The 144,179-nt window shown below is 40.4% G+C and overlaps 3 protein-coding genes and 2 long non-coding RNA genes across 9 annotated transcripts; 2 read left to right on the top strand and 3 right to left on the bottom strand.

The window, feature by feature from the left end:
- Positions 1-5,287: 5,287 nt before the first annotated feature.
- LOC114319057 (uncharacterized) lies at positions 5,288-39,150 on the bottom strand. 5 transcript variants are annotated; one of them, XR_014337829.1, is made up of 6 exons: positions 38,986-39,150; positions 17,548-21,956; positions 7,691-17,468; positions 6,874-6,946; positions 6,277-6,773; positions 5,288-5,930 (listed from the first exon to the last, which is right to left on the bottom strand). It is a non-coding gene; the product is annotated as an uncharacterized LOC114319057 (long non-coding RNA). The 5 variants fall into 5 exon arrangements; XR_014337827.1 differs by lacking the exon at positions 5,288-5,930 and having other exon boundaries at positions 6,062-6,773; positions 7,691-16,744; positions 16,822-17,468; XR_014337826.1 differs by lacking the exon at positions 5,288-5,930 and having other exon boundaries at positions 6,062-6,773.
- A 23,033-nt stretch (positions 39,151-62,183) lies between these two features.
- LOC114257472 (uncharacterized) lies at positions 62,184-66,895 on the bottom strand. Its single transcript, XR_003627627.2, has 3 exons — positions 66,709-66,895; positions 65,206-65,274; positions 62,184-64,693 (listed from the first exon to the last, which is right to left on the bottom strand). It is a non-coding gene; the product is annotated as an uncharacterized LOC114257472 (long non-coding RNA).
- Positions 66,896-118,960: 52,065 nt separating this feature from the next.
- LOC114302818 (uncharacterized) lies at positions 118,961-119,836 on the top strand. Its single transcript, XM_082885243.1, has one exon. It carries the CDS (start codon positions 118,961-118,963, stop codon positions 119,834-119,836), a length of 876 nt encoding a protein of 291 aa, XP_082741369.1.
- A 2,896-nt stretch (positions 119,837-122,732) lies between these two features.
- LOC145797817 (uncharacterized) lies at positions 122,733-123,122 on the top strand. The gene has a single exon (XM_082885245.1). The coding sequence runs from the start codon at positions 122,733-122,735 to the stop codon at positions 123,120-123,122; it is 390 nt and encodes a 129-aa protein (XP_082741371.1).
- An 18,539-nt stretch (positions 123,123-141,661) lies between these two features.
- LOC145796572 (plasma membrane ATPase 4-like) lies at positions 141,662-142,974 on the bottom strand. The gene is made up of 4 exons (XM_082881787.1): positions 142,829-142,974; positions 142,563-142,739; positions 142,136-142,317; positions 141,662-142,002 (listed from the first exon to the last, which is right to left on the bottom strand). The coding sequence occupies exons 1-4, from the start codon at positions 142,943-142,945 to the stop codon at positions 141,813-141,815; spliced, it is 666 nt and encodes a 221-aa protein (XP_082737913.1). The 5' UTR covers positions 142,946-142,974; the 3' UTR covers positions 141,662-141,812.
- Between the last annotated feature and the right edge of the window lie 1,205 nt (positions 142,975-144,179).

Raw genomic sequence — 144,179 nt, forward strand, 5'->3', positions numbered from 1 at the left:
ATGAATTTCTTCAGGCCTATTTTATTCATGATAATTGACTAAATAGTTTTGCTGCATCCCCTAATTGAGACCCCACAATTTTTCTTCAATAACATAGCTAAAACTCATGTGAAGCAATCTCGTACTCCTCTCATCTTTACCCCTGTTACATCCTCCTAATTTTAATGATGTAATTAAAAATTCATGTAAAGTGATCTCACACTCCAATCTGCCTCATTTTTAGCTCCCTTGATTCCACATCATTTGAGGTGAAATTTTTTTTTTGTTGGGGGGGGGATGAATTATTTTCCCTCGTCTTTAGCCTCCTCTAATTTTACATTAATGGAGTGGAATTAGAGAGACAAAATAAGAGGGATGAATCATTTTTTCTAAATGATAATAAGTAATCATAAAAATCAAACCAAATAAAGTGACTACTGAGACTCATGTGATGTTGGGTCTAGTTTGTTACCCTGCATAGGAGAAATGGTTGGCCCTAAGGCACCGGCAGGTAATATCTTAATAATATTGTAATTGGTTAAAAAAAGTAGTACTCATTAATTTTAATCAAAATGTAAGTAAAAGAAAAGAGCAAACGGACACAAACAAAATCTAAACTGTACATTCCATTATTATTAGTAGTTAAGCTAAACCCGCAAAAAAGAACATTCGAAAGTAAGGTTATTTTTTATTTTTATTTTCGTCACAAATTTTTTTTTTTTTTACTCTATTTCATTGTTTTCTGAGCGTGTTCTTCTTTACTTTTTTGAAACATATGCATTCTCTTCCTTCTAATAAGTGGGTTGCATGTCTAGAATCTCGCATGCATGATCAATTTTTTCAGGCCACTTTTACTCATGATATAATTGGGCCAAAGGAGATTCACCTCTTTTTTTATCTCTCTCTTCTTCTTCTTCTTCTTTTCTTATTTATTTTTTATTTATTTTTTATTTATTTTTTTTAATTATTAGCAAAGCACGAAATGATTTTTAAATTTTAAAGTAATTTATAAATACACCTCTTAAAATTTAGGTCAAGTTTGGGAAGTGTAAAAAAAAGCAAAAAAGTTAAAAAGTTACTCAAAAAATTAAAAAGTTAATACTATTCACCAAAAGTCAACAATTACAGCTGCACAATTCTCAATCCTAATTTTCCTCTACAAACCAATTTTTACAATTTTTTATTACACATTTTTTCATAAAAAGTCAAAAAGTTTACTCAAACATCCATACTTTTTCCTTCAACTTTTTAGTCCAGAAAGACAAAAAGTGCACTTATTTAGGACACCCCAAACAACCCTCTAACCCAAACATCCATGTTAAAAACATTGATTTATTCTTTACATTTAAAAAATTACATCACATTTTGAGATTTCTAATCATATAACAAATGACTATCTCTGTTTATCAACTATTAAGTCAGATTAACAGAATATATGATGTAAGTAACAAATTTTTTTTTTTTAAATACTTATATCAATATTTATGAAGTTAAAAACTTTATTTTGGCCTCGTTTGGAAGTAGGCTATTTTAGTTGGCCATTTGATTTTTTGATTATTTTAGCCTAGCTAAAAAGTTTTGTTTGAGATAATTGGAGTTTTTTTTTTTTTTTTTTTTTTTATAGTTGATTTGATGGTTGTTAGACACACTACAACAAATTGCAGCTGCATGTTCTAAATTGGCGACTAAATTTTTTAGTCGCCAAAAGGAAAGGTATTCGCAACAAACAAAATTTTTAGTTGCTGAAAGGCTAAATTGGCGAATAATTTTTTAGTCATCAAAAAGTTACAATTAAATTTAAAATCACATCTTCAGCTATTAAATTTTTGTCGCCAAAACTTAAATTATATAGGGCAACAAAAGTTTTAGTCGCGAATTTTCTTTTTATGTTCATCTTACTTTTTTTGCTACTAAATGTTTAGTTGCCTAAAATCTATTTTTTTGTTTAGTTACTAAAGTTTTAGTCGCCTATCATATAATTTTTTTGTTTTGGCTACTAAATATTTAGTCATCAAAAGTGTTTTTCCTTTTTTTATTTTTATTTAAATCATTAGTCACCAAAAGTCTTTTTTAATGGATACTAAATATTTAGTCGCCCGAAAATTTGTTTCCATTTAATTCTTTTTTTAGCTATTAACTATTTAGTGACTAAAAATATTTAACACCCAATTGTTTAGTCGCCAAAAACATCATTTTGTATTTTTTATTTTCTTTTAATTAAAAAAGGAAAATTCATGTAATGTTTTACTTTATATTTTTTATTGGTTAAAACCGTGAAAATTAGCATTTTTGTGTTACCTTAAGAGAGAATATGACAAGCGTTATGCAATAAATTATTTTTTTATTAGTAAAAAAAATATTCATTGATGAAAATCAAAGAATATAGCGAATGATGAACATTAATAAAAAATATGAGTATAGAAACCATTAAAACAACACTAAACGATTCAAATTAGATTGGCACCGAAAAATAAGTTTAATTATTTGTTAGCATATCACATGTAATAATTAATGTGACGTATAACTTCAATACCATCCCATAATCTTTCAAAAAATGAGGTGTAATATTTCTTTTTGACATGTTATCTGTTTGACATTTTTGTCAAAGGGAGAAACTTTTCTCTAGTTGGGAAAATCAATTGGAGTATTGTTGGGCTTTCGTGGGGTTATCACGAAATTCACATCGATGATTTAAATCGTTCAATGTGTAGGGTTTGTTGAGTGCTTTAACCATGCAAAATATCACGTTGATTGGATATCGATAGTCACTTTATCAAATCCCAATTGTGTTAATAATTTATTTTCAAAATCATACTTACCATTAACACAAATGTGTTAATAATTAAATATGATACGATTATCGAATCAATCTAATTTTTTGTATGAATGAAATACACAAAGTATCTGACAAATGAACGATTCCGATCATCAAAGCAGCGTCCATGTTGAACTCCACAGATCCAAACAGCATCTTTCAATCCAAATTTTGGACTGGAGGGGATCTGCCTCCATGAAGAAATGTCTCCAAATTTTTCATGATGCCCCGAAATATGGAACAATATTACGGTGGATGGTCATATCTAGGGCTCGTCAATGGGATGGATTGAGTTTACTCATTTTGTAAATTTTGATCAGTCAGTTGACTGGTACGGGTCGAATTTATTTTAAAAATTAAAACCACATCCATCCATAAATTCAAATTTGACAAGCCAAAATCAAATCGAACCGGACTGCACATTTTTCATTCAACTTATTTTTAATATTTTGATTAGTTATTTTTATTTTTTACTTTTCAACATAATTACAGTATTTTTATTTTTATTTTATTTTTTTACCTTTTTACATACGAACGTAACTTTTGAAATTTATTTAAATTATAAATTATTTTTTGTAATTTTAAAAATTATATTATGCTTTTTAAAATTTTAATTTCATTATATTGTTAAGTTCTACACATAAATTTTTAATATTTTGATTAATTATTTTTATTTTTTACTTTTTAACATAATTACAACATTTTCATTTTTATTTTATTTTTTACCTTTTACATCTCATATAAACAAAAACGAATAGGAAAATGCTCCGTAATTCGAGAAAGTGAGGCTCGAATGGCCTGAATGATACGGAAAATATTATCTTATCGATAAAAAAATCAAAAGACATCTTAAAACGACGTTGTTTTGAAATTTCAAACCACTCGAACCACGAAAAATTTGATCTACGAATCGGAATCGAAATAATAATCAAGGCGCAATGCTTGTTACATCATACACAAATAGCTATTGCATCTCATACAAACAAAAACAATAATGCTTGAGACCACTAAAAGTGGTGCTCTAAAAGTTGTGACAGTGAACGGGACTCACTGTTTGTGTCTTGTATTTTTTTTTTTTTTATTAAATTAAAGTGCTTACCAACTCATTAGTGGTGCTTTAAAGTACCACTTTTAGTGGGATGCATCATTACCCTACACAAAACACATCTCATAACATCATAACCTCACTTGGAGAATGAAAATGGTTTCGAAAGTTGACGTGGCACTTGCTTGTCAAAATTAAGTTTTTTTTGCCAATATTTTTAAGAGTAAATTATAAATATTTTTGAGATTTATTTAAATTATAAATTATTTTTTATAATTTTAAAAATGACATTATGTTTCTTAAAGTTTTTAATTTTATAATAAATAGGTCTTTTTATTAATAAATCATTAAGTTAATTAATAATTTTTAATAATATTAAAATTTTATTTCAATTAATAATTCATATAAATTTATTATTATATAGGTAAACAATTAGAAATTTTACTTTTTTAATTAATTTTGTTAAATAAAAAATTCTGACAGAGAAGTATTTGTAATTTTTCAAATCACAAGGCCAATTCGTATTTTAAGCAAATCTCAAGAAGTGAATTTGTAATTTACCCAAAAAATAAAATGAAATGGTTGGTATATATAGAAGAAGAACACTACTAGAAAAGTGGCTTTTTTGGGACTAATTATTTGACCGTCGCAAAAACTAATATTTGCAATAACATCCTCGGTAATTTTTTCTTTTATTTATTTTGCCCGTGCCCTTTTCTTATGCCTATGCCCTAACAGAGACTAATTTCCCCCTAAGCTCTCATTTCTCCCAAATCTAATTTTGCTCGATTGTGTTTGAGTTAGAGAATCTGATTTCGCTTAATCGTGTCTCAATTTCGCTCTATAGATTACCATGGTCGTCTGAAGAAGAGACCTCCAACGGTATGAACACACACACACACACACACACACACACTCTCTCTCTCTCTCTCTCTCTCTCTCGTCTCAGTAAGTCTCTTCGAATCATTCATTTGTATTTCAACTTGTTCATTTCTCTACTTTGATCATTTGTTTCTTATCATATGAACTCACTGTAGTCACAACCATAGATCACCTTTCGACGAAGCTTTGGTTTGAATTAATCCTTCCTCATCTGCTACAGGTACAAGCTGAACCATTCAATTCTTAATTGTGTATTTTCTATGCTGCGAAAATGATGAACTTACTCTGAACTTGCTTGATTTCAATTCTAAATTCGAATTATTATTATTATTATTTTCTATCATGTTAGATTAGAGCATGTATGTGGATTTTAGCTTGTCGTATTTTGGTGAATTTTAGATATGCTTTGTAGAAGACTATAGAATTTGATCTAAGCATTGATTTTTCTATGCTATGAAAATGAAGAATGTTTATTTTCTAAATCCAATTTTTTCATCTCTTATGTAATTTGTGAAAGACCAGCTTTTACTGATAGAAAACCAGGAAGTAGAGAAGAATAAGAAAGATAGAAAAATGAATAACTAGATTTTATTATTAATTTCTTGAGAGAGAAAACAATATACAACTCAAGTTTTATATATTCTGAGCCTCAACTAAACAAAACCAAAACAGACTTATCTTTCTAATGCCAGCTGTCACGAACTAATTACAACCAACTAATAGCAAATCAGTTATGAGCTAACAATTTGCTTGACAATAGATTCAGACCTTATAACGTTCGATAAATAACGAAATTGAATAGATTATATAGCAAATAACTAGTTTATCTAGCAAATTTCTTGAATAGATTATATAGCAAAATTGAAACATGATTTTTTTGTTTTGTAGGAAAAAAAATAATAAAAAACAAAGAATTGATGAATATGTTTCCAAAACAAATTAAAACATAAACAAGAACATGTGTTTGGTGAATTTTTGGAGGGACTAGAGTGGCTAGAGGGTGATGTTTGAGTGGCTGGAGGGAGGAGGAAATGGATAATTTTTTCTCAAAACAAATGAGAACACTTTTTTTTCTCCTACAAATTTTAAAATTTGAGAATAGTTTCCATTTTTGCGAAAACGAAACTGCTACCAAAACGAAGTTGATATTTGAGGGACTTCATTGAAGTTGAAAAGACGCCAGTTTATCAGAGGATCATGAACGAACGCCTGAAAACAGGTTGAACTAAAATTAGCTTCCATGTTATATAGTGGAATATTAGCTACTTTAAAATGATTTTATCATCAATGATGGTGCCAATTTTCATGTGAAAGGAAAAAGACATAAAAAGGAGTGTGAGTGAAATAAAAACAATTTGTTTACATTAACGATTCTATTTCCTCATAGTTATACCTTTAACAAATACGTGGGATAGTAAAAATTTACTACTTGCGTTCAAGGAATTTCCCACAATTTGAGGGATTGAAGTTAATTTAATTGATTTGAGCCAGACTAAGCCAAAAAAAGCTTATTGAAACAGATACAGAACACACAGGAAATTTATGGTGTCTATACCTCCATCATAGCAATGACACTATCCTTTTTTTTTTCTTTTTTTTTTTTTGTTGCAGGAAAATCCTCCCTACTCTCCCGCAGGTCCAAGGCAGCGCCCCTTTTGTAGAGACCACCAAGGTATCCTGTTAGCTGTTCCGAGTGAGGAAGCTATAACCTGGGAACTTGCCCCGACCTCCCAAGACAAGTTCCGCTTAAGTCAGGACTCGCACAGCGGGAGAGCATTGAACCCATACCAAGTGCTGGTTAGACAACTTGAGGTCCAACCTCCTAACCAACTGTGCTACGCCCAGGAGATTGGCCCGGGGGGGATTTGAACTCATGACCTGGGGGCTTAATCCCCATGTTCTTACCACAAGGCCACCCACCCCTGGGTTAATGGCACTATCCTTATTTGTTCTGAGAACCTGCATCACATTTTCGCACATTGAACGGAAGTTGCCTTCAATACCGCTAACCTCCATAGCTTTCACAAGCAATCTAGTCAGTCAGAATAGAACCTACATTATCACTTTCATGTCAGAGGTCCTGCATAAACTAACACCATAAGAGGCCATACATGTGTAAGGTTTTGTAGGCAGTAAATCTAGAATAGCATACTTTTTCAAGGAACTTCTCCCAGTTCATTGAAGCTTGAAAACAGTCTCCAAAATCAATGTGCAATATCTTCCCACTGAAGACAACATATCATATGAATACTTTCAAAACCTTAATCATAAATACAACTACTCGTTCTCTTCCAATCATAAAATATCTGTAACGATGCAACATTAGGTTGCTAGGGTGTCGATCACCTAAGCCAAGAAGGTAACCAACCTAAAACATTAGCCAAATATCTTAAAATACAATTTTGTAACAAAAAGAAATGAAAAAAACTTCATAGATCATATTCATTTGAAGTTGTCAGCAAAATCAAGCATGGTTAGGGCACACTTGCAAGTGACTTCAGATACATTTGTTGACATTAAGTAATTTTGAGTTTCTAGATTACGGTAAGAGACTCTGAATTTTGTTTACTCTTTACTTTTTGTTGAGTACTACATAAACACAACAAATTATTCATAATCACCTAACTAGCTAATTTAGAGTCCAAATATGCACGAAGGATCCACCTACTAAAGTAAAATAATATCATTTAGAAAAACTGAAAAAGTCAAATGTCCAAAATCGTCTCTGCTAATTGTTGGCCTAAAATATGCTATGAGGGGGACCATCTAACCAAAGAAAGAAAAGTATAATAAATTAACATACATTTACTTCGAAATATTCTCTTATCTAAACATTTCTAAAGCATAAAAAGCTGACAAATAAGATCATACATGGGAGCCATATTGTGTTGATTTTGTGAAAACATATACAGTTGGATCCTGCTAGTTTTAAGAAAAAGATCTAAATAATACGAGAAGAAAGATGATACCATGCACATGACAGCCAAGCTTCTAGTATCATTTGTCCTCTTGCCCAGCCAATTCTCAGAAGTGCTACTTCTTAACCAAAGAACCTATCAAGAGGCAATGTAACTAACTTGAGAAAAGAATTTCCAGGAGAGAGAGCCAAAGATGCAGCATATTTCTCGAAGAAAACATATCCTTGTACTGCCGCTGCTTCTTGAAGAAAACATATTTCTCTCTCTGCTCAAACACACCAAACCCTCTCATCCTCTCTCCATATAGATCTTGTACTGTCCAAACTTCCATTCCGACAGTTTGTACCGCCGCTGCCCCGATTCAATGGCAATTTCTGGTTCCTCTATCATAGCCTTCGGAGACCACCGACACTGCCAAAGGCCTGAAGAAGAAGATCAGAAGCTCATATACGCCTCTCTCACATCGCATCGAACTCCTTCCTAGCGGTGGAGACTATAGCTGGAGCGGTGGATCTCTTAACCAATGAAGTCCCATCTTGATCATGATCTAACCCTAGGGCTTTCGATTTCTAGATCTAGGAGATCTCAAATCTTAGATCTGCAATTGATCAAGGTGTAATCAATCGATTAAGAAGAGGTCGATGTTGCGGACATTGACGGTGGATCTAGATCTAGATCGACCATGTCGAAGCCATCAACAAGATTTCAGAGCCCCCGATTTCATGATAGTGGAAGCTGTCGACGAGTTCGTTCAGAGCCGATCGTGGTGTAGTTGGCGCTGGTGGTCTTAAAAAGGATCACATGAAGATCTCTAAGAGGATCTGAGAGGGAAAAATATGGTCTGGATTGGGCCATGGTAATACCAGGCAAATTGTGGGCCGAACACATTTGGGTCGTGGTATCCCAGGTCCACCCAGAAGTGATTTTTGCTCGGCAATGGCAAGGGCGTGTGGAACCGAGCTACTTCACCTTGTCAGCATGGAAGCCGGTCAAGTAAGGGTTCCACGGTTTATGCGTTGCGCGGTTGGAAAGCACGCATCCATAGCTCAGCGCGAAGGCTCATGCTTGAAGCTCGGCAGGAAGGACTTTGGTTGACCGGTATGACCAATCTCAAGCTTGGCTTCGTCGGAATGCAGTCGAGCATGGCTGGAAAGGAGCTCGGTTGTTGGGGGCACTTGGGCATGAAACACTGTATGGCCGTTGACAGCCGAGATGCTACAGCCCGGCTGCCAAGCTCCCAATATAGTGGGCTGGCAGTCAGGTTAGGTGATGTTCAGCAAGATTTGTGCTGACCGATGGGATAGCAGCACCACGTATCGAGAGATGAATGTGGGTAGATTTAGGTGCATAAGGTATATAAGCAAGTCTGCGCCCCCCATGCTGGACAGATGAACATTTGGTAAGAGAAACACTTACACTCAACTCTCTCCTCACTCTCTCTATCCTCAGGTGTGTGCTAACTTGATCGTCGGAGGGGTTTTTCGGCCACACACTGCTGGGTAGCTCACTGCTGTTGTGCATGAAAGTGATCGGACAGAAACGGAGCTTGGAAGAAAGGAATACGGGTTTGCCTGAATATCTGCTCCCCGTACAATTGGCGCCGTCTGTGGGAATCTTTGCAGACAAAACCTTGTCTTCTAGGCTCGTCTGATCACTGTCCATGGCAAACAACGAAGAGATTCCATTGTCTGCCATCGACGGAATTACCCCGGAGTCAGGCAGACGGAGAGAAGTGCATCCCACCATCGTTCCTCCGATGGCGGACCTGGAGACTTCTCCAGGAGGACATTCAAGAGATGCGCGGGATAAGTGCAGAAGAAGTTATGGTCATTCACGGAGTCCAAACGGTCATCGGCGGCGGAGAGAATCACATGCTAGACATCTAGAACACAAGTTAAGGGGTCAAGACGCCGTCATCCGGCGAATGGCGGCGGAGATGGAGGATCTTAAGCAGCATGTCAAAGGAAAGGGTGTAGCTGGAATGGGCGACCACAGTAAGCGCACCCAACCATGCCGTTCAAGCAGCCAGAGCCAACGGCGTACTCCATCCATCTCAATCACCAGAAGTTACAAGGTTGAAGATTTCGACGCGCACGAAGAGAAATCCAGCACACAAGATAATACCTACCGACCCTCACGTCCGGCGACGACGTCGAGGTATTCTTATTCTGCTCATTCAGAGGATTTGCGGGCAATTTTGAAGGAACGGGCTCACCGGCGGGAGGCTCAAAGGGTGCCGGCGTTCCAGCGGCTATCCTATGGGGTTCACGCCAGCGAGGAGGTCGGCATGCCTCTACCCCGCCCAGCCGCGCCTCTCCTTGTAGATACAGACTTGGCGAGGCTGAGTGCCACTCCATTCTCCGTGGATATAGAGACCGCACCGCTTCCGGCGGGCTTCCACCAGCCAAAGTTCACACTCTATGACGGAAAAACCGACCCGTATATGCATGTAAGTCATTTTCGACAGGTCATAGCCGGACATAGGCGGAATGACGCTCTTATGTGTTTGATCTTCCCATTGAGTTTGGGCGAGCTGGGTTTGAAATTGTTCGAGAGGTTGCCGGAGGGGAGCATTGAAAGGTGGCAGCAGTTGGCCGAAGCCTTTGTGACGCGCTTCAAAACCAACACCAAAACACCAAAGGAAGTTGATCACCTCCTGAGTGTCAAGATGGAACCGAGCGACACATTGAAGGCATACAACTCCAGATATTGGGAGACCTTCAATGAGATCTTGGATTGCCCAGTCAACCTTGCAATCACACAATACAAGTGTGGTCTCCCGGTCGGACATAGACTGCGGGACTCGCTTACCATGCAGCAGCCGACATCCATGGGCCAACTAATGCAGCGCATCAATGAGCACATCCGAGTGGAGGATGATGCGTCAGCATCTACCGTGAAGGCAACTCCGGTAGCAACAGACAAGCGGTTAGCTGGCAAAGTGCACGTGGTCGGGCAGGAGTCCGGTCGATCCAGCGACCGCGCTGAGGAATCGGACCGTGGCACTAATCGCAAAAATCGGGGTAGGGGATGTCGGAATGATCGGAATGACTACCCCCGGGATGACGTAGCCAATCCAAACAGAAGGTTGAAGGCAAGGACAGACATCACCACGGTCTTTAAGATTCCAATCTATAGCATACTTAGTGAAATCCGTGACGAGGAGTATGTCTGGTTTCCTGCTAAGTTAGGCGACGGACAAAAGGGCTTCAATCCGCGGTACCGTTGCACGTTTCACCGGGAGCGAAACCATCGGACAGAGGATTATTTTCCTTTGAGGCAACACTTGGAAGAGCTAGTCGTAGCCGGACACTTGGACCTTTACATTGATGGCGGCGTGAAGGCCAATCAAGCTCTGGTTAACCCGCGGGGACCGGATGACTGAGATGCGCCTCCCCAAGGGGTTATTAATGTCATCCACGACATAGTGGAATCGGCGCGTGTGTGCGAGCTCTGAGGAATGATCAAGAAGGCAGAACACATGAGGAAAGTTTTGTCGGTTCAGCCTACGATCAAAAGGGGGAAGACCGAAAAGAAAGACGTGATCAGTTTCTCCTCAAGAGACCTAGAGCGCATTCAGATGCCGTACAACGATACCCTAGTGGTAACACTCCGCGTCAAAGAATTTGATGTCAAACGGATCTTGATCGATCAGGGAAGCTCGATCGAGATCATGTACTACGACGCTTTCAAACAGCTCAAGCTCCGGGATACAGATTTGGCCTCGACGACTTCCCCACTCGTTGGTTTCAACTCACAACCGGAGTGGCCTTTGGGAAAGATTATCTTGCCGGTCAAAGCGGGATCCGTGGTCAAACAAGTGGAGTTCTAGGTGTTGCAGGTGCCATCCACTTATAATTTGATCCTTGGAAGGGGATGGCTTCACGTTATGCAAGCCGTAGCGTCGACCTATCATCAGGTGATGAGATTCCCCTCGGTTATGGGGGCAATTGAGGAGATTTGGGGCGATCAAGCCATGTCGAAGCAATGCTTCGTGGCGGTCAACGGGAGCCGAGCTGCCAAAGGCTTCATTCAAATGATTGAGGGACCGGAAGACCGGGGAGTCCTTGACGATGTGGGCACCAAGGCCGAGGACAAAGCTGTCGAGGAATTGGTGGAAGTGCGCATTGATACAGAGCATCCGGACAAGTTCTTCTTGCTCGGCTCAAGCCTTACAGCCCAAGAAAGGACCGACATGGTTGAGTTTTTGATGGCCAACATCGAAGTCTTCACATGGTCACCTTACGACATGCCCGGTCTCGATCCGAATTTTATATGCCATCATCTCAATGTCTTCCCCGGAGCAAAGCCGGTCATTCAGCGCACAAGGAGATCGGCGCTGCATCACGCCGAGGTAGTTGCGGAGGAAGTGAAGAACTTGCTTGAGGCGCGAGCAATTCAGGAAGTGCATTATCCTCGGTGGATTTCAAACACGATCATGGTGCCCAAGAAGAATGGGAAGTGGCGAGTTTGCGTTGACTACAAGACCGTCAACCGAGCTTGTCCGAAAGACAGCTTCCCTCTGCCTAGAATAGACCAGCTTGTGGACTTAACGGCTGGACATAACAGGCTCAGTTTCTTGGACGCCTACCGCGGCTACCATCAGATTGCCATGCATGGGCCCGACCGAGAGATCACCTCGTTTACTACACCAAGGGGACTCTTTTGCTACCGAGTCATGCCTTTTGGTTTGAAGAACGCCGGGACAACTTTTCAACGGATGGTGACCAAGATCTTCGCTCCTCTGCTAGGCCGGACAATAGAGGCTTATATTGATGATATGGTGGTTAAAAGCCAGCATCAAGCAGACTATTTGTCCGATTTGGCCGAGATGTTCGCCATTCTTAAAAAGCACAAGCTACGCCTGAATGCGTCTAAGTGTGCCTTCAGCGTGAGATCCGGAAAATTTTTGGGTTTCCTAGTCACGAACCGAGGTATCGAAACAGACCCTACACAAATCTAAGCCGTGCAAGAGTTAAAACAACCTAGCTCGGCTAAGGATATACAACATCTGGCCGGAATGGCCGCCGCGCTTAACCGATTTATAAGCCGGTCATTAGATCGCTGCCGCCCTTTTTTTCAAGCCTTGAAATCAAAGTTCTCATGGGATGAAGAGTGTGACCGGGCTTTGACCGAGCTCAAGGAGTATTTGTCTTCAGCGCCGTTGTTGGTCACACCGGAGCCCGGAGAAGAACTTTACTTTTATCTGGCCATATCGCAACATGTAGTCAGTGCAGTGCTTGTCCGGTCGGAAGGAATCAAACATCTACCCATCTTCTACGTCAGCAAAACCTTGTTACCGGCAGAGTCGAGGTACTTGCCGCTGGAAAAACTTGCGTTAACCTTGATGATGGCTTCAAGAAAGTTGGCACACTATTTCCATGCCCATACCATCATCATCTTGACCGAGTTCCCTCTCAAAGCTTTGTTCGAACGGGCAGACTTCTCCGGTCGGATTCTTAAGTGGGCGGTCGAATTGGGACAGATTAATGTGAAGTTTCAGCCGCACACAGCGATAAAAGCCCAGACTCTGGCCGACTTCGTTGTTGAATTCTCACCTGGAACTCATCCGGTATGCCTGGTCGATATTGCCGTGGTAGATGAAGAGGTGAATGCAAGCACGACCAAAATACCACAGCTTGGCGGCATTAGCGACGCGGAACTTGCGCTCCCCGCCGAAGCCCTTTCAATTAATACGATACTACAGCCCGGTGATGCGATGACAGAGTTGGCTATCACTGACCAACCCGCTTTGTCCGACACCACATCACCGAGGAGGGAAGAAATGGAACCGCTCAGCACAGAGCCTGTGGCCGGCATAATACCACAACCTGGCGATTTGCCTACGGACTTAGGCATTATAGATCAACTTGCTGAGTCCGGCGCCGAATCACCAAGGGGGCTTAAGTGGAACCGCTCAGCACAGGACCGGAAGCCGAACAGTCGAGCAACCGTAATCCCATCAACCTTCAAGCTTCTCAGGACCCCTTAGAGTATTGGAAGCTCTTTGTCGGCGAAATGTGAAAAAATTTTGTTGATGAAGCCTCGAACCCTCACGGTGCTGGACTGGGTATAGTTCTGATTTCGCCAGACGGACTGATTATAGAACATTCTATCACCCTTGGCTTCCCAGCATCCAACAATGAGACCAAGTACGAGGTGCTATTGGCCGGTCCCAAAAGCGCGCTTTAGATGCAAGCATCCGAACTAATGGTTTACAGTGATTCCCAGCTTGTGGTTAATCAAGTTTCTGGGGTTTACGAGGCAAAGGATGACAGAATGATGAAGTACCAAGCTTTGGTCAGAGACCACATCAAGCGATTTCAGGCGATCAGGGTCCAACAGATTGGTCGAGAAGAAAACGGCCGAGCAGATGAGTTGGCCGGCCTTGCTTCTATGGTCGACAACACATCTCCCAACCCTCTCTTGATTGAATTCCTTCCGAGGCCCAGCATTGAGGAAACCGGGCAGACAGAAGTACTATGCGCCGAGCTAGGTCCTTCTTGGATGGACCCCATAATCCTCTTTCTCAGAGAACGGACCCTTCCAACCGACAAGAAGGAAGCGCATAAAGTGCGGGTGAAGTCTGAATGGTTTTGGCTCTCTCCATCAGGCATTTTATACAAGAAGTTTTTCACCGGGCCCTACCTGAAGTGTGTGCACCCTAGCAGCGTGGAAGCCTTCCTTTGCGAAATTCACGAAGGCATCTGTGGCAGTCATATAGGGGGCAGGTCCTTGACCTACCGAGCTATTTCGCAAGGCTACTAGTGGCCGTGCATGCAAGCCGACGCCCAGAAATATGTTCGCAAGTGTGAGAAATACCAGAAGTTTGCCCACCAGATCCACTAGCCGGCCAGGGAACTTCTTCCCCTCACTAGCCCTTGGCCCTTTGCCATGTGGGGACTAGATATAGTGGGGCCGCTTCCAACAGCACCAGGCAACCGGAAGTTCTTCATTGCAGCCACATACTACTTCACCAAATGGGTTGAAGCGGAGCCTTTGGCAACAATCAAGGAGAAAGACGTGAAGCGGTTTGTCTGGCAGAATGTGGTCACGCGGTTTGGCATCCCCAAAATTCTGATCTCTGATAACGACACCCAATTTGACAGCCGCCTATTTAGGGGGTTCTGTGAAGATTTGAAGATCGAATTCTACAACTCTACTCTGGCTTACCCGCAGTCCAACGGTCAAGCCGAGGCTTCGAACAAGACCATTCTTGATGGACTGAAGAAGAGGCTTGAGAAAGCCAAAGGAAAGTGGGCTGAGGAACTCCCCAGTGTCCTTTGGGCATACCGAACAACCCCGCAGTGATCAACTGGGGAAACTCCTTTTGCTTTGACATATGGCATGGAGGCGGTCATCCCTTTGGAAGTTGGTATGCCCACCCTCAGAAGTGAAAATTTTGAGCCCGAGCTGAACGTCGAAGCCATTGCCTTGGAATTGGACCTAGTGGAAGAACGCCGGGAAAAGGCTCTTATCCATGTGGCCGCCTACCAGCAAGAGCTTTCAGGGAAATACAACAAAAACGTGCACCCCAGACCGTTCAAAGTGGGTGATTGGGTCTTGCGGAAGGTCATGGGCAATACCCTGGTGCCAGGCGAAGGCAAACTAAGGGCAAATTGGGAAGGACCCTACAAGATAACCGGTCTGGCGGGCACGGGGGCATATCACTTGGAGGACTTGGATGGTAGAGGAATACCCCGGCCATGGAATGCAGCCAACCTCAAGTTGTATTATTTCTAGATTTTGCTCTCTTTTTTGTGCAAAGGAACTTTTTGCCTTACACTTCATGTAATATTCATTTTTTTCAATATATAGAAGTGACTCACCTTGGCCTTTAGCATTTTTTGTTGCTTTGAGTTTTGCGTATTCTCAACCAAGATGATTTACTCCGGTTGAAGAAGTTGATGCTTTGCTCAACTTAGGTATTCTCAACCGAGATGTTTACTCCGGTTGAAGGAGTTGATATTTTGTTCAACTTAGGTACTCTCAGCCGAGATGTTTACTCCGGTTGAAGAAGCTGATGTTTTGTTCAACTTAGGTACTCTCAGCCGAGATGTTTACTCCGGTTGAAAGAGTTGATGTTTTGCTCAACTTAGGCACTCCCAACTGAGATGTTTATTCCGGTTGAAAAGTTGATGTTTTGTTCAAATTAGTTCGCCTCAACCGAGATGATTATTCCAGTTGAAAAGTTGATGTTTTGCTCAACTTAGGTATTCTCAACCGAGATGTTTATTCCGGTTGAAAGACTTGATGTTTTGCTCAACTCTGGGTATACTACCGAGATGATTTATTCTGGTTATATGAGTTAATTAACGAAATTTGTCTTGCCGAGATATTTTGTCCGGTTGAAGTTACTCAGCTCTAGGACCGTGCAAACACTTGGTGAAACTAGATCTTTTTCATTAATGAAAAGAGAAGTACAAAAGGAGGGGCAGAGATCTCGATTACATGTGCAAAGCAAAAAATAAAGAAAAAAGAAAGCTAAGCTAAGGGGGAAAGGTTGGTGAATTCATCCTCGGTTGCCTCCAAGTTGATCGTTGGAGGTTGGTCTTGGGCACCGGGCTCACTTCGGCCGGGCTGCCCCCGCTCTTGGTGGTCCTCTCCCTCAGCATCTGCCTCGGCCTCTTCTTCAAGACCTTCCTCGGCCTCAGCCTGCAACACGCTGAAGACGTCATTGGTATATGGAATGAGATAGGTCGGTAGGAAGGCAAGCGGCGGAGTGGCAAACACGTCGGTATCAGGACCTTGACCGAGATGTTCGCAGGCAGACTTCTAGCCCGCTTTGAAATAAATGTCTTGAGTTGCGAAGACCTGCTTCTTGTAGTTGTCCTCAGCGTCCTTGAAGCCGGCGTTGTTGGCATCTTCGCACTCCTTCTCTCTTGACTTCTTGAGTGTATCCAGCTCGGCCTAGAGCTCATCCCTCTTCTTCTCGGCTTCGTCAAGCTGGCCGAGCAACCTGTTGTTGTCAGCATTGGCGATTTGAAGTGAGGACTTTGCTCGGCCAAGCTCGGTTTAAAGGCTTTGGACTTGGATGGCGGTGTCATTTGCCTTTTGCCGCAGTCGATGGATTCGCTCCATGACCAAGTGTTGCTTCTGGATGGCCTGCAAGAAGAAAGTTTGATCAGAGAGGAAACCGTGCAAACACTTGGTGAAAATTTCAGTGAAAGATTGAGACTTACCCTGGCCATGGACTTAACAGATGATTTCACGAACCGGGTGTCAGGAACGTGGTCGCTGCCATCCACATCGCTTGGTAGGAGGAGGGCTTTGGAAAGGTCAAAGGCGAGCAGGTGCTCTTTGTTGCCCTTGATGGAAACGGTAACCGGTATGTCCTTTCCCCGGTGCTTTAGCTGCGGTCGCCAAGGTGGTGTTGGGTCGACAGTGTCGGCGGGTTGCTTGGTGGTTAGCTCGGCAGCTGGGTCTGCGCGAGGCCTTTTGCCAGCCTGGCGAGCTTCTTGTCTGGGTTGCCCAGCACTTGGAGATGCCAAGGTGACCACGGGGCCGCTGGATTGTCCGGCAGCTTGAGAGTGGGTGATGATGCTCGGTATCTCGGCTGAGGTTGCTATGAGGAGGTTCTTGATGCGGCTTCATTTTGCCATCTCTTGTTCTTCGGTCAGCCGGATTAACGGCACGTCCGGTAGAGTTGGGTCTGGAGGAGGTGTTGGAGCACGGAGAAAGTCTGTAACTTTGCTCCGGCATGGAGCTGAGTATCTGCAGGTTGGAGTGTAGTCGAGCAACTTGTTACAATCCTGGTGGCTGTAACGGAGCACGATCCGAATGGCTTCTACGTTGGGATATTGGTAGTTGGATTGCAAGGCTTGAATTGCTGCAAAAGAAACAGGAAAAATGGTTAAGTACAAAATGTTGAAGGCAGGAAATTAACCGAGCAAATTAGCGCAGCTTACATGTGGAACCAAAGTTCTTGTTGATGAACCAGCCCGGTACGTCGGCTGTTTCATAATTGCTAGACACCCAGAAGAAGTCGTCATCATGTAAGTCCTTGTCTGGGGTGCCGGTCACTATTTTCTCTTTGCCCGGTCTTATTTTTAAATAATAGGCCAGGTCGTCGCCGGTGTGCCAAGGGTGTATTGTCGTAGTATCTCGGCTAAACCTAAGTTTGTTCCTAACCGGTTGTTTAGCTCGTGCACGCCATTAATTATTCGGTAAGTATTGGTCAAAACTTGGGTGGGTGCTAGCCCGGTGCGGCGCAGAAATTCGGTCATCAAAGGGTTGACCGGGAAGCAGAGGCCTCCTTCAATTACTGACAGCACGGTGAAGGGGCATTGGTCAAGCCTGTCCCAAAGGATTGTTTCCATCTCGGCGAACTCTAAATGGACATCTATCGGGATACCGTATTCTTCCCTGAAGGCGGCCAAGGCAGCAGGTGTGTCCACAAGGAAGCGGAATTTCCCGATGTGTGGCCGACTAATTTAGGTCAGCTGAGGTGGTTTGGCACAGGCTGGGAATTAATGGCTGCTTGGTCCTTGAGAGCCTCAGAATTAGTCTTTGGTCCCCTTGGACTCTGCAGGAAAACGGAGGGTAATTGTAAGTGGGAGCGCGGTCGTGCAAAACGAGCTAGAGTTGAGCTCAGTCATAGATTGTGCCAAACCACCTCGGTCGTAAGGCTAGCCAAGGAGCTCGGTCGCTCAAGCGAACCAGAGATTAGCCCGGTCGAGCGGCCAAGTCCTTTTTGCTACCCCGGTTTCTACTAAGGTTGGGACAAACTAAAGATTTGCTCGGTCTGAATGATTTTTGGGATCGGATGAAGATCTGGAGCCCGGTCTGCCCCAGATCTTCATTGTTCATCAGGGAAATTGAAGAACAGCGAAGAAACTAAGGGGCATTGAAGGTTTTGGGTGGGGGGAGGCACTAAAACATACGGATTTGGTGCCATAAAAAAAATATGAAATGAAAATAGTAATAATAAGGGCTGGGGGACTTACCAATGAAAGGCAGAGGCTCCTTCTTCGAACGCGAGTTCAGAGATGGCGAGAGAGAAAGGGCAAGAGCACAGAGACGCTTGAAACGGGGGAATGTCAGTGAGAATGAATCAAAGAGGGAGGGGGCATGTTTATTGTGGAAGAAAAACCGACCAAATTCGAATTTCAGGGGACGATTGGGTTGGCTGCTCGAGGACCAATGGGAGATTGACACGTGACCCCATTAATGGCAGCGTCAGAGTTGAAGAGACAAGAAGGTCAGACGAAGCGTCGACCGAGCAAGACAAGGATCTGAGCGCGGAAATTAGCCCGGTTTGCCTCTTGCAAATTATGAACCGAGGAAGAGTTTATCCCGGTCGGAACAGGTAATCCCGGTCACGCTGGCGCGGACGGAATTAAGGGGCAATTAAGAAGGAAAAATATGATCTGGATTGGGCCATGGTAATACCAAGCAAATTGTGGGCCGAACACATTTGGGCCATGGTATCCTGGGTCCACCCAGAAGTGATTTTTGCTCGGCAATGGCAAAGGCATGTGGAACTGAGTTATTTCACCTTGTCGGCACGGAAGCCGGTCAAGTAAGGGTTCTACGGTTTATGCATTGCGCGGTTGGAAAGCACGCATCCATATCTCGGCGCGAAGGCTCATGCCTGAAGCTCGGCAGGAAAGACTTTGGTTGACCGGTATGACCAATCTGCAGCTTGGCTTCGTCGGAATGCAGTCGAGCATGGTTGGAAAGGAGCTCGGTTATTGGGGGCACTTGGGCATCAAACGATGTATGGCCGTTGACAGCCGAGACGCTACAGTCCGACTGCCAAGCTCCCAATACAGTGGGCTGGCAATCGGGTTAGGTGATGTTCAACAAGATTTGTGCTGACCGATGGGATAGCAGCACCACGTGTCGAGAGACGAATGTGGGTAGATTTGAGGCGCAGAAGGTATATAAGCAAGTCTGCGCCCCCCATGCTGGACAGATGAACATTTGGTAAGAGAAACACTTACACTCAACTCTCTCCTCACTCTCTCTATCCTCAGGTATGTGCTAACTTGATCGTCGAAGGGGTTTTCCGGCCACACACCGCCGGGTAGCTCACTGTTGTTGTGCATGCAGGTGATCGGACAGAAACGGAACTTGGAAGAAAGGAATACGGGCTTGCCTGAATATCTGCTCCCCGTACAGGATCGATAGGGTTTTTTGGGAGTTGATTTTGATCTTAGAGCATCTCCAATGGTTTATCTAAACATTCCTATAAAATATATATTTTATTTTACCTATTAACTGTTACATATTTCTACTCTAACTATGCTCTTTATTTTAGCTATTCATCTAAATACTATTACCTTTATAGAATGTTATGTCAACAACAAAGATGGAGGGAAATAATCCTAATGATTAAATGCATTTTGCCTAACCTTGAAGGCTAGCTACATGTAGCTAGTGAATGTGAGTTGAGCCAAAATGCCTAATTATATGCCTAGTGCATTGGAGTTGAAAAAAGTGAGTCACACTAGGCAATTTGACTAACAAGCATTATATGCCTAGTGGGTTGGAGATGCTCTTATGGTTATATTGGAGATTCAAGAGGTGGCGTTACTGGGGTCGATCACGTCGGTGCTGGTATTGGCTTTACACATGGACGCAAGGAGAGAGAAACAGTCATAAATTAGGGATTTGTTTTGTAATGGAATTTAGACATGAGGCTTGATTGATACTACGGTGGAAGACTGAGCTTCGGATATTTGGAGAAGTGGTGTGGTGGGGATGCGGTGGAGAGAGGCATACCTCAGTAGCTAAGGGTGAATACTTGACGGAACAGGCAAAGGAGAAGTAGTGGCCTCCTTGTCGTTGTTGATGATGATGGCATTTTCTCTCTCTCTCTCTCTCTTACACATGTATGTACTCTATTTCTTTTACTAAAATGTGTTGCTGTAGAAATGGAGAGATAGAGATACAACAAGTGGTCACCATAGATTATTTTTTGGCAAATTATCAACACTCCATCAAGGTTTGACTAAAATACGGATTCGTCCTGAAGTTTGAGAAATTACATCCCGCCCCTGAAGTATATTTTGTATAACAAATTACCTTGTTATGCAAATATAAATCTCGGGAGGTAATTTGTTATGTAAATATAAACCTCAGGGGCAATTTGTAATTTTTAAAATCTTAGGAGAATTCGTATTTTAATCAAACTTCGAGGGGTGTTGGTAATTTGCCTTTTATTATTATTTTTTAGTTCTTCTTCTTGTTAATGATGATAATGATCTGAGATTTCAAATCTGTTTTTTCTTTTTCTTTTTTTTGGTAGTGTTGTTGATGATGATAGTGATGAAAGATCGCAACACAGTGAGAGAGGGGGGGAAAAGATTTGAACATATAGAATTTAGTTTGTTTTGCTATTTCAACAAATACAAAAAATAAATAAAAAAACTGAATAGAATATTTTTCAACAAATAGAGAGAGAAAAGAAAAATGGATAGAGTAGAGAGAGTTTGAAAATGAAAATTCCACAGATAGGTTAAAAAATTTAGCAGATAAAATTTTTTGAACAGAGACTAAAAATAAATTCAATAGATAAAAAAATTTGAACAAATAGATAAGAATTTTGAACAGATGGATAAAATTTTTTGAACACATAGAAAAAAAAAATTGAACAGATAATCAACGAAAGCCAAGAGATTAAAAAAAATCAATAGATAAATTAAAGGATAAAATAAAAAAACAAAATGTCCTCCGAAATAAACAAAACGACTTTTTATCAAATTATTTCACAAAAGATAAATCTCTCACGAGCAAAAAAATATCTATTATACCTAATATCTTATAACATCATTAGATTGGATTTATTATCATTTTACTCTTTTTTATTTATCAAAAAAATAATTCCCGTTTTTTAATCCCTCTGGCAACACCACCTAAAAGCAACAGTTCCTGTTTTAATATTTATATGATGTTTCATTCCAGGGAATTGTCCAACATAGAGTAACTTAAGTGGAATAAATAGAAAGTAGAAAAAAAAAATCAAAAATGCTAGACGTCTCAAAAATTCTACCAAAAGTTTTACCAAATGTCTCACATGGGTGTGGAATCCACATGGGACCCACATTGTGTGGGTCCCACACCCATATGAGACATTTGATAAAACTTTTGATAGAATATTTGAGGTCTCTAGCATTGCTTAAAAAAAAATATGTACCCACGTTGATGGTCAACTTGTCCGCTACTGTCTCAACAAGAGGACATCCAAAAGCTGAAGTGAGGGGGCTACCATCAGATGACTCAAAAAGGAAGTCTTGCAATGGTATTCCATATCTAGTGACAAAAGTGGCCTTTAAACCCCCAAATAAAGGCATACCGTGGCTCTATTCCAATTCTGACTGCAAAGAAAAGGTCATCAGTATAGAGAATTGTTTTTACAAAAAATAAATAAATAAATAAATCAAATAAAAAAATAAATCCAAATGTGTTTATATGATAAAAATTAACTTAATGAAGCGTAATATTCATTAGTAAAATGAGTATAAATTATAAATTCTCTTTTCTTTTTTTTGGGGGGGAGGGGGAGGGGGTGGGGTAAATTCTAGGTCAATAAATTTGAATTTGTAGTGTGGTTGATTTATTTAACATTAACATTAAGAAAATTTTCCATCGTTTCATTTATTTATTTATTTTTTTAAATTGATCACTGCATGAAACTGAGATCATTCTTTCATCCAAATGGAAAAGGAAAAAAAAATCTATAGGGGGAAATAGTAAAATCAAAAACTCAAATAGACCAAAAGCTGAACAACAATTCTTATCAAACCAAACTTGCAGTCTTTGAATAAGTTGAGAAAACACAATGAGACTAGCAAAACCTAGCCAGGGCAGAAATATATATGGCAATCGGCTCCGTTTGTTTCGACTTAAAATATTTTACACAAAAAATTATTTTTCATATAAATTAATTTTACACACAAAAAAAAATGTTTTTGTTTTTCGATGTTTGGTTGACATTTGAAAAAAAAAAATTATTGCCTAAAAGGGAAATTTCAATTCAATAAGTGTCATTTATGATTTTTTTGTGAGCTAAGATTGTTATTTAAAAATACTAAATGTGTTGAAAAGGTAATGAGTGAAAGTTAATTTAATTTCATAAAAATTGACTTAGAGAATTTTTAATGGCAAATCATTTTTTTTTTAAAATAGATGCAACGATATTTTTCTTAAAAAATGTTTTATTTAATTTTGTACAACCAGACAACGAAAAATGAGTAAAATATTTTTGATAAAACAAATGTAGCCAAAATGAAGGATTGTATGTCTATATATATGTATGTATATGTACATTAAGGAGTTGGTGGAAGTGGTGGTGGAGGTTGAGGTTGGAGGTGTTGGGGTGGTGGTGGTGGTGGCGACAGTGGTAGTGATGGTAGTGATAGGGTGGAGGTGGTAGTTGTTGTGGTGGTTTCGTAGCAATGGAGGTGGTGACGGCAACGACAGTGATGGTGGTGGTGGTAATGTGGTAGTGGAGGTGATGGTAGTGGTAGCATTACTAAAAGTTTATTTCGGAAAACGTTTTTTGACTTTTAAAAGTGAAAAATATTTTTTGTCCAAATATTCTTGTTTTCCATTGACTATGGAAAATATTTTCTGATGACTTTTGTTTTCCATCATACCAAATACAAGAAAATGTAGAAAATATTTTTTAAAGAATATTTTTCGTCAAAACAAATGGAGTTGATTATGCTTAATGTAATAAATTGGACTAATGTTGAAGCCAGAAAAAAAAAAAAAAACAAACAAACAAACAAACAGAGACATGCCTGAAAAGCATATGAATCCTGGACAATGTAGCAATTGAAATTTCAAGAATTACATTGAAATCTAGTTACTCTACAGTTGATAACAGAAAATAAGAAACAATAACTATATTCCTAGAATCTATACGTAATATACTCCCTATTTCATTAGCTTGTAGGGGTTGATATAAATAATCGACATAAACAGATAGATGTGATATATATGTATTAGCCTGAAAGTGTTCAACATCTAAAATATGAAACTATTTTCCATAAATAAAAAAGAAAAAGAAATTAGTGCAGTGCATTTTTTGTAGTTAAATAGTAAGGGAATCTACATGTAAGTTATACTAAGTGAACTTATTATTCAATAGGTCCTGTGAGAATTAATTACGTTTTTCATAAAACAGTATTAAAAAAGTCACTAATTATTATTTTTTAATGACAATTTAAAAATTGTCCAAAAAATATCAGTAATTATAAGTTTTAGCGACAGTTTAAAAAAATCATCACAAAAAAATGTCACTAATTTTAAACTTTCAGTGAAAGTTTGAAAAATTCTTTACAGAAAAAATGTCACTAATTATAAATTTTAGTGACAATTTATAAAAACCGTAACAAAAAAAGTTACTAATTGTTAATTTTTAGAGACGTGTAAAAAATATCACAAAAAATTATTTTTAACGACGATTTTATTAGGACTTATTTTCAATAGAACTTGATGGCATTTAAATTTAACTATTATAACTGTACGGGGAGCAAATATTCCGGCAAGCCCGTACTCCTTTCTTCCGAGCTCCGTTTATGTCCAATCACCTGCGCGCAAAGAATGGTGAGCTACCCGGCGGTGTGTGGCCGGAAAAATCCTCCGACGATCAAGTTAGCACACACCTTAAGATAGAGAGAGAGAGAGAGAAGAGTGTGGGTGTAAGAATTTCTTTACCAAAATGTTCGTGTGCGTATGGGGGGGTGCAGGCATGCTTAAATACCCTCTGCGCCTCATATCCACTCACAGTCATCTCCCGACACGTGGCTCTGCTATCCCATCTGTCAGCATAAACTTTGCTGAACGTCACCTAATCCCAACTGCCTGCCTTCTCAATTGGAGCTCGGCAGTCGAGCTTCTCTATCCACGGCCGTGCTATGCTTCATACCCAAGCTCTTCACTGGCTAGGCCCAGGGAGGACCGGGCTAGGCGGCATCTCGGAAAAGCCGAGCCCGAGGCACCTCCTGTGGTCGGCCTTCCTGCCGATCAAACGGTTTCCTCGGTTGACCACGCCTTTCCGGGCGCCGGTCGCTCAGCTTGTCTGGCTTCAGCCATCCCCTGATCAAGCAGCTCGGTCAAACCGAGCACTGCCTTGCCGAGCTTCTTTACGGTCCGGGACGGCACACACTTGGCCCAATTCCTACCCGGGCCAAGTTCTGGCAGGCCATCTCCAGGGGGATAGTCGATCATCTCGGCCCCATGCACGGTTGGACTCTCAACCTACTCGGTCGTTGCCTCGGCCCAATTCCAGATCATAAATCACCCTCTCAATTGCCCCTTAATTCCGTCCGCGAAAGCGTGACTGGGATTACTCACTTCGGCCGAGATAACATTTCTCCGGTCTTCAAGATGCCAAATGGCGACCGGGCTAGTTAACATAACTGTCTGCAAACTTGCCCGGTTATACTCCTCGACTGACATCCTTTTCTTCGAAAGTAGCTCGGTTGGCTCTTCGACTCTTCAACCCGTCGCTTCAGTCCTGACGTCGCCATAAATGGGGACACGTGGCGGGCTGCCATTGGTCATCGAGCAGCCAACCCGCCGTTTTTGCCAGAATTTTGAATTTGGGCGGCCTCTCTCTTGTCTATACATACAGGACCTTCCAAACTTCATCTCCTCCTACTGTCGTTCTGTTATACGACTCCAGAGCCCTAGCATCCTTGCCTTGGCCTCGTCTGCCATTCTTCGTGTTTGAGGGGATAGATCCTGCCCTTCACTTGGTGAGTCCTTCTACCCTTATTTTGTTGCTATTTTCTTTCATATTACACACATTAGGGCACAAAAACATAGCTCTTAGGGCATAGGCCATAGAAACCGTCCCAAACCTCCCACTGTTCTTGGTGTTCTTCATCTTCCTGAAGAACACTGAAGAACTGGGGCGAACCGGGCTCCTGGTCTTCTTTTGATCCAAAAAACCAATCAAACCGAGCAAATAACATGTTTGTCTCAACCCCAGCAAAAACCGAGATAATAAAAGGACTTGGTCGCTCAACCGGGCTAACATCTGGTCTGCTTGGGTGACCGGGCTCCTTAGTTAGAATAGGCAACCGAGGTGGTTTGGCACTCCTACTGACCGAGCTAAAATCCAGCTCCTTTTGCGCGACCGCGCTCACACTTACACTTGCCATCCTTTTCCTGCAGAGTCCAAAGGGACCACTGTCATTCCTGAGGCTCTCAGGACCGAGCAGCAACCAATTACCACAGTGCCAAACCCCTCAGCCGGGCTATACTAAGCCGGCCACAAATGGGGAAATTTCGCTTCCTAGTGGATACTCCGGCCGCGCTAGCTGCATTCAGAGAGGAGTACGACATCCCGGCCGACGTCCATCTCGAACTGGCTGAAGAGGAGACAACACCCTGGGGCAGACTAGACCAATGCCCCCTTCACCGTTCTCTTAATTGTCGAAGGGGGCCTCCGTTTCCCGCTCAACCCACTTATCACCGAGTTCCTCCGCCGCACCGGGCTGGCACCCACACAAGTGTCCACTAATACTTATAGAATTATCAACGGCGTTCATGAATTGAACAATCGGCTAGGCACCAACTTAGGTCTAGCCGAGATATTGAGGCAATACACAATGGGCTACACCGGTGATGGCCTAGCTTATTACTTGAAGATAAGACCGGGCAAGGAAAAAATTGTAACCGGCACCCCGGATAAAGATCTGCACGACGATGATTTTTTCTGGGTGTCTGGTAATTACGAAACAGCCGAGGTGCCGGGCTGGTTTATAAACAAGGACTTCGGTTCTTCATGTAAGCCGCTCAAACTTGCTCGGTTAACCTAACTCTATACTCTGTAACTAACCGTTTTTCCTGTTTCTTTTGCAGCAATCCAAGCCTTGCAAGCCAACTATCAATTTCCCAACGTCGAAGCAATTCCGACCGTGCTTCGGTATTCCCACCGAGATTGCAACGATTTACTCGGCTGCACCCCGTCCTACAGGTATTCTGCTTTGCGCCAGAGTAGAGTAACTGACTTCCTCCGCGCTCCTTCGCCACCTCCAGACCCTACCCTTCCTGACGTCCCCTCAATCCGGTTAACAGATGAGCAAGAAATGGCCAAAAGAAGTCGAATCAAAAACCTTCTCACCGCAACCTCGACCGAGATACCGAGCATTGTCACCCGCTCCCCGGCTGCCGGTCAATCTAGTGCCGCCGTGGTTGCCTTAGCTTCTCCAGTCGCCGGGTAGTCTAGCAGAGAAACACGCCGGGCTGGAAAAAGACCACGGGCAGATCCCTCTGCCGAGCTCGTAGCCGAGCTGACAACCGAACATCCAACTGACGTTCCTGTCCCTGTGCCGGCCTGGCGACCATAGCTGAAGCACTGGGGACAAGACATCCCGGCCACGGCTTCAATTAAGGGCGACAAAGAACATTTGCTCGCCTTCGATCTCTCCAAAGCTCTTCTTCTACCAAGCGACGTGGTCGGCAGCGACCACGTCCCTGACACTCGGTTGGTGAAATCATTAGTGAAGTCCATGGCTAGAGTAAGTCAGTGTGCCTCTAAAATTTGCATAAGTGTTTGCCCGGTTCCATTTCTAATCAACTTTGCTTCTTGCAGGCCATTCAAAAACAACATCTGGTTTTGGAGTGCATCCATAGACTTCGGCAAAAGGCCAATGACACCGCCAGCCAGGTCGAGAGCCTTCAAGCCGAGCTCGGCCGGGCAAAGTCTTCACTTGAGATGGCCAACGCCGACAACAACAGACTGCTCGGTCAGCTTGATGCGGCCGAGAAAAAACGGGATGAGCTCCAGACCGAGGTAGACGCGCTCAAAAAGTCGAAGAAGAAAGCTTGCCGGGCTGCTAACAACGCCGGCTTTAATGAAGCCGAGCAGAGCTACAAGAAGCAAGTCTTTGCAACACAAGACATCTACTTCAAGGCTGGCTGGAAGTCCGCCTGCGAACACCTCGGCCAGGGCTCTGACACCGACGTATTTGCCAACCCTCCTCCAGCTTCGCTACCGGTCTACCTCGTGCCTTATGCAAACGACGTCTTCAGCGCTTTGCAAGCTGAGGCCGAGGAAGGGCTTGAAGAGGGAGACGGTGAGACAGAATCTGAGGCAGAAGAGGCCAAGGTGCAAAAGCAGCCCGGCAATGATGAGCCCGGTGCCCAAGACATAAGTCCAACCATCAACCTTGATGCCGGCGAGGACGAGTTTACCAATCTCTCCCCCTTAGTTTAGTTTTCGTTTCTTTTTTTTGTATTTTTGCTTTCAACGCTTCTGATGTAACCGGGCTATGTCCCCACCTTTTGTATGGATTTTCTTATCAATGAAAAAGTCAAATTTTGCCAAGTGTTTGCACGGTTGTGATCAATTCCATTGTCAGCAAAACATCTCGGTATAAATCATAGTTTGAACAAAACACCTCGTCAACCGGAATTCATAACTCGGTTGAAGTACTTAAGCAGAACAAACATCAAGTTCATAAACCGAAATAACCATCTCGGTTGGTAATAACAAAGTTGAACAAATCATCAACACTTCCAACCGGATTAGATCATCTCGGTTGGAAATCCGAAGTTGGACAAAACACCAACTCTTCCAACCGGAGTAAATCATCTCGGTTGGGAATCCGAAGTTGGACAAAACACCAACTCTTCCAACCGGAGTAAATCATCTCGGTTGGGAATCCGAAGTTGGACAAAACACCAACACTTCCAACCGGAGTAAATCATCTCGGTTGGGAATCCGAAGTTGGACAAAACACCAACACTTCCAACCGGAGTAAATCATCTCGGTCCTTAACATTAAAACAACAGTCCAAGTGCTAAAGCAAAATTACTTCTATAAATTGACAAAAAGAATTACATGCTACAGTGCAAGCCAAAAAATTTCTTTGCACAAGAAAAGAAAGCAAAAGCTTAAAAATAATACAGTTTCAAGTTGGCCGCATTCCATGGCCGGGGTATTGCTCTTCCCTCTAAATCCTCCAAGTGGTAAGCCCCCATGCCCGCCAGACCGGTGATCTTGTAGGGTCCTTCCCAATTTGCCCCTAGTTTGCCTTCTCCTAGCACTAGGGTGTTGCCTATAACCTTCCTCAAAACCCAATCACCAACCTTGAATGGTCTGGGGTGCACCGTCTTGTTGTATTTCTTGGAGAGCTCTTGTTGGTAGGCGGCCGCATGGATGAGGGCCTTCTCCCGACGCTCTTCCACTAGGTCCAATTCCAAGGCAATAACCTCGGCATTAAGTTCGGGCTCGAAATTCTCGCTTCTTAGGGTGGGCATGCCAACTTCCAAGGGTATGACCACCTCCATGTCATAAGCCAAAGCATATGGAGTTTCCCTGGTAGAACGTCGCGGGGTTGTTCGGTACGCCCAAAGGACGCTGGGTAATTCCTCAGCCCATTTTCCCTTTGCCTTCTCCAGCCGTTTCTTCAACCCATCTAGTATAGTCTTGTTTGATGCCTCGGCTTGACCATTGGACTGCAGGTAAGCCGGGGTGGAGTTGTAGAATTCTATCTTCAAATCTTCGCAAAATCCTCTGAATAGGCGACCATCAAACTGGGTGCCGTCGTCAGAGATCAAGATCTTAGGGACGCCAAACCGCGTGACCACGTTCTGCCAGACAAACCGCTTCACGTCTTTCTCTTTGATGGTTGCCAAGGGCTCAGCTTCGACCCATTTCGTGAAGTAATCTGTGGCCGCGATGAAGAATTTCCGGTTGTCTGGTGCTATTGGCAGTGGTCCTACTATATCTAGCCCCCACATGGCGAAGGGCCAAGGACTGGTGAGGAAAAGAAGTTCCCTAGCAGGCTGATGGATCTGATGGGCGAATTTTTGGCATTTTTCGTACATGCGGACGTACTTTTGTGCGTCTACCTGCATGCATGGCCACCAGTATCCCTACGAGATAGCTCGGTAGGCCAAGGACCTGCCCCCTATGTGGCTACCACAAATGCCTTCATGAATTTCGTACAAGAAGGCCTCCACACTATTCGGGTGCACGCACTTTAGATAAGGACTAGTGAAGGACTTCTTATACAACGCGCCAGATGGAGAGAGCCAAAACCGCTCTGACTTCACACGGATTTTGTGTGCGTCTTTCTTGTCAGTTGGAAGAGTCCGGTCTCTAAGGAACAAGATCAAGGGGTCCATCCAGGAAGGACCTAGCGCGGCGCAGAGTACATCCGTCTGCCCGGCGTCTTCAATGCTTGGCCGCGGAAGAAAGTCAATTAACAGGGGGTTTGGAGACGTACTATCTACCATGGAAGCGAGACCGGCCAGTTCATCAGCTCGGCTGTTTTCTTCCCGGCCAATCTGTTGGACTCTGATTGCCTCAAACTGCTTGATATGTTCCCTGACCAGAGATTGGTACTTCGCCATCCTGTCGTCCTTTGCTTCATAAATCCTAGAGACTTGGTTAACCACAAGCTGGGAATCACTGTACACCAGGAGCTCGGCAGCCTTCATTTGGATTGCGCTCTTGAGCCCGGCGAGAAGTGCCTCGTACTCAGCCTCATTGTTAGATGCTGGGAAGCCAAGCGTGATAGAATGTTCAATGGTTAGGCCATCCGGGGAGATAAGAACGATACCTAGGCCGGCACCATGACGGTTGGACGCTCCATCAACAAAAAGTTTCCACATTTCCCCCACAAAAAGCTTCCAGCAGTCTGATGGGTCCTGAGAGTTGCGAAGGGCAGTGGGATCACCACTGCTCGGCTGTGCGGTTTCAAGTTCTGTGTTGACCGGTTCTAATTCAGTCCCCCTTGGTGATTCGGCACCAGACTCAGCAAGTTGTTCTATAATGCTCAAGTCCGTGGGCGAATCATCAGGGTGCGGTGTTAAGCCGGCAGCAGGTTCTGAGCTGTGTGGGTCCATTCCTTCCCCCCTTGATGATTCGGCACCGGACTCAGCAAATCGATCTGTAATGCTTAAGTCCGTAGGCGAATCATCAGGTTGCGGTGTTACGCCGGCCGCAGGTCCTGAGTTGTGTGGTTCAATTTCTTCCCCCCTTGGTGATGCGGGACCGGACAGAGTGGATGGGTCGGTGATACTCAACTCCGTCATCGCATCACCGGGTGGTATAACCGTGCAAACTGAGGGTGCTTCACTGGTGCACGCAAACTCCGCGTCGCTACTCCCACCAACTCGTTGTATCTCAGATGGTCTTGCGTGCACCTCATCATCGGCCACGGTAATATCGACCGGGCACACCGGATGAGTGCCAAGTGAGAACTCAGCGACGAAGTCGGCCAAAGTCTGAGCTTTGATAGCAATGCGCAGCTGGAACTTTACATCAAACTGTCCCAACTCGACCGCCCACTTAAGAATCCGACCAGAGAAGTCTGCCCGTTCGAATAAGGCTTTGAGGGGGAACTCGGTCAAGACGATGACGGTATGGGCGTGAAAATAATGCGCCAACTTCCTTGAAGCCATCATCAATGCCAACGCAAGCTTTTCCAACGGCAAATATCTCGTCTCAGCCGGCAGTAAGGTCTTGCTGACATAAAAAATTGGGAAGTGCTTGATTCCTTCAGCGCGGACTAGCACCGCACTGACCGCGTGTTGGGAAACGACAAGGTAAAGGTAAAGTTCCTCTCCCGGCTTTGGTGTAACCAACAGTGGCGGAGTAGACAGATATTCCTTGAGCTCGGCCAAAGCTTGGTCACACTCTGCGTCCCACGAGAACTTTAACTTCAATGCTTGAAAGAAAGGACGGCAGCGATCTGATGACCGGCTTATAAACCGATTAAGCGCGGTGGCCATCCCGGCCAGATGCTGCACGTCCTTAGCCGAGCTGGGCTGTTTCAATTCTTGCACGGCTCTGATCTGAGTAGGGTCTGCTTCGATGCCTCGGTTGGTGACTAAGAATCCTAAAAATTTTCCGGATCCCACGCCAAAGGCACACTTTGACGCATTCAAGCGCAGCTTGTGCTTCTTTAGGATGGCAAACATCACGGCTAAGTCGGATAAATGGTTTGCTTCATGTCGGCTCTTTATCACCATATCATCGATGTAGGCCTCCATTGTTCGGCCAAGCAAAGGAGCAAACAGTTTGATCACCATCCTTTGAAAGGTTGCCCCGGCGTTCTTCAAACCAAAAGGCATAACTCGGTAGCAGAAGAGTCCCCTTGGAGTCGTGAAAGAGGTGATCTCTCGGTCAGGCCCGTGCATGGCAATCTGATGGTAGCCGCGGTAGGCATCCAAGAAACTGAGCCTATTGTGTCCAGCCGTCAAATCCACTAGCTGGTCAATGCGCGGCAAAGGGAAGCTGTCTTTGGGACAAGCTCGGTTGACTGTCTTATAGTCGACACAAACTCGCCACTTTCCATTCTTCTTGGGCACCACTACTGTGTTGGAAATCCACCGAGGGTAGTGCACTTCCTGAATTGCTCGTGCCACGAGCAGGTTCTTAACCTCCTCTGCAACTACCTCGGCGTGATGCAGTGCCGATCTCCTTGTTCGCTGGATGACTGGTTTTGCTCCAGGGAAGACGTTGAGGTGGTGGCAGATAAAACTTGGATCGAGGCGAGGCATGTCGTAGGGCGACCACGCGAAGACTTCGATGTTGGCCATTAAAAACTCAACCATCTCGGTCCTCTCTATGGCCGTGAGACTTGAGCCGAGCAAGAAGAACTTGTCCGACTGTTCTGTATCAATTCACACCTCAACCAATTCCTCAACAGCCTTGTCTTCGGCCTTGGTGCCCACATCATCCAAGACACTCTGGTCCTTCGGTCCCTCAATCATTTGAACGAATCCTTTGGCAACCCGGCTTCCGTTGACCGCCACGAAGCACTGTTTGGACATGACCTGATCGCCCCAAATCTCCTCGATTGCCCCCATAGCCGAGGGGAATCTCATCACCTGGTGGTAAGTCGATGCTACAGCTTGCATGGCGTGTAGCCATCCCCTTCCAAGGATAAGGTTGTACGTCGAAGGCACTTGTAGCACCCAAAACTCAACTTGTTTGACCACGGATCCCGCTTTGACCGGGAGGATAATCTTTCCCAAAGGCCACTCTGGTTGTGAGTTGAATCCAACCAGTGGCGAAGTTGCCGGAGCCAAGTCTGTCTCCCGGAGTTTAAGCTGCTTGAACGCATCATAGTACATGATCTCGACCGAGCTTCCCTGATCGATCAAGATCCGCTTAACATCAAAGTCCTTGACGCGTAGTGTTACTACCAGGGCATCGTTGTGCGGCGTCTGGATACGCTCTAGATCCCTTGAGGTGAAACTAATCACGTCTTTTTCTTCAGTCTTCCCCATTTTGATGGCAGGCTGTACCGACAAAACTTCCCTCATATGCTCTGCCTATTTTATCATGCCCCGGAGTTCGCAAACACGCTCCGGTTCCACGATGCCGTGGATGACATTAATAACTCCCTGTGGTGGCGCGTCTCGGTCATCCTGTCCCCTGGGATCGACCGGAGCCTGATTCTGCTTCACGCCGCCATCTATGTAAAGGTCTAGATGCCCGGCCGCAACCAGCTCTTCCAAGTGTTGCCTCAAAGGCAAACAATCCTCAGTCCGGTGGCCTCTCTCCCGGTGGAATGTGCAACGATACTGCGGATTGTAGCCCTTTTGTCCATCGCCCAACTTAGCAGGAAACCGGACATACTCCTCGTCTCGGATTTCACTAAGTATACGATAGATTGGAATCTTGAAGACCGTGGTTATGCCAGTCCTTGCCTTCATCCTTCTGTTTGCGTCCGCTACGTCATCTCGGGGGTAGTCATCCCGGTCATTCCGACGTCCTCTACCCTGATTTTTACGATTCGAACCACGGTCCGATTCCTCTGCTCGGTCACTTGAGCGGCTGGATTCTTGCCCAACTGCGTGCACTTTGCCTGCTGTCTTCTTTTCTGTTGCTACCGGAGTGGCCTTCACGGTAGAAGCTGACGCGTCATCCTCTACTCGGATGTGCTCATTGATGCGCTGCATGAGCTGGCCCATGGAGGTCGGCTGGTGCATGGTAAGCGAGTCCCGCAGTCTATGTCCGACCGGGAGACCACGCTTGTATTGCGTGATTGCAGGGTTGACCGGGCAGTCCAAGATCTCGTTGAAGGTTTCCCAGTACCTTGAGTTGTATACCTTCAGTGTGTCGCTCGGTTCCATTTTGACACTTAGCAAATGATCGACTTCCTTTGGTGTCTTTGTGTTGGTTTTGAAGCGTGTAACAAACACCTCGGCCAACTGATGCCACCTATGTATGCTCCCTTCTGACAACCTCTCGAACCACTTTAAGCCCAGCTCGCCTAAACTTGACGGGAAGATTAGGCACATACGTCCGTCATTGCGCCTATGTCCGGCCATAACCTGTCGGAAGTGGCTCACATGCATGTATGGATCAGTTTTTCTGTCGTAAAGTGTGAACTTAGGCTGGTGGAAGCCTGCCAGAAGCGGTGTTGTTTCTATATCTAGGGAAAAAGGGGTGGCACTCAGCCTAGCCAAGTCCGAATCTTCAAAGAGTGGCACTGCTTGGCGGGGCGGAGGCATTTCGACCTCCTCGCTGGCGTGAGCCCCGTAGGATAGCCGCTGGAGAGCAGGTATTCTTTGAGCTTCGCGCCGGCGAGCCCGCTCATTTAAGACCACCCGTAAATCCTCCGACTGAGCAGAGTAAGAATACCTCGACGTCATCACCGGACGCGAGGGTCTGTAGGTGCTGTCTTGCGCGCTAGACTTTTCTGCATGCATGTCGGAATCACCAACCTGGTAACTTCTGGTAATAGATATGGACTGAGTACGTCGCTGACTCTGACCGCCTGAACGGCGGGACGGGGTGCGTTCACTGTGGTCTCCCACTCCAACTACACCTTTCCCTTTGACATGCCGCTTCAGGTCCTCCATCTCCGCCGCCATTCGCCGGATGACAGCATCTTGGTCCCTCAACTTACTTTCCAGTCGCCTGGCGTGTGAGTCTCTCCTCTGCCGGTGACTGTCTGGACTCCGCGAATGACCATGACTTCTTCCGCGCTTATCCTGCGCGTCTACTGACTGTCCTCTAGTGGGCGTCCCCAAGTCCGCCATCGGATGGATGGCGGGAGGACCTTCTCTCCTTCGGGTGAACTCCGGGGTGGCTCTATCTATGGCAGACAACGGAAACTCGTCGTTGTTCGCCATGGACGGCGATCAGATGAACTTGGAAGACAAGGTTTTGTCTGTCAACGTTCCCACAGACGGCGCCAATTGTACGGGGAGCAAATATTCTGACAAGCCCGTACTCCTTTCTTCCGAGCTCCGTTTATGTCCGATCACCTGCGCGCAAAGAATGGTGAGCTACCCGGCGGTGTGTGGCCGGAAAAACCCTCCGACGATCAAGTTAGCACACACCTTAAGATAGAGAGAGAGAGAATGGAGAGTGTGGGTGTAAGAATTTCTTTACCAAAATGTTCGTGTGCGTATGGGGGGGTGCAGGCATGCTTAAATACCCTCTGCGCCTCATATCCACTCCCAGTCATCTCCCGACACGTGGCTCTGCTATCTCATCTATCAGCATAAACCTTGCTGAACGTCACCTAATCCCAATTGCCTGCCTTCTCAGTTGGAGCTCGGCAGCCGAGCTTCTCTATCCACGGTCGTGCTATGCTTCATATCCAAGCTCTTCACTGGCTAGGCCCAGGGAGGACCGGGCTAGGCGGCATCTCGGCAAAGCCGAGCCCGGGGCACCTCCTGTGGTCGGCCTTCCTGCCGATCAAATGGTTTCCTCGGTTGACCACGCCTTTCCGAGCGCCGGTCGCTCAGATTGTCTGGCTTCAGCCATCCCCTGATCAAGCAGCTCGATCAAACCGAGCACTGCCTTGCCGAGCTTCTTTACGGTCCAGGGCGGCACACACTTGGCCCAATTCCTACCCGGGCCAAGTTCTGGCAGCCCATCTCCGGGCGAATAGTCGATCATCTCGGCCCCATGCACGGTTGGACTCTCAACCTGCTCGGCCGTTGCCTCGGCCCAATTCTAGATCATAAATCACCCTCTCAATAACCTATTAATAGTTTACCCTAAATAATAGTATTACATGGAATTCCATCATTCCCTTGAAAATTTGGTGGGGAACTTTCAAATCGTGGATGTTTTTATGGTACAAGAGCGCTCTGTATACCAAGATTTATGATTTCAAACTTCTAAAGCAACTGAAAACCATATTATCAATAAGATTCAATCCATATATTCTTGTGGGCGAAAAACTAAGAAAAATGGATACAAATTTGCAGGCCCGGTTTTGAGGGTGACAAAGCAACCGCTTTGGGCCTTAAAAAAAAGGCTAAAAATAGGACCCCAAAAATATTTACAATTTTATGTTAGTGCTTTAAAAAAAATGCCCAATCTAATAGGAAAATGATTTTCCCTCCGAATTTTGTCTCCTCGAACAGCCCGAATTTTTTCTTTTTTGGCCTTCCCCTGTTAGCTGTGCTGAAAACAGAGAGAGGAAGAAAGAGAAGAGAGAAGAAGAGAAAGAAAGAGGAAGAGAGAAGAGGGAGGGGGAAGAGAGAGCACCATCACCGGCACCACCGCCATCCTCTGTGTATACACAGATCTGTATAGATCTGTGTACCTCTCTCTCTCTCTCTCTCTCTCTGTGTATCTCTCTCTCTCTCTCTCTCTCTCTGCATCTCTGTGTGTTGATGATGATGATGTGTTGTTGATGATAATCGGTGGTGGTTTTGATTGTTGGGTTTGTTGATGATGATGGTTTTGATTTTTGAGTTTAATTTTTGGGTTTGATTGGTAGACTGTTGGGGGTTTTCTTCAATTTTGTGATGGGTTTGGTAGGTTTTAGAGAAAGAAGAAGATGAAGGAGGTTTGATGTTCACAAATGTTCTGTTTGGGTTTGGTAGGTTTGGGAGGAAGGAAAACAAAGACGCAGAAGAAGAAAAAAAAAAAAAACCGACGTCGTTTTGCATTTTCGAGCCGTTCAGGGTAATTGGTTTCGAGCTACCCAACAGAATTGAATTCAATATTAGTGTAAGTTTAAAGGCCTAAATGAATAAAAAGCCCAATCTAACTTTTTAATTAATAAAAGGCCCAATCTAAAATATAAATTCATAAAAAAAAGACTTAATACAAAATTATGTTTAATACATAGCCCAAATTAAATTTAAAAAGTCCAAAAATTTGAGGCCTATATTTTAAAATCTTTTAAAGTTTAGACCTTATTTAGGAACAGACTATTTTAGTAATTATATAATTTTTTGATTAAAATATTAAGTAAAAAATTAATATGTTTGAAATACCTATTTAATTTTTTACAAAAAAAAAAATATAAAAAGTAGAGAGAATTTTTTTTTTTAATATAATTTGTTAACTATTTAATCACTTTTCAACTTTTAGGCCCCGTTTGTTTTGGGGTGTAATGGATGAGGGGGATTAAGATGGAGGTAGGGTTATGTAGTGTTGTGTTTGTTTGTAGAGTTGGGGAGGGGATTAGAATGGAGGAGGGGTTATAGATGGAGGTTGGAAAGGGGATTGGGATGGAGGAGGAGGAGGAGGAGGAGGAGGAGGAGGAGGTGGAGGTGGCAGTAGAAAAATAGTGAGAAGATTAAAATTTTTTATATTTTTTACATATTGGAAATTTTTATAAATATTAATGTTTAATTTTTTATATTTTTTTATTTTATATAAAAATAATTTAATAATTCTTATACTAACAATTATTATCAAAATAAACACAATTTTACTTAATTTTCTCACTATCAATTTTCTAACTAATAATTTTCTTATTATAAATTCTCTCCACTCTATCTCTAAAAACAAACTCCCCTTAAATTAAAAAGTGATATTCTCTAGCAATAAGCCTAAACCAATCGCTTATCTATAGTACCTGTGGTGTTGTTCGTGCCTCTTTTTGACTGACAATCAAACTTGGAAGAAAAAACAAAGAAAAATGTTAGGAATCATGAAAATTTTTTTATGAAAATAATCATGAAAGATTTGTAATCCTTAAATTACTTTGATTAGTGTGTGGTGTTTTATTCTGAGTATAATCTAAAAGTCACAAATCTTTTATGATTATTTTCATGAAAAACTTTTCATGATACCTAGCATTGTAGAAAAATAAAAAATAAGCCTGGGAGCAAAACAGAAACTAGCCGCACATAATAGATTGAGTTCGTTTGGCATAAAGGTTTGGATTGGTTTGCGATTATTTTAGTTATAAAAAAATAAAATATTTTTTAATCTAATAAGATAAGATGTCACATTTAAATTATAATAATTTTATTTTTTTTTATAAAAGTCAAAAAAATCAAAAAGTCCATCTTAAATAAGACTTTTTTACTCAAATTAAAAAAGTCAAAAAATCAACTCAAATCCTCAACAAAGGCAAAGATTAATTGAAGTTCAAAGAATGAGAAATTGGAGGCCTAAAACTCAACATTATTGATCTTTTCTCATCTTTCATCCATCGTAAATGTTGAAGGTATTTTCTTTTCCTCTCTATTTTTATTTGTTTATTGATTTTATGGAACTATTCAGCTTTTTTTTTTTTTAAATTGCTGAACATTTTATATATTTTTAAATTCTTTGTAAACTTTATTATATATTTAAGCAAAATTTAGCAGACTTTTTGAAAGTATAATTTTTTTTAATATTTAGGAAAAATCCCATATTTAATGTATGATTTAGGTCCCAAAAAACTCAGAGCCAAGTTGATACTATAACGAAGCTAGCAATTTTCCCATTCCCTTCCCGTGCTCCGGTAACTTAGATCTATATATGTTTTAATAAAGAAGCATACAAATTAAGTTTTCCAAATAAATTAATCATGAAATGAATTTGCAAGTTATGAACCTCAAACTTGCATGAATAATAATAATAATAATAATAATAATAATAATAATAATAATAATTTATGAATTTGTGAAAATCATTCTCCCCAAAAAAGGGCTTATTCTTCTATAGAATTACAAGAAAAAAAATTCCATTTTTTGTTGAAATTTGGGAGAATTCACAGTTGGGGGAAAATCTGGTTAACAATAAGTCACAGCACATTGTTTTTGATTGTGAATGTGCACATCTTTTGAAAAAAAACTCCATAGCTTTCTTTCTGAAAAATCGAAGTATTCAAAATTCGAGCTCTGTAAACATCTAAACTTGAGTTCAAGCTCTGTAACCATTGAAACAACTTTTTACACTTTGATTATTTCATCGTATATATTTTCTAGAACTGGGGAAAATGAGAAATTTTGACAACATAAGATAAACAAATTCAGTTTCTTTTCTTTTCCTCCATTTTCTTGGCGGCCAAACGAACCTAGAAGGTTTTACAGCAGAAACAAAGCCAAATTCTAAAAGACCAAAGCCTAAAGTGTAAGATCTGTAGCTCAATTTCCTAAAGGGACTCGTTCTGATGCGATATATATATATATACATAGATGAGAGACAAATTTGATGAATTCAGAGAGCTTACTCTGCTTTCGACATTGACGATCTGAAACTCCTGCGAGGAGAAAGAAGAAGATTTGGGGAGGAGAGATAAGTGAGCCACGACTGAGAACACTAGGGCTACTCGAAGCCTAAGCAGAGCTTCCATGGTTCTCTCAAGAGTTTCCATGAACCGTATCTCAAATTTATCCTAATGGGAAATGTGTGGTTGAAATTGAATTTTTATAGTGTAGAATTTATGTATAGAATAAATCTGAATTATCAAATAATAATTTGGAATAATTTTTAAATAGTTAGCTCTAAATTTATAGTATTAGAGTATCTCCCATGGTTCATTCGAATTTTCATTAAAACTAAGTAAAAGAAAGACGAATTCCTCTATTTGATATCGTCTGCTCCAACGGGAGATTTTGATTTTTCATCAAATCACCGGTCGACTAGGCAGACGATCGGCCGATTGACCAGTCAATGCAAAAATTGAAGAACCTGGATCTAAAACAATTGGTTGTTGTTGATAGCTTTGGTGATACCCAGTACCACAACCTCTTCCTAATCTATACCCATTAACACCTGGTTTTGAAACATTTTTCTTGCTAATACAACCACCCATTTTTGCAACCTATCTCTTCAACAATACCCAGATCAGAAAAAAGGGTATACAAAGATGATTTTTTTTTTTGTAAAAGACCTAACTGATGATTTTCTTGTATAGACATGGAAAGAAAGATGAGAAATGGTGAATGAAAACCAACAAGATTACCTATTTAAACAAATCCCAAATTAGAAATAAGTGATTGAATCTAAACGTTTGCCAAAGAAAGAGAGAGAGAGAGAAAGAGAATTGATCAAAATATATTTGACTAACAGTAGCTAATTTGTGAACAATTAAAATCAATATATACACATAATTCAAAATTATAAATTCACTATCTTCGCAATCTTCGTTTTGCGCTTTCACATTTCATTCATACACAAATTTACCATCTCCATTGGCTATTTGGTGATCCATTTACATGGATTCCCATTGTTACATCAATTTGGTGAGACAAAGGTTCACCATTCGAAAATACCAAACAAAGGTTCAGACAAATTAGGGCAATAGGGTTAAAGCCAGATAGAGTTGCTTTCGTTGCCATGCTTTCAGCGTACAAACATGGTGGGTTAGTGGATGAAGGAAAGGATTTTTTGGGAAAATGAAAACAAATTATGGGATTGAACCAGACATAGATCACTATGTTCTTATGGTGAACTTGTTGAGTATATATGGACACCTCAATGAAACAGAGCAATTAATTGTTGGTGATCGACCAGAAGGTTGATCGGGGGATTGACCACGGGGTCGACCTCTCAGTGTAAAATTTTCACAAAATTTTGCTTGAGGTAGTCATTCTGGAGGACGTCCGGCCGGTCATTTGGTGGGTCCACACTTAATGGCTATATACAATAAATTACTGAAAGGTGCAAACCATCCCCAATTTGGTAAAACGTTTGATATTTTCTCAATTTGATACCGTTTTGGTGAAACCGTTGGAGCACAAAAAGTGCCTCTTTTCACCAAATTTGAATTTGATGATGGATTTGGTGAATGGTTGGAGATGGTCTTACTGTCTTTGTTATTTTTCATGGAACCAAAAATAGGGTTAATGAGGGACTTAGAAATGCACAGCAACAATTATTGTATGGGGCACATTTTGGGACTCATTTAGATAGTCTGAATTATTCATATTTTACTATAGATAGACTAAAACATACCTGAATAAAATTAAATTGATCGAATATCGATATCCCTTTCATCAAATCACATCTATATTTTATTTTATACTTTAAATTACATTTACTATTCTTCTTCTTTTCTTTTTCTTTAGATGCAATATGGTTTTATGATAGAAATACCGATGTACAACCAACTTGATTTTTTACAAACTTCTTCTTCTTTTTCTTCTCATATACTCTAAAAAATGAATGATCGAAATCATATAAATGAACTCCGAAATAAATCTAAAAGATAAACCGTTCGAATTATTTATTTGGGCTCCAAAATAGGCCCAAAAGCCACCATGACAATGCGGATCCAAACCCTTTAATTAGTAGTCTAGTCGTATATGACAAATCCAAAAATCCATTTGGAAGCTCAATATTGAATTAAAAAAAACTGGATTTGTTATGAAAACACTTAATACAAAAATTCATTTGGAAGCTGAATTTTGAATTAAAAAAATTGGATTTGCTATCAAAACACTTAATTTTATTTGGTTTAATGGAATGAAATGAAATAATTAGAACTTAAGTTCATGTGTTTGGATATAAATTTTAGTAGAAATTTGAAAAAGAAAAACAAAAAAGGTAAATAAAATATAAATGAAATAGTTACATTTCATCCACATTTTCCTTTTACCTTTCAAAATTTCTACACAAGTTCATAATCCGATCATAGCATAATATCATTTCATTAGACTGTGTTTAGATCATGAATTTAGGTAGATATTTAGAAAGGTTAAAAAAAAAATTAAAAGAAACAAAGGTCAATGAAATGTAACTGAAATACAATTATATTTCATTCACATTTTACTTATATTTTTTTCTTTTTCCTTTTAAAATTCCTACATATAACCCAAACATAGGAAGGTCCAACTATTTCATTTTATTCCATTAAATCAAATAGGGTCTTGTTAACAAGTGCGCCTATGGTACAAGAAAAAGACAAAAAATATATAAATTTTGAGACATCTATTATTAGATTTAATATATATTTTTTTAAAAATTTTGAAACACTTTATAATCTTTTTATATTTTTCCTTACCTTTTCAATATTAACTTATTAACATTTTCCTTTTTTTAAATCAATCACGTATAAAAATAAATAGTTTAATAAAAAAATCATTTTATTCAAATGAGCGAAGCAATATCTTAGCTTATCATATGTGCAAGTGCAAATAACAACCGTTGACGCCACAATGGAATAGAGCTCAAGAAAATCACCAATCGTATTGGCACTGTGTTTGGTTGATCTATTTGAATAAAGATTTGAAAAAATAAAAATAAAAATAAAAAATAAAAAGTTAGTTAAATATAAATAAGATACAGAGAATATTAGTGAAACATTCATTTTCAATTTTGTGTAGTACGAGAGGTCTAAGATATTTTTTTTTATCAGCTAAGATTCCTCAATATTTTCACAAAAAAAATTGGACTCAGAGAAATTTTACCCAACTCAGAGAAATTTTCTCTAATATGATCATAGAGAAAAAATTTCACCCGACTCAAAGAAATTTCAAAATTTCTCTGATATGATCACAGAGAAATTTGATGTGAAAATTGATATTTCTATGAGTTGGGGCAAAATTTCTCTGAATCAGGTAAAATTTCTCTGAGTCAAATTTTTTCTGTAGAAATATTATGGGACCTTAACTACCATGAAAATATTTTATGTTATTTATCTTATAAAATCTTAATATTATGGACTTTAAAAAAAATTCCCCTAAAATATAATTATATTTTACATATCTTTTTTTTCTTTTTTTTTATTATTTTATTTTCAAACCATTATTCAAATTAATGGACCAACACAGCCTAGGTTTCAGATCCAGGCTCAGGATTGAGAAGATGGACCTAGATTTCTCCATTTATCATATATTGGGCTTTCCATGATTTCATTCACAGTGCTTGGACCGCTTGGGCTGCCCATCTATTGAAAGCCAAGTTTGGTTAGTTTTAGGGATATTTTATCAACCGGTCCCAATAATTGAATCTATTACCCATTAGGTTCTAAGTTTCTATCTTATGCATCAAAAAGTCCTGTTATATTTTTTTATCCCGATTTTTCCCCTACTATTATATTGCTAGAGCCATTAATGAATTAGTGGTGTTAATGAACATGAGAATTGCCTCTGTGGCCCTTGGATTTGAGAGAGATGGTGTTAGATCTGAGAGAGATTAAGAAAATTGACATGAATGGAGATGGGGTGTGTCGACATTGACGAGTTCCAAAGCCATTGATGAATTCGTTGGTGTTGGTGAACATGAGAACTATCTCTATGGCCCTCGGATTTGAGAGAGATAATGTTAGATCTGAGAGAGATCAAGAAAATCGATATGAAAGCAGATGAGTGTGTTGACATTGACGAGTTCAGAGCTCTGTATTGTTTAAACAAGTGATAAATTTGTTCAAATTAGTGATAAATTTGTTTAAACCAGTTATAAACCAGTGATAAATTTGTTTAAACCAGTGATAAATTTATCACTCATGAATTTGTTAAACAATTTACACATAGCAGACTTGATTTGAGAGAGAGAGAGAGAGAGAGAGAGAGAGAGAGAGGACATCACAACAAATTTATCATTGAATTAAGTAACAAATTTATCACTAAATTAAGTAACAAATTTATCAGATCAGTTACACGTCTGTAGAAGATCAACAACGCCTTTCAATGCATTAATCCAAACCGGTGATGGAGGAAGATGGTCGCAACGACAATGTCGAAGATGGTAGATTGGTAATGGAGGAAGATGGTGGCAACGACGATGTCGAAGATGGGTAGATCAATGATTGAGGATTACGGTGTTAAAACTAGCAGATGAATGATGGAGGAGGAGCAACGGTGATGGCAACGAAGGAGAAGGAGAAGGAGATGAGGGTTGGTGATGGAAGAGGAAGAAGAAATGGTGTGCTAGTGACAGAAATAAGAGAGAGAGAGAGAGAGAGAGAGAGAGAGAGAGAGAGATACAGATGTGTTTGGGTTTAGGGTAAAATCACTCAACTGAATGTAAGGGGTAAAAATGGAAGATTGGCTAAATTATTTTGGGTCAGGACTTTCTAGGAATTAAGTCCGGTCCATAGGACCGGCCCGTGACTCCCCCTAGTTTTAGCACATACTATTCATTTTATGATCTTGTGCAATAGTTATTGAAGACGCTAATAATGGTCACTACTAGACTCTCACTATAAATTGAATAGCTAGTTAACCTTGATTATCATTTAACCATTAATTATCTTTTTCTTTTTCTTTTTTTGAAAAAAAAATGTAAAGCAATTATATTAAAGTAAAAATAAAAACAATAAGACCTTAAAAAGCCAAACAAACAACCTAACAAGAATTACAAATAACAAATTACAAAGTCGTCAAAAAACACAACTACAATTCAAGGAAAACCATTAATCTTCTTACAAATGTGGTTTGGAAAATCAAGATCTACATCAAACATGCCGTTGTCGTTGCCGTTGCCGTCGACGTCGTCCCTATCGTCACTACCCAACTCCACTGCTATAGTCGTTGTACTTCAGTCATCGCTAGAAACTAGAATTGAAGTGGAAGAACACTCACAACAATATGGAAGGAAGATTGAGAGAAGAGGAAAACCATTGTGGGTGTAGAAAATTCAAAAATCGAGAGAGAAACTCTCAAACCCTTTTTTCTAGACATAAAAAAAAAAAATTTCTAGATCTACACTTTGAAAGTGTTTTGGGAGCTCAGCAGAGACATGCCATAAAGTCGTCGGAGAGGCATCGGAAATCACTTAGAGAGAGAGAGGCTCTTCTGCGTCCCTCCTCTAGGAATAACGTCACCATTAACTAGTATTTGATCTATGAAGCAAATTACTTCCACAAATATCTATCCATATCAGGTATTAATACTTTGTAGTTCTACATATGTATTGGGTATATGACACACACACTCAAATTTTCCTTTTTAATTTTTAGGAAAAGTTACACTTGATACCCTTTCACTTTACATTAATTCCACTTTGGCCCTTGACCTTTAAAAAGTGACACTTAAACCCTAAATATTGATTTGTTTTCTTAATTTATAGCTAATTTGTTGGCGTTTCATAGAGTAGTTTTCATTAGGATTTGAGCCTGTATTGTTTTTGGTGATGCTCTTAAGCCATTTCCATTAGGAAAATATATAGCGATCCCGGGTTTACCCTTGTTATACCGTGATCCGGACATGTGTCCGTGGATGTTGGTAGTTGTTTATTATTTTGTTTACATCCTTTTACTTCGTATTTGAGTTATAGGATGTGTTGGGCGGATTTGTTTCAGGTTGGTTGAGTTTAGAAACCAAAACTAGTTGCCCAGATTTTTGGCCTGTCCGCTCGAGCGGAGGTGTTGGCGCTCGAGCGGGGAATACATCCATCCAGTATCTTGTTGTGCAGTGTTGTGAGCTCGAGCGTAGGGTTGGGAGCTCGAGCGGAGGCCTGGTTCTGCAAAAGTGCTGGGCGAGTGCATTTTGCGCTCGAGCGGGAGGTTGGCCGCTCGAGCGGAAGTCTGTGAGTGGCCGCTCGAGCGGGGTGTTTTACGCTCGAGCGGAAGACTGGGTTTAAATCCCGAAATTGTGACTTTTCAAATCACTTTTTCACTTTCTCTTCTCTCTCTTACTTTTCCAAAATCACCATTGTTGAGCCTCTCACTCTAGACTCTACCTTCTCTCTAGGTTTTGATCTAGTAGGAGTGATTTACTCACCTTTGGCCTTTACAAAAAAGTTGTTGATCGTCGAGGGCTTCATTTTAATATGAAAATCTCGGGTTTTGGAACACGTTGGGTTTTGTCGTCTTCTCCTTTGGGACTCCGAATTTGAGGTAGGGATATCCTACTCCTCTCTATGGGTTTTGTCTTTAAATTTTGGTATTTTGAGATGTTGGGCTTGGTTTGGTAATTTTGTCAAAGATTGGGGCTTTTGTGTAATTTTACAAAAGTTGGGGTTTTATTCATAATAAACCTAGATGCATGTTTGGCATAGAAAAATAGAATGATTGTTGAATCATTGATGAAAATGGGACCTAAGGGTTGAAATGGTAATTATGGAAAATGGCCTAATTACATTGTTTAATTAATTGGGATAATTAATTGGTGAGAAATGAGGAAATGAAATGTTGATTGAATATCCATTTGTGCATTTATTTTCTGTTTTAGAAATAACTGCTTTGGGCTATCGGTGGAGGATAGTCGAGATTGTTGTAGACAATGCATGATGATTAGGTAAACGGAAACTAATCAATGGAACGTGTCATGGAACTTGACGGTTGATAGAATACATTAATTGTGTGTATTGTGTGATTGTATATAGAACCAATGTGTTTATATACGTTATGTGTAGAGGAGGAGATAGGGGATGTACTCCGCGGTTTAGGGGAAGATAGGGGATGTACCTCTAAACCGGATAGGTATTGGGAGGAGATAGGGGATGAACTCCGTAGACAGAGCTCATATGCTTGTCTAGAGAAGTGAAGATAGAGCTCATATGCTTATCTTTGTGAAGTGTGGATACAGCTTGTGTGCTTATCTGTGGATATTGTTGATATACATATCTGTTGTAGAATGTGGATACAGCTTGTATGCTTATCTGTGGATATTGTTGATATACATATCTGTTGAGAATGTGGATATAGCTTTTATGCTTATCTGAATGTGAGATATAGTTTTTATACATATCTGTGGAAATGATGATAGAGCTAGCATGCTTATCTGTTGAAAAAGGGAAAATGAAAAGTAATTGGGACTTGTAAGTCGTTGACATAAATAAGTTATTTATGTGATTGTATCAATGTTGACCAACTATCAATTGCTAATGTTTTAGTCATTGTCCATGGTTGGTTTAGTGTATTTCTACTGGGCTGTGGCTCACCCTATATGGGAATATCATTTTCAGGTGCAGGAAGCATGCCACCTCCAAGGACATAGCTGGGAGGCTAGTGGCGGGCATAGTTTTGTCGTTTTACTTTTGATGTAATACATGTAATTTCAAGCCAAGGGCTTAATGTGTAAACGAGTTAGAACTCTTTGTTGTAACCAAGTGTTAACTTGGAAAGCTGTAAGCCCGTAGGGCATTTTGTTATGAGGTTAACATGTAATACTTATGTCTTGGAATTCTAATGAATGAAAGGAATGCGGTTAGTTTAAATGAAAATGCATGTCTTATCTGATGGGTTTATTGTTATTATTTTGAGGGCGTTACAAAATATATTTTCTTTTCTTTTTTAACAATTTGTTAATTTTCTTGTATGGCCACTTTTCTCATCTATGGTCATTGATACAGTTTTTTCCTTTTTGTTCATATGTTTCGCTAATCATATTGTTGCATTATATCTGTTTTCTGCAAATTGTCTCTGTAGTAGCTCACATGGACTAGATTTATGTGACTGCGGGGTTCATATAATTGTTCTTACTGTTGTTGTGTTATTATTATTATTGGTTTGGATCAATCCTCATTTTCAACTAGTTCAAAACTGGAATGGGCTCATTTCTTGTTGATTTGTTGTGTTTGAATTTTTGTATGTCTTTAATTCTTGTAATGCTACACAAAACGCATCTCTGATATTAATTCTTTTACTAGCTAAAGCTAAAGGACATTACCACAAACTAAGTGCTTATTCTCTATATTAATTTATCTTTTGGTTTTTTTACCCCCAGATCTGAGCAAGTCAAGAAGCCAGAGCAAGTAGCTATGTCTAAAGTTATGGGCTCTGGCCCTTCTGAAGAATGTGTTACAGATAGTATGTAATCCAACCTGTGAAGTTATTAGAATTTTGTCTGTTTTGTTTTTTTTTAGTATTGGATGGATGAAACGAAGTTAAAAGAAATAGTACTGAATTTCAGCATTGAATGCTTGTTTTAATTTTTTTTAGAAGTATTTTTGTATTAATTTTTTTTCCATTGAATGCTTGGACCTGATATCCGTATTGTTTATCAGCTCCTCAGGAAATTGACGAGCATGAACTTGTTGATCTTGTTGATATATTGACTCCTTTAGAGAAGATGGGATTTCTGGATGGAGTGGTAAGTCCTCTCAATCTTTTTTTCATGTTATTCACTGACTTTTAACTTTTATATTTGCTGTACTTCTAGTTTGTAATTGTGCTCTCTGATTAATGTGAGGAAAATCCAATTTATTAATGTTTATTAGAATTATTTTGCCACTTTTTATGTATTAGAAAGCTGCCAAGTGGTCAAAGCAAAAGGAGGCTGTTGCTAAGCTAACTAAGCTAGCATCCACAAAAAGGATAGCTCCTGGCGATTTTACAGAAATCTGCCGGACACTTAAGAAGGTCATTCCGCCTTGCCCACTTAAAATTCAGTCACATTTTCTATAATTTACTATGTCCCTTTGGATCATTGTGTTTGGACACAACTGACTTATTTATTTCTCTGTGATATTCATTTTGCTCTATTTCACTTGATGATTTTTTAGTTGATAGGGTATTAAGATGCTATCTGTTACAGACTTTACGTATTTCCTTGATGATGACCACTCATATTGTTTTTTGTTTTTTCTATCTAGAACTTATAAATGCGTGATCACATGAATGTGCTACTTTCTTACTACATGTAAGAAATACATAGGTTTGGAAATTGAAACCTTACTTGGTTATGCTTTATCTCCATCATTGTTGTCATTATCATTGTATCTATATTGGATTGATATTTCTTGGATACTCACAGATACATACCCAATATTACCTAAATGTATCCATAATTTGAAATTAATTTTGTTTAATGTTGAGAAGCATAGCTACTTTTTGGATACTCTAATCGTGTGTCTGAACTATTATGAATTTGAGATTGTAATAATTCTTGTGTCTAGACAATGTTGCTAGTCTCCCTGATGGACTTAGTGAAAGAGTCATTTTTTGGAGCTAATAACAAAACTTAAGCAGTAAAGATTTGGAAAGAGAAGCGCGGAAAAAGTTCAAGAAGAAATGGAAGGGGATTAGGTTTGGAACTGCAGTTGTGGTTTGTAGTGGATGCTTGGTTGTTACCTTGTGCCTGTTCTTGGGGTTTTGTTTTTTCGCTTTTTCTTCTCTTTCTTTATTTATTTCCTTCTCTTTCTTAATTTATTTCCTTCCCTTGTAGACCTAGATTGACATGAACTAGTGTAATAAATAGATATATGAATCTCCTTAATTTGACTAACGAAATGGCATTGGATAGAGTCAATTGGAGAGCCTTGGATAGAGTCAAGTGGAGAAGAAGGATTTATACAGCTGACCTCATTTGATGAAACTTAAGGCTTGGTTTGGTTTGGTTTACTTATTAAAGAAGAGATTGTAATACTTCTTGCATAGTATTGGAGTATAACTGTTAGGATAAATACAAGAGTAGTTTATTAATTCTTTACTTATTTATTAGAGAAGAAGAAAATAGTGAGATTAAATAGTTTCCCACTTTTTCGATATTTATCGGATTGACATATCCTTATTGTGTCATACATGTGTTCCATATAGAACTTGAAAACTTTGTATAACTGAATTGATTGTTTGAGCTTCTGTGAACTTGCACAAACTTAATAACGTTTTTCATTCTTTATGGAAAGTGAATTTCAACATTGATTTGAAATTCAGGACTTTGCATTCCGATGCATCACACATCTAGTTTAAGCCTTATTTTTGGATTGGCAATCTTTTTATATTTGGATTTCATATTTTCTTCTATTAGGATTGCTCCTCTTGTACTTAATTGTTAAATAGTTTCACTTATTATTATTATTATTATTATTATTATAATTCTTTTGTAGCTTATTATAGATGTAAACATAGCTGTTGCAGTTGAAGCCATCCAGGCAATCAGGAATCTTGCTAAGGGCTTAGGAACCCATTTCTCTGGCAATTCATGCTTCTTATTGCCTGTTTTGCTTGTGAGTACATCACTGAAAGTTGTTGTTACCATATATCTGTTTAACTTCATATGTTCCTACATTTACAGTGGGTTCTATTCATAATTTGTATTATGATTGTCAAGTGTCAACATAATTTTTTAAATGTTTCTTTGTAATTTAGTCTTAGTCCTTTTACTATGTTTAAAGTCAGTAAAAGGTGGCATGAATGTTAGATGTGAAAACTAAAATTTTGGTGTTAAAAAAGAGCAAATAACTGCTTTTTCTATTCTCTTTTTGTTAGCCTATTTTTGTGTTTTGGTTATTTTTATTATTATTTGTTATTCTATTAAGTCATTATTGGTTCACTTATTAGGGGCTTTAATCCCATTGCATATTCCTTTTTAGTTCTTTTGCAGGCAAACTCCACCAAAGGCAAGTGCCTTTCCCACGACCCCTTAAAATCAAGAACACAACCCTGAAGCATATTCTCTAGGATCTGAATAGTACGTTCAAATTTCCCGTCAGTCTGAGGATGATAGGCGGTACTGTAACAACCCCGACCCGCGATTAGTGCTAATTCATGTTTATGTATGTCTAATAAGTAATTAAGAAGAAATCCTAAGTTAATTACATGTGCATTGCTTCATTTTGTGGTTATATCTCTTTAACGTAGAAAGATCTGTTCATGTTTTAGTTTCGGTCTGCGAATTGAAGGCCTTATCAGCATCTGATTCTAAAATTGATTTGATTTATGTGTTATTTGGAATTTTTAGATTTTTTTGGTAGGGTCAATTGAAATTCTATTCAGAACAATTAAAGTAGATTAATTAATGCTCATTAATTTAGATTAAGCCAAAACTAATTAAGTCCATTCCATGAAACATATTTAAGGCCCATTTGACTTCACTAGTCCATTTTGCTCACTCACTACCTCAAATTGATGCTCTAAACGTGAGAGAGAGAAAGAGTAGGAAGATTTGGTCCTAGGCTTGAAAATTGAGCTCAAACCAAGGATTTGTTAGGAATTGTTAACATTTGAAGAAGATTTGAGAGTTTCAACTTCAACCATTGTGAATTCAAGTCTCTAGGTAAGGGATCAAATTCTTAGTTGTGTAATTGAGTTAGATTTTTCAAGACCTCAAGTAAATTAGATGAATTCATGTGGGAATTGAGTTAAAGTTGAAGAGAATTGATCCATACAATGCATGCATATCCATTTCTTCACAAATTGAGCATGATTTCAAAGAATTCTTTCATGCATGTGTTCATCTCACTTATGTTTTTGGAATTCATCATGTTTTGCATCCTCTCATTTCATTTGATCATGATTTCGAAACCTGAAGCTCAATCATTTCATGCATGTCATGTTTTCGGAGAGTTCATGAAGTTTAAGTTGAATTTGCGAACAATTGGCATGCTTTTGAGTCTCGATTTCATGAAATGATCTTTAAATCATGATGTTTTGTGAATATTTAAATGTTTTTTAGAATATTGGCCCAAGTGGATGAGTATTGAAGTGTTTAGTTTGAGTTTGAAGCTTGGAGACCAAATCTAGAAATTCCAGAATTTGAACCTACGCTCGAGCGTAGGAGTTCATGCTTGAGCAAAGCACTCTTAATGCATGCACTTTCGCTCGAGCGACATGATACCCACTCGAGCGTGAAATGCATGTATTCAGAAGTTCATATGTTTTGCAGCAAGCTCGAGCGAGGGCTTGAGTCTCACGCTCAAGAGGAGATCGAGCGTCCGTCGAGCGTGAAAAATAAACAACTAGTACTTTTTTAGAGTTTACAGTCCGCTCGAGCTAAGGAAGTCAAGCTCGAGTGAACCCTTACTTTTTGCATGTCCGCTCGAGCGAGGAAAGCCATGCTCGAGCGTGGACCATGTTTTCAGCAAGTTTTGAAAAAAGTGTTTCAATTACATTTTTGCATCATCATTCCATCCTAGGCATTACTAGGTCAAGATTAAGGCATAATAAGGAGGATCAATGAAGAGACACACTAAGAACAAGAACGTAATGGGTTAGATGTTTTCCAACGTGTGTTTCAAATGTGTATTTGTTATGTGTTAATGTAGGTCACGTGCCGTAGACCGTTTGATTAGCCTGCTTTGTCTGTCTGCACCTGAAGCCAATTGTGAGTAATAACTTAGTAAAGCTATGTTCAACTTTATTTACTTTCTGTATGATGAATTAAGATCTGTTTTCTGAAATGATATGGTCTGTACAATGAATGACTGTCCAATTTCTGGCAATGTATTCGTGGCATCCTTAGCATCATGTGAAATATGTTAGCTGTTACCTGGTATCGGAGGTTCCATTATAGAACTTATTATTTCTGTCATCTGTTACCTGGTATCGGAGTCTCCATCATGGCCGGTTACGATGCTAAACCCATAGGGGCGAGTTTGGGTCATGACAGGTACTAAATGTCAATCTAGTGCCCAAGGCATTCTGTAAACTCTACCACAACCAAGCCATGAAACGTGGATCTATATCCAAAAAAATAGTCACAAGGACCCTGAGAAGTCAAATTATGTCTGTAACGTATAGGTCAGCAAGATAATCTGTCGAGTCACTCGTGCGCATAGGTACAAAGTGCGCTGACTTAGTTAGCCGATCAACTATCATCCATACTACATCATTACCCCATTGAATCCTCGGGAGACCTACAACAAAATCTATCATGACATGCTCCCACTTCCACTCAGCTATAGGTAAGGGTTGCAACAAACTCGCTGATCTCTAATGCTTAGCCTTCACTTGTTGAAAAGTAAGGTACCTCGAAACAAACAAGGCTAGGTCTCTCTTCATCTCCCTCCACTAAAACTAACGACTAAGGTTGTGATACATCTTTGTGTCTCCCGGATATATCACAAGGTGCGAATGGTGGAACTCTCAGAGTACCTCCTCCTTACAAGACTTCGGCATGAAAAGATGGTCAAGATATCTGACACTTGAGTCATAATACACGATTAAGCCCTTCTCCACCTTTCAACTAGATATCTTTTCCCGGATGGATTCTATCTCATGATCACCCCGCTATGCTTCCATAACTCGGCCCACAAGTGTAGGTTGTGCAACCATAGTAAACAAGGTTGCTCACTCAGTGGACTCATCAAGATGCAAGTCAAATTCGCTAATAGCACTCAACATCTCCCATTCCCGGATGGCAATACTAGCTACACTGCGAATGGATTTCCTACTCAAGGCATCTGATACTACATTGGCCTTTCCCAGATGATAGTGCAACCTAAAGACGTAATCCTCCATAAATTTCATCCACCTTTTCTGCCTTAGATTCAAAAATTTCTATGAAAACAGATACTTCAGACTCTTGTGATAAAAAAAGATCTCAAATCTCTCACCATACAAGTAATGTCTCCAAATCTTCAAGGCAAAGATCACAACTGCTAGTTCTAGGTCATGAGTATGATAGTTTCTCTCGTGTGTTTTCAACTACAGCGAGCCAAAAGCTACTACATTTTCCTCTTGCATCAAAACACAACCCAAACCAGCCCGAGACACATCACAATACATTGAATTGCCCAAACCCCTCTCTAGAATAATCAACACTGGAGGAGTGGTAAGTCTAGCCTTAAGCTTTTGAAACAATTTCTAACAAGTCTTGTTCCACACAAATTTAATTTCCTTCCTCGTCAGTCTAGTCAACAGTGAGGCCAATCTGAAGAAATCCTTCCCAAAACGGTGGTAATACCAAGCTAACCCCAAGAAACTCTGGATCTCAAAGGCATTCCCAGATTGTTCCCAATCTTGCACTGCCTCAATCTTAGAGGAATCTACGGTCACCCCTTTCCCGGATACCACATGGCCTAAGAATTTCACCTCCTTCAACCAGAACTCACATTTCCCAAACTTAGCATACAACTTGTGGGCTCTAAGCAACTCAAATACAACCTGCAAGTGTTTCTTGTGTTCCTCTTCAGAGGGTGAGTAGGTCAAAATGTCATCAACAAAGACAATTACAAAACGGTCTAGGAACTCAAGAAAGATCCAATTCATCAAATCCATAAACAAGGCATTGGTTAACCCAAAAGGCATCACTAAGAACTCATAATAGCCACACCATGTACAAAATGTCATCTTCTGGATATCTACCTCCTCCACTCTTAATTGGTGATAACCCGGTCTCAAGTCTATCTTAGAGAAGCAACAAGACCCCTTCAACTGATCAAACAAGTCATCTATATGAGACAATGGGTACTTGTTCTTAACAATTTCCAAGTTTAATTTCTTGTAATTAATACAAAGTCGCAATGTGCCATCATTCTTCTTAGCAAAGAAAGCCGGTCCTACCTAAGGAGTACTAGAGTGGATAAAACCCTTATCTAGCAATTCTTGGAGTTAAATCTTCAACTCACTCAACTCGACGGGTGCAAATCTATACAGTGCCATGGAAATCGGTATCGTGCCAGGCACTAAGTCAATAGAGAACTCAATTTCACGGTGAGGTGGTAAACTAGTGAGGTCCTCAGGAAAGACATCCGGGTATTCACAAACTACCCTCGGTAACACAACTCGAACAACATCGCTTTCAACTCCTAAGAATGTAGCGAGAAGGAGACTAATTTCTTAGCTTCTCTTTTGTTTAAGTTGATAAGTTGAGTTGATTTTTTTATATAACAAGTTTCTTCTTCAACAGGAAAAACTTAAAAAGAAAAAGCCTACTTTGGCTGAGGCACAGTTTGGGTGTTAAAATCTTACAAACATTGTTGAAGGCAGGTTTTACCATCGTTTTAAATTTTAATTTATTACAATAATTGTTGGATACCTTCATGATCTGTTCTACCATTAATTTTTTGTTTTGATGATTCATTAGCTCTCCAGTTTTGTCTTTTGTGCTATTTTTGCTACGAACTCATTTGATTTTGATTATGACCTAAACTAAAGAAAGTTATAAACCATTGCAATATTGAATGTTTAGGTGCATATGAAAGTTAAATTATTTATTTATTTTTTTTTTGCAGGATAAATTTTTATATTCATTGATAGGTATATGCAATTGCAATTGGTTACCTTATGTAAATCTGTATATTTTTTTGTTTTAATTTATAACATACTTGCCCCAAAAAATAATGCTCTTCTTGTTGCTTTATGATTGGTTTTACCTGTATCATCTTGGTAATACTTATCTGCTACTTCATAACTTGATGCTCTTTGGTCATTTTGATGTTCAATGGCTTGGCTTTGAACTTTGGTGGTGGTTGGAACTTTTTTCGCCATGTCGTGTCAGTGAAGTGGATCATCCTACAATTTTCAATACTTGTTGTATACATTCCTCTTTGATGTTACTGTTACTATATCCATTAGTTTAGTACCTACTCTTACGGGTTGTGTAGGAGATTATACTATAATTTTTGGTTGGGTAGTTGTGGTAAGCAATGGTGATATGGCTGTAATACTTTTTGTTACTATAAAACTATGTTGTTGCTGCCAAAGAAGTTAGATTTAAGTATTCTACCTAGATGCTAGTGCTATAACAAAGATCACAGGGGAGCAATTTGTAGAAAATTATTGTCATTTGTGCAGTATATATATGCCAATGATTTTTGCATTTTTAGCGACACAGTCAATTGTCTGTAAAATAAGTCTTATGAAAAATATAAATGATTTTCAATTATTTTTGCCAATGCAAATTTGTTGTTGCCAAAAAGTAAAGCTTTCTCAACAAACAACTCGTTGGTAAATGTGTTGTCAAAAGTTTACTTTTACCGACTCATATTGTGTTGCTAAAAGTATATTTTTTGTCGATGCAAATTTGTGTCGTGAAAAGTGCTACACAATCATCATATTTGAACTACTTTTACTGATGCAAGGTAAATTGCTGATGATGGATGAAGGCTTTTACCGATGACTCTGTTTGTCGCTAAAAGCATTACTTTTACCAACGCAATGATAATTTCGTCGGTAAAAAATTTTTGCCGACTCACTTTTACGTATGGGTTGCCTACGTAGCTCCGTGTGTCGGCAAAACTTTTTGCTGACTAATTTTTCCTTTTAGCAACATATTTTGTTGCGTTGCGAAAAATGCAATTTCTTGTAGTGTAACAAGTTCAAAGTAACCAACAAGTTCACCCTAACTATCCTTTCCTCTGTTCAGATCCCGAAAGTCGACGCAGACTCTGATTCTGCCATCCTTCTTCGGAACCAGAATGATATTGGCCAACCAATTTGGATATTCAAATACCAACAAAAACTCTGCATCGATCTACTTGGTGACCTCTTCTTTAATCTTCAGTGCCCAATCTGGACGGATTCTACAGAGTTTTTGCTTGACAGGTCAGGCCTCAAGGTCAAGAGGGATCCGTTGCTGTACAATCTCAAGATCGATGCCAGGTATGTCTTCATAGGACCACATGAAAACATCTTTGAAATTTTTTAATAAAGCAATTAAACGGTCGCGTTCTTCCTAAGACAACAAAGGCCCGATTTGGACTAAGCGTGGATCATTCTCAGTACCCATGTTAATTGTAATGATTTCATCTATGCAAGGCTTAGCAAGCCTCTCCTCCTCTTGTTCAATCAAGTTTTTCAAAGCTCGATGAATTTCTTCCTCTTCGTTTTCATTAAAATTTTGAAAATCTTGGTCAATGCAATAAATTAACAGCACAGAGAAGTAAATAGAATCTGCAGCATTCTCATTCAGAAGTTCTGGCTCCTCGGTTACAACTGACTCAAAAGAAAATGCTAAAGAGGACCTAGACAAGACCTTGGCACCCGGGCTACCACCCCCAGACGTGCCAGGCTCAAACTCCTCAGAAGGACCTGAATCTGATTCTAACTCAACAAACTCAGTGGATTCAGATTCAGGCTCATCATTCAGTTCAAAACTGTCAATGATGCCCTTCTCAAATTGCCAAACCAGGCGTGTAGCCTCAGCTGCATCCACAATGAGATCGGAGTAATCTGCAACTGGTTGATCCCCGATCATAGAGATAGTAATACTATCCCCTAAGTTAAAGGACTCAGCCTTGGCGTTGGAGTTCATCAATAGATCAGACACTGCCATCCTTAACAGTTTCTTTTCTTCGCTATCTAAATTGGCATTTCTGTCCTGCCCTGTACCGACACTGGGGTCAATCCGCTCCTCCTCTTCTTCATTGTCTGAAAACTGATGATTAAAGAAGATCTCAAATCCCGGGTATCTCATCTTAGTTTCCAGTTCGGTCCATGGCTCCTGAAATCCACAGAAAGGGAAATCTTCCCCTTGGTGAACAAAGCGTCCGTTCAGAGTCTCCTTGATCGGCTTGTGGACTAGTTCATATTGCCTCCCGAACCTTTTTGCTTTAACTCTCTCCCTTAATTCATCCTCATTTCTCTTCCAATCTTCTATGGTTAGCTTGTATCCCAGTCCAAAAGCATAGGGATTGTGACTTATTTCTCTGGCAACAATATTTCCTTGCCTCCCGTTTCGACCTAGTCCCAATCTGGGAATGTTCCCCTACTTATTCATTATGTAGATGGATTGGGCACTCACATAGTTCCCTTCATCTTCTGCCATGATAGACTGTACCAACCGGGTTCCTACCAAGGAGAAGCCAGAGAGGAACACATCCTCCTCCCTATGGAGTATTTCTAACAAGGGCATGGTGGTCCGCAGGGGAGGGTGGATCGAAGAATTTCCATAAACAATAGCAATCCCTCACTTGCACGGATATTTCACCAGTAAGTGAATCGTTGATGAAACTACCCTTATCTAGTGCAACCAAGGCCTTCCTAAGATCATATTAAAGGTTGCTGGCACGTCCATCAAATGGAATTCAACCTCATTCTCGATGGGCCAATCAGTATTTGGATTTTGAAGGTCCCCATGACATCCAGGTTGGTATTGTCATAGGCCTGAACAGCTTGAGTTATAGGCGTGAAGTCAGCTGGCTTCAAGCCTATGGCGTAAGAAGTTCTTGTCGGACATACATTCATTGCTAAACCGATGTCCACTAGAATTACTGGGATCCACTTCATTCGGCTCTCTAAAGTCACATATAGGGGTTTGTTGTGGTTGGCCCCTTCAGGTGGTAGCTCTTTGTCCGTAAAAGACAACACTGGAGTAACATCTCCAGACGTGACCAAAGACACTAGCTGGTCAGTGATGGTGTCTATAGGCAGCTTAGTCTTGTTCAATGCCTCTAGCAACGCTTGTTTGTGCTTCGAGAAGCCATCAGCAGCCCCTAAATCGATATATCTTCCTAGATCTTCTTAAGTTGCTTCAAGACTAGGTCTTCTTCTATGACTTTCTCTTTCGATTTCTTAGCCTCTTTCTCAGAGGGTTTTGCTTGATCTAGGGATAAGGGTTTGAATTAACGACCACTTATGGTCATGTGGTTTATCTCATCCGCGTACTACGCGTTATCAAGGGTACCGGTTTTCCATCCTTCATCGGTGTATGTAAGGCTCAGATCACTGTCCTTCCACCATTCCCTTGCAGTCATTGCTGGGTCTTTATTGGACTCCATTCGGATCATATTCACATCGCACCCTCTGTCAGCGCACCACTCCTCTTCTACAGCTAATTCCATCTCTACGTCTCGATATTACCTGAGCTTCATTGGCATTCTTTTCCTGTCACTAGTTTCCTATTCGAGCTTTTTCGTGTTTTGGAGATCATCCACTTTTGACTCAACCTCTTCTTTTCTCTTCACTTTCTCTTGCTCTCGGGCTATCTTTTTTTGCATTTCCTCGATCCTCAATGCTCACTCCTTTTCAGTCATAGGCATGGCCTCAATCTTGCTATTCTCACCAACTTTCTCTCCTTTGGGATTCTTCTTCATCTGCTTGTCCATATCGGATTCCTCTTCATTACTCAACCATCCGTTGCTAGATTTAGGCTGGCTTGGGTCCCACCACCCGATTTCAATACTGCCTATATCCTCTTCCTTAAAGAAGTAGAGGTTCTCCAAGTCTTCCTCTATTTCTACCAGGTCATCAAGACCTTGTTCGAGCCAGTCATTCAGATTCTGCCCAGGCTCATTTTCTCCAATGGCATTAATGCTAAGTGAGTCTGGCAGTATGATTATGGGATTTGGTTGATCCGTAACCACAATATACTTGTTGGGATCATACTCTTCCGTGAGTGCGGGCCTTTTCTCCATAACTTGGGTGTCAGACATCCCTGCTTCTGGTGACTTCCTCTTCTCTTCCACTTCCTCCACCATAGGCCTTAATTGGGTTATTGGTGTTATATCCATCATGCACATATCTGTGCTGTAAGGAATAACCACCTCAGGCTTAGGCAGATGGGATGGGGTGATATATATATGCTGGGGTTAAAGGTGGGCAGTGTTGTATGGATAATGTTGATATTTCTGGGTGGGGGGACTTGGTTATGGACAGGGAGTGGGTTAGTAGTCACATTTGGTTTGGATGGTGGGGTTATGATTTTATTTTCGATGAGATCCTGGATCTCATAACGTAGACAATAGCAACAATCGGTGGGGTGACTGTGCTATTGGTAGAAAATGCAGTATTGGGTAGGGTCGTGTTTAGCTAGGAGTGGGTCAGGGAGAGGTCGAGGGTCGAGGGGCTTAAGGTGACCTTTCTCCATCGGGAGTTTAAGAGCACAGGTTGGGCTCATGTGAAGGGGGGTAAAGGTTCTATATTGATTTCGGGCTAGATCGGTGAGTTGTGAGGTTGCACCGGTGAAAGGATCGACTATTTTAGCCGTTGTGGCGACGGTGCTGATCTCAGCAGGCCGAGGAATAGTGCTATTGCTAGCACTGGTACTCCTAGTAAACGGCATTTTTGCCGGTTCATTGGTTCTCTAAATGATGCCTTTTATAAATACGCTTTCAATTTAAACTCCCAACTCATGCAAATTAGCAAATGTAGACAATGGTGCTATTATCATTCTTAGTAACATATCCGGTTCGAGATTTTGAACTACCAACCGGACTTGTTCCCTTTCTGAGGGCTTGTTCGTCATCTTGGCTGCCTTTGCCCCCCATTTTGCAACAAAGTCAATGAAGGGTCCCTTGGGATTCTGAGTAGTCGCTTCCAGCTCGCTGATTGTTACTTTTATCTGAGTATTGTATGAGTATTGATTAACAAACCCCTCAGATAGTGCATCTCAATTCTGTTTAGTCAAATCCTCCAGTTTGCCATATCAGATAGCTGCCACGTCTGATAAAGTTCTTCCAAACAATGACATTTTCTGAGCCCCAGTTAGGCCCATTGGTCGTAGAACATTCAAGAAAAGACAAACATAAACAATAGGATCTCCACTCTCATCAAATCTATTAATGTGAGGCATCTTGAACTTTTTCGACAATCTGACAGAGGCCTCGATATAACCGTCTTCAATATTTCGGACAGACTTGAAGCCTTGAGATTTTTTGAGCGCCTTCTCTAGCCTGGTAACTTTTATTATAGCTGGATCAATGTCGTTGATGTCGAAGGGAAGGAGTCCTCCGTGGGGTTGTGCCAGAGGCTTGAGGACTTGAGCTTGTGCTAGCATCTCTTAGGAATCCGAGGATTTGAGGATTTTCAACTGGTGGAGGTGGATCAGGATTTGGCTAGGCAGCCGGGACTAGATGTTCAATAGATGTCGATGCCCCAGATGGGCGTCGCATTTCAGCAATGGTTTCATTCTAAGCAACGATTCTTTGATTCAGTGTATCCATGGTTCTCAGAAAAGCTGTCATCATAGCAGCAACATCTTCTGGACTACTATATGCCATTGCGGGTCTAGGAGAGTTAGCTATTGGTGAACTGAGTGGGTAAGAACAGACAGGTGACTGTTGAGTTCTGTGCTGGTAAAAGCTGACTGATTCTTCTTCTCCGATCAACTGGTGGAAGAGAGACTAACGCTGGCTAACCATAAACTAAATCTTAGATTTTGCAAAGCCTACCAAAGTGAGTCTGTAAAACTTGGGGATATCGGGTCTTTCTAAAGCTATGATTGCAAAACTACCTAGCAAAAAGAAATAGAAAAGGAAAAATAATTATAAAAAAAAAAAAAAAAACTGGACAGCACTTCGGCCAAATTTGTAACATTTATGATCACAGTTGAAGATTTGTATTTCCCACTGAATTTTTCCCTCCACAAACTAATATTAACTTGCATAGTTGATAGGGTGCATTTCTGTACAGTTTCACTGTAAAGAACATACAAAGTAAAAAGAGCCAAAACACCTCTATGAGGGAGTAGGGTTACCCTACATAATTTTGACATGATCTAGGGTTTTACTACTTCAAGCAAGTATTTTCACAAAGTCCTACGTACGGGTGAGCATCTTATCCTTTGTTGGAACAGTCACTATGACTTTACTAAATGCAACTAGGCCGAATGGTCGAAAAGGGTATCTCTGCAAGATTACCTAATATACCTCTCACACCTGACATTCAGAAGTGAAAAGAGGATCAAGCGGCATGACAATAATCCAGATTTGAGGGTTGTGTTTCCAACATGGCAGAGCTCATAACTGGCCAGCCTTTTGGCAAGCTTTTTAGGCAAGCCTTCGCCAAGTCGTCTAGGAATAGCAGATGAAAAACATAGTGACTTAAAGCACCAATGCAAATGCAATGCAAAGAACATATATCTGTAAATAAAATTTCATATCATGAAGTTCAAGTCAAGTTCTCTAACTCCCCAGCAGAGTCGCCAGAACTGTAGCTTGCTTTTCTTGCTCCTTAGAGGGGTTTAGTCTCCTTGGATATGATAGCCCTACAGTTCGAACTCCCGCGGTTCTGAATCTGGTTTCACAAGTGCAATATGACATAGATTAAACAAATGAGAGCCCAAATCTAGCAAATCTTAGAAACTCCATTTATCATTAGAGATGCTAGAAATGGACTACAATGCCAGATTTCAAAGTCGCCACCTAAACATTTTTGAGAAATTTAAGAAACTAGTGACTTGGCTCAGGAACTTAGGTATGAGAGAGGAAGGTCATGAATTGAGCACCCCACTCACCCGATCAAAGATCGGCCTCCACTAATCATGATGTGATTTTTATTAACATTATATGCTCTTGTTCTGATTATTATGCTAACTCACTAGATGAAGCGCACAAGTATAGACTAAGTCACTAACGTTAGAATGTTTTGATTTTATGTTTGTTTGAGAAGTGTTTTGAATATGTGCTACTTGAAAAAGTAAGGTCATATGTACATTAATCAAATCATCCCAACTTAAGCAAAAAAACCTTCATCTACAGGCATTCAAGAGATATATCAACTAAGTACGTAGCCTCATTGTAATATGGTTGATAGGGCAACACAAATACACATGCAATTTGCTAAAGCAAAAATGCTCACCTAGTACTCAATTGAGGCAAGCCAAAGAAGATAAAATAATTAGAAAAATGCATGCTCTAATATGCAAGTGACTAATGCAACACATACAAAATGCAACTAATAGGTTCGATATATTAACATGACATATGGCTCAACTCAAAGCATGCGATGGCACACGTATTCAATTAAGTAGGAAATAACAAGAAGTTTAGAATGATGAACTGAACCCAATGTATGCAAAATGGATGTAAGGCATGGCAATGACATGAAAATGTAAAACATGATGCTACCATTATAAGCATACAAATAAAAGGGAGAAAGAAATGGAGGTTGGAAGACATATACAATATTACAAGTTTGCCTTCATGCAAGACGATCCAAATGTCCGGATTTAAAGTAATTATTACAATACCAAATTAACTAATTTAACTAGCTATTACAAATAACTAAATTTAACTAGCTATTACAATTTCGAACGAATCTAATTAATTTACACATACTACTATCAAAGAATTAATTTTAAAGGACCACAGGAAATGAAGTGTCACATGCGCACAAATGAGAACGCCCTCCTGGAAACCTCTCTGTTTTGCTGCCAAAAATTGTTCTGCTTACAGTCAGAAAATTAATTTGTTTTTGCCCCAACTTCTGCTCTGTTGTGCCATGAAAATGACACTACCTGTATAAAATATGGTGGCCGATCGGCCTTGGAAAGTGGTTGGTGGGGTAGAAAGTTGGTCTGCCAACCACTGTTTTTAGGTATTGCCCTACTACCACAGAAATGAAACAGAACTAAAACAGAGTGTTTCCAGGAGATGTTTGTCCTTTCTACCTCTCCCTATCATGAAACTGATCAAGGGGGGTGTAGACTTGATTCATAAATCATCAATTCTTGCAAAATTGTTACATGATGATCTATGAACTGATAGGACAAAGGGTCAATAAATGAAAATTAAAGACCAACAAAACCATCTCCCTATCATGGAGTTACCTTAAGGGAAGTGGTAGACATTGCTTCTCGAATCATTAGCATCACTAAAGAGTATGTAATGACTTGAGACACAATAGGTTCAATATAACATCCGATTGAACCCAAACCAATTTTATTACTCTTGTTTACCCCTTTTAGTCCAATTTTAACCTCTTTTACATTACCTTGTCATTCTTTATTCATTTTTGTCCAAAAGTGATAACTACATCCACTAACGAAGAGAAGTGTCAAACAAGAAGTTGTGCTTAGTATGAAAGAGATGTAATGCCTCGGTAATGAACCTCCGAAGAGGTTAATTCATTAAGCATGGAAGGTCTCTGTCTCATGCCTTAAACAACAACCAAGTGCTTGAGACAACTCTTAAACAAAAAACAAAAAAAAAAAAACCAAGAAAGCAGGGAGATTGCAGAGATGATTATTACAAATGTGAGTATATGTATGAAAACTATGGAATAAGAGCTATCAACTCAAATAGATTGGCGTCTAAGGCCTAAACCGCCAAATCTATGAGGACTTACAACAATACAAGTATAATATTTAAAGCATAAACTAAGTAAACATGCTAAAACAATCCCAAAACTAGAAAATAGTGTTGAAAATTAGTTTGCAAAGCTAGAAAAAGCAAGTAAAAGAAGAGGAGAACAAAGCTAGTAAGCAAGCCAAAGGAGGGAGTGGCTAACCCCTTTACTTTTGGACCTTAAAGTCACATGCTTTAGCCTCTGAAAACTATAAAAATCAGTAGCTAAAAGTTGATAAATATGTAGGAAAAACAAGGATACAAGCTATGAAATAAGGTTTAAGGAAGGGTGGTTAACCCCTCCACCTCTGGTAGCTTTTGAATCATAAGTTTCAGCCCACAAAACAGTCCAAAACATTGTGAAAAACAGCAAGAAAAGAGAAGGAAAGAGTAGGGTAAATACGGCAAAGGTTATACCTCTTGAAGAGGAGTTACCCCTTGATTCACAAACCACCAAGTGATCACCCTCAATAGCTAAAAATTTGGCTCAATAATCTCAACTAGGAGCCTCAAATTTTTCGTTTACAAAGTGTATATATAGTATATGTATATTGCAAGATAGAGATGGAGAGTGTTTGGCAAGTTTTTCACTTTTGGTAAATTTTTCTAACCGAAAATCAAAAGGGATAGTCATCTATTTATAGAAAAACAGGTTCCTCTGTTGGAAATATCTATATTGAGCCAACTGGTGCAAGGCATGCACATGGGGGGGGGGGACAACTGGCACCAAATATCTGTCTGCCACTGGACATCGGCTGGCCAAGAAAGAGGACAGCCAGTTAATAAAATTGACCTGCCGACCACCTGTTGGCCAGCAGACCTCTAAGTGGTTAGGCTCGAAAAAATTAGGTTTTGGTCCAAAGAAGGTGCAAGGTTTTAGGCTCTGAAGTTAGAAAGTCGAATCCTTTTGCTGAGGAAATTGAACAATTGTACAGCGTACTAATTCATCATTGAGTGTTTCTGTCACGACCCAAACCCGCCCCTATAGGTTTAGCATCGTAACCGACCAGTAATCTTGGGATTACCGAAGGCCTCTGAGACAGATTAACATAATATTAGGGGCTAGCGGAAGCAAATAAGAAATATACAACGTCCATTGAGCTGTGCAGACTTATATGAGACAGAAAAATTTAAAACTTTTTATATACATATAAACACCTTACCTTGAAATCATAACATATATACAGATCAGATAAAAAGGACTTAGCCCCTTTTTCAAAATACATAAGAAAATGTTTAACCAAACAAGAAAACATAACTTAAACTTTAAATTACATAGCGATAGTCACTTGACATATCCGGAACCTCCACGGGAGGCACATAGGTTGGCTAACAAAAACAGATTCTAGGCAGATGCCTCTAAGCCTGGTCACACGCCTGATCACCTACATACATAAATAATACAGTGAGCTAAAGCCCAGTGAATAATAACAGAGTAAAGGGTTTAATGAATGATGTCCATCACAGAGTTATAAATCAAATTCTCATCAAAAGCAGAGTCTTACGCATATTCAGATTCCAAATCATTTTCGTAATCATTTTCATAATCATTTCCATATTCAGATTTTGCATATAATCATACGTGGCACATCCATTAGCGTTAACAAATCTGATGACCCATAAAGGGACGGCCTTAAAGGCATTCTGATGACTCATGTACACAAAAACGTTTCTGATGACCCATGAAGGGACCTGATGACCCATAAAGGGACCTGATGACCCATAAAGGGACGCATATCATGTAGTGCTAAGGATGCCACGGATAATTTTCAAAATCTTGGACAATCATTCATTCATTTCAAAACATAGCGTAGCATTTCAGAAGACAAATCATTTCATGTCATAATGTTCAGAAAATATTTAACATTGAACATAACTTTACAATGTTATTACTCACCGATAGCTGCAGAAGCAAATTAGATAGACTGGACACATCATATAAATTAGGCAGACAAAGGCGCGTGACCTACACAAGCACATAACATATACACATTGAAATACAATATTACTTCATTGATCAAACTTGTCTTTTTCCGTCTAAATAGTCTGAAGTTCTACCACGCTTATTCTTTCTCATTAAATAAATCGGGTTCTAATTTCATATATTCTCTCGTTACTAAGTCTTTCTTTTCCAAATAGATTGATCCTTTACTTGGCTTCTTAAACAATTACTACTAGATCAATGATTTATTCTTCAACTAACTAATTTATGTTGATTGGTAGCTTATTAATCTTTATTGAGTCATAAATCATGTCTAGAATGCTTTGGAAAGAAATGAGAATAAAAATATGAACTAAATGCAACTTTCCAAAATATGCTGAAAATGGGTTTCCGCTCGAGCGCCACTTTGGCCGCTCGAGTGGACTGTAAAATTTGAAAACTTCTGGGAGCTCAATTTTCACGCTCGAGCGAGGACAACGAAAATTCTGAAATTCCAAAATTGCAATTAAAGTCCAAATTTGGTATTCAAAGCTTCAAAACATGTACTTTGGTATACAAACATGGAGAACCATTTATTAAAGTCATAAATTACTAAATCATTTATTCAAAAATCATCTATTCAAAATCATGCCCCAATTGCCAAATTTAGTTTTAATTCATCTTATTAGTATGAACCCACAATTCTAAGATATAAATTAGGCTTTCAAATTCTTGAAATTACAAGATGCATGTGTGATTGAAGCTCAATTTCATATAAGACAAATAAATTCAAACCCAAAAGGGTTATTTTCAGATGAACTTCTATAATTTTGAATCTAATTCAATTCTACACCATTTTACTAATTCCTTTTAATGTACATGAAATTGAAGTTATAGGACCCTTAGGAAAATATTTGCATGTATGACATTAAGATTAAAACTAATTAATTCTTCTTTATTCAAAATTAAATCAATGTTTAATTTTCCATAAACTTGATTTTTCTTATAAAATTTCTTCCTTCTTTTCTTCAAAACATGAAATTGTTTACCTTAAATTCCTCAAAATCCATAATGCATGTATAAAACACTTATCAAATCCAACCAATTTTACATCATCAAGCTCAATTTATAATTTGACTTCTTAATTTATATCACAATTCAATCTCAAGCTCATAACTTTAAAATATGAATTAAATTCTAAAATCTTGAAAACTTACCATGCATGTAATGATAAACTTCCAATATGTGAAGGATGAAGAAAATCAAACTCAAATATTTAATCTCAACATCAATTTCCTAATAATTAATTTCTAATTCATTTTTCATAATCATCCACATGCATGTAACCCATTCCAAATTAATTTCCCTAATCTTATTCTTGAGCTAATTTTTCTTCATTTTCTTACTATTGATTCCACTTTCATCCTTAATTTCAAGTATAATATAAGGATTCTATAAAAATTAAGCATGAATCCATACCTTAAACTTTAATTTCAGCATTTTAATTGATTCACCTCTACTCCCCCTTTTCTTTCCTTCATTGCTTCTTCTAATCCATAGCTTTATCCTTGGCCTTCTTTTGTTACCAGCCGTCCCACACACACAAACCCATTCTCTCTCTCGTGGCTGTTCTTCATCCCCCTCTTTTTTTCCTCTTTCAGATATTATTTTGAGTACACTTCTTGAACTCATATAATAATATAATTATATAAGTACTTGCTGCCCACACCTTACACGTACACACACACATCACAATCAGATTTCTTAGTGCGCGCACACACCCACAATTAGCCTCCTTAGTTCTAGATTCCTCCACAAATTAATTTATGTTTATGATTAATTTAATTAAGCATCATTTAATCTTAATAAATCTTAATCAACACATAATTAAATTAATTATAACAAATCATAAGTCCCACATAAATTAATTAGTTTGGTTTGACTTCCACTAAGGCCCAATTAGTTATATTTAACTTTATCAATCCGAATCAGATTTCTAGTTAGACTCCCAAAAGGCTCCAAATATTAAATTGAATTTATTATCATTATCAATTTCGATTTCCCAAATCATTCAGGCCTTTAATTTCTTATCAGACTCAAATTTTCAACAATAATTTACATTTTCAAATTGGACACATCATAATTAAATTTAATTTATAACAACCACAATTCGCAATCCTCATGACTTAATCAACTCCAATTAGAACCTAATTAATCAAATCCCAATTTTACTAAACTGAATCGAATATTTAATTAAACTCCTAAATGGGTCCATAATTAAGATTAAATTGATTCGACTTCTTAACTTCACTTACTTAAGCCATTTGGACTCTTAATTTCTAATTCCAAAATAAACCTTCAATAAAATCATATACGAGTCAGATTCCACAATTCTCATAAATTCCAAATAAATTATAATACTCGGCAATTAAATCTCAAATCCTCTTAATTAATCAAGTACTAATCATTATACGTGATAGGGTTATTACAGTTTCCCATGAGGCGCCTAAGTCTTAAGGGCGGTCAAAAATGGAGTGTTTACACCGTCATAACCAAAGTGTCTCGGCTCGGGAACTTAGGCATGAGAGGGAAAAGTCATGAATTGAGCACCCCACTTACCCGATCAAAGATCGGCCTCTACTAATCATGATGTGAATTTTATATACATTATATGCTCATGTTCTGATTATTAATATACTACATTACTATGTGAAGCAAACAAACATAGATTGTTTCGTTTGCTTTGGAAATGACTTGATTTTATGTGATTTGTTTTAAAAGAGTTTTGAGTGCACACAACTCAAAGGGAAATAAATGAGCTCGTACATACATTTAATCAAAATCATCACTAATGCAAGTAAAATAACCTTCATCCACAGGCATTCAAACAGTTGTTTCGAGTAAGCATGTAGCCTCATGGTAAGATGCTAAGCATGGCAACAATTACACACATGAATATGCTAAAGCCAAAAAAATGCTCACCTAGTACTCCGAGTTAAGCCAAAGAAAAAGAAAGCAATTAGAAAAATGCAAACCCCTAACAATGCACATGACTAATGCAACACATATAAGAATGCAACTATTAGGTTCGATTTATTAACATGTCATATGGATGAACTCAAAGCACGCGGTAACGCACATATTCAAGTAAGTAGGAAATGACAATGATATTCAAAAATGATGAATCAAACCTTAATGCATGCAAAAATGGATACAAAGTATGGTAATGATATAAAACGAAAATATGATATTATATGCAACTACGGTGAGCATGTAAATAAAAAGGAGAAAGAAATAGCGGTTGGAAGATATACATATATTACAAATTTGCCCTCACACAAGAGGGTCCAAATGTCCTAATCAGCTAATTATTACAAATACAAATGAACTAATTAATTACATGAACTATTTAATTACAAACACAAATGAATTGGCTAACTAATTTAATACAAAATACAAATTGAAGTTGCTAAATTAAGGGGATTAAAGGAGAGTAACAAGCTCACGAGGGACCCTCACTACAGTTCGGACTCTCGATTTGTGTCATGGTTCTAAATCTGAACCAAAGAGTCCAAATCCGGCAAATCGTTTTGAGAAACAGATTTTTTTTTTTTTGAAAAGAAGTGCCAAACATGGACTGCTTTGCCAGATACAGAGTTGCCACCTAAATATTTTTTTATGGGAGAATTTAGGAAACCCTGACTCGGTGCCGACGGCCACATGTCCGTCATCACCGGAGTTGTCTCGGCTCGGGAGCTTGGGTACGATCGGGAAAGGTCAGCTATGAGCACCCCCTTTCGCCCGGTCCGAAGACCGGCCTCTACTAACCATGATATCCAATTTTGAAAACGTTTATGTGTTCTTAATCCGGTTATTAGCCTAGAATTACTATGTTATGCACGCAGCAAACAAGTATAGACTAGATTGCTTAATTTGGAAAGAAACATTGCATATCCGTTTGTTTTGAAAATGCTTTGGAATTTGCTACTCGCAAGTAGGCTAAAACACGGATTTTAATGAGTTTTTCCAACTCAAACAATCCAACCTTCACCCACAGGCATTTCAAACAGTTTAACACATAAGCATTTAGCCGCATGGTAAGCATACTGTCATATTAACATTAACACGCATGCGAGATGCTAAAGCATAAATACTTACATCGTACTCCGTGCCAAAACAGTAAACTAGTTAGCAAACATGCATGTCGTAGTTCATGTTAATTTGCCTAATGCAACACATACAGGATGCAATTAGATAGGCTCGGCTAATCTAAGCATGGCATATGAAATGCAATCAACTATCACATATTCAATTTTGAATTGAGGTAAAAATGCAGTTAGCGTGATGTACCGAGCCTAATGCATGCAATATAAATGCATGGATGCACACATGCATAGCATAAGGTATGCTAATTTTAAAGATGCCCAAATCTACCATCATAAGCAGGTAAATAAAAGGAAAGAAAGAAGTGGGGATTGGAAGACATGCACACCACCCACACACACTTATTACAGATTTGCCCTCACTCGGAGGGACCAAATAAATATTACAGTCCTAAAATAATAAACAAATAAAATTATTACAAAATTTCCTAATTAATTAAAAGAAAGGAAGCAAAAGAAAGAAGAGGGTGGCCACAGCCTCTGCCTCGGGATGCGCAGATGATGCATGCTCGGAACCCGGCTCGCCCGAAAAACCCGTACCGTACCCCTGCCACTTCTGTTTGTACTGCCTTGTCTCTCTGAAAATTGCCCAAGTCCTGGAGCAGGTTCCTTACACACTGCAGAGCACCACCGGCCAGACATAATTCCTACCGGCACTCCAGAATTTCCATCGGCTGCTGAGTTTACAATCGGCACTTAAAATATTGCCGGCCGGCACTGAATTATGCCGGTCGGCAGAAACTTCCTGCAGAGACAGTTTGACAGCAAACAGAGAACAGACAGTGCATGGCATGGGGTTTTCAGGTACATGTGAGCATGGTTATGCTTCCTATCATGTTCTGAACTCAAGGAAGTATGACCTTTGATCCTCGAGCCATCAATGGTGCATGATGACCCAAGGAATCAAATTTGCCACTTAATGTAAAGATGCATGCAACATACAAATGAAGACCAAGGCATTATCATGTTGAAGTCAAAGGCCCCGGCGACCGAGAATCAAGGCACATTACATCACTTGAAGTATGAATGTCCCTTGACCCTCATATTTGGCTTGACACCCCAAGCCAAATGGTGCAATGCATGTTATGCTCAAAATGCGACATGATGCTAAATATGCAAGACATGCCAAATGTCATGCAACAAATATGACAAGTATGTAATGCTAGCATGTAAAATGCAAGTGTGATACAAAACATGGACCAATTTGACGATGGGATTAATATACCACAAAGCTTAATGGAGCAACCATGCAATGAACATGAAGCAAGCATGCAATGGGACCTTGAAGTGATAAAGGTGTAGGCCTTGACTCACCTCAAAACAGCACCAAAAGTGCTCAAAATGATGGACAAACTCTCATGTCAAAATGCAAGCCAATAGACCCAAGGCTAAGGCACCAAAAGGGCCACTTCCTTTCCACAAACAAGACCAAATCATGGCATGGTTTAGACAAGTAAGAACAGAGTTTTTACATGCAAAATGGGACTCCAAAAGCTCCTAGTATGGCAGCTACAATACCTCTCATGAAATGCTACCACCAAGACTCATTCCTAGGCATAAGAGAGTACACCCTCAAGGCATAAAAGAGGTCAAGCATGCACACATACAAACAGGATTCTTGGACTAAAATATCATGGCAAACAACTTCAACTCATTAAAGTGGATCAACTAAGGCATGCTAGTGACTCATATACTTGAGGGCTCACAAGCCAAAATGCATGGCAACCATATCAAACATGTCAAACATGACCAAATGGATAGCCAACAGACTTTAAGCATGGAAAAATAGTGCTAACATCTTCATGGAACCAAACCAACACATGCAAAAATCATGGTCTAAACACAAGGGACATTTCTAGGCCAAATGGAGCAATACAAAGCAAGTACTACAAGCATACAAGGAGGCACAAATCCGGCCAAAAACAGAGATCCCACATGACCTAAAAACACCCCAAAAGTTCTGAAATGAAGCAAAAACCAAGCAAGCATGCACGTCACCCTTTTGGGCCACAACTCAAGGAAACAAGACCGTAAAGGGAGAGGGGTGTCCCTCCCCTATGAAAGACTTCAAACCGAATTTTTAAACACTAAAAATACACTGATTTTCAGTGGTGAAGAGATCAAAATGCAAAGATGACCAAAGCTTAACCAAAGAGGCAACAAAAGTGGCCAAGCAAGGCCTAATAGAGTGAGTTTGCACTCAAAACACCAAACAACCTTAATGAAAGTTCTAAAGCATGAAAATATAGGCCTTTTTCATGTTATATACAAAAGCTAAATCAAAAAGCAAAATAGGTAAAAGATGATTGCAAGTTTGGGGAATATAAGGCAAGATGCTCACCCTTGAAGAACCTTTGAAGAACAAATGGTCTAGCCCTCTTCTTTTGATCAAAACCAGTCCAAAAACTCAAGAAACAACCCCCCAAGTCCCTCAATCTCGGAGCAAGGTGTAATAGTGTGTGTAATGGTGCAAAAGTAAGGTAAAAACACACTTTTGAGCTAAGAAACACACACAAAGGAGGAGAGAGAGGGAGATATAGAGATAATATGTATCTATATCTCTAAGCTCTGGTTTTTGGTTCCAACTTTCTAACCTAGATCAAAGAGGAAGGCCCTCCCTCTTATAAGACTCCCTCTTGCAAAGCTTATACAACAAGCTTGCTTAGAGGGATATCCCTCCATACACGTGTATGGAGGGAGGCAGAGTTGGTGCCAGCTATCACAAAATATCTCCATAAAGTGGATGAACAGTGGTCAGCTGCCCAAAAAAGTTGTTTCGACAAAAAAGAGTGCCGACCGGCAACAAAATATGCCGACCGACAATAAAATGTGCCGACCGGCAACAAAAGGTGCCGATGGAAGCAAAAGACCGGCCGGTGGCCTCTAGCCACTGCCGGTGGTGTGTGGGGGTGCCTCACAAGGCATTCCCTACCCTTCCAAGGCAAAACACAAGTGTTCGGTGTGAAACCAGACACTAAACGGTCAAGTTCGGAGATCCTGAGGCAGGGCGCACGAGCCGAAACCTCCGGGAACTCTAAAAGAACACATACATGAATAATCACCGAGTGTTCCAAGCGGTGACGTCCAAGTCTCAAGGACGGTCAAAAATGGGGTGTCTACAGTTGCCCCTTTTTGACAGAAATCGAAAGTCATAACAATGACGGGAGTGAATGTCAAAGCCCAGAGACGACCCATTTTTGACAAGGCCGAAGACTTAGACAAACATGCAAGACAAACAAGATATGCGCCCGAAGGCAGGGGCAAAATGCAAGACAATGCAGAGAGCTGGACATAACTTATGATCATGCAAAGAAAGTTGTAACGAAGCATACATGCGACAGTTTTAAGCTAGCACACATCAAACTACACTATAATGCAGAAAGGATGTAAGAGAATTATGCCATTCTCAATACGTCTCACTCGGGAGATACAATACCTGTGCGGCTCGTCTGGTTGCACCAACCTCAAATGAACCGTACATACAATATCGTGCCTGCACAGAAAACAAGCCTAATAGGTACAAAATTGTTAACAACATGTATATTAGTATACTCGAAATGCGTGACAGCGCAAAGCAAGTGGGGAGCATAACAATGCTATAGAAATATGAACATGTAAGTGGAGCATGCGGTCTATGCTGGTAATGAAATTGATCATAAGCATGCGGTCTACGCAAGCAATGAAATTAACGAGAATGCGGTCTACGCAGTCAACACATGCGGTCTACGCAGGTGATGAAATTAAAATAATCATGCGGTCTACGCAATCAAAACATGCGGTCTACGCAGGTAATAAAGTTAATCAAGATGCGGTCCACGCAATCAAGACATGCGGTCTACGCAGGTAATGAAATTAAGATGCGGTCTACGCAATCAAAATATGCGGTCTACGCAATCAAGACATGCGGTCTACGCAGGTAATGAAATAAATATGCGGTCTACGCAAGCAAAGCATGCGGTCTACGCAAGTAATGAAATAAATATGCGGTCTACGCAAGCAAAGCATGCGGTCTACGCAAGTAATGAAATTAAGATGCGGTCTACGCAATCAAAGCATGCGGTCTACGCAGGTAATAGAATTAAGATGCGGTCTACGCAATCAAAGCATGCAGTCTATGCAAGTAATGAAATTAAGATGCGGTCTACGCAATCAAAGCATGCGGTCTACGCAATCAAAGCATGCGGTCTACGCAAGTGATGAAATTAAGATGCGGTCTACGCAATCAAAGCATGCGGTCTACGCAGGTAATGGAATTAAGATGCGGTCTACGCAATCAAAGCATGCGGTCTACGCAAGTAATGAAATTAAGATGCGGTCTACGCAATCAAAGCATGCGGTCTACGCAAGTGATGAAATTAAGATGCGGTCTACGCAATCAAAGCATGCGGTCTACGCAGGTAATGGAATTAAGATACGGTCTACGCAATCAAAGCAAGCGGTCTACGCAAGTAATGAAATTAAGATGCGGTCTACGCAATCAAAACATGCGGTCTACGCAGGTAATGAAATAAATATGCGTCTACGCAAGCAAAGCATGCGGTCTACGCAAGTAATGAAATTAAGATGCGGTCTACGCAATCAAAACATGCGGTCTACGCAGTGAAAACATGCGGTCTACGCAGGTAATGAAATTAAGAAATATGCGGTCTACGCAAGTAATGAAAGGTATTGTTACACAACATGATTGAAACAATTTAAGGAATTCACGAGGTATGAAAAGGATACAGGGCGGGACATTCCTCGCACGCATCGAGCATTGTTCGCAGAAGTTGTGGCCTGAGGTCAACTCGAAGGTTCACATTTCAAAAGTGCACGTCTTCAAATGGTTTAAAGTAACGAAGGTGCGCAAACGCGTCGTTGACCCGAACAAAGGTACGGAAGGTGCGTTGACCGCAAGGGGAGTTTTACTGGCATCAATCTGATACTTTGCTTCCTTGTTACTCTATGCTTTACTTTCCTTTTTACTAGTAATTTGAGCACATTGCACTGCCTCGGGCAGGTTTTATTCTTTTTCAAAGTTACACTTTTGCAAAACACGTGATGGGAATGAAACAATTCATTTTGTTCAAAAGATGTTGCATTTGTAAACTTCTTATGCATCGCATCGCAAGGTATCACACCACAATGTGAACGAAATTGAACTCATTTTGGAAATTTGCATCGTAATAATCAGGTAGTGAACCGACTTACAACTCGATAAGCAAAACAAAGACATAATATAACCAAACAAGCGTGAGTACAACTCGATAAACAAATCAAAAATTCAAAGAGGGTGAAATACAACTCGATAAGCAAATGCACAACAAGTTGACAATCGGACAGGCGTGCCCCTGCAAGAATCGATCACCGGGGAGGGGTTGGAGGTGGTGAAATTCCCTGATGCCTAGTATAAACAGCTTAGGAAACCAGAAGGAAGCTCCATCGGCTTGGGGGAGAGACCATCGGCTACAAAGAATGGCTACCGGCCATAAAATTTCCTTGTCGACAAACTATTATGGCCGGTCGGCAAACAGTTTGGCCGGCCGGCACTAAATGAGGGGATCAGCAGAATGTTGACACCTGTCCCCCACTCAACCTTATCTCCTACAAAAGATCCCAACTTCGTAGTTTTTATCATTTTCACACTGATTTGCTCCAATGGAAGAGTTTCTTGCTCAAAACCTCATAGCTTGGATTGCTAGCTTGGATGGCTCGGAAAAAGTGAATTTCCGGGGTTTTGGCATAAATGCACTATTCACTCTGGGTTGCACCCCCTTACACTTCCCGTTTCTTCATGCCGCGGCAAGGTTTTGGAATCCGGTGACACATGTCTTTAGCTTCGCCGGGCAAGAGATATGTCCTACCTTTGAAGACTTTCGAGCCTTAATGGAGTCCGAGCGCGACGAGGAGCTCCTGCCCCAACTTAATTTTGGTCATGCCCAATCCTTAGGGCGCATGTGCGGATTCAGCATGCGTGACGCTCGGTCCCTGATTTGTGACGGGATGCTGGACATTCCGAGTTTGGCCAATCGATTTTCTGATGCTGGTGATCGCAGCAACCATCACTGGCAAGGCTTCCGGCGGCACGCCCTCTGTTTGTGCATGCTATCCCATTTTCTATTTGTCTCAGGCTCTGGAGGGGCTAGTGTCCGGCTGATTGAGGTTGCCCAAGGCTTGAGAGAGGGCAAGAGCTGTATTGCCATGGCTCTGGCCGAGACGTTAATGGGCTTAGACGCCTTTTATCGCCATGAGACGACCAGATTAGCAGGAAGTCCACTACTACTACTACAGGTAATGTTTCCCACCCAATCTCGCATTCATGTATTGCTCACATCACTCGGCCCTCAAGCTCGGTATTTTCTCACAAAAACCCCATTCTCACTCGTCTCTCCTCGTACATCTCTCTATTCTTTACTCTCTCATTTTTCAATCCCTCCCCAGGTATGGCTGATGGATAAGCTACAAGTTGTGGACTCCTGCCCAACATATTCAGCTCGCGGCTACTTCTTCCGGCACCGTCTAGTCAATGCCTTGGATGAGGGATGGTGGTTCGCTTGGATGTGTCGTTTGTCCGCAGACCGTATTGCTTGGCGTGCCCTTGGCTGGACCTTCCGGCAATGAGTTACAACATGCCCCGGCAGACTGGGATTCAATTGATTGGTCTCACTCACTGTGTATTCTACTTCCCATTTCGGATTCGACGCCAATTTGGCCATGATCAGACCTGCCCGCCAGAGGGGATAGAGTATCCTGCTGCATTTCCAGCCCGAGGCGCACAGCTTGCTTGGCATGCCACCGCATAGAGGATGAGAGAACTCCTGGCTCCCGCTCTTACTTTCAGTTGCACTTTGTCTGACGAGTGCGTGGATTGGCTTAACGAAGAAGCACAGATTGGGCCCAGCTTGGCATCAGAGGCTTCGACCAACTCTGGGAGGGGGCGCAGGAACACCTGACTTGACTATGCCCCAGATTTATTGCTTTATTAGTACTTTCAAGTTTTCTTTATGAATGTAATAAAAAGCAACTTCAATTGTATGCAAGAGCAGGAGAACTCTGTTTTGAAATCAATGAAATTGAAAGTTGTGGTACTGAAAATTTTCCGTTTGGTCCAAAGATGGTCGACGTTGTAAAAAGATTATTTGAACAAAGTCAGCTTTTATTAAAACTTCTCAAAAACATTTTTGATGTGGATCAGAACTGGACACGCCAGAGATTTGTCACTGAGACGCACAACCCCAGATCCCCGCAACTAGAAAGTTGCCCCTAGTCTGAAGAGCGCCGCAGCACTGCACAGCAACAGAAAGTTGCCCCTAGTCTGAGTAGCACTGTATTGGGGATTCCAACGAATGCTGATAGACAGAGATGACTAAGATGATCAAATGGATAAAGTTGATCGGGGAAGTGTTATGGCTGAACTTCAGGATGAAGCTGCCTACGTATCCCAAGGATGGGAATCAAGCCTTACGTAGTTCCGGCTTAGGTTCGCTCGAGTATTTTCACTCTCCTTTTGCGCTCTAACTTTTGCCAAGGCCGCCCTTTGCGGGTTTTCAGCCTTGAGAGCTCAGTTTTTATATTTTCTAATTTTTTTGTGCTCTGACTTTTGCCTAGGTCGCCCTTTCGAGTTTTCGGCCTAGCGAGCCTCTCAAGGGTAGTATTTCTTCAACTTGTCCATGTTGATCGGTTGGGAAAATTCCAAGCCATGTAAGTCCATCAGAACCACAGCTCCACCTGACCAGATAGCTTTGATGATGTAGAGACCAGTCCAATTGGGTCTGAACTTGCCCCTCGGGTCGTGGATGGGAGCTCGGTTGTCCTTGAGCACCAAATCCCCTTCCTTTAGATTTCTGGACTTAACCTTCTTGTTAAAAGCCCGCGCAATTCTGCGTTGATAACTCTGAACGTGATACAGCGCTTTCAGCCTTCTCTCGTCAAAGAGCATGAGTTCCTCGAACCTGCTCTGCTGCCAATCTGCCTCAGCTATCTGACACTCAGCCAATACCCGTAAAGACGGAACTTCAATTTCAATAGGTAGAACGGCCTCCATTCCATAAACTAACGAATACGGAGTCGCTCCGGTAGAAGTTCTAATTGAAGTCCTGTAGCCCCACAGAGCAAAAGGCAACTTATCTGGCCAATCTCGATAGGTCTCCACCATTTTCCGCAGTATGTGCTTGATGTTCTTGTTGGCGGCCTCAACTGCTCCATTGGTTTGCGGCTGGTACGTAGATGACTTATGAAAAGCCACGTTATACTTTTCTAACAAGTCGACCACTTCTTTCTTAAAGCGGGATCCATTATCCGAAATGATCTCGTTTGGCACCCCGTAACGACAAATGATGTTGTTTCTGATGAACTTGGCGACATGCGACGCCTTCAACACCGCGTATGATTGGGCCTCGACCCACTTTGTGAAATAATCTATCGCTACCAGGATATACTCATGCCCGTTCGACCCCTTCGGGGTAACAGCTCCGATCACATCAATTCCCCAAATGGAAAATGGCCACGGGGACGTCATGTTGTATAGCTTGGACGGTGGGATGTTCATACGGTTTGCATGGATCTGGCATTTGTGGCATCGCCGAACAAAGCCGATATAATCTTCCTCCATGGTTGACCAGTAGTAGCCCTGTCTGAGGATCTTTCTGGCCAGCATTACTCCATTCATGTGCGCACCACACTCCCCTCCATGGATGGCCTCCATTAGGCGCTTCGACTCTTCAGCTTCTACACAGAGCTTATGCATTCCTAGATGACCCCTTTTGTACAGCTTGCCCCCGCAGATGATGAACTGAATAGCCATTCTTCTAATGGCCCTCTTATCCTTGGCGCTTGCCCCTAGTGGATACGTCTCCTTTTCCAAGAAGTTCCAAATATCGTAATACCAGGGGTTGTCGTCTTGAGCCTCATCTATGGCGGAAATCGACTCGTATGCTGGTGCAAACTTCTGATCAATGATGACTGGACGCATCCGGACTCCGGACGGGATGTCTATCATGGAAGATAGAGTTGCTAGTGAATCTGCGAACCTGTTGTTCTCTCTTACGAGGTGGGTGAAATTTAGCTTCTCAAACCGAGGAATTAACAAATCCAGGGTTTGGTGGTAGATCATCATCCTTTCCTCCTTGACTTGCCAGTCTCCTTTTGCTTGAGACACAACAAGGTTTGAGTCCCCAATGACGTCCAACCGTCTTGCCCCTAGTTCTAGGGCTGCTTCCAAACTAGCAATACATGCCTCATACTCTGCCTCATTGTTCGAGACTTTGAACTGGAGCTTGAATGCTAAAGGGATATGAGAATCGTCAGGTGCTATCAGCAACACCCCTATTCCATACCCATACTGGTTTGACGCTCCGTCAAAGTACATCGTCCAAGTTTCATCCTCGATGTGCAGAATGGCTTCATCTGGGAATAGGTACTCAACCGCTTCATCCCCCTCAGCCGGGTGGTCGGCAAGGAACTCTGCTACCGCTCTTCCTTTCACTGACTTGCATGCTACATACTTCAAGTCGAATTCAGAAAGCAATAGCAGCCAACGGGCTAGCCTACCCGTAAGTGCTGGTTTCTCGAAAAGATATTTGATGGGATCCAAACGTGAAACCAACATTACAGAGTGAGCTAACAGGTAGTGCCGCAGCTTTCTGGTAGCCCATACCAAGGCCAAACAAGCCTTCTCCAGTGGTGTGTAGCGGGTCTCGTAATCCAGCATCTTCTTGCTCAGATAGTAGATGGCCCTTTCCACTCTGTCCTCTGACTCTTGCGCGAGCATGCAGCCCATGGTGGTCTCAGTTACCGAAAGATACAATATCAACGGTCTCCCCGGTTCTGGCGGTGATAACACGGGCGGGTTCTGTAGATACTCTTTGATCTATTCAAAAGCTGCTTGACATCGGTCGTCCCATTGGAATTTCTTTCCTTTCTTCAGGAGACCAAAAAGTGGTTCACAAGCCAAGGTTAATTTAGAGATAAACCGTCCTATGAATTGCACTTTACCTAGGAAGCCTCGCACCTCCTTTTCAGTCCTTGGTGGTGGCATTTCTAAGATGGCCTTGATTTTGGAAGGTTCGACCTCGATGCCTCTTTGTGTAATCAGAAACCCTAGCATCTTCCCTGCTGTAACACCAAAAGTACACTTCTGGGGATTCAACCGCAGCCGAAACTCTCTGATCCTTTGGAAAAATTTTTGTAAGGCGGTGTAGTGGCCTTCTCTTTCTTTGGACTTGACAATCATGTCGTCCACATACACCTTGACCTCTTTATGGATCATATCATGCAATATTGTAGTTGCTGCCCGTTGATAGGTGGCTCCAGCGTTTTTCAGCCCAAATGGCATCACTCTATAACAATATGTACCCCACGGGGTAGTGAATGTAGTCTTCTCCTGGTCTTCGGGTGCCATTACTATCTGATTATAGCCTGAGAAGCCATCCATAAACAAAAGCAAGGCGTGTCCTGCCGTGAAATCTACCAATTCATCAATGTGCGGCAAGGGAAAGTCGTCCTTCGGACTGGCCCTGTTCAAATCTCTGAAGTCTACACAGACCCGAATTCTGCCGTCCTTCTTCGGCACCGGAACAATGTTGGCCAACCAAGTCGGGTACTCAGACACCAGCAGGAAGCCTGCATCAATTTGCTTGGTGACCTCTTCCTTGATCTTAAGGGCCCAATCAGGGCGGATCCTTCTGAGCTTCTGTTTGACAGGTCGGGCCTCGGGATCAAGAGGGATCTGGTGCTGTACAATCTCAGGATCGATTCCAGGCATGTCTTCGTAGGACCACGCGAAAACATCTTTGAAATCTTTTAACAAAGCGACTAAGCGCTCGTGTTCCTCAGTAGACAACGTGGACCCGATCTGGACCAGCCGCGGGTCCTTCTCAGTACCAACATTCACAGTAGTGATTTCATCCATTAAAGGTTTAACAAATCTTTCCTGCTCTTGATCAATTAACCGTTGCAAAACCGGAGGAATTTCTTCCTCGTCGTTTTCATCAAAATTTTGAAAATCCTGATTTAAGCAATAAATCAAAGGCACAGAAAAATACTCCGAAACTACATCCACATCGCTCTCATTAAATACTTCCGAGCTGTCGGATTCCTCTGTTACAACAGACTCAAAAGAAAATGAAAAAGACGACCTAGACAGGACTGTGGCATCCGGGTTATCACCCCCGGGAATACCGGACTCAGACTCAGTTGAGCTGGAATCTGATTCCGACGCACAAGATTCGGTAGAATCAGATTTCAGCTCACTACCTGACCCGGTGCTGCTAGATAAAAAGCCTTCTTCATATTGCCAAATGAGAGAAGGTGCGATGGACGCATCCAAAATAGCTGATGGTAGGCCCGCAGCCGCTTCATTCCCGATCACACATACCGAGGAGCTATCCCCTAAGCACTTCTGTTCGATCGGAGGATCTGAAAGCAGACATGCCAGCGCTGCCCCCATTTCGTTTTCATCGTCCTCAAACTGCACTTCCTTACTTTGCCCAGCCTCAGCCGATAGATCTGCCTGCCCTTCGGCGATATCATCCTCAGGTAACTGTAAATCAAAGAAGATCTCAAATCCCGGCACGCGCTTCTTCTCCGCGTTGAGCCACGGCTCTGGGAAGCCACAGAACGGAAAGTCCTCCCCCTCCCAGACGAAGCGTCCGTTTAGGGTCCCCCGAATGGGCTGGTGCATTAAGTCAAAGGGCTTCCCCATCTGTTTCGCCCTGGCCCTTCCGGCCATTTCCTTTCCTTTCCTTATCCAATCCTCTTTGGTGGGTAGGTAGCCCAAACCAAATGTATGGGGGTTATGTGGCACTTCGGCCGATGCTGCGGCACCTTTCCTGCCGCTCTTGCCCAATCCCATCCCGGGGATGTGCTGGAGTTTGTTCATGAGATAGACTGCTTGGGCACTGACATACACCCCTTCGTTAGCTGCCATGATGTCCTGTACAACCCGAGCCTCAGCCAAGGTAAAGCCTGATATGAACACATCTTCCATACCGTGTTCAATTTCTAGGACAGGCGTGGATACTTCTGGTGGTGGATGAATTGATGAATTCCCGAAGACAATGGCTACTCCCTTCCCATAGGGGTATTTCACCACTTGATGTAGGGTAAAGGAGACCGCCTTTACCTGATGCAGCCACGGCCGCCCCAAAAGCAGGTTAAACGTTGCAGGAACCTCCAAGACGTGGAAATCTATCTCGTGCTGTCCCGGCCCAACCTTCGTTTGAATCTTAATTGTCCCCATCACTTCACGGCTTGTGTTTTCATACGCCCGAATCACTTGGGCCGTTGGCACAAAATCCGCGACTTTCAAACCAATCGCATAAGCTGTCCTTGCCAGGCAGACGTTGATGGCGGACCCCGTGTCGACAAGCACCACAGGTATCCATTTATCCCTGCACTCCACAGAGATGTAGAGCGGCTTGTTATGGTTCACACCCTCAGGTGGCTGTTCTTTGTCAGAAAAACTCAATGCTGGGGAACTTCCTCCCGAAAAGACTAAGCCCACCAGCTGTTCGGGCGTGGTATCTATGGAAAGCTTGGCCTTGTCCATGGCTGAAAGGACAGCCTGCCTATGTACTCGAGAAGCCATAAGCAGTCCCCAGATGGAGATGTCTGCTTGTATCTTTTTCAATTGTCTCAATACGGCCTCGTCTTCGAGTTGCTTCTCCTTTTGTTTCTCTGCTTCCTTATCTTTTCCAGACGCCTCTGGTTGATCTAGGTGTGGGGGCTTGAAATACCGTCCACTCCTAGTCATGTGATCGACTTCGCCGATATACCAGGTATCATCCGGTTGGTTACCTTCCCAATCCTCGTCCGTGTGGGCAAGGCATAGATCATCGTCTTCCCACCACATACCATCTGCAGCCGATAGGCATCTGTCTGGTTCTGTCACAACTGTCCCGATACTTGCAGTGCTTTTTATCCCTATGCTCGCAGCATTCTCCATTTCCGTACTTGTGGCAGCCTCGATCCCCACGTGGCCTTTTGCCTTCCTGATCCTTTCAGAATCTTCGAATTTTCCTCATTCTGACTGTGTCAACGCAGTAGATTGCTCAATGATCCCTGTACTCAAAATGCTCCATTCCCGAGCGAAACTTTCGACACCGGCGCTCTCCGGCGATGTATTCTGTTCTTCGACCTCCCCGGCTGTTATTGATGCTTCTGCCCCTACCGGGCCTTGTTCTGACTAAAACTCCCCTACGACATCCGGCTGATCGTCCAACCATCCCGTGGCCTCAGCTGATTCCTCATAATTGAACCAGTTGACGGTTGGGTCTTCTGGATCTTGATTACCGTAAAACTGGAACTTGGCAAGATCCTCTTTCACTGCTGTCAAATCATCCATTCCCCGTCCTGGGCTGTCCCCTTGGATTGCACACAGCTCTCCCCCGGCTGGAAACTCGACATCTGGTCTATTCTAGCCCACTGGTGAAATGTAGTCACTCGGACTGTAAGTGTTCCCAACATCACTCTCAGATTCCGCAGACTCTGGTTTGACAACCTCTTTCCTGTTCTTGATGGTCACCACCACTGGCTTGGGTTGGGTTATAGAGACGTCCATCATGCACAAATCGGTGCAATCAGGGAGGAAAACTTTCGGCTTAGGCAGGTAGGAGGGTGTGATATAGATACTAGGATCGTAGGATGCGACCCCAGTGTGGATGAAATTGATTCTTTTGGGTGGTGGAACTTGGTTATGTGTGGGGAGAGGATTTGTAGTAACATTGGGTTTCTCAGGGGGTAAAATCACCCCATTATCAATGAGATCTTGAATCTCATGACGCAACCGAAAGCACAGGTCGGTGTCGTGACCGTGCTGCTGGTGGAACGCACAATACTTGGCTGGATTGTGGGTGACGGGCAGTCTTTCAGGTAAGGGCCGCGGCTCTAGGGGCTTCAGATGCCCTTTTCTGATCAAAACCCCCAAAGCTTTGGATAGGGGCATATAAAGTGGAGCGAAGGTTCTGGTATTTCTGGGAGGGTATTTGGTGGTTTGAGGGTTGCTTCCAGACGCACCGGAGAACGATGTGGCTGCTGTAGTTCTTGGGGAAGGGTTGGCGGTGACCATACTCACTTCAGAAGTCCTGGTAGTTGTAGCGCCACTCGGGCCTGCATTAGTATTACGATTGAAATTTCTGCGGGGTTGCTCCCGGTCATTATCAATCCATCCTTGTCTTAAGGCGTCCTCGATCTGCACCCCATTTCATGCAGATCAGCAAAGATGGGAAAAGGGACTCCAATCATCTTTTGCATTAGCTTCGACTGAAGATTGCGCACAATCATCCGAATCTGGTCTTTGTCTGTGGGTCTCAAGGTCATCATCGAAGCCTTAGCCCGCCATCTGGTTACAAATTCTGAGAAGCTTTCCTTGGGTTCTTGCCTTGTTGTCTCGAGATCCCGGGTCGTGATCTCGATTTGTGTGTTGTATGAGTACTGCAGGATGAAGGCCTCAGCCATCTCGTCCCAACTTCTCTTGACGTCATCTTCCAACTTGGCATACCATGCGGCCGCCACACCTGACAGGGTCCGATCAAACAAAGACAACTTCTGCAATCTGGTGAGGCCCATTGGTCTTAGGACATCCAAAAATAGTCGCAGGTGTACCATGGGATCCTCAGATCCGTCAAAACGATCAATTTGTGGCATCTTAAACCGATCTGGCAGCGTCACGGCTGTGTCGATGTATCCGTCTCCAATGTCCGGAATGGACTTCGCACCTTGAGATTTCTTGAACAACTTTTCAAGCTTGTGCATTTTCAATGTCACGGGGTCCACCTCGGACTCGAAGGGGGAATCTGATAGATTGACAGGAGTGGGCGCCTTGGATTGTTGAGGCGGAATCGGGGGTGGAGCTGGCCCCGTTGGGATGTCCGTATCTTCTTGGACATTCCGGGCGTTTGGCGTCTCTTCGGGTATCGGAACCCTTAGTGGGGGAGGGACTTGTTGTGAAGCTGACGCCTTAGTTTGCTGCCGCAATCTCACAATTAAATCCGCTTGCTCACTCATAACTGTGGCCTGTTGCCTGGCGAATTCTGCCTGTCGGACAGCATCTTGCTGCATCATTTTCATGCTTTCTTGAAGTTGGCGCACCATCTCCTCTAAGCTAGCCATACTATTCTGCTCTGGTTGAATTACTGGTATGCGTTCCCTCTCTACAGGTGAAACAGGACCCTGATCCCTACTGAACTCAAGTGGGGTAGATAAGGCCCTCTGAACTGACTGTTGAACCGATGTCCTCTGCCTAGTTGCCTTCCGTTTAGTAACCGGGGGTAGAGAATGTTACACCGGTTGTCCCGCTATCAGATCCTCAGATCGATGGAGTCGACGACCTCTGACCCAGAGTGCTTGGGGAATGTCTACCGGGTTGGAAGCAATGATGCTAAACTACCTAGGAAAAAGATAAATAAAGCAATAAATAAACCAACAACTGGACAGCACAACGGCATAAAATAAACAGATAATATACAGTTGGATATTCAAAATACATAGTCGGTAAGCCGAACACACTATCCCTTAATACTGATCACTGTTCCCCAAAATCTCTGTTCCCAAAACTGAACCTGATACCCGCAGATAACTGATTCATAAACTGATACTGATGCCCTCTGGCCTACTACTCAGTCCTGCAAACTGACACGCGCGTTCCTGTAGAACCACACTCTAAAAAAGCACATAGCAAGCAAAGAGAGCCAAAACACCCCTATGTTGGGGTAGGGTTTCCCTGTCCTATTTTGTCAGGAGCTAGGGTTTCACTATGCACACAGTAGTTTCAAACAACCTAACATCTGGTAAGCAACCTGTCCTAACTTGGAATGGCCACTATGGATCCGAATATGCACTAGGTCGAATGGCCGAAAAGGGTGCCCCAGTAAATCGGGGTTTGTGTTCCCATGCTGTCAGAGCCCATAGCCGGTCAGCCTTATGGACATGCCTTGACAAGGCAAGCCTCCGGCAAACCGTTCAGGAATAGCAGATGGCAAACACTGTGTTCCTAGATGCACCAATGCACATGCAATGCAAAGAAACACATAAGCGAAATCAAAACAGGATATCATGAGTTCGAGTCAAGCTCTTTAAAAACTCCCCAGCAGAGTCGCCAGAAACTGTAACAAGCTCACGAGGGACCCTCGCTACAGTTCGGACTCTCGATTTGTGTCATGGTTCTAAATCTGAACCAAAGAGTCCAAATCCGGCAAATCGTTTTGAGAAACAAATTTTTTTTTTTTGAAAAGAAGTGCCAAACATGGACTGCTTTGCCAGATACATAGTCGCCACCTAAATATTTTTTTATGGGACAATTTAGGAAACCCTGACTCGGTGCCGAAGGCCACATGTCCGTCATCACCGGAGTTGTCTCGGCTCGGGAGCTTGGGTACGATCGGGGAAGGTCAGCTATGAGCACCCCCTTTCGCCCGGTCCGAAGACCGGCCTCTACTAACTGTGATATCCAATTTTGAAAACGTTTATGTGTTCTTAATCTGGTTATTATCCTAGAATTACTATGTTATGCACGCAGCAAACAAATATAGACTAGATTGCTTAATTTGGAAAGAAACATTGCATATCCGTTTGTTTTGAAAATGCTTTGGAATTTGCTACTCGCAAGTAGGCTAAAACACGGATTTTAATGAGTTTTTCCAACTCAAACAATCCAACCTTCACCCACAGGCATTTCAAACAGTTTAACACATAAGCATTTAGCCGCATGGTAAGCATACTGTCATATTAACATTCACACGCATGCGAGATGCTAAAGCATAAATACTTACATCGTACTCCGTGCCAAAACAGTAAACTAGTTAGCAAACTTGCATGTCCTAGTTCATGTTAATTTGCCTAATGCAACACATACAGGATGCAATTAGATAGGCTCGGCTAATCTAAGCATGGCATATGAAATGCAATCAACTATCACATATTCAATTTTGAATTGAGGTAAAAATGCAGTTAGCGTGATGTACCGAGCCTAATGCATGCAGTATAAATGCATGGATGCACACATGCATAGCATAAGGTATGCTAATTTTAAAGATGCCCTAATCTACCATCATAAGCAGGTAAATAAAAGGGAAGAAAGAAGTGGGGATTGGAAGACATGCACACCACCCACACACACTTATTACAGATTTGCCCTCACTCGGAGGGACCAAATAAATATTACAGTCCCAAAATAATAAACAAATAAAATTATTACAAAATTTCCTAATTAATTAAAAGAAAGGAAGCAAAAGAAAGAAGAGGGTGGCCACAGCCTCTGCCTCGGGATGCGCAGATGATGCATGCTCGGAACCCAGCTCGCCCGAAAAACCCGTACCGTACCCCTGCCACTTCTGTTTGTACTGCCTTGTCTCTCTGAAAATTGCCCAAGTCCTGGAGCAGGTTCCTTACACACTGCAGAGCACCACCGGCCAGACATAATTCCTACCGGCACTCCAGAATTTCCATCGGCTGCTGAGTTTACAATCGGCACTTAAAATATTGCCGGCCGGCACTGAATTATGCCGGTCGGCAGAAACTTCCTGCAGAGACAGTTTGACAGCAAACAGAGAACAGACAGTGCATGGCATGGGGTTTTCAGGTACATGTGAGCATGGTTATGCTTCCTATCATGTTCTGAACTCAAGGAAGTATGACCTTTGATCCTCGAGCCATCAATGGTGCATGATGACCCAAGGAATCAAATTTGCCACTTAATGTAAAGGTGCATGCAACATACAAATGAAGACCAAGGCATTATCATGTTGAAGTCAAAGGCCCCGGCGACCGAGAATCAAGGCACATTACATCACTTGAAGTATGAATGTCCCTTGACCCTCATATTTGGCTTGACACCCCAAGCCAAATGGTGCAATGCATGTTATGCTCAAAATGCGACATGATGCTAAATATGCAAGACATGCCAAATGTCATGCAACAAATATGACAAGTATGTAATGCTAGCATGTAAAATACAAGTGTGATACAAAACATGGACCAATTTGACGATGGGATTAATATACCACAAAGCTTAATGGAGCAACCATGCAATGAACATGAAGCATGCATGCAATGGGACCTTGAAGTGATAAAGGTGCAGGCCTTGACTCACCTCAAAACAGCACCAAAAGTGCTCAAAATGATGGACAAACTCTCATGTCAAAATGCAAGCCAATAGACCCAAGGCTAAGGCACCAAAAGGGCCACTTCCTTTCCACAAACAAGACCAAATCATGGCATGATTTAGACAAGTAAGAACAGAGTTTTTACATGCAAAATGGGACTCCAAAAGCTCCTAGTATGGCAGCTACAATACCTCTCATGAAATGCTACCACCAAGACTCATTCCTAGGCATAAGAGAGTACACCCTCAAGGCATAAAAGAGGTCAAGCATGCACACATACAAACATGATTCTTGGACTAAAATATCATGGCAAACAACTTCAACTCATTAAAGTGGATCAACTAAGGCATGCTAGTGACTCATATACTTGAGGGCTCACAAGCCAAAATGCATGGTAACCATATCAAACATGTCAAACATGACCAAATGGATAGCCAACAGACTTTAAGCATGGAAAAATAGTGCTAACATCTTCATGGAACCAAACCAACACATGCAAAAATCATGGTCTAAACACAAGGGACATTTCTAGGCCAAATGGAGCAATACAAAGCAAGTACTACAAGCATACAAGGAGGCACAAATCCGGCCAAAAACAGAGATCCCACATGACCTAAAAACACCCAAAAAGTTCTGAAATGAAGCAAAAACCAAGCAAGCATGCACGTCACCCTTTTGGGCCACAACTCAAGGAAACAAGACCGTAAAGGGAGAGGGGTGTCCCTCCCCTATGAAAGACTTCAAACCGACTTTTTAAACACTAAAAATACACTGATTTTCAGTGGTGAAGAGATCAAAATGCAAAGATGACCAAAGCTTAACCAAAGAGGCAACAAAAGTGGCCAAGCAAGGCCTAATAGAGTGAGTTTGCACTCAAAACACCAAACAACCTTAATGAAAGTTCTAAAGCATGAAAATATAGGCCTTTTTCATGTTATATACAAAAGCTAAATCAAAAAGAAAAATAGGTAAAAGATGATTGCAAGTTTGGGGAATATAAGGCAAGATGCTCACCCTTGAAGAACCTTTGAAGAACAAATGGTCTAGCCCTCTTCTTTTGATCAAAACCAGTCCAAAAACTCAAGAAACAACCCCCCAAGTCCCTCAATCTCGGAGCAAGGTGTAATAGTGTGTGTAATGGTGCAAAAGTAAGGTAAAAACACACTTTTGAGCTAAGAAACACACACAAAGGAGGAGAGAGAGGGAGATATAGAGATAATATGTATCTATATCTCTAAGCTCTGGTTTTTGGTTCCAACTTTCTAACCTAGATCAAAGAGGAAGGCCCTCCCTCTTATAAGACTCCCTCTTGCAAAGCTTATACAACAAGCTTGCTTAGAGGGAGATCCCTCCATACACGTGTATGGAGGGAGGCAGAGTTGGTGCCAGCTATCACAAAATATCTCCATAAAGTGGATGAACAGTGGTCGGCTGCCCAAAAAAGTTGTTTCGACAAAAAAGAGTGCCGACCGGCAACAAAATATGCCGACCGGCAATAAAATGTGCCGACCGGCAACAAAAGGTGCCGATGGAAGCAAAAGACCGGCCGGTGGCCTCTAGCCACTGCCGGTGGTGTGTGGGGATGCCTCACAAGGCATTCCCTGCCCTTCCAAGGCAAAACACAAGTGTTCAGTCTGAAACCAAACACTAAACGGTCAAGTTCGGAGATCCTGAGGCAGGGCGCGCGAGCCGAAACCTCCGGGAACTCTAAACGAACACATACATGAATAATCACCGAGTGTTCCAAGCGGTGACGTCCAAGTCTCAAGGACGGTCAAAAATGGGGTGTCTACAGAGAGGCGGTGAATCATGCGGAAAAGGGCGAGAACATCCTTCGGAAACCCCCACTGCTCACTTCCAGAAGTTGCTCTGTTCACAATTTGAAAATAACTCTATTTTGGGCCTCAGTATTTGCTCTGTTTCACTGAAAAAGTGCCACAGTCATGCAAAAAAGTGGGTTGGCCAGCCTTAAGAAGTGGTCGGCCGTACGGAGCTTTGGTCAGCCGGCCATTGATTTTGGAGAGGATCTACTACAATCAGAACTGGAACAGAGCAAAACAGGGTGTAGACACCCCATTTTTGACCGTCCTCAAGACTTGAACGTCATCGTTTGAACACTCGATGATCATCCATGCTCGTGTTCGTTTTGAGTTCCCAAAGGTCTTGGCTGAGCGCCTTGCCTTAGGATCTCTCAACTTGTTTGTTTTGTGCTTGGTTGTAGACCAAGGATTTGTGTTTTTGCTTCTGAGGGAAGAGGGTGGCTTGTTGGCCATCCCCTCAACCCATCGGCCAAGGCATGATGCCATCGGCCTTGTTTTCTTGCCATCGGCCAAAAGTGTTGGCCGATCGGCACTCTTTTTGGTCGATCGGCTCTTTTTTTTGGTTGATCGGCCATATTTTTGAGCTGAGGCATTTCCATCTGCTTTTTTGCAGATATTTTGTGCCAGTTGTGACAGCTGGTATGCACAATTCCCATCTTCCATACACGTGTATGGAGGGATTTGTTTTAAGACTCAAGCTTGTTGAACAAGCTTGAGAAATGAAACTCTATAAGAAGGGAGCCTCCCCTCCCTTTCCAGAGGTTTAGCAATTGATATGGAAGTGATATATATCTCTCTCGCTATATCTCTCTCTCTCTCTCTCTCTCTCTCTATATTTGTGTATGTGTTTGTGCCTTAAAGTGTATTTTGTTCATACTTTTGTACTAAAGCACCTAGTAAAACACCATCCTTTGGTTGCTGAGGTAACAGGAAGTTAGTTTCAGGGTTCTTGGGCTGGTTTTGATCCAAGAAGGGTGCTGGAGTTGTGTTCTTGAAGGTGTTCTTCAAGGGTGAGCAAACTACCTTTTGATTCCCCATTCTAGCTTAAGCTTTTAGACCTATTTGCATATTGTTTTGAGCTTAACTATAAACTAAAAAAAGTTCTATTTTTGTGTGCTTAAGATGATTGTTTAAGGTCACTTTTGTATTGGGGATAGTCTACCCCCTCTTAGGCCTTGTTTTGAGCCATCCTTTTTGGCCCTTGTTCTTGCCTTTGCATGACCTTTCTACCACTGAAATCCAGAGGATTTTCAGTGGCGGAAAGGTGGTTTTAGAGTCTTGAATAGGAGAGAGACACCCCTCTCTCCTTGCCTCTCATTTGCTTGTATATTTAGCTCATAATGGTAGCATGTTTGCTTAGCATGTTTTGGCTTCATTTTAGCAAGTATATGGTATTATTTGGCCATGTTATACCTCTGTTTTAAGTTGGTTTGATAGCCTCTTACATGCATCATGCACTTGTCTTGCAATCCTCTCATTTGCCTTAACATGCATCATGCATTTGGACCATCATGCTTGCATATTTTGGCTCAACTCAAATGAACTTTTAGTCATGTTTTAACATGCTTGAGCTCTCTCTTTTGTTCTTTTGACCATATATGCCATGCTTTGTATAGCCACAATGTATTCTAGCTTGCTAGCTTTGAGTGTCCAAGTTATTAGCATGCATTACTTGGACCATTTTCGTGATTTGGCATCATCTCATATGTGATTTCAGTCCATGTAGTGTAGCCATACACTTGCATTTGTCATCCTTTTAATGCTTTGAAGAGTTGATGTTTTATGTCTCATGAATGGATCATTGTGCATGCCTCCATGCTTAGGTCTTTAGGATGCCATTTCAGTGGGTTTTTGGGCTTATTTTGACATGCCATAACTCTGTTTTTCATTGGTTAAGTCATGCCATGTTTGCGTTTGATAGGTGTAGTGTAACACCCCTTGTTAGCCTTGCATGCTTCATGCTTTTGGTCTTTTGTTCTAGCTTGTGTTAGCTAGGTTCAAGCATGCTTTTGGTCTTGTATTGACCTGCCTTGGGACTGTTTTGGTTGCCCTTGGTCCTTTGAGGCTTGCTTTGCATGGCCATGGTTTAAATCCCTTTGCTAACCTTGAGCTTTGAGCCTCTTAATATGCTATACTTGTTTTGTTTGGTTGATTTGGCATTATTCCATGCTTAATTTCAGGGCCCATAGCATTGTCACATGTCCACACTTTTCACTCTTTAAGTGCTCTTAAGAGTTGGTGTCTTCATGTCATGTTTGTGGACCAATATGTGTGCATGCATGCCTTGCCTTTTGGTGCCTTGTCTTTGGCATTATGGCCATTGTTTTTGGTACGGCTGAGGTCTATCCATTTTCAGTATGAGTCCATAGATCATGCGGTTTGTGTGTTGTTGCATGCTTATCGTATTGCATGTTGTTGCATGCCTATTACATTGTATGTTTGCATGTTTAGGTTGCATGCCTATTGCATATTAGTTGCATTCCATGACATTGATGCATACTGGTTGCATGCTTGAGTTGTTTGCATGGTCACTTGCATGCTCATATTGCATTAGGGTTGTTAGCATACCATTAGTCTCGTTGCATTGCATAGCTTTTTCATGTTGCATGCATTGCATTGTATTTGGTTTGGGGTGTCAAACCAAACACAAGGGACGTTTCGTACTTGAAGTGACGAAACGTGCCTCAATCTTCGGTCGCCGACACTCTTGACCCAACATGATAGAGTGTGAGGCATTCATGTGTTTTGTGCATTCATTCCATATTGATGTGTGCAACTCGGCCTCTTTGGCCATCATGCATCGAAATACGTGATTGATGGCCCAAGGGTTGAGCACTACACTCCTTTGAGTCTCAAACATGATAAGAGGTGTAGGTGCACAGCATTTTCTTGCAAATGTATTACCATGCCCTTGTTTGTCCTCTGCTGCAACAAAAAGAGCAATCTGCAAGAAGAGATGGCCAATCGGCTATCTTCAGTGCCGATCGGCTAACAATCTTTGGCCGATGGAGTAAAAATTGGTCGATGACCCCTTTTACTTGGCCGATGGCCATATCTTTTGGCCGATGGCCTCTCAGAATGGCCATGAAGTGGTTTAGAAGCATCAAAGAGATTTTCACAGTTTGCAGAGGTGCAAAACAGTGCAAACAGAGGCAACATGGGGCATGACAACGGATTTCCGACCGAAGCCGACCGAGCATGCATTTGTCCCTCCTCTCGAGGCCGCTTTAACTGTTTTTGTAGCTTAATTAATTTGCTTAGTTAGTTAAGGGGTTTTATAATAATTAATTAGCTAGGGTAGTTAATTAATTAGTTGATTTGTATTATTTATTCGGACCCTCCGTCGAAAGGGCGAATTTTGTAATAAGTGTGCGTGAGTGTGTAAATGTCTTCCAACCCCACGTCTTTCTCCCTTTTACTTAACCGCTTATGATGGTTAGTTTTAGGGCATGTTTCAGTTACCATCCTTATGTTTTCATGTTTGCATCCATTCATCTATATTGCATGCATCGAGCTCGGTGTACCATATTAACTGCATTGTATTTTAATTCCTACTTGAATACATGATTATCAAGTTGCATCTCATATGCCATTTTAGAATAGCCGAGCTTATTTTTAGTTGCATTTTGCATTGCATTAGCTATGTTAACATAGCTAGGATCATGCATTGATTACTAGCTAGCTATTGTTTTGGCTCGGAGTACACTGTAAGTGTTTATGCTTTAGCATCCTGCATGAGTGTAAGTGTTGCCATGATAGCATGCTTGTCATGAGGCTATTTGCTTAACTGATATAACTGCCTGGATGCCTGTGGGTGAAGGTTGGATTACCTGAATTGGAACAATTCATTGAAATACGAGTTTTAAGCCCACTTAAGAGTGGCAAAACTATGTTTTCTAAGCCCACCTGAGGGTGGCAAATCCACGTCTTAGCTTACTTGCAGGTAGCACCTTCAAACCATTTTCAAATAAACAAACATGAAATGTTTTGCTCCAACTTAGGCGATCCAGTCTATACTTGTGTGTTGTGCGCACCACATAGTAATTCTAGGCTAATAACCAGAATAAGAACGCATATGTTTTCAAAACAAAATATCATGCTTAGTAAAGGCCGATCCTTTGATCGGGTGAGCGGGGGTGCTCATTGCATGACCTTCCCCTCTCGTACCCAAGTTCCCGAGCCGAGGCAACTTTGGTGATGACGGACACGTGGCCTTAGGCAACGAGTCAGGGTTTCCTAAATTTTTCCAAAATAAAACATTTAGGTAGCGACTCTGTATCTGGCAAAGCAGTCCATGTTTGGCACTTCTTTATAAAATCAGTTTTCCAAAACGATTTGCCGCATTTGGACTCTTTGGTGATTTATCGGTCTTGCATTGCACTTTGCGAGATTAGATTTAGAACCGTGACATTTGAGTCCGAACTGTAATAGCTAATGAACAAAACGGATTCCGCGCCATTTGCGTGCGGAGCTCGGGACGTTCGGGCCCGTCTACACAGGGGGGTTTCCAAAAGATGTTCATCCTTCTTTCTCTCTCCTGCCATGAAAAATTCTCAAGGAGAGAGTAGGTTTGCTTCACAAATCGTTAAACATCCCAAGGGTATTTAAATGATGATTAGTGAAGCAACGGGATGGCGATTAATGGATTCAAAGATAAATAAAACTAATTATGAAAGATGCAATCAAAGGTATGGTCGAAACCCACTAAATCTCATGTAAAACAAGAGCAAGTGAATACTCAAGCTTAGAGGGAATAGGTTTAGAAGGAGCCATTCTTGGAGGCAAAGCTTATGCACAAGAGGTTCCATCATTAAGAAAACCAAAAAGACTTTCTTCCTATTCATGAAAGATGGATTGAAACCTCCATTTCCATTCTCTAAAAGAACTTGAAAGGAGTCTCTAATGGTCTTGATGAAAGAGCTCTCATATAGCTTTGAAGCAAAAGCAAAACTAAACTAAGTAAAAGTAAGAAATGAAAGCTATGGAGAGATGAGTGCAAGCTCACCTTCCTACTCATGGAACATGGATGAAACATCCATTTCCATGCAACAAAGAAGGAACTAAAAGAAAGCTTTGCAATATCTTTCAAGAAGAGAGATATGAGACAAGAATCAAACTATCTATATAAGTGTGGACGCACCCCGGGGGCCTCATGCTACAGTTTGGACTCAAATGTCACGATTCTGAATCTAATCCCGCAAAGTGCAATGCGAGACCGATAAATCACCAAAGACTCCAAATCCTGCAAATCGTTTTGGAAAACTGATTTTTAAGAAAGAAGTGCCAAACATGGACTGTTTTGCCAGATACAGAGTCGCCACCTAAATATTTTAATTTTGGGGAAATTTGGGAAACCCTGACTTGTTGCCTAAGGCCACGTGTCCGTCATCACCAAAGTTGTCTCTGCTCGGGAACTTGGGTACGATTGGGGAAGGTCAGCTATGAGCACCCCCGCTCGCCCGATCAAAGATCGGTCACTACTAAACATGATATCTTATTTTTGAAAACACATGCGTTCTTATTCCGGTTAATTAGCTAGAATTACTACGTGATGCGCACAGCAAAACAAGTATAGACTAGATCGCCTAATTTGGAACAAAGCGTTGCATATCCGTTTGTTTGGAAAATGGTTTGGAGTTTGCTACTCGTAAGTAGGCTAAAATGCGGATTTGATGAATTGTTCCAATTCAAGTAATCCAACCTTCACCCACAGGCATTCAGGCAGTTATATCATATAAGCAAATAGCCTCATGGCAAGCATGTTATCATTGCAGCACTCACACTCATGCAAGATGCTAAAGCATAAACACTTACAGTGTACTCCAAGCCAAAACAGAAACTAGTTAGTAATCAATGCATGACCCTAGTTCATGTTTGAAATGTCTAATGCAACACATACAAGATGCAATTAGAAATAGGCTCGGCTTATTCTAAAATGGCATATGAGGTGCAACAATTGATACATGTATTCAAATTGGAATTGAAATACAATGCAGTTAGTATGATGCGTCGAGCTCAGTGCATGCAAGATAGATAAATATATGCAAACATGCAAAGCATAAGGATGCTAGACAGATGAATGGATGCAAATATGCAAAGCATAAGTATGCTAATTGAAACATGACCTAAAACTAACTAACAAAAGCAGGTAAGTAAAAAGGAGAAAGAAATGGATGTTGGAAGACATGCACACACGCATGCACACTTATTACAAAATTGGCCCTCTCGACGGAGGGTCTGAATAAATAATACATGCCAACTAATTAACTAACTAACAAGCTAATTAGTTATTATATAACCGAATTGAATAACTAGCTACAACTAATTATTACAAAACTTAATTAATTAACTAACAAATGAGAAACAACAAATAAAGCTGCTCCAGCTCTGTTCACAGAAGCAAAAGGGTTGTAGACGCGCCCGAACGTCCTGGGAAAATCCCGTTTTGTTCATATGGGCTTACTATAGTTCGGACTCAAATGTCACGGTTTTGAATCTAATCCCGCAAAGTACAATGCGAGACCGATAAATCACTAAAGAGTCCAAATCCGATAAATCATTTTGTAAAACAGATTTTTAGACAGAAGTGCCAAACATGGACTGCTTTGCCAAATACAGAGTTGCCACCTAAATATTTTGTTTTGGGGAATTTAGGAAACCCTGACTCATGCTTAAAGCCACGTGTCCGTCATCACCAAAGTTGCCTGGGCTCGGGAACTTGGGTACGATTGGGGAAGGTCATTTCATGAGTACCCCCGCTCGCCCGATCGAAGATCGGCCACTACTAAGCATGATATCGAGTTTTTGAAAACACATGTGCTCTTATTCCGGTTTATTAGCCTAGGATTACTATGTGATGCATACAGCATACAAGTATAGACTGGTATTGCCTAAGTTGGAACAAAGCATCGCATATCCGTTTGTTTTGAAAATGGATTGAAGTTTGCTACTTGCAAGTAGGCTAAAACATGGGTTTCGACGAATTATTCCAACTCAAGCAACCCAACCTTCACCCATAGGCATTCAGGCAGTTATATCACATAAGCACATAGCCTCATGGCAAGCATGCTATCATGACAGTCACTCACACACATGCAAGGATGTTAAAGCATAAACACTCACCGAGTACTCCAAGCCAAAACAAAAACTAGTTAGTAATCAATGCATGATCGTAGTTCATGTTAAGATGGCTAATGCAACATATGCAAAATGCAACTAAGATAGGCTCGGCTATTCTAAGATGGCATATGAGATGCTACAGATAACATGTATTCAACTTGGAATTGAAATACAATGCAGTTAGTATGATGCACCGAGCCCGGTGCATGCAATACAGATGAATGAATGTAAACATGCGAACATATAGATGCTAATTGAAACATGCCCTAAAACTAACCATCATAAGCTGGTAAATAAAAGGGAGAAAGACGTGGGGTTGGAAGACACACACGCACACTTATTACAAAGTTTGCTCTCTCGTGGAGGGTCCGAATAAATAATACAAAACCAACCAGCTAATCTAAGCTAATTAAACTAGTTATTACACAACCGGAATGAATAATAAATTACAGCTAAATATTACGCAACATTAATTAATTAACAAATTAAACTAAGGAAGCAAATAAATTAGGATGCAAGCTACATGAAATGGACTTCCTCAGCTCTGCCTTGAATGATAAAGGACGCATGCATGCTCGAGTCGCCTTGTCGGGAAATCCATCGCGATGTCTTAACTTGCCTTTGTTTGTAATTGAACTCAGAAACTTGCACAAAGCTCCAAGGAGATGAAACTCCACCCTGGGAATCTAGGGGAAGGCTACCGACCAGCTATAGGCATTGGAGACCACCTACCGACCACCCTTGGTGGTGAAAACCAAAAAAGGTGGTCGGCCTGCTAGAAAACTTGGTCGGTCGACCAGTTTCTTCTCCTAGTTTCTGCACTTTCTGCAACCAAGGCAAGAGAGAGAGAAGGCAAAGTATTTTCAACATATGTGTGCCCGACCACTCTCCCCGTCATTGCGTAAGCTCTAGGGAGTGTAGTCCTCGATCCCCGTGCCATCAATCACGTATCCTGATGCATGATGGCCGAGGAGTTGAATTGCACGACTCAATGTGAAATGAATGCATATGTAAACACCTAAAGCCAACAACTCTATCATGGATAGTCAAGAGTGTCGGTGACCAAGAATCGAGGCACGTTTCGTTACTTTGAGTACGAAACGTCCCTCGTTTCCCGTGTTTGGACTAAACCCACTCCAAACACAATGCAACAAACAATGTATGGACAAATGCAACTCTAGCATGCGATCTAAATGCAATGCAACTAAGTGATGCGAAGATGCACGGAATGACATGCAAGCATGCGAATGGCATACACAGTGCTATGAACTAATCAATGGCATACTCAATGCACATGGATTATGTGGCATGCATACACAATGCACTAACATACGCAATGTTATGAACGAGGCATACGCAATGCAATAATCGAACATACGATAACATGGACTATAGGGAATACACAATGCAAGATGGACTTAAACCAAGATGGATGGGCCTCGGCCACACCCAAATTAGTGGCCAGTATGATAAAAATGAGGCAACAAGGTACATTCAAACACGCACAAATGCAAGGGACCAAACCTAAGGAACAAAGTACAACTCTACCAAAGCATGACAAGGATGAAATAGGGCATACGATGACATATGTTCCAGCTCTGAAATGACATACAAGATGGTCCCAAATCATCTAAACCACTCACCCGATGCACGTTGGATGGCACAATTACCAAAACTAATGAAGTTCATTACATTAGAGGTATGCAAAGCGATGCCTAAATGACCAAACCAACCCCAAACAGTCCCTATGTAGGTCCAAAACAGTGGCAACATAGACAAAGATGATGGCTTGAAATGCACAAAAATGAAGCTTATGCAATGGCCCATAAATGAGGTATACAAGCACAACTCTCAAACGCATTTAAAGAGTGGAAAACATGGGAACATGGCACAAGTATAGGCTCTGAAATAACATGCTCAATGATGCCAAGACATGGAAACATCTCAAGTTAAGCACGCAAGGGGCTTCAAAACTCAAAGCTAGGCAAGGGTATTATACTACATGCATGCATGGAAATCATCATTCGACCATGGGACCTCAAAACAGAGCTAAGGCAGCCCAAATCATGAATAAAATCAGTTTAGAACATGGCCAAAATATGCTAGAATCAAGGGTCAAAACAACATGCAATGTGAGCTAGTGAACATGGATTACACTACGAGCATATGAAGCATTCAAGAGGCCACTAAACCAGAAAAAGTCAGAGACATGACATGCCAAATAAAGCCCAAAAATCCACTGAAACATGATCAATGCATGCAAGAATGTCATGCTCCTTTGATAGGCTATAAGAGGGGTTATTCTACTCATGCAAGAGACACACCCAAGGTGACAAAACCAACTCTGGACAGAGCCTAGGTAGGCCCTAAAAGTCATTGAAAAGGGCCTGAAACAAGGCTTGGAGGTGTGCAAATGAAGGCTCCTTTGATAGACCAAAATGCAAGCAAACAAGATCAAAAAGAGAGAGGGTCACCCCTCTCTGATTTAGGACCTCAAAATCACATGCCAAGCACTGAAAATCCACCAGATTTCAGTGGCTAAAAGGCCAAGTAAGGACTAGCTTAAAGGCCCTATGGCATGGCACAAAACAAGGCCAAATGAGGCATGTAAGAGGGTAGAAGACCGTCAACACCAAAAGGGCTTTAAACAAACATCAAAAGGACCTCAAAACAAGGTTTTTTTCAGTTGACAACAAAGCTCAAATATGCATTCAAATAAGGCTAAGAGATGGATCAAAATAAAGCTTAAAAGAGGGAAAAAGTGTGTTACCCTTGAAGCTCGGCAAGGCAGCAACTTCTAGACCCAAAACCCAACTCCTTAACCTCTGAAAAAGGCCTTCAAGAAACTCCAAGCAATGGTGGAAGGGTTAGGCTATGATGGTGTGCAAAGGTGCAAGAACAATACACTTTTTGAGGCAAAATAGAGAGATATAGAGGGAGACGTATTGTATGTCTTCAACTAACTTCTCAACCCTCATAAAGGAGGGGAAGGCCCTCCTTTATAGCCAAAAGGGACCAAAGCTTCTCAAAGAAGCTAAAAACCAAGGTTGAAGATCCTCCATGCACGTATATGGAGGATCCAGTCTGTGCCTTCCAGCTGGCACAACTGGTAACAACTCACAAGACAAAACTGGAGGAGGCAGGCCGACCAGTTCAGGTGGTCGGCCGACCACTTCCCCTGGTCGGCTGACCAGTTCAAAAGGTTCAACTTAATGAAAGGTGGTTGACAGCCCTATTTGATGGTCTCCACATTTAATGCAAGTTAGTGGTATGGTGAGAGACTAGTAAATGTGGCTCAAAGACAAAGGAGACCAGCTTCCTGACAAGAAAATCGGCTGGCGGGAGAAAAGTGGTCTTCAAGGAGAAAATGTGGTCTCCCACCCTTGTACTACCTTCCAAACAATGAAAACATGGTCCATGCCAAAACTGAACCAAGACGGATGCAAAACGAGGGTTCGGGGGTCAAAACGCACAGTCGGGTGCCCTGAAAACAGGCTGTTAAGCATCGAAAGTGGCGTGCGACCACAAAGGTGGTCTCCTGGGCCACAGTGTCCCTCTAGAGAGAGGAAGCAAGGTGTGTGCCAAAAACCATGCCAAACGGAGAATGTTAAGCGGTCCCGAGCCGAGGCGCACGGCCGACGGCTCCTAAAACCGGAAACTAGTCTCCAAGTGGGAACAGTGGCCTACGACCACGAAAAGTAGCCTACGACCATTAAGAGATGGTCTACAAGACCTCCCCCTCCCTCTGCGAAGAGAAAACAATACTTGGTCCGTAGACCGAGTCAAAGCACAAAAAGTTCCGAGACTCAGAGGCAAGGCTTTCAGCTAAGAACTCAGAAACCTCAAAACGAGCACAACATGCGTAATCACCGAGCGCTCAATGGATGACATCTGAGTCTTAAGGTCGGTCAAAAATAGGGTGTCTACAAGGGTATGCATGCTCGCGTTCGGTTTCTTGCCTCGAAATGCCTTCCGGTTGCTCTCTTGAGGCTTTGCTGGCAAGGTGTCTTCTAGTGCTTGCTGTTAAAACTTACCAAAACACTGTTGGGGAATGCACCAATGGCCTGCCGGCCATGAGAGGTGGCTGCCGGCCATGAGAGGTGGCTGCCGGCCATTCTGCGGACCAAAAGTGTACACTGCCGGCCAAGGATGAAGGAGGTGCTGGCCACTGGTGTGCTATGACACCAAGCTACAACAAAGCACAAAATAGAGGAAATAGAGGGTCTCCCAAGGGTATGTACGCACTATGCCACCCCGTATCATCTCAAAAAATCAAGGGAGAGGCATAATCGGATCCACGACCATCAATCACGCATCTCGATGCATGATGGCCAAAGATCCAACTTGTGCAAATCAATATGAAATGAATGCACAAATAAACACATAAAGTTGAAACTCTATCATGTGTGATCAAGAGCGTCGGCGACCGAGAATTGAGACACGTTTCATCACTTGAAGTATGAAACGCCCCTCGTTCCTTGTGCTCGGATTAACACTTAATCCAAACAACAATGCAACACAAGCACGGCAAACATGTAATGCAACTATATGGCATACTCAATGCTCAATGCTAAGAACTAGATGGCATGCTCAATGCAAGGCAATCATAATGTTCTGGGCACAATGTAATGCATGCATGCACAATGCAATGCAACAAGGGTAACAACATGGCATGCAACAAGTATGCAACTATGTACCAATGCATGCGACAACATGTGATATAACAAGCGTGCAACAACATGCAAAATGAAGCGAACATGTAACAACATACAAGACAAGCATGCAACAACATGCAAAGATGGACTTAAACCAAAGTGGGCAAACCTCAGCCATGCCCAAATCAGTGGCCAAAAGTGATGAATTGATAGTATGAAAAGCATGAAAAGGCAAGGCAAACATGCATGCCAATTGGCTCAAGAATTAAGGCACAAAGATGCAACCCTTAAGCACACTTAAAGAGTGACAAGCATGGATATGTGGCAACAAGGTAAGCTCTGAAATCTCATGTAAATTGATGCCAAATCAACTAAACAATGCAAGCATAGCATGTTAGAAAGCTTAAAGCTCGAAACTAGCAAAGGGACTTAAGCCATGGCCATACAAGGCAAGTCCCAAAGGGCTAAGGGAACCTAAAATAGTCCCAAGGCAGGTTCAAACAAGACCAAAAACAAGCTCGAAGTTAGCCAACATAGGCTAGAACACAAGACCAAACACATGGAGCATACAAGGCTACAAAAGAGGCAATGCACTACACCTATTGAAACCAAACATGGCATGACTTGGACAACATAAAACAGAGTTACATCATGGTATAACAAGACCAAAATGCCCTGATATGATGAGCCAAAGGCTTAGGCTTAATGGCATGCACAAAAGTTCATTCTTGAGGCAAAAAGAGCCAAACCTCCAAGGCATTAAAAGCATGTCAAATGCAAGTGTATGCCTATATTTTATGGACTAAAATAACATTTAAAATGATGGCAAAGCATGCAAACATCACATGTATGGCATGGTAGGAGCCTCAAAACCCAAGGCTAGCCAAAGCATGTATATTATAGCTATACAAAACATGAGTGATATGGCCATGGAATCCCAAAATAGTCCAAGAACAGCCCAAAATAAGAATAAAATCATGCTGGAGCAAAGCCAAAATATGCTAGGATGATGAGTCAAAACATCATGCACATAAAGCTAGTAAGCAAGATTTGTTCTACAAGTATATGGAGCATGCAAAATATGACCAAACCAGCTATGGACAGAGTCATGACATGGCAAAACATCACCAAAAACATACTTAAATGGACTCAGCATAAGCTAGGCAAACATGCTACTTTGATGAGCTACAAATAGGATTACACTATACATACAAGATACATGCAAAAAGTGACCAAACCAGCCATGGAAAGACTTAAGGAAAGTCCTAAAATTCACAAAAAAGTGCTTGAGCTAGGCTTTAAAAGCATAGAGATGCAATCTCCCTTGGAAGGCCAGTAATGCAAGCAAACAAAAACAAAAAGAGAGAGGGTCACCCCCTCTGATTTGAGGCCTCAAAACCATATGCCTACCACTGAAAATCCACTGGATTTCATTGGTTAGAAGGCCAAACCAAGGCTAGCTTAGAGGCCTTAAGGCATGGCTCAAAACAAGCCCAAACAAGGCATACAAGAGGGTTGAAGACCCTTAACAGCAAAATAACCTTAAGCAAACTTCAAAAGCACTTTAAAACAAGACTTTTTTCAGTTGAAAGAAAGGCCTAAAACAATATGCAAGGATGGCCAAAATGGGGTACAAAAAAGTGCTAAAAAGGGAAAAATACTCACCCTTGAAGATCAGCTTCGAAACCAGCAACCTCATGGGCCAAAAACTCACTTTCAGAGCTCAAATAACCCTCCCAAGAACCTCAGTCCAAAGGTGGTGGTGTATCTCTATGTGTTGTAGTGTAAAAGTGCAAGAAAAATGGACCTTAAGGCACAAAACAACAACAATATAGAGAGAGAGAGTAAGAAATATATATAGAGAGAGAGCTATATCTCTTCTAAAATGGCTGAACTTCTGCTAAGGAGAGAGGCTCTCTCTTTTTATATAGAAGGAAAACAATGCAAAGCTTCTTCAAGAAGCTTGGCAAGAGCTTCATCCCTCCATACACGTGTATGGAGGGGAGATGAAAGGATTCCAACTAGCTCAAAAGATCTGGAGTGAAACCTGCTGAGACAGGGGTTCTGCCGGCCATCAGTGATGGCCGACAATGGCTCATTGATGGCCGGTAGGCTCAATCAATGGCCAGCGGCAACAAAGTGAAGGCCGGCAGGGCCAAAAGGTGGCCGACAGTGCACCAAGAAACACATTCTGAAAGGACAAAGTCATGGTTCAAGAATAGGGTAAAAAGGATACATGGTTTGGAAAGCTCAAACCTGTGGCATTCCACTGCGAAATTCGAATACCCGATGAGCAATCGAACTTGTGGCTGGATGTACCTGCAAGCACAACCGAGTCTTAAGGACGGTCAAAAATGGCGTGTCTACAATAAGCTTTAAACACATATATATAGTTCATATTTAATCAAAATCTACCTAAAACAATGCTGAAAATGAAAGAAAAGAAGCAAAAACATAAAGAACAACAAGAGAGCAACACTATAGAATAAGCCTATGGAAGGGTGTAACCCTTCCACCTTCAACAAGGTTCAGATCACATTTTAAGGCCAAAAATATTTTGAAAGTCAGTATTGAAATGAAGAACAAGAAGCTTAAAAGAAAAGGAAATAGAAAGAGTTGAAGAATCAACCTGTAGAGAAGATGAAGAGTTTCTTGGTTCACAAACTTCAAGCCAAACACTCTCAAGTTACTGAAATTAGATTTAAAGCTTCAGCTAAAAGCCTCAAAATCAAGCTCCAATGGTGTATTTATAGTATATCTATATCAAGAGGGTGCATGGTTGCTTTGAAGGAACTCCTTGGCTTACCAAACAATTCTCTAACCCTAAATTCAGAGGGATGGTACTGTTTTTATAGACTTTCCACCGCCTTTCAACGTAAATATCTTTAAAAGTGAGCAGCTGGCCAAATCTCATGCATGGGAGCAGCTGGTTGCTGCAAAATATTTGGTCCGCTAAACATGGCCGGCTGACCAAGAGGATGGCCGGCCAGCCAAAAAGTATGTGGCCTGCTGGTCATTTTTTTGGTCGTGCTGCGTTTTGAGTAGTCAGGCTAGAAAAACCAAGTTTTGGTCCAAATGAGGTGCAAGGTTTGGGTTTGAAGCTCAAAACTAAACTCTTTTGCTGAAGATTCGAACGATTACACCGTAAAATATTTCATCATCGAGTGTTCAGAGTGAAGCGCCCAAGTCTTCAAGGCGATCAAACTGGGGTGTCTACAACTTTGTCAAGTTGCAAGCTCTCTATTTGAGCATTTGGGAAATATGGATCCACTTCATTAGGAATAGTGTTGAGGAAGGATAGCCCTAGTTCCCCTCGAGCAGTAGTGCTTCCAAGGATAATGCAGCTATTGAATTTGTGAGTTCGAATAGTTTCTTTGATCTCAAGGGGGGAATGAAGCACTGGAGAAGGTTCTGGAGATTCTAGCTGTTTGGCTTTTAATTGAGACTGAATTTTCTTGGGAGCCATGGCTAGCGTTTCGCAGGAGCTGAAGGGTTAAAAGAGGAGTAGTACAGAAATGAATAAGTAAAAGTGGAGCTTCAATTCAAATTTCTAAGTTTATATTGCTTGGGTAATCTTTGTCTATTGGGCCATATTAATTTTGGGCTTGTAGACAGGCCCGGTTGCTTTAATTAAGTCTTGGTTACGTTTGGGCTTGCGAAGTTGTCAATATCAATGAATATTCATTCAAGGCAAAACCAAGTTTAATTTAAATGATGGGTGCATTGTTGGTACCATAAATCTGAAATCTTCTGTCGATAGGAGTAGGGATGTAAGAAAAATCGAAAAAATCGATTGAACCGGACCAAACCGGCTATATTTGGTTTGTTTTTTTCACAAGAATCGGTCTGTGCGGTTTTTAAATTTGAATTTTTTCGATTTTCGGTTCGGTATCAGTTTAAGCACTTTGTGCACTGATCTAAACCGAAACCGACCGCTTCAACATATATTGTATTTATAATATATATATATATATATATATAATCTAATAATATAATGATATTAATAAGTATAATAAATTATTAACCTTAATTAATTAATCTTATCATTTTTGTAACCTAAGTTTGTAAACTCTTATTATATATAATCGTAACTCTAACTCATTATTCTTGAAGCCTTAGTATTTTTGAATTTTTTTTTTGTTTTTATTTTTGTTAATCTAGGAATTGAAAAGTTTGTATTAAATAGATGGATTAGATATATTTGAAATGGTAGACAAATAACTAATTTAATATTTTTATATAAATTAATGATTATATTTAAAAGTGGTTCAAGTTTAAAAAATCCTAAACCGATTAAACTGTACCAAACCGAACCGTTTCAATCGGTTCGGTATGGTTTGATGGGAGAAGTGGTCTATATCGGTGTTCAAAATAATAAAACCGACATTATCGGTTCGGTGTAATTTTTTATCTAAATACTGACCGTACCGAACCAATTACATCCCTAGATAGGAGTATGGACATGTGCATAATAGGTCTAAGAGTCAAGGGCATGAAGTTAGTGGCCCAAGAAAGAAGATTGAGTATGTGACACGTGGCAATTTAAAAAAGAAATAGAGCTCAAGACAGTTGTAGATCATGAGCAAATGTAGGAAGACAACAAATGGACACGTGGCAGCATAGCGTGGCCAGTGAAGCCATATAAAAACTGGGAATTCGAAGAAGAGGGGACCTTCAACCAAATTCACAACTCATGTGAAATCTAAGAGTAGTGTAACCGATCTAGGAGTAGTTCTTATACTTAAGAGTGGTTTTTCTATAATTCAGTTATTGTAACCAAGTTTGGCCTTGTCGATTGTCATGTTGTATAAACCTCTAATTTGATTATTGTAATTAAGTGACAAGTTTAAGTGTTATCAATCAAGTTTCAATTTGTTTATATTTGTTTCTTCACATTACAACCTCCAAACAAGTCCTTGAATCTATCAAGGCATAGGACACCAACCGCATTGCCTGATTGTATTGTTGTTTGTAAAAATTTGTTTTTCTATCGAATCTCCTTTGTCGATTTGACCCAAACCAAATTTTTGCTAACACACAATCAAACAAAAAATTTATTTACACATGAAATATACTTTTCTAAATATTACTCCACAAGAGATCCATTGATAGTAACATGGATGTTATAATCACCACCACAAATTAATTGAAAGTTCACAACTTTTAAATAAAATTTTATTTAAATCCCATGACAGTGGAATTAAATCAGTTAGAAAATAACACATATCACACAATATTCCATAAGAATTTCATGGTAGAAAACTCATTTTAAATTAATTAAAAGTACTCATATCACTATTTTTTTGCTGGCTTGTTTGGAAAGGTAGAATCAAATCAAGAGCATATCTTCAAAAGCTTAGGGTTGCTGGATCAAAATACTAGGTCTGATTGTGTTTTCTGTAATGAGGAATTAGAATCTTTGAACCATGTTATGCTATTGTGTCTTGTTGTTTGGCAAGTATGGTCAAATCTGCTAAAGTGGTGGGGGATGCAATGGGTTTCACCTCAAAATGTTGTAGGTTTGCTAGATTGGTGGAAAGGGTTTAAACAGAGGAAGGTTGAAGGCATAATCTAGAAGGTCATCCCATTGGCCACTCTATGGTCTGTTTGGAAGATAGGGAATGTGTGTTTTTAATGGGAAACAACCTTTGATGGTGGAGCTGTTGGAACTGATTAAGACAAGAGTCATCTTATAGTTTAAGGCTGATTCAAGGGATTGTTTCTCCTTAGTGCAGGAGCTGGTGTCAAATTTGCAGCATGTTAGGAAGATTCTACGCTAGAAGGTTGGCTTGAGTGCCAGGTGGTGACCTAGTGTACTGGGTCTGCTGTCTTGATCACTTGTGGATTGGTTGGCAGTGGTGGATTTGTGTTGTAAGTCCTTTGTTAGCATAGGAGTCTTGTGTGCTTGGCTTAGGTGTCCTACTACTAATATGCTATGCTTGGCTGATGGTCTTTTTTTAGCTAGAGTTTTGTTGTTCTGCTCTGCGCTTTGCTGCTCTGTCCCTTAGGCCTCGTTTGGGAATAGGCTAATTTAGTAACTTTTTGGCTATTTGGCTAAAAAGGTAGGTAAAAAAAACTTGTATGTTTGGGATGACTTTTTGGTTAATTACCAAAAGATGTGCAAAAAGTAGAGAGAAAAGAGAATCTTTGACTTTTTGGTGTGGGTTTTTGGCTTTTTGGCTAATTTAGTAACTTTTTGACTAATTGGCTAAAATAGCCTCTTGCCACATGAGGCCTTAGTAGAATGATCAGTTATCTGTGGTATATCATTGGGGCTATATATAGAAACAATCCTATATATATAGCATGCTACCTCCACTGGCTACTTATCTATGTTATTTGTCCCTGAGTCATATATATACAACATGCAATCTCCATTGGTTACTTAACAAACTAGAGAGGTGTGTCGTTAGGGCTACTGTTGTATGCTAATTTGGTGTGCCTGCTGCTGTATGATAACTTGATATTTGCTGATTAGGAGTGCAGGTTTGAGGCTGTATACTACTAATGCTTGAGGCTATATGCTATTGATATTGTTGCTATTGTTGTTGCTAAAGGAAGAATAGCAGGAGTATTCTGTCATGGTCTAATCTGCAAGGATCTGGTGAGTAACAACTACATGGAGTTCAAGTGGTATCTTGAGTATTGGTTGCTGTCAAGCTCTCTTGAGGAATGGTTGCTGTGGTGGTTTTTGTGTTCAACAGCAGCAATAACATCACAAACTAGGCAGGAGGTCTGCATCTGGGTTGGAAGAACTCATTTTGGGCTGCACAGCAAATGCTACTGATATATGCTACTGTCCTAAGGCAGTATACAATAGCAGTTGTATGACTCTAGTGTTGCTAGGAGTTTGCTTCTATTCTTGGTTATAAATTGCTTGTTAGAGTGCATAGCTACATTGGAGTTCTGGTGTTGATGTTCTGTTGTTGGCTGTATAAAGTTTGGTTGATGCTTTTGGAGAGTATCTGTTTGCTTGTTCCCTCTCTGTAGGCTGTGTAGTTGGGTGGTGTTTAGAATGCTACTGCTACTGTTTGCTGTTGGTGTAAGGGTCCATTTTATGTTGCTCTTCTGATAGAGTGCATAGGGGAATTTCTGGGTGCTAGCAGACGTGGCTACCTTGGAGTAGGAATTGGAAGGAGGTGTTGGCAGATTTGGAAGGCTGTGTGGTTGGGTGGTTTTTATTTCTGCTTTCATTTTTTTCTTTGTTTCGGATTGGTTTCTCGCCAATCTATGGGTTTAGTCCTAGCAAAAGATTGTGCTTCCTTCTTGGTGCCAACCTAGTTGGGATTGGGGAGTGTTATCTATGATGATTTTTGCATTTCTCTCTTTTATTGATGTATTTTGTCGCTTGTTTTGCTCATCTCATCAATAAAATTTCCTTTTTTAACTGATTAAAAAAAAAGTACTCTCATATCAAGATAAATACGTCCAAGTATTAAACTAGATAAGCAAATTACAATTATGCTTTACGTTAAAAAAATCATATACTATTAGTAATCAATGACATCAATATTATGTCATAATTATACTATATGAACAAATACTCAAAATTTTATTCTGAATACATCAAACATGCATAAAACAAATTAATTTTGATCATCAACAGTAGCCACAAAAAAAATAAAATATATTTCACAAATCCCACAATAATAGAAAACTCAAAAATCTGTTAGTACAACAGAAGCATGATAGAAAAAGAAGCCAAATTCATTGCTTGTACTCGCTATAACAGTGTTTTTTTTTTTTTTTTTTTGTGGAAGTTGCAACTTTCAATGTCCTCAAAACGTAATCTAAAACAATGGAAGTTAGTCAAACTGAAATCGGTTAAACTTTTTGTAAATAAACTATTGAACAACTGATAGATGCAACATACATAAAAAGCATTTAACCGCCCGTTTTACTCTCTTGTGTAAGTAAACAATTGAATATAATATCAGGAATAACGTAATTAAAACATGTATAAAAATTTGTACATGAATACTAAATAAATAAATAGTTTCAAAAATAGAAACATATTTAAACATAATATCACAAGACAAATTCGATTTTGTTCAAATAACAATTTTGATTATATCAAATAATCTGAAATTTGCGTAATATAATTGCACATATTAAATACGTAAACACTGAAAAATAATATCAAATAATCTGTAACAATTATTGTAAAAAATAATGTACTACAAAAGATAAAGAAGTAACAAAATTCTAGTGAAACATGCTTTCAAGTAAAAGTCTTCAACCCTTACGGAAATAATAAAAAATGCTGGCAGTTTTACTGTAAACAGAAACACATTAGGCATGAAAACGATATGCAAAAAAATAATTTTTTAATTGAAAAATACTAAATCTGTATCACTGAATATGTGCACACAGAAATTGTAAACTGATTAAATTCTGTCTTAAAATTGTAGCAAAATATTTTCAAAAGAATCAATTTAATGCAAATAAATAATAAAATAAAACAGAAGAAATTTCTTATAGAAATTATGTAAATTTAATACATATTGTGATTGAGACAAGTGTTTGAACACTGTCTTTAAAACAGAATTTTGCCATCGCCTCTACTGCTTGCAATTAATGGACGTCCTGCCTCCATAATATCATGATCACCCCACACAAAAATAGCGTAACTTTCTGTGTGTACAGCGAACAAATTTGTACCATGCAGTATCTCTTATATACTCGACTAGGAATAATGTATGAATCCTAAAACAAATCTTAACTTATGCATGAATACCATGGGAAGGGGTGGTATTTATAGAAGTCCTCGTGACCTCTAGACTGGCATGTCTCTTGAGTTCACATCCTTTCATATGAATTCATAGACAACATGAAGAGTTGTACCCTGTCATTTAAATGGAGTCCAATTCCATTTACTTCTAAATTTTCCAACACAGAATTTACTTGATAAACCCATCATCTCTAATATAACTTACACAATTTAATTGAATGAATTATTGTGATTTAATTGATAAAACTATCATCACTAATACAACATATACAAGTTACTTGTGTGTATATAACTCATACTCTGAATTTTGTAGATTAATAATGGGTTGTTGTTGGAGACCACTAAGGCTGTGACGACCCCGTCACGTATAATATTTTATATTTGGTTAATTAAGGAGATTGGGGATTTTAATTAGCCGTTATCCTAATTTAATTTGGGATTTATGGGAATTATAGAATCTGATTTGTATATGATTCTATTAAAGATTTATTTTACAATTAGAAATTAAGGGTCCAAATGGCTTAAGGACGTGAAATTAAGAAGTTGAATCAATTTAATTTTTAATTGCGGACCCATTTGGGAGTTTAATTAAATATTCGATTCAGTTTAGTAAAATTGAGATTCGATTAATTAGGTCCAAATTGGAGTTAATTAAGTTAATTAAATTATGAGGATTGAGAATTGTGATTATTATGAATTAACTTTATTTATGGGGTGTCCAATTTGAATATGTAATTTATTGACTGAAATTTGGAGTCTGATTAGAAATTGAAGGCCTAAGTGGTTTGAGAAATCAAAATTGATGATGACAATAAGTTTAATTTAATATTTAGAGCCTTTTGGGAGTTTGATTATAAAAAAAATCTGATTTAGATTAATGAATTTAAACATAATTAATTGGGCTCTAAAGGAAGTCAAATTAGACTAATTAAATTAAGTGGGATTTGTGATTAGTCATGATTGATTTAATTATGTGTTAATCAAGATTTATTAAGACTAAGTGTTGCTTAATTAAATTAATTTTGGTCATACATTAAATTGTAGAATAATCTAGAATTGGGTGTATATGTGGGTGGGTGTGTGTGTGTTGAGAAAATCTGGATGTGAAAAGAAGGTTGTGTGTGTGTCTATTCATTGTATATACGTTGTATTAGATAGAGCCCATTGAATTCATTCTTTAACACTATGTTTGGGAACCTTGGATAGAAAAGAAAAGAAATGATTATAAGAAAAAAGAAATGAAATGAAATGATTGTGATTTCTCTTCTTTTTATTTGGATAAGGAAGAAATAAAAGAAATAATTGTGATTTCTCTCATTCTTATATGGTTAGATTTCATTAAGAGAAAAGAAAAGAAAAGAAATTATTTTATGTTATATTACCAACATAACCTTTTTATATTTTCAATCATTTTATTTCTTTTATTTTTATAGGGACAAAATTGGTATTATGAAAATAGTGGTTTCTTTTCTCTCATAATCTCTCCACTTTTGGGAAGATTGAAAATAAGGCTTATAAGAGAAATGAGTTTCTCTCCATTTCTTCCCATTTCTCTCCACTTAAGTTATCCAAACAAGTAAGAGAAATACATTTCTCTTCATTTCTTTTCTTTTCTCTCCAAATCACTCAATCCAAACATAGTGTAACATTCAAGAAGAGAGAAATTGAGCTGTAAAGAGAGAAAGGCCGAGAAAGAGAGAGAGAGAGAGAGAGAGAGAGAGAGAGAGAGAGAAAAGAAGGAACTCAAGGCTTGAGAATTGAATGAAGAACAAAGGAGAAGAGGGTTTTGTGGGATACCAAAATTCAAGCTAAAAATTATGGAAAAATCATCTTAAGTTAAGAAATTTCATCCTCTTTCTAGTATAGTTTAAATAATCTAGACATAAATTGATTCAAGATGGATTTTGAGATGATTAAAAATGAAGATTTGAAGATTAATGATATAAATTGATAGGAATTGGGTTTTGCATCAAAAATCAAGTTAGGTTGAAGAATATGAGTTATGATTCCTTAAATTTGTTAAATTTGGGTTCAATTTTGAGAATCATTCTTAAATTGAGTTCTATAAATTACATGCAACAAGAAATGTTTGATGATTGGATCCATGCAATGGAGTATATAAATGATTTTGAAGAAAAAGTTATAAAAATCATGAGTTCATGAAATTATTGGTTTAATGATCAATTTGATGGTTGTTTTGGAGATTGAGATTTGGGTTAATCTAGGTTTGAATGTGATGTAAAAATTGGGGATTTTGGTGTTAGGAAATTTATATGTTGAAATTGATTTGATAAATGGTGGATTGGGTATCTCTATGTTCAATAAACGATTTTGGAGGAATTTTATTAATGATTGAAGTGGTTTTACCTAATTTGATGAGTTTATGAAAATGTTGATTTTTGACTTTTGTAGTTTAATTGATGGCGGTATTGTGCATATAAATTGGTTGGATATTTAGAAAGGTTAATAACTCAAAAATGTACAATGGATGGGTGTTGTGGAGATTGGATAAGAAGTTTTGTTTGGGTGACTTGAAGTTGGAGGAGTTCTTATAGCTTGTCATTCCATAGCATGTCTTATTTAGGATCAATTTTGTAGGTGTTGTAATTTTCATTGAAAGCTTTTCCTTAATTTTAGATCCTAGTTACTAATTGTTAGGATTGGAGGAAGGTGTCTCTACACCTCTTAGGAATTAATTCGCAGAGTTTCAAATCTATGCTTTTGCTATTTTGGAGGTAAGTATACTTACCATGGAAATTTACCTTATCTCTATCTTTAATACAAAGTTTGAAAAGATTTTTGAATTAAAGGAAGTAACACATTTCATCATGATATATGTATAAGAAGAAAATCTATAAATTTATTGAGGTCAAATGTTGAGTTTAAATAAACATATGATTTCATCTGTATAAGTGAAGCACTAATTTTTATGAGAATTTATTTAAGTTTAGTCCTTCAAAGTTTATGATGATGATGATTAAATGACAATGAAACGTCATGCGAGAGTATTTATTTTTTATTGATCATATAACCGAATATAGCCTTTGGGGCCACAAGGGCCGAAATGCTTTGGGGTCCTGGGGACCGAAATGTTTTAAGGACCATAAGGGTCGTTGCACATATAGGGTCCTAGGGACCGAAACACTGAAATGAGAATTGGAGTGCTACGATGACATGAGTTATGTTCCTATGGTTATGTTTTCGGTAATGGTACCGTCACCACCTAAGTCGCGAGGTAACGCGACCCTAAGGCTATGTAGTGGTTCGTATGATGGACATGAAATCTTAATGTATTGAAAAATTATATTTTTGTTTACTTTCCTTATTCAAATGTATTTTTCCTGCATTATGATATTTTTTGGAAAAATCTTGATAACGGTTTATGCAAAATTTTCTCAAATTTTATAAGTTTCAGTCCAATTAAGCTCTTGTGTTTATTATTTTATTTTGAACCCAATTGGAAGGAGCAAGCTTTATAACTCCATGGGATTGGTATACTCATTGGGCTCTAGCTCATTCTTTTTTTTTTAATTAATTTTTTTTCAGATTCCTAGACTTTTGTGTGGCTCGCCTCAACTTGGAAGATTAGAGTTCCTGGAGGATCAAATGTGAACATCTGGTAGTTAAGGTTTTGCTTAGGGTCACTCTAGGATGTAATTTTATCCTTTGTTTTATGAAGTAGGTTGATTGTAAATATTTGCTTTGTGAAGTTGGATGTATTGATGGATTCACAAATAGTATGTTTTATTTTGGGAGTAGTGGTGCATGGAAACTATCTTAGTAGCATGATAATATTTTTGTCTTTGAATGGATCATCTCATATATGTTGGCCAATCGAAGGGTCTTATGCACTATTGGTGATGTGATATAAGAATTATACAAGTGATTATTGTGTACAGGTGTTATAGCGTTGAAGTGTGCCCTCTTAGCGGGGGTTGCCTTGCCGAGATTGGGTCGTGAAAACTAAGGCATCAACAGAACTTCCAAAACAAGCATACACTACAAGAAAAAACACTTTTGGAGACTAAATTTTTAGTCGCCAAAAGTCCTTTTTTAGTCGCCAAATGTAGAATTTTCACTTTCCCCGACTAAATATTTTAGTCGCCGCTGTGGTCGCCAATACATGGTCGCCAATACCTTTGGCGACTAAAGATTTGTTAGTCGGCAATACATATGTCTTCGGCGACCAAAGAATTAGTCGCCAATAGTCAATTTCATTTTGGGAAATTATACATTTAGCAACTAAACTTTTAGTCGCCAATACTGATTTTTTTTTATTATTATTTATACATTTGCTGACTAAACGTCTCGTCGCCACAAAAAAATTTGCCTCTGCTTTTCCCAAGTTTCGAACCACAAACCTCGCAACCCTCAACCTTTACCAACACTCTATCCCCACTACGCCACTAATACATTCTGTAAATATTAATGCAAAATATATTATTTATATACTATATTGACCGGAATTAATACAAAGTTATATATATATATATAAATAATTATTTTTATTTAATATATTTTATGTAAAAAATTAATTATTTACTAAAAAAATTAGGATCGCACTTTTGGCGACTAAATCTGAATTTTAGTCGCCAATTCTATATTTTTTGGCTACTAATTTGTATTCTGTCACTAAAAGAATTAAATCCCGCCTAAGGATAGCACTTTTGACAACTAAACTGAATTTTAGTCGCCAAAACCTCTACTTTGGGCGACTAAAGTGCAATTTAGTCGGCAATTCTTGACCTTTCAGCGACCAAACAGATTTTAGTCAGCAAAACAGCTATAATCGGCGACTAAATTATTTTAGTCGCCAAAAACCGTCACTTTTGGCTACTAAACAACCTGTAGTCGCTAAAACCCTACATTCGGCGACTAAACTGCCTTTTAGTCGCTAAAACCATTATATTCGGCGACTAAACTCTTTTAGTCGGCAAAACTGATCAACTTTGGCGACTAATTCCATTTTAGTCGCCAAAAACCGTACTTTCCTTGACGAAAAATGATATTTTAGTTGCCGATTGTGCTTTTTGTTGTAGTGACATGTGGGGTTTTTGATGTCAATGCTGACATGGTATCACCGTTGTAATGAAATTTTCTACTTTTAGTTAGGTAGAATTGATGCAGAGTGTTTAGCCATGGAGTTCTTGGAATTTATGGACAAATAGTGTAAAGGGCAAAAGTATTAATAGATGCGAAATGGCATGTGCTCGGAATAGTTTGAGATTGGGTTGAGACATGGAAAACGATGTTACAATCAATACCCATTGCTTTGCCACGATGCACACTAGATTTCAGCGAAATTCCACTGTTTAGGCCACTAAAAATGCATTTTTGGCTGTTTTGAAAATATTTATTTTGTTAATTACTTGGTCTTAGAGAATCCATTTGAGGTTAGTTTTTTTTTTCTAGAATATTGAATTTTTATTCTAGTTTTTAGATTTGAGCTTAACTCAAATCTTTATATGTTTGGTAAATTTCCTATTGTCTTTGATTTAGGCTTGATTAAGAAGTTTTTCTGTTTCCTAACTTATTTCCTATTGTGCCCACCAAGGGTAATCTTTTCCAGCCCAAACTAGTTCCGAACCCGGTGCATTCTTTGTCATGGGGTAACGTAACGTGACGTAACGTGACACCTACATAAACGTAACGTGACACCTATGATATCATAGATAGATGATATCTACATAAAGGTAACGTAACGTGACATCTACATAAACGTAATGTAAAACCTAGGAAATTGAATGTTACCATAGATCATATCTACATAAACGTAACATAACGTGACATCTACATAAACGTAACGTGATATCTATGATCTATGGTAACATTCAATTGAATGTTACCATAGATCATATTTATATGAAAGGTAACGTGACATCAACATAAACCAGCAACATTTTCACGTTCAATTTAAAAAAATAAAAACTCATTAAGTTTGCGAAACATTACGTGACACATTACGTTACGTTTATGTAGGTGTCACGTTACGTTACGTTTATATAGGTGTCACGTCACATTACGTTACGTTTATGTAAGTGTCACGTCACGTTACGTTTATGTAGGATCTTGTAGAATACATTCCTATCTAAATAGGACTTGAGACTCTAAAAGAAATTACACAGAACTTAACTTACCATAAATGTCTGAAAAAAGGACTTATAAATAAGTCTCCCAAAAAGAAAATACATTAATTGACTTGTTAAATTATATATTTTTCTTTCTAATACATGCATTGATTGCAAAATATTATTAACAATATCTATATTAGTCGCTTTTGCAACCAAAAAAAAAAAAATTTAATTGAAATTAAAATTCATAAAATCGCATCTAATGTTGACTATGTCACTAAAAAAATTAAGTGGATTAGCTTTATAAATTCAATCAGACATTAAAAAAAAAAAAAGGGTTTATTGTTGAAAAATCTAAGGTAAGGAGGGTACAAGTCTAGTCAAGTTTTTTATTGGTGAGAGATCTACCTTTTATGAAATAATTTGGTGAGAAAGTCTTAAAAGATATTTTGTTTTCAATTTTATCCTTTAATTTATCTATTGACTTTTTGTTGACTATTTGTTCAAATTTATATCCATCTATTTAATTTTTTTATATCTGTTCAATTTTTTGTCTATCTGTTTAAATGTTTTGTTTATCTGTTTAATTGTTTTTGTCTATATTTCAAAATTCTTGTCCTATTTTTCCCTATATGTTGAAATTTCTATTTCTGTAAAATTTTATCTATTGAAATTCTTGTCCTATCATCTCCTACTCGTCAAAATTTTTGTTCTAATTTTTTTTTTATCTGTTGAAATTCAAACTTATTTTCCCTACTTTTTGAATTTCTCAAGCCTACTTTTTCTATCTGTTTATTTTTTTAATTAGTGAAAAATCATTTTATTTTTTTATCTATTGAAATTTAAATCTTTGTGATTGAAATACATCGCAAACCTATTTTTTCCTATCTATTTCTTTTTTCATATGTGAAAAGTCATTTTAATTTTTTTATTTGTTAAAATTTAAATCTTTGTGATTGAAATACACTAAACCTCTATCTGTTCAAATTTTGAACAGATCTAGCCTATCTTGTCCTATTTGTTAATTTTAAAAAAAATTATCTGTTCTTTTAGATAAATAAAGAAATAAAAAAATAAATTGACAAATTGCAATATGTTTCATCATCATCAGGGGCAGAAGCATGTTGAGACCAAAAGGGTCACATGCCCAACCTTAATTTTTAAAAATTACACTTTTACTACTATTTAAAAAATAATTGATTAAAATACAATGTATGTTATAATTTTTTATATTTCATTTTCTATTTTTGTTTTTTGTTTTTAATTTTTGACAAAATTTTTGCAAAACTAACAGGGTTACTCTATTAGTTTCATTATGAGATTAGAGGTTCAAATATTTCAATCTGGTTATGGATTATATTTTTTATGTTATTTATTTATGATTTCTCTCTCTTATTTTTGAAAATATTTATTTATATTAATTATATGGTGTATTGATTTTCATTATGATTATAATTCATTAGTGAGAGGGGAGATTTGCACCGGACAGTATGGCCGAGCTACGGTAACGCAGGTTGTGACGAGCCTCACGATGCCGAGCTGTTTTCTCAAGTGTTGCGGTTCTGCTGCCTGATCTGCACGACCGGGGAAGTTTGACCGGCCAGGCGTGGTCCAAGGCCCGGCCGAGCTCCGACTTGGCTGGACATTCGGTTGGGCATGCAGTGGTATGACGTAACCGAGCTAAGGATAGCCCGAATTAGACTGAGAACGGGGCGAGGGCTGGCATGCCTCCAACCGGTTAGCCGAGATGGCCCGACTTCATATAACCTAGAATAAAGGTAGAGCGGGAAAAGGCTGGCATGCCTCACCGCCGGTTAGCCGGGATGGATCGGTCGCACTCAGTTCGGCCATGGTAATCATACTTTTGCTTCTTCCCAAGGGATAGGTCGGCGAGACACATCTCGGTTGTGTTGCTTGTGGTGGTAATTCTCTGCAAGGGATAGGCCGGTCGTGGTATCCCGGTTAAGTATGCCGCATGGGCCAATGGCGTGAAGGAGAGGAAATCTGCTCCAGGCACGCATCAATACCGTTTGGCAGTTCTGCATGTACTGGTTAGGGGATTAGGCCTTTACACGCGTAAGGTGGTAAGAGACGAGCACTGCCACCTGTCCAGGGAAGGACAGCAAAGGTAGTGCGCGCACAATCGTGAGGCAGCATGGCCAGCCTAGAAATAAGAGTGAAAGATGAACGTTAGAGGTAAGCCATTGAAAAAAACTGAACCACACTCTCTCTCTCTCCCGCAGCCTTCTTCTTCCTCAAGTAATTTGACTTGATCGTCGGAGGGTCTATCCGGCAAACCACCGCCGGGTAGCTCACCGTTTCTGTGTTGCCAGGTTAGACGCCGTTACGAGAACCTTGAGTCCAAGGAGTACAGAAAGCACTGGATATTTTGCCCCCGTACAATTGGCGCCGTTTGTGGAAAGTCTTTGATACTCAAACCTTTCTCTTCAAGCTCCTTCGACCATTTCCATGGCCAACAACGACGAAACCTTGCTGTCCGTCGTCGATGGCGTCACACCAGAGTCTGTCCGATGGAGAGAAGGCCCCCCGAATGTTCCAGTCATGGCGGGCCTAGAAACTTCTTCGCGAGGTGTGCGAGACAAGCGCGGAAGGAGTACCGATTGCTCGAAGAGTCCAGAGGGCCGTCGGCGGAGGGAGGAGTCCTGTACGCAGCTCCTGGAGCACAAACTCAAGGACTAGGATGCCCTCATTCGAAAGATGGCGGTTGAGATGGAGATGTTGAAACGCCAGATAAGGGGAAGGGTGTTGTTGGAGAGGGCAACCTCAATGAGCGCACCCCGTCTCCTCGTTCTAGCAATCACCGCCAGGAAAGAATGCACTCCCTTTCTATCACCAGAAACTATGGGGTTGGAGACTCTGAACCAAGGGAGAGCAGATCCCTCACTTACGACAACACTTACCGTCCTTCGCGCCCGTCAACGACGTCGCGATACTCTTTTTCTACCCGTTTCGGGGAGTTGAGGGATGTGTTGGAAGAGAGGGCACGCCAGAGGGAAACCTAGAGGTTGCCGGCGTTGTAGAGGTTAAGCACCCAAGTCCATTGTAGCGAGGAGGTGGTAATGCCAACACCCAGGATGGTGGCCCCTACGCTAGTGGACAAAGAGCTGGCGAGACTTACAGCCACGCTGCTGTCCCCAGAAATCGAGAGTACACCACTTCCTGCCAGATTCCACCAGCCTAAGTTCACCTTGTATGACGGCAAGACGGATCCGTACATGCACGTGAGTCATTACCGACAAGTAATGGCTGGCCACCGGCGCAACGACACCTTGATGTGCCTCATATTCCCAGCAAGCTTGGGAGAACTGGGCCTGAAATGGTTCGAAAGGCTTCCAGAGGGGAGTATCGAGGGGTGGCAGCAACTAGTGGAAGCCTTCGTCACCAGATTCAAAGCCAACACTCGAACACCGAAGGAGGTCGACCGTCTCCTGGGCGTCAAGATGGAATCTGGAGGTTCATTGAAGGCATACAACGCGAGGTACTTGGAAACTTACAACAAAATCCACGACTGCCCTACTAATCTGGCAATCACACAATACAAGAGGGGTCTCCCAGTCGGACATAGATTGCGACACTGGCTCACGATGCATCAGCCTACAACCATGGAGTCCTTGTTGCAGCGGATTAATGAGCACATTCGTGTGAAGGATGATGCTGTCTCCGCGACCGAGAAGGCTTATCCGATCGCTGAGGACAGAAAGGTGGCGGGGAAGGTTCACTCGATCGGGCAGGAGGATAACCGCCCAAACAACCGGTCAAAAGATCAATGTCGTGGTTCAAACCGTGACAACAGAAACAAAGGTCGCAAAAATGACCGAGCTGACGCTCCCCATGATGCAAAGGAGGATGCCAAGAGAAAATTGAAGGCACGGACTAGAATCACCACGGTCTTTAAAATCCCTATCTACCGCATCTTGAGTGAGATCCGAGGAGAGCCTTTTGTCTGCTAGCCGGCAAAGTTGGGGAGTGCACAGAGAGGCTTTAACTCAAGATTTTGATGCACCTTCCATGAAGAACGGGGGCACCGAACAGAGGACTGCTTGCCACTCAAACAACACTTAGAGGAGTTGGTAGCGGCAGGGCATCTTGACCAATACATAGATGGGGGCATGAAAGCCGACCCGCAGGGACAGACCGAGCCAAACGGCATGGCTGCCCTTGAGGCAGCGCCCCAAGGCATGATCAATGTCATCCATGGCATCATTGAACCAGTCAGGGTCTGCGAGCTAAGAGGGATGATTAAGAAAGCCGAGCACATGAGGGAAGTGCTCTCCGATCAGCCCGCTGTGAAGAAAGGGAGACCGAAGAGAAGGACATCCTTACCTTTTCGAGCAGGGATTTGGAGCGGATCCAGATGCCCCACAATGATGCCCTAGTGGTCACTCTTCACGTCAAAGACTTTGACATCAAAAGGTTCTTGATTGACCAGGAGAGTTCGGTCAAAATCATGTATTATGACACGTTCAAACAAATGAAGTTAGAGGACAAGGACTTGGCCCCTGCGACGTCTCCGTTGGTTGGGTTCAACTCTCAGCCGGAATGGTCGGTAGGGAAGATCATATTGCCGGTCAAAGCGGGTTCAGTCATAAAGCAAGTAGAGTTCTGGGTGCTCAAAGTCCCATCCACCTACAACTTGATTTTGGGCAGGTGGTGGTTGTACGCCATGCAAGCAGTAGTGTCGACTTACTATTAGGTTTTGCGCTTCCTGGCTCCAACTGGACAAATAGAGGAAGTTTGGGGAGACCAGGTGATGGCAAAATAATGCTTCGTTACGGTAAATGGTAGCCAAGCAGCCAAAGGGTTTGTCTAAATGATTGAGGGACCCGAGGGAAAGGAGGTCCTTGAAGACATAGGAAGAAAGGCCGAGAAAAAATCAGTCGAGGATTTGGTGAAAGTGCGCATCGACGAGAACGACCCAACTAAGTTCTTCCTCTTGGGATCGTCTTTGTCTAGCGCCGAGCGGTTAGATTATGTCAACTTCTTAGTTTCCAATTTGGAGGCTTTTGCGTGGACGCCTTATGACATGCCTGGCGTCGACCCCAGCTTTATTTGCCACCAGTTGAATGTCTTCCCTAATGCGCAGCCGGTCATTTAGAGGACTCGCCGCTCGGCTCTGCACCATGCCGAGGTAGTGGCAGAAGATGTCAAAATTTGTTTGAAGCGGGGGCAATAGAAAAAGTACAATACCCTCGATGGATATCCAACACGGTGGTGGTTCCGAAAAAGAATGGCAAATGGCGGGTATGTGTTGATTATAAGACGGTCAACCATGCGTACTCAAAGGATAGCTTCCCCCTCCCTCGAATTGACCAGCTGGTGGATTTGACCGCTGGCCATCAGAGGTTTAGCTTCCTGGACGCATATCGCGGCTACCACTAGATAGCCATGTATGAACCAGACCGAGAGATCACATCGTTCACTACCCCCAGAGGCCTATATTGTTATAAAGTCATGTCATTCGGACTGAAGAACGCCGGGGCAACTTTTCAAAGGATGGTGACAAAGATATTCACTCCACTTCTGGGTCGCACCATGGAGTCCTACATCGATGATATGGTGGTGAAGAGTAAGGAGAAGTCTCAACACCTCGCCGACCTAGCAGAGATGTTTGCCATACTTAAACACGACAAGCTTCGTTTGAATGCCTCCAAATGCGCCTTCGGAGTCGGCATCGGGAAGTTTCTGGGTTTTCTGGTCACAAACCGAGGAATTGAAGCCGACCCATCCCAAATCAAGGCAATACAAGAACTGGAGCGCCCAAACTCCACAAAGGACATGCAACATCTTGCCGGGATGACAACCGCACTGAACAGATTTATCAACCGGTCTTCAGATTGTTGCAGGCCCTTCTTTAAAACTTTGAAGGCCAAGTTCTTCTGGGATGACGAATGTGACTGTGCACTGGCAGACTTAAAAGTGTACCTTTCCTCAGCCCCTATCTTAGTCACACCTCAGCCGGGCGAAGAGTTGAATCTTTACTTGGCAGTCTCTCAATATGCGGTGAGCGCCGTCCTAGTCCGCACTGAAGGCATCCAGCACTTACCCATCTTCTACGTAAGCAAGACCTTGCTCCCTGCTGAGTCGAGATATTTGCCGCTAGAAAAGTTAGACCTGGCTCTAATGATGGCCTCGAGGAAGTTGGCGCACTATTTTCATGCCCATACAATAGTGGTGCTGACCGAGTTTCCACTTAGGGTGCTCTTTGAAAGGCAGACTTTACCGGGCGAATTTTGAAAATGGGCCGTGGAATTGGGGCAGTACGACATTAAGTTCCGACCGTGCACCGCGATCAAGGCTCAAGCTCTTGCAGACTTTGTGGTGGAGTTCGCCCCTGGAATGCGTCCGGTTTGCCTGGTTGATTTGGCTAGTGCGGATTTGGCACAGCTTGTGGTTCAGGCAATGGCGACAAGTGTTGGCTCGCAAGTGGAAAAAGAGCAAATGGAGACCGAACTAACGAAGCCAGGTAACTTATTGGAAGACGAATTCAACCGAGACATGGAAAGAGACCTGAATGAGCTGACCAGAGACTTGGAATTGAGAAGCTCCCAAAACCCCTCTGATTGCTGGAAGCTGTTCATTGGCGAGATGTGGAAGCTCTTCGTCGATGGGGTATCCAACAAACATGGGGCCGGCCTGGGTATCGTATTGACTTCACCGGACGGGCTAGTTATCGAGCAAGCAATTACGCTCGGCTTCCAAGCGTCTAACAATGAAGCGGAATATGAAGCCCTCCTTGCCGGACTAAGGAGTGCTTTGAAGATGAAAGGGTCAGCCCTCATGGTGTTCAGCGACTCTAAACTGGTGGTCAATTAGGTCTCTGGAGAGTATGAAGCCAGGGATAAAAGAATGGCCAAGTATCAGGCACTGGTGCGCGCAGAGATCAAGAAGTTCACTGCCATAAGAGTGGAACAGATCAACTGCGAAGAAAACAACACAGCTGATGAATTGGCCGGGCTTGCTTCTACTCAGACAGCTTTTCCTAACCCCTTGATGATAGAATTTTTACCTCGACCAAGCATTGAGGAACCAGAAGTGACCGAGGTACTCTGCACCAACTTGGGTCCTTCCTGGATGGACCCCATCATCGTTTTCCTAAAAGATAGAGTTCTACCAGAAGAAAAGAAGGCGGCCAACAAGATCCGGGCCAAGTCAGAGCGGTTTTGGCTCTTCCCGTCCGGAGCCTTGTATAAGAAGTCCTTTACCGAGCCGTATCTGAAGTGTGTCCACCCCGCCTAGGTGGAGGCTTTCCTCTATGAGATCCATGAAGACATCTGCGGAAACCATACTAGGGGCAGGTCTTTGGCTTACCGAGCAATTTTCCAAGGTTACTGGTGGCCGTGCATGCAGGGAGACGCGCAGAAATATGTTCACCAGTGTGAAAAGTGTCAGAAATTCGCTCACTAGATCCACCAGCCAGCGAGAGAATTGCTCCCCCTTACAAGTCCTTGGTTGTTCGCACTTTGGGGGTTAGATATAGTGGGGCCACTCCCAGCAACTCCGGGCAATCGCAGATTCTGCATCGCCGCTACCGACTACTTCACCAAGTGGGTCGAGGCCGAGCCATTGGCAACCATAAAGGAAAAATATGTGAAAAAGTTTGTTTGGAAAAATATTATCACTCGCTTCGGCATACCAAAGGCCCTCATCTCGGATAATGACACTCAATTCGATGGGAAACTCTTTCGTGGATTTTGCGAAGAGTTAAAGATCGAGTTCTACAATTCAACGCCGGCCTATCCTCAGTCAAATGGTCAGGCAGAGGCCTCAAACAAGACCATCCTGGATGGGCTGAAGAAGTGGCTTAAGAAAGCCAAGGGGAAGTGGGCCGAAGAACTCCCTAATGTGCTCTGGGCATACCGCACTACGCCAAGGCAGTCGACCGGGAAGACACCATTCACCTTGGCCTATGGCATGGAAGCCGTTATCCCGCTGGAAATTGGTATGCCAACCATCTGGTCTGAGAACTTCCAGCCAGATTTGAACGAGGAAGCAGTGGCATTAGAGCTTGACCTAGCCGAGGAAAGAAGGGAATGGGCTCTGATCCACATAACGGTCTATCAGCAAGAACTCTCCAAGAAATACAACAAGGCCGTGCACCCCAGGCTGTTCAAAATTGGGGACTAGGTCTTAAGAAAGGTGATGGGCAATACAGTGGCCCTTGGCGAAGGAAAGCTCGGCGCAAATTGGAAGGGGCATACAAGGTGACTGGCCTAGCAGACAAAGGGACATACCATCTGAAGGACTTAGACGGTAAAGCTATCCCCAGACCATGGAACGCAGCCAACCTTAAGATTTTCTACTTTTAAAATGTAATTACTTTTGTTGCTTAGCTTTCTAAACCTTTAGCCTTTTGGCACTTGATGTAAGAGATAGCACTGCTTTTTGTAATGAAAAATAGCCCTATCGTTCTTTTGAATTGTATCTTTCTGTACGAATGACATGGCAAGGATACTGGGCCACTATGGATGCCAGGGGCAAAGAGACCAACCTGTACCGGGCAAAACTGATTTCCACTTGCCGGTATAAAAACAGACCGCACAAACAGTTGGTGAATTGTCTAATTTGTGTAATGACCGAGCTGATCTCTGTTCGCCCAATTGGGATGTTGGCGTCATGACCAACTTAAACGAAATGTTGGTGTTTTGCCCAATGCAAAGGCCGAGTTGATTTTGCTCGGCCAAGCGATATGTTGGTGCCTTGGCCAACTTACAAAAAGCCAAGCTGACTTTGCTCGGACAAAAGAAATGCTGGCGTTCTATCCAACTCAAAAGGCCGAGCTGATTTTGCCTGGCCACATTGAAATATTGGTGTTTTGCCCAATTTACAGGCTGAGCTAGTTTTGTTCGGCCAAAATGAAACGTTGGTGATTTGTCCAACTCCCTTTAGCACCGAGCTGATTTTTGCCCGCCCAAATACGAGATTTGGTTTGTTATCGAACAACGAGCGGTCAAGGTGATGTCTGCTCGGTCAAAAGGAAATGTTCGGATGTTTTCAAAGCTATAAAGGCTGAGCTGATTTATGCTCGCCTACTCTAAATGTTCGCGCTTAGCCCAATGTAGGGCCGAGCTGATTTTTCTTGGCCGAATGAAAATGTCTGGGTTCATTCGAAAAATCAAAGAGCCGAGCTGCTAGTTATGATTCGCGAACATTTAAATTGAAGCAATTCTGAGTTTAGCTTGGCATATTGCGCAGCATAGCTGACCTCCCAGTTGAGATTCATTAAAATTTGAATGAAGAAATTTTGCACGTGTCGACCGAACAGAAATAGAAGATCAACGAGCAAAAAGTTCAAACTTCATTGATCAAGGAAATTGCATTACAAATGTAGGTCCTAGCCCGGTTACATTCAAAAAAGAAAGAAAGGAAACAAAAACAAAGCAAGAGATAGATTGGGACACTTCAATCTAACTCAAGGTCGACCGTTTGCTCGGCGACCTCAACAGTCTGCTTGAGCAAGCCTTCCTCTGCCTCATCGTCAGCGCCTTCCACCGCTATAACCTCCCGATCGGCCACTTAATCTTCGGCATCTTGATATGCTTCAGGAGAAGTTCGCTCGGTTTGTTGCACGGCAGCAGCTTCTTCCTCGGTAGCTTTTTCCTCTTCAATGAGCCTTTTCTGCGCGGCGCTCGCGTAGGCCTACATGTAATGTGGTATGAAGGCGGCAGGCGGATTTTGGAACATTTCAGCATCTTGACCAAGGCCAACCTTCTCCACGGCAGCTTTCCAGCCGCACTGGAAGAAGATGTCCTTGGTCGCCTGCACCTGCCGTTATACGTCTTCTCGCCTTGCACATATCCTCGGTCTTCGGCGTCGTCAACCACCTTATCCTTCTCTGCCTTATGGACGTCGCAAAGTTTGCACAGCTCGGCGAGGTACCGAGCCTTCGTCGACTTCACGGCCCGCTGTTTGTCTGCTTCAGCTCGGTCCACCTTCTGGCTTAGAGTATCTCGCTCGGCCTCAACCGCCTCCTGCGCGACCTTTAGCTTTGCTATCTCGGCCATTTTGGCCTTGTTTTCAGCAATGGCATCGCGCAGACTCTGCCGCACGGCGATCATGTGCTCATGGGCGAGATAGTTCTTTTGCGCAGCCTTCAAATAAAGGAAAGATTGTGAGTGTTCAGAAAACCGAGCAAAAATCGAGCAATAACTTGAAGAAAAGAGCGGAGAACGTACCAACACGATCGGTTTTGCTGCCGAGCGAAGCACCTTCAGGTCGGACAGCTCGTCGTGCTTCTTCATGTCAGCAGGAAGAATTAGCCCCTTGGTCATGTTGAAACCAAGGGAATAATCCTTGTTCGCATACACTGAATCGGCCACAGAGACTGCCCGGCCCTTGTACTTGATCTTGAGCGCCCAGACCGGGTGGAAGGTTGGGCTCTTAGATGGCCCGATTGGTTGCTGCTCGGTCTGGTCCCCTAGCTCGATGGAGACATGCTCAGTTGAGTCCTCATCAACAAGGTGTTGCTCCGTTTGGTCTTTCCTCGGTCTTTTCTTCGACCGGCCAGTTGGTTGTTCGCTGGCAAGAGCCAACACAGCCCCTTTCTTTTGCCCGGCTGGAGTGGAAGAAGTCCCCCCAGACGCTTCTGGTGGCAGGGAGTCGCTCGGTTCACCGGTGATCATTGATTTGATAGCCCGAATTTTTGCCATTTCTTGCTCGGCAGTGAGAGGAACAAGTTTGATCGGCGGAAGATTTGGATCAGGTTCTAGGGAAGGAGCATGAAGAAAGTCGGTGACCCGGCTTTTGCGCGGTGCTTTGTAGTTGTAGGTCGGTTCGAAGCCGAGCAATTTGGGAGATTCGCGCTCCTCGGCAGGATGACGCAGTAAGACTCTTATGGCCTCTTGGTTAGCCCGGTAGTAGTCCTCAGCTAAGTGCTTGTAATCTGCAAAAAGTAAGTGTTAGACCGGCATAGAGAGAAACTAATGCAGAAAAAAGATAGTGCGGTTAGCCGAGCTACTCACCAGCACTGCCAAAATCTTTCCTAATATACCAGCCCGGTATGGGCGCCTTGATGTCCTCGTAATGACCGGACACCCACAAGAAGTCATCATCATTGGTCTCCTTGTCTAGGTTGCCCTCGATGAGTTTTGCTCGGCCCTTCTTTACCTTTAGGTACCTACAAAACCCACATTTATTCTTACTGAGGCTGTATTGATGAAATATCTCGGCGAGGCCAAGATTGAGACCGAGCCTCCTATTCAGCTCAGCCACGCCGTTTATTATGTTGTACGTGTTGTTTGAGACTTGGGTTGGGCAAAGTCTTGTCTGCCTCAAAAATTCGCAGATCAAGGGCTGGACCGGGAAGCGAAGCCCTTTCTCCACTATGGATACGACCGTGAAGGGGCACCGGTCTAGGTCGGCCCAAAGGGTATCTTCCTTCTTGGCCAGCTCTAAAATGACATCGTCTGGAATGTTGTATTCCCTACGAAACTCGGCTAGCGCACCGGGCGAGCTCACCATGAATCGGTACTTCCCCATCTATCTCGGTTTTATTCGGTGATTTAATTTGTATCTCGGTGAAAAATTTTGGTGTATTTTCTCGGACTTTGAGCTCCACCAGTGATAGTTCTGGACTGGCCTGGTCGCTCCTAGTTTGTTCTGCATTGTTAAGAAGCAAGTCCAAGGGTTAGCACGGCATAAATTGCACGGCTTCAATGTGGATTTTTTAGCTCGATGAAGGGTTTTTGGGTGTTTGACCGGTTCGACCACTATCTTGGCTAGACTACTTGGCCGATTTGGCCTTCCTAGTTCGGTTCTGATTCCCTATTTTCAGCTCGGTTACGGCCTCAACGAGAAGCCTCAAACCAGTTTTTGCTCGGCTGAAGTTTTATTTATGGATCTAAGTTGCCTACTTAGCTCGGTCCTACCCAGATTCAAGTTGTTCATCCTAAGTTCATGGTTCGTTCATTCAAGTAAGGAGAAATAGGGGCACGAAAGCCCCATCCATTCTTCCAGTTTTTCCCTAGGGTGTTCAAGTGCTGCCCCGAAGAAGGAGCATCAACAAGATTCTAACATTCTAAGTTCAAGAACCCAGAAAACCAAAAACGAAGAACACAGACATGAAAAATGAGAGAGTGATGAAGAAACTTACCAGTGATAGGTGCCAAGAAGAGATCGAGCAACCAAGAGCTTGATTACAGCTTCAGAAGGAACGAAAACAGATGAAGATGATGCGAAGGTAGCACTGTCGGCAACGGCAGAAGTTCGAAGGTTTTGAAAGGTAGGGTTTTGGCTTGAAATGAAGATGAACAGTGAGAGGTCGAATGACCCCTCGTTTGTGTATTAAAGGGGTGGGAAACCCAAACGGCGGTGGCGGTTTTGAAATTTGCGTATGGGGGACAGCTGTGAGGCAGTACGGTCCAAGTCACGCGAAGCCATGTGGCACTGAGAAGAGGACCCTGTCAGTACAGTTGTACGAACCTGACAAGACTGTCGGTGCAATTCAGAGGCCGACCAAGCGGTATAGCTCGGCCCTGCAGGTGCCCCCAATCATGCTCGGTTCGACACTGGTGCAATTTAAGGGCCGACCAAGTGACATGGCTCGGCCACGGCGATGCCCCCAATCACGCTCGGCTCGGTATTGGTGCGATTCGAAGACTGATCAGATAAGATAGCTCGGTCATGGCGGTAATCCCAATCACGCTTAGCTCGGATGGGATTAAGGAGCAATTGAGAGGGGAGATTTGCACCGGACAGTACGGCCGAGCTACGGTAACGCGGGTTGTGACGAGCCTCATGGTGCCGAGCTGCTTTCTCAAGTGTTGCGGTTCTGCTGCCTGATCTGCACGACCGGGGAAGCTTGACCGGCCAGGCGTGGTTCAAGGCCCGGCCGAGCTCCGACTTGGCTGGACGTTCGGTTGGGCACGCAGTGGTATGACGCAACCGAGCTAAGGATAGCCCGGATTAGACTGAGGACGGGGCGAGGGCCAGCATGCCTCCAACCGGTTAGCCGAGATGGCCCGACTTCATATAACCTAGAATAAAGGTAGAGCGGGGAAAGGCCAGCATGCCTCACTGCCGTTCAGCTGGGATGGACCGGTCGCACTCAGCTCGGCCATGGTAATCATACTTTTGCTTCTTCCCAAGGGATAGGTGGGCGAGACACAGCTCGGTTGTGTTGCTTGTGGTGGTAATTCTCCGCAAGGGATAAGTCGGTCGTGGTACCCCGGTTAAGTGTGCCGCCTGGGCCAATGGCGTGAGGGAGAGGAAATCTGCTCCAGGTACGCGTCAATACCGTTTGGCAGTTCTGCATGTACTGGTTAGGGGATTAGGCCTTTACACGCGTAAGGTGGTGAGAGACGAGCACTGCCACATGTCCAGGGAAGGACAGCAGTGGTAGTGCGCGTACAATCCTGAGACTGCATAGCCAGCCTAGAAATAGGAGTGGAAGATGAACGTTAGAGGTAAGCCATTAAAAAAAACTGAACCACACTCTCTCTCTCCAACAGCCTTCTTCTTCCTCAAGTGATCTGACTTGATCGTCGGAGGGTCTATCCGGCAAACCACCGCCGGACAGCTCACCGTTTCTGTGTTGCCAGGTTAGACGCCGTTACGAAAAGCTTGAGTCCAAGGAGTACGGAAGGCACTGGATATTTCGCCCCCGTACAATTAGTTTCATTATACCACGATTCATTAATTAAAACTAAAATACAAATTCTTGTAATTTGTCACTCTAAATATTTAAGGGTTGGTTTGGCATGTTTGAAAAAAATCAAAAAATCAAAAAGTTACTATTCTATTTGAGTCACATCATCTTATTTAAGTCGCATCACCTCTCTAACATATCACTTCAAATTCAACTCATATTTCATAAAAAATCAAAAAATATATTTATTTAGATCATAAAAGGTCAAAAAATACACTTATTTTCTCTCATGTCTTTCGCTTCCACTCTCTTTTTTCTTTAGGTATATTTTGGTGTAATTTTGTCATTTTCATTTTTAATAATATTATGTGATCTCATCTTAAATTACAATGATCATCATGTTCACAAAACTAAAATAGCAAATCATATTAATAATAAATAAACAATCAAAAATAAAAAAACATAAAGCAAAAAACTAACTAACTTGAGAATAACTTTAAAATTTTAAATATGAAATTATGTTTATTTTTTAATTATTTTACCCTCAATTAAAAATCAAAATTAGTGTGTTTGGTTTGAGTTTTTTGAATTAAGTTTTTTGAAAATTGAATTTTTTTATTTTTGTATTTTTTTGTTCTTAGTGAATATTTTTAAAATTTTAAACATTTTTTTTAATTTTTTAGATGCACTTTACTTAGATGTATCTAAAAAGTAAAAAATTTGTGAAAAAATATTTCAAAAATTAATAAATACATAAAAATACAGAAAATGTATTAAATTTTCATATTTTTTTGTATTTTTGGTATTTAGTGAATTTTTAAAAGGTTTTTTTCAATTTTTTTTTTTACTTGTTAGGTATGTTTATGTTAGGTATGTCTAAAAATTTAAAAAAAATATTCAAAATATTAAAAAAATTTAGTAAAAACAAAAAAAAATAAAAAATAAAAAAGGAGAATTTTCTAAAAAATAATTTTTTAAAATGATAACAAGCATAATATTGTGATAGACCACTATAATTTTAACCCAACGCTGTCCACCTAGGTCAAAATCCTGAATTTGCCACTCATCATCATAATCATCAAACAATCAACTACTTAATAAAAATTATTTTTAAAAAAAATGAAAGAAATAACAGAAGATGAGATCTAAGGAGATCTGAGGTGAGAGAGATTTAAGAAGAGAGAGAGAGAGATGTGAGATCGATCGTTCGAGTACAGAAGGGAGATCGGTCGAGTACAGGAGGGAGATCGGTGTAGCTGTCAGATCTGACGGTGGAGTTGTTGGACTTGGATTTGAATCAGGAGGGAGATCGGTCGAGCAGGCCTTCAGCGGCGACAGTGGCGGACGACGAAGGAGGCCGGGATCCCGCGGAGATTCCGACGAATGGGTGAGAGGTTCCGCGGCTGAGATCGTGAAGAATCTTCGAGAAGCAGCAGAGACGGTTGTCCTGGCTGGAGAAGCTACGACGATGGGGCTCCGGCGGTGGGTGTGTTGGTGGTGGTGAGGTCAGAGGAGAGAGAGAGAGAGAAAGAGAGAGAGACACAGAGAGAGAGAGAGAGAGAGAGAGAGAGAGATGAGGAGAGGAGAGAGAACAAGTTTGGGAGATCTAAGATGCAGAATTAGAGAGGGAGAAACGACGGTGGAAAATGAAGAAGAGAAGAGAGAACAGAGAAGTTCCACTGTGTGTACAGTATATACATATATATATATATATATATATATGAGTATTTTGGTCATTTTCTTCAAGCTTGTCGTTATGGACAATTCATTTCAGCGCATTAATTTTTTACCAAACAAAATTTAAATTTAATTTTATGAATTTAGTGCCTAAAAAAAAAAATTCGATTACAAAAGTTTAATTAATCACTTTTCATTACAAAGAACAAGAAAATTTAATTTTAAATAAAAATAAAATTTTAAAAATTATAATTAACATTTAAATAATAAAAGACCACACTTTAAAATATGGTCTATGGCCTCCGAAAGGGTTGAGACGGCTTGATCAACTGAACCACTCCTTACTTTTATATTAATTTTAGTATATAAAATCAAAGGTATTTAAATGTTGAAAATATTAATCAAATCTTAAATTATTTTGCGTTGTTCTTAATTTGTTATATTATAAATATTTTGTTCTAAGTTTAATATTTTTATAAATAATATAATTTTAAATTTACACAAACACTATTTTTGTGCAATCAATTAAATTGAAATTACTTCAATATTATGTTGCATTTAGTATCTCTTCGATCAATCATCATGAATTGCCAAAAAACATCAAACAAAATCAATTTCTATAATTGAATTCTGGTTTAATGGTTTGTTCTCATGTCAACCTCAAACCCAGATGAATCCATGAATGTCTAAAATTACAAATTTTGATTTCATGAAAATCATAATTGTGTAAAAACCAGAAACTGAGTCAAATTATAGGCCTAAAAGGAGGAGAAGTTAATTAAAGCTCACAATATAACTTTTAATGATTAGATGTGACCAAACCATCTCTAGTGCCGAATTTCATGAGAATGAAGTAGATCAATTGTCCTAAATCTCATGAATCGATTGAATGAAGCAGATCGATGGCCTAAAAAGGACTAGCAAATTGAATAGATCAGTTGTTGATGGTTTAATTAGAGATGGATAGAGAGAGAGAGAGCAATTCTAATACCAAAAAATCACTTCCATTCTTTCTCTTTAATGTTGAGAAACAAAAAAATGTTAGGTTCTCATAAGTATATGCTCAGAATTTTATAAGATTTTATATGATTCATATTTAGTTGTATAGATTTATAATTAAATGAATTTAAATTATATGTTATTATTTTATTCTAATACTAGTATGATTTCTTTTTGTACATACCACCATGCGGATGCTGCGGGTATTTTTCGGACATCGCTGACTTCCTAAAATACAATAATAATCATTGTTTTGTGCTATCCTTTTTCTGCACTTCATTTGTTGTGTGAAAAGTGCTTTCATTGACAAAAACACAAATCATTTTTAATTTGTTGACATCATGTGAAAAAAGGTAAACCATGATCACAACGTACATTTCTAAAATATTATTATGAAGGCATTGGTCTTGAAGTTGATAATTGAGCAAACTTTTGGTAGAATTTGGAACTTTAAATCTTTACAGTTTTTGGCCAAAATCTTAATAGTTGAAAGAAAATGTTACAAAAATTTTCAAAGTGATTTCAGACAGTAGTGAAGGGGCAGTAAAATTTCAGAAATCTACAAGTAGTGTGAGAGTAATTTACCAAAAAAAAAAAAAAAAAAATGCAGAGTAAAGGGAGAGTAAAGGGGTAAATGACACACACCAAATCTTAACATTGTCTGAATGTTTGCAACTCTTTAACTGCCGGTTGGTTAGGTAGGAACCATTATTATTATTATTATTATTATTTTTTTTTTTTGGGGGGGGGGGGGAGGAGGCGCACGGTAGGAATCCTTCGGTGTGTTTGGTTTGAGTTTTTTAGATTAAGTTTGTTAAAAATTCAGTTTTTTTATTTTCGTATTTTTTTTTATTTTTAGTGAATATTTTTAAAATGTTAAACATTTTTTTTACCTTTTTAGATGCATTTTACTTAGATGCATCTAAAAAGTAAAAAATTTGTGAAAAATATTTTAAAAATTTAATAAATACATAAAAATATAAAAAATATATTGTATTCTTGTATTTTTTATTGTATTTTTTTTTTTGGGGAGCGGAGCGGCGGTTAGATAGGAACCATTATTTTATTTTTTTTGGGGGAAAGGGGGGAACAGTTAAAAATTTATTGTCATGATGATATCTATGATATAATATCATCAATCAATAATAAACTTATATATGGAACGTGGACTCTACTTTTGAGATATAATTACTTTGTCATATATATAGGAAATTAAATGACAAGAAATTATTGAATAGTGATACCGATAATATGAAATTACTGTTGCATTTGAGTTATTTTCGGGGCATCAGATATACCTTACCTCTTCTACACATACAATAAAAAAAAATTATAAAAAATTAAAAAGAAAAAAAGAGGTGAGACAAAGGCCTCGTTTGGGAAGTGGCTATTTTAGTAGGTTATTTGACTTTTTGGCTATTTTAGTAGGCTATTTTAGTTTTGTGTTTGGGAAGATGAGATGAATTTTTAGTTGAGTTGTTGTATTGGAAAGTGTGTTGAAATGATGTTTAAATTTAAAATGACAGATTTATCCCTAACTTTTTATTTTTAAAATTGATATAAAGGGGCAAAATGGTAATTGCCCTTGCTGTAACACTGTCCGGCTGTGACAGTGTAGGCTGCCTACACTATCCGAGCAGTGGCCTATTATTTTATTTTATTTTATTTATTTATTTATTTATTTTTGAAAATCAATAAAAATGTGCTACAGTGCTGGCTTTTGGGCTAATTTTTCAAAAAAAAAGGCTATAATAGCCTCAACCTCTGATTGCCAAACACCCCCAAAGTACTGGCCAAAAAGTCAAAGCATACAGAGAATCATTTATGATAATAGAACCAAACATTATGGGTGTCTTTAGTTTGCCCTTGTAGAATAGTTTTTAAGATAAAAAATATGAAATTTGTTTGATTTATATTTTTTTTAAAATGGTTTTGAAAAATTATTTGGGAAAGAGAGTTTTAAAAAAGGTGATTGATTTGATGTGTATGAGAGAGAGTGATTTTAAAAAGTAGGTAACCAAATAAAATTTTGACATTTTTTTTGAAAAAAATTTGTTTAGTTTAATTACTATTAAAAATTTATTTATAGGGAATTTTTCCTAAAAATTTTTCTGAAAAACAAACTAAACAAGCACTATGTTTATTGATACATTACAATAGAGCTCAACAGTAATCCGCTTTCACGCATAGAAAAACACAAAAGCACCCCAAAAAAAAAAAAGAAGTAAAATTCGATTTAAAATCTATTAAGGAGAGAGTTGGAGAGTGGGAAACCATCCTCATCCTCTGCATGAGTGGTGGTATCTCATTTTAATAGGGACTCAAATAAAGAGAATGAGAGTGGGAGGAATCTGCTTTTGAAATTCAACAAAACATTGATTAGTATTGGGTAAGTAACAGAGTTTGAGAGTGTCACCAGCCCTGAGAAAATAAGTCTTTGCAAATTGAGGCGAAGTACCTCTCAAGGTCCGCCTACCACTACTCGGCTTTGCTGGCGCCTTAAACTCCCATTCATATCCATTTTGATCCGACACTCGAATGATGGAGTTGCTCGGCGGAGGCAAGTGAAGTGCACTCTTCGGTATCTCCAAGTAGCTGTTCGCATCTGTTGGAGATAGTGTCTTTCCAAAGCACTCCCAAGCTATTATACTTGTAATTAATTCTATTCTCTATTCTCTTATCTATATGAGAAACTAATGTGACTTAAATACTAGTAGATTATTAGTAACCTGTGTAGTGTTGGGGTTCATGAAGGTGATTGCGACGTTGTTTTCAGCAGATATCTTTTTTGACTTTGTCTTGCAAATTAAAGTTTGAACCACCGTTCTTCTTTGTTTTCTTTTGGTGGGTAAATAAATGTTTGATTTTTTTTTTTTTGGGTGAATAACGGTTCTTTGTGTTTTTTTGGGTGCATAACTCTTTCTTCTTTGTTGTTACAAAATAAAAGGAGTAATATTACTACTTATCAATTCAGAAATTATTTAAAATTATCATATTATAATTTAGATTTATTTTACACATGAATTCCACACTATTCAAATTTAATCTCCACCATACACCACACTGCTAAAAAAAAAAATCTAGGTAGTTATGTCCGGGAGAGCAACCTTTCTCAAAATAAAGAATAAGTCACTGCAGGAAATTCAGCTTTTAGCGGCGTTTAAAAAACGCCGCTATAAGTGTCAAAAACGCCGCTAATTTTTTTTGCGACGCTTACCATCAAGCGCCGAGGACACGGCCGTCGCTATAACTTCCTGACGTTTTAAAAACGTCATTATACGAGTATATGCGACGTTTTTAAAAACGCCGCTAAATGTCTTACTTGACAATACCATGACGTCATTGTGATATTTAGCGACATTTTTTAAACGCCGTCATATCTTTTTTAAAAAATCTAACCGTTAATATTTTGAGTTTTAAGTGGCGTTTTTTTAAAAAAACGCCGTGATATCTCCTTTTTTGTTTTTTGAAATTGTGCTAATTTATGTGATTAAACTAAAAAAATACATGTAATAAAAATGAATAACACTAATATGAAATAATAACTTACATTCAAATAACAAATACATCAGTAATTCACTTTCCCATTCACCAATCACCATTACCCACAAAATAACATATCCACAAATGATATTTTAATATTACCCCCAAAATAACATATCGAAAAATTGTATTCACAATTCTCTACCAAAAAATTAATTACTACTTTGTATACAAAGCCACATAATTGCTATCAGTCAAAATATGTTATACATAAGAGGACTAAATTTCCAATAGAAATCTTATATAGTAAGTTTTTTGAGTGAATACAGTCTCGTATCCAGAATACAAAATTGCTATCATTTGATCAATTATCTCTTCACCTATTAGATTATATCTGTTTTCTTCACCCCCATTCATTAGGAGACCAAGCATGTCATGTTTGGTTTCTTGGCAAGCTCTTCTTTCCTCTACGAGTCGTCTCAGCATGCTACAGATAAGATCAATGAAATATTCCATATCTTTAAAACAAGAAAGGTGCCATCATCATTATTTCATATAAATTTATGAGCACACATCAGCGTCATGAAAAGTTCAAAAAACTATTGCATTCAGCAGCACTGTCACGTATGTTTCACTGCTCAAGCAGGTGCTGGTAACCAACTAGTGTTGTTCAATGCTAAAACAATTTAACGGGAAAGAAGCTAACTTTCATTTAGTGTTGTTGTTTCACTGAATGTTCAGAATCGTATGTAATAAAAACAAAAGCATACAGCAGGGAGAGAATCACCTGTTGTTTGAACTTTCCATTGTGAAATTGTTGGCCACTAAATTACTGCATATTACACCCCATCAAATCTCAATGTCAATTTCAGTTTCAAGGGTACAAGTCAATGTAGAAACTGTCAGTTTCAGTTTTAGTTTCAAGGGTACTAGGATTGTTGCTTTGCCTATTACATGATTTTCTTGCACACATAGCAAGGTTGTCTAAAAAATATGTTGCTGTTGATAAAAATCAAATGGCAAAAATGATTAATCTCTGATGAATTGCAACTTAAAAAAAGAATGACAACTAATTCAATTGATGAAGAAAGATACAAGCAGCATATTTTCCACCCTATTAAGAATGTATAATATCATGTTGCATGATTATATAAAGAGATTACCATGAAGAACCACACTGCATGAAGTAGTGCCTAAGATTGATTAATAATGGACAAAAAAAATCTTAAAACTTTATTTACTCCATAAGGGGAAAAATTATCCTTTAAACCCTAGGACTTGCGATTACGACTTTGTTGCTAGGTTGTAAATAGAAACCCTCAGGAGTGTTATCTTTAGTACGGCAGTAAAACTTAGAATTCTGGTCAAGTATACTTTTTAAAAAAAAATAATGGTGTAATGATAGTTTTTCTAGGTAGAAAACTTTTTGAAGGGTCTTTATTCTTTTAAGAGTTTTCCCAACTTTGTTATCCTGATTTAGAGCCACAATACATTGAAAACAAAGATAATAAATAAATCAGTGTAAAGGTTGGTTAACACATTCAGTATACCGCATCTACTTATTGAAACCAGATTACAGACCGCTAGAATTTAAAAGTGAAGATTTAAGCACAAATACTCTTAACACAAGTTAACTCAGATTAATCATATGCAACAAAAGAATTGAGACAAATTACCTGCAAGGCCCTCCCATACATCCGACGTTTCCGAAGGTTGAGCATGGCCAAGGCTATCTCAAGTCGATTCAAGTCATTTCCCTCCTCAACCCACTTATCCAAAGCACTTTGAACAGACAAACCTGGAGCAGCCATGATAGCCTTGAACAATGCCGAAGAAGCTCTCTTTTGTGGAGGTCTTTTCTCAGTTACTTCTGCCTCAGTATCAAATAATTCCAGCTCATTTTGAGGTTCTTCTACACCATCACCATCATCTTCTTCTTCAGAGAGCTCTGGTTCGGAAATCAATTGATCTTCGTTTAAATCGTCAACATTGCTGTCTTGAACCACATCAGCAGCACTAGCTGCAGTCTCAAGCTCAGAAAACCCATCCTCCAAATCATCTTCTTCTTGTGCACTGCTTTTTGTGTTAGCCTATGAAGAAAAACTGCAACACCCCATAAAGAAATTTGGGGAACCATGTGCTGCACTGTAAAATCTCTTCAAAGAGATGCATCCATCAGAAGCTTAAGAAAGACGAAATAATGTAGAACACGATTTACACACAGTTTGTTGAGTCTATAAATAGAGAGCTTGAATGTTTGTGTGAGATAGAGTGAGAGAAAAATGAAATCTCCAGGAGAAACATAACATCTCTAGATAAGGAGAATTCTAAGAGAGTGGAGAATTTGAGAGTTTATAGAGAGATAGCTCTGTTTTGTATAATTTGTTTGTGATTGAATAAAAAGAGTGTTTATTTAATTAATTCCTCTCTTTGTATATCTACACAACTGGTATACACCCCTCTCCCACTACTCAACAATCCAACCTTAACCTCATGGAGGTTCACTCTGCATGTATTTTTTCCTACAACTATTGGTGGAGATGGCCTTTCCCGCTACCAGACAAATTTTCATGAAATTGAGGTACATTTCAATGTCCAAGCAATTCTTGGATTTCTGAATCAAAATAATCTACATTTTCAGGCTGATGTACTTTTTGTAATTAGTGGTTTATCTGTCTGTTTGTTTCTAGCAAATTGGTAATTAAAGTCTTGAAAAGAATTTATGGTTGCTTGTATGCAGTGAAAAAAGCACAAAGTTGCTATGGAAAGGTACATTCTTTATGCTTTAGTTATCTATTCTATACCATATCTTTGATTGGCTTTCTCATGCAACAATTCTTGCAGGAGAAAAACTTTGATGGAGGTTTAAGAGCAACATTAGATTACATAAATATAATGTGTGAAACCTGTAGAAGTTTAACAATTCAAATTTTTATTTTTTTTTTCTTACCATGAGCATGGCTAATTGTGTGAAGCACGATGCATCAATGGCCGCTTTGAATGGGTTGTATTTTGTTTTGCCCAAATTACCCCTTTGATGGCAACAATTACATGTTTGCTAGGTCCTATGCAATTACGTGGCTTGCATAGCCAAAAGAGCCTCTCAAACTTTCAAAAAATACAACAAATTTCCTAATTATGGTATAATTATATTAACTTCTCTTTTAATAAAGTTAATGGGAAAATAATTGATTCAGATGGTGTGGAGATTTAAAAATAAACAAGTCAAAAGTAAACATTTTAGTGTAAAAAAAATTTCAAAACCATTTTCTCTTTCATATGACCAATCAATTTATGATGAAAAAGGGGTTAAGCAATCATTGTAGTTATGTGAATCAAAATCTTAAAAGAACTCATGGTGGGTTGGTTATGCCAAATTTATTGTATTTTCTTTAAAACTTAAGAAAGATTATTATAATTTATCTCATTTGAAGTTTTAATTCATATAACACTTAATTCCATTTTCATCAATAATTTGTTGGTTACATAATAAAAAAAATGATGTTGCCATTATTTTTACATGAAAATGTATATTTTATGTTATTTATTTTTATATTTTTACACCATCTACATTAACCTTACTAAAGAAAGTCAGTTTAATTGTGTTAAAATAGTAAGACTCAATGTATTTTTTTCAAATCTTGAAGGAAGTTTGTGTAATTTACCCTATTTCAAACAATAGAATAAAAGGTATACAATGGCATAAAAATTTAACTTAAATAAATATGTACAATTAAATTAAAACATAGAGAAAAGATATGTAAAGTTGAAGTTATTAAAAAATATTGAACAATTAAAATAAAAATATTATTGCAACATACATAAAATTTAGGAGAAATGTTTTTAACCCAATGGTGCGATAAAATTGTAAGCTAAATAAATAGGTATGATAAATTTATTTGATAGTATTAGATTACAACATAATAACATTGCTGGAAAATTTACTTTTAGCGGCGTTTAAAAAACGCCGCTAAAAGTACTAAAAACGTCGTTAATTCTTTTTGTGACGTTTAGTACCAAACGCCGATGACGCGGCCGTCGCTATAACTTTATGACGTTTGAAAAACGTCGTTATATTAGTATAGGTGGCGTTTTTAAAAACGCCGCCAAATGTCCTACCTAACTGTACAATGACGTCATTATGACATTTAGCGACGCTTTTGAAAACGCCATCATAGACATTTATACATTTTAAAAATCTAGCCCCCTGCGGTGGAATATAGTGACGTTTAAACGCCGCCATAACCTTTTTTTTTAATTTATAAATTTTGTTAATTTTATATGGTTGAACAAAAAAAAATACCTATCAAACAATTATTAAGAACTAATAATTGATGTTTATTAAAATAATAAATAAACTAAGCTTGAAAACAAAATTAAAAATAAGAAACAATGCATTACATACCTAAGAATAGCAACAATTCAGACTTTAAATACATCGATTAAAATCAAAATGGTCAAGAAGCCCAAAAAAATTAAAAAGGAATAGAAAGCACACTAATATGGCTTATAATATTATAAATACCACTTGTCTTCCAACTATATCCAAAGATGAGTCTAAACTATATGCAACAAGATGATACATTTGGAACCATACAGTACGCTATAATCCAATTAAACAAGATAAAAAGAATTAGAGGGGGGGAAAAGGTAAAAGAACAAGAACAAATAAAAAAAAAGCTTCATCATATTCCATTCAATGGCTTTTTCCCTCTCTTCTCACATAAATTCTACATGTAGCAACTTCATATCCATCAGGATGATCATTCGGAGTTAAATAGCTTCTCACAATCAAATAGAGTTGGGTTTCAAATTATTCTATCTTGTTTTCTTCCAAATCAACGTTCCATACCCCGTTGTTTCCACCGTGTACTGATCCGACTTCAAGTGGACTTCGAATATCCTTTGAAGGCATAGGAGATGGTTTGATGAGTGTCAAAGCATTATCATCCCTGTCAAACTCTTCACTTGCTTCTCCCGAGTAAGTATAGCTGCCACATGTGAAAATATTCAATGTGGAGACAAGAAAATAATTGACAATTAATTTTTATAGCATAAAAGAAGCCCTCTACGAGGAGTTTGCAACTAATTTCTATGTTCCACCATAAAATTGATCAATAGTTAGGGAGATTTTTCCTAGACACTCAAGTCGCTACGAGGTGTTATGACCTAATGTGACAACCTATCTTCAAATTTATTATTAATTTATTATAGATCGCCCACTAAGGAGGACTGCTGGCAGCGGGAATTGAACCTAAGCCGTGGAGGGAAAGTGTCTAATCCTTACCAACTTAATCAACCTCTGTTGGCATAAAAATATATACTTATTTTGTTGTCCCCACTTCTATTTGTGTTCTGTGTCAAGAGATGATTTTTCTTCCAGAATAAAAAAATGGTGACTGAAGGATGATTTTTGTATGATTGCATGCAGCATGCTTGATAAGCATGAAAAAAAGATAACTAATCCAAATGCAAGTTTGGTAAACTATAACTCGCATGAAAACTTGTTAAGGGGTGTAAAAATAGTCATCCATACACCACAAGTAAGTTGAACCTAACTCTGTTTAACTTCAAGTGTGACGTCCTATAACCTAAGAACAGTCACTTTTCAAGAAAGAGATTGCATAACCAGAGTGACTATAACTAATGCAAATCAGCATTACGAATCTAGATGGAGCACCAACAAAACAAGCATTTATAGCCTGATCAAGGTACAAAAATCAGATACAGAATTAAGTTTTAGAACATAAAAAAGAAGAATCATCACTGCCTGTTGATGCCGACATCTACCTAAATTTAATGAAGAATCATTACCCAAACTGAATGAATTACCGTAAACTAGAAAAACACAATGCAACCAGTCTTTAGAACTGTTCAAGAACCCATTTGTAATCTAAGTTGTCTAGTGGTATCGCATGTGAGAAACTAGAAACGGTGCCAATGGGTATTGAGCACCTTAGAAATCTAATCGGTCATTTTTGTGTTCGTTGATTTAGTATTCCATTTTGTTTTAGACGTCCACTTTTAATCTGTATTTATTTTCTATATAGTATTCAATTAGATGTTCAAGGAATCATCTAGACATCTTGAATTTCAACTATTTTCATGGTTAAAGAATTGTTCTAGAAATTTTTTCCGGCAACAAAACTTAAAATATATGTAAGTCAAATAAAAAGAGCAAATAATCACTCACCTTGCAACCTCAGCCCGTCTCTTGGCTTGCTCTGCAATTTCTGAAAGCTCCCTATAATTGCTCTTGTCAGAGAAAAGGTTAGTGGTTTCCGGTAGTTGAAGGCCATGTAGAGTCCTCTGTGCAGTAGCCCACTGTGCTTCTCTCTCCTCTTTCCCATAGTTACTCTTTGTAGTAAAAGCAGTCTGTGTTACAAAAGAAGAAAAAAAATAAGTACCAGAACTAAAGAGTCATCAGAAAACCACAAGAAAACTACAAAAATTCAAACAAAATCATATACTAAAAAATTCCCCTTTATTAGAGAATTTGAATTCTAACTTGTTCTCCAAAAGGGTATCCCAAGCTTTCCCACTTAAAGCGTAGCGGATCGCAAATTTGAGTAAGTCAAGCGGAATATATGTTACCACACTGTAAAGCCAGATGACACCGGCCCAGCCCCAACCACATCCTTCTATCTTTGCAAAACCCCATTTAGCATAAACAGCTATCAAGGTGGCAATCTGTCAAATTACAGAATAGTTTACACCTCCATTAGAACAAGCCTATCCAATTCAATTCCCAAATTCATCAGATAAGTTCAGGATTTTTCATATAGTACTTTGTTTTTTTGTATTTCATTTAAATATGTTTTTATTTTTAAAATTTTATTTTGTAAACTAACTCCATTACTATGATATCAAGCACATTGCGATAGAGATATTTGTCTTTGCACATGAATATTAGTAGGTTATTGGGAAATTCATACCAGCTGTGCGGCTACAAAAGCAAAGAGTAAGAGTAGTCCAGGGCGTTCAGCAAAGGACCAGCTGCGAGACCTTGTAACAAATATGAGAGCCTGACTCACGATACTCACTTGTAGGTACAATGCAGCCATCATCTGTTCAGGCCTCTTCTCTCCCAATGGTCTCACACCAAATTTGTCCTACATTGTTTAACAAAGTAGGTAAACAAATTGAACCTATAACATTTGGGTAAAGTTACAATTTTATGCATGAGAAAATATATTCCTACCGAGAAAAATTTGGTATCATTCATAAGCCAGAAAAATACTACTGTCATTAGTGCCAAATAGCCTCTGAGCATAACGCCGGTTGCAAATATCTCCTTCAGTTTCCAGCTGTCTGGCATTGGGGATGGCTGCACTGATCCTTTGAGAATGTCATGATTGTTCCTAGGGTTATATAATAGATGGAAAGTTGGACAGTTAGCTTGATGTTGTCTTAAATTTAAAGTTAAATGCCGAATCCCTCACCCTCCCCTCCCCCCGGCCAAACCAAACCAAACCAAACCAAGCCTTAAGTCCCATCCGGCCAAAAAAAAAAAAATAATAATAAGAATAATTTTACTGCTGGATCTGATCTCACCGTCATTTAGGATGGCAATAATTAGAACCATGAAGGGAGCAAAGTCAAACTTCCATATCAGGGCAATAAGCATGAACCCAAACTGGAAAATTTATTAAAGAGAAGAAACAAATTAAAACAATTTTTTTTATATAACAACAGCAGTTTTTATGAACGTCTTAAAGAGTTTTAGTTAACATACCACAATATGGATGGTAATTGAAACTGCATAGATCTGAAGTCAAAAGAAAGTAGACTTAGAAACTTCAGAAAAAAACAGTGAAGGATTGGAATAAAGAGAAGATGGAGGGTAAGTTACAGTATAGTTCTTCATCCTTTGAAAAATAGCCCTGCTAGTGAGCACAGCACTTATTATAACGCTGAGTCCAAGTTCAGTGAGGACAATGTCAGAAGCACCTCTAGCAGCATGAGTAGCATCCGCAACAGCGATTCCAATATCTGCCTTCTTCAAAGTAAAAAAGGATTTGTATCATCTATTGAATCTGAACTGTAGATTACCTCCCACTGCCAATGGTCTGCAAGCACATCAAGCAGGATAAAAAGAATGCATGATAAGTTTTCATTGACTTATGTCCTTATAAGTTTGAACTGGACTAAAAGGTTGTCTTAAAACCTCCTTGACTATTTGTTTAACTTCTAAACAAGATCTAAATGGTGGAACTTGATTGCAAGGTGCATTCGAGCAGGGGTCATGGCCAGTCATGCAGGGTTGTCCAGAAAGGGGTGAACAGCTACTAGAGTAAGTGCACTTGCATAAGGGTGAGAATGGAAGCTCAATTGAGTGGGCCTATGGGCACTCGAGTGAGCTGTCTGCCTAGACTTGCACAGAAAGGCAATTTTGATCTGATTTTGACGTCTGGACTCTAATCGTAGTAACCCTAGGCTTTTTTCAGGGCTAGCTCTATAAATACTCATTTGTAACTCTATTATAGTAGTCTTGAGAGTGTGAGAAACCTATTTATTAGTGAGATCAATAGAGTGAGTTTGTGAAATTGAGT

The sequence above is a fragment of the Camellia sinensis genome, chromosome 8 (genome assembly GCF_055761805.1).
Source record: "Camellia sinensis isolate YWXY chromosome 8, ASM5576180v1, whole genome shotgun sequence".
In the NCBI taxonomy this organism is placed as follows: Eukaryota; Viridiplantae; Streptophyta; class Magnoliopsida; order Ericales; family Theaceae; genus Camellia; species Camellia sinensis.

Excerpts from the sequence above, each read along its gene's own strand:
- LOC114302818 (XM_082885243.1), top strand. The coding sequence starts at position 118,961 with ATGGTGGCCCCTACGCTAGTGGACAAAGAGCTGGCGAGACTTACAGCC.
- LOC145796572 (XM_082881787.1), bottom strand. The coding sequence starts at position 142,945 with ATGCCAGACAGCTGGAAACTGAAGGAGATATTTGCAACCGGCGTTATG. Across the intron at positions 142,740-142,828 it reads ATGATACCAAATTTTTCTCG|GACAAATTTGGTGTGAGACC; the intron begins GTAGGAATATAT and ends TAAACAATGTAG. Across the intron at positions 142,318-142,562 it reads CTTTTGTAGCCGCACAGCTG|ATTGCCACCTTGATAGCTGT; the intron begins GTATGAATTTCC and ends GTAATTTGACAG.
- LOC145797817 (XM_082885245.1), top strand. The coding sequence starts at position 122,733 with ATGGCCAAGTATCAGGCACTGGTGCGCGCAGAGATCAAGAAGTTCACT.